This window comes from Astatotilapia calliptera, chromosome 7 (genome assembly GCF_900246225.1).
Source record: "Astatotilapia calliptera chromosome 7, fAstCal1.2, whole genome shotgun sequence".
Lineage (NCBI taxonomy): Eukaryota > Metazoa > Chordata > Actinopteri > Cichliformes > Cichlidae > Astatotilapia > Astatotilapia calliptera.
The window spans coordinates 1,091,051-1,234,150 of NC_039308.1; the positions used below are offsets into that span (position 1 = coordinate 1,091,051).

The window sequence follows — 143,100 nt, forward strand, 5'->3', positions numbered from 1 at the left end:
GAATCACTCTTTGCTTCTCTTCTTCCTTCCTTCCATCATTTCATATATCACTCTCCACTTGCTGTCTATCTGAGAACAAGGCACAACTTGCTATTGCAATAAACTATAATCTAATTATCCACACCTAACAACTCCTGCACTTAATCTATAATAAAATGATGACAGAAAAATGTTATAGCCCTGCCTTTAGTAGCCTCACACAGCTCCTACTGTTTCCTCCTCATGTCCTTACCAGGCATGTCTGGACAATGTTATATCATGAGTAATATTTTTTTTTAAATCCATATATATAAAACACACACATGCACACACACACAATGACATTTTAGACCTTCTTCACAATACTGTATATACTATGGGCATCATGGTGCTGATCCAGAATCCTTACATTATTATTTATTACTAGAGCTACAATAATAAAGCAATGAGGAGGGGGAAGTAATAAATATGAAATAATGTATTTATGATGATTCCATTTGTTTCACTATCCACTCTGTGCAGGGCAAAGCTTATTACATGTTTAAACTGTAGAGATACAATCATTTTACTGCTGTAAAATCCAAATTTTGTCTTATTTAAAATATAAATCTAATATAATCTGCTTCTTAATGCATGTTCTTTAAAATACAGCGTGTGTTTTAATATATTGTAATAATGCATAATTATGTGGACATGCATATTAGATCGTTTTTTAGTGAAATATAATCCCTCCAGAAAGGCAGGAAAAGCCCGGAAACTTACTTTAAAACTAAATATGTTCTAAATACTTTAAAACTAAACATGTTCCCTAAAACGGTGACAGAGCTACAGACCCATGACAGCCTTACACAGGTAGCCAGCAGCTGTGACCAGCACTACCTGTGCAGTTAATAAAAGGACAGGTAATGTGTGTCGCGCTGTTGCACACACAGCACGTTCGTTTGTTTCAGTTCGTCAGTTGCAACAAGACAGCTTACCAACGTGTACGTAATAAGCTGATACTCCTGGGTGCTACACACTACAGTGTGCGCTGTACACCTACTTACTGGTTGTGTCGCATCAGTCTGTGTCTCTGAGTTAACTTGTGTTTCTCCTGCAGCTCCGGACCACTAAAAATGCGCGTGCTCTTTGTGAGCTCGTTCCCGGCTCGTAACCAGCGCGTTCTGCCGTCAAGGGCGATCATTGGTTAAATGTGATCATGTGACTGATGCAAGCCAGATCCTTTTATTTAGCAAAACTGTGATTAATAGTTAAATATTATTGTTGAGGGGCACAGACAGGACTCCGCACGCACACACACATTAAAAATAATAATAATAATTTTTTTTAAAAAGTTGCCTCAACAAAAGGGCACTTTGGGCACTCATCAGGAAAGGGGCGGGTGCTCAAGCCCCTCTAGCCCCCCCCCCCCCCCCCTCTGCACGTGCCGGCGTGTGACGCTTATTTTGAGCGATGAAAAAATAATAAAATATAATTTTATTTTTATATGTCAATATCACAATAATCTTCCAATTTAGAATTACAAGTTAAAAAAGAACTAATATAAATAAAATACACTTCAGCTAAATACTTAAAAAAATAATTTATTTTCCTAAACCACTAAAAGGACTAAAGTACGGAGCCCCGCAGGGGACATGGGAGAAAAAAAAATTAAGACGGACTTTTGCGAGATCTCGCAAAAGTCCGTCTTAATTTTTTTTTTCTCCCTAATTTTTTTTCTCCCATGTCCCCTGCGGGGCTCCGTACTAAAGAGCCGCAGGTTGCCGACCCCTGCTCTAACCTTTTGTGCAGATTTTAGATGAACATGAACAACAATCCATGTTTAGCCATTCAAGCCGACTCCCCTGTAAGATGCCTCACAGTGGTTTGAGCCACTTCTTCTCCCAGCTGCTCTCTTTAGAGGTCGCTACAGGAGATCATCTGCCTCCATCTCCTCCTATCCCAGCAGCCAACCTGCTGCCAGTCCTCCTTCACTACATCTACAAACCTCCTTGAGATCTTCTTCTTTTCCTCTTGCCTGGCAGCCCCATCTTCATCCTCCTTTCTCCTTCCTCTGCATATGAAGCTCTGTCTGCATTAAAAACTCAATGAATTTTAAGGTAGTCCATGACTGACTTTGTTTGGTTCTTATTTATGATAGGCTCATTTTCTTGTGATACCCCATTAACAAACTTACTGCAACCACTTGGAGAAAAAGGAAGGAAACCAGACAAAGTCAGGACCAGAGCCGAGTGAGCAGAAATCACAAAATGAAGCATAAACAAAATGCAAAAGCGTGACGTGTGTTCAGACACAAAGTTAAAAGACAACTCAGCTGGTGTAAGTAAGCATGGTCATCCCAGGTGTGTGTGTGCTCAGCATAGTTTCGAGGATAAGCTCAGTAATAATTAATAGGAAACTTACCTGGCTGCAATGGCACAAAGGGGTACATCTCCATGGTGACAACCTGCAAGGCCTGCAAACACACACACACACACACACACACACACACACACACACACACACACACACACACACACACACACACACACACACACACACCTCCTGCTGAGGTGGATGGATGTGATAGAGCTGCAGGTTATCACCAGTTGAGAAACATGCACAAGTCATACCAGCCTCTGAAACCCGTCACCAACCGTTACCTGCAGCAGCGATGGGACCAGATAAACTACGAAAACCACCGCAGGAAGGTAAGGGTGGAGGATGAACGGTGGTGAGGCTGAAGGGTGGAGGATGAACGGTGGAAGGTGCCACTGGTACACACAGGGCTCTGTGCTGGTTTTCCATCAGAGCTGGATTCAGGTGAGGTGGGACTGAAGGAGCTACAGTTGGAGGTGATAATGAAGGACGGGTGGAAACTGGTTTAGATTAGAGGCCAAACTAGGGCTCGGTATCAGGATATAAACACGGTTATTCCTGCTGTAAAGTTTCAACATGAAAGTCTATGGGGACTGACTCAGTGTGGAGCCCTCGGGATCTCGCAAAAGTTTCTCGTACTCTAAGAACCGGGTCTAGGTACCCTTGCCCCTGGAGGGGGGAACTGCACCCAGACCCAGGTGGTGTTACCCTTTTCCCTGCGGTGGGGGGAAGCAGGCCGCCCCGACTCGCAGCAGCAGGGAGGCCCCACACTCCAGCCGAATGCTCGCTCGTTAACAGAGTTGGTTTTGGTGCAAAGTGAACATTGACTGGTTTAATTTTTGTAATTGACATTAAATGTCTGCACATGTTCCTATCATAATATTAGCTCGTATCAACTGACCTTCACATTTTCAACCAAAAACAGCTAAAATGTAGATGGCACATTAATCAGAAACTTGGGTGGAGGAGGTGGGGCCACAGGCCACAGCTTTTATTTTACAGAGCTTCAATCTGAGAGATGATGCAGAAGCTTCTGACAAACGTTAACACTAATGTGTTAGATTATAGAAATGATAGAAGACATCTCTGAACAGAAGCAGACAAAACTCCAGTAACACAGAGAAACAGGACACAGCAACAGACACAGGCCGAGGGGTTCAACACGCGTGAGGTAACCAGGGAAACACAGCTGGACACAATCAAGACAACGAGACGAGCGGGAAGTAAAACTAAACACAGAGTACAAGATAAAGGTGACAGAGACTTAACGAGTCACAGGAGGCAGGAATTAAATATGAATGACTATGAAGAGAAACCAGGTCGTCAGCAAGAAGAGAGGACTCTGATAACAAGTCTGGACAAGGACGACCAGAACGATGAAGAATTAAAGACTCTAAAGAAAAAAGGAAAAACTCGGGGATGCTAAAACACCTACACCTCCCCCAGGATGATGTGCCAATAAAAACTGGTTTTATTGTCCTTCACAATAAAAACAAAACTATAAACCGGTGAGTCACAGTGACCTGGGTTTACCTTTTCAGGTGAACTCCGCCCTGCCTGCAGTGGACACCAAGGGCAACAGGACACCAGCTCACATCCAGCTCAAGCTGAAAAAACTGCAGGTCACACACACACACACACACACACACACACACACACACACACACACACACACACACACACACACTTTGTGTTTGAGGGACTGGGATCTGCTTCTGTGCTTCAGCTGCAGGATGAGCGTCTGTCAGTCGTCGACAGAGACAATCACCTCCTGGCCTCCAAACTAGCCGACATCTTTTCCTCCAAAGGCCTCGTGGACCACAGGAACCAGTACCACCTGAGGAGGTAAGGTGTGTTCATGATGAAGCCGTTCACGGGTATCTGGGTTTCCATACAGCAGCGTGTCTGTGTCATGTTTTCTCTTTTGATTTCTCATCTTTTCCAGTCTGAATGCGAACAAGAGGAAGCACGAGCTTCTGTTGGTCACCCATCAGAATCAGGCCATCTACCAACGAATCACATCTCGCCAGTCAGAGTATCGCCGCCAGCTGTGGTTGGATGACTGGGAGAGGACGGAGCGTCGTCTGGACAACATTTCTCGTTACCCGAGAAAGCCAGCAGACAAACAGGTGAGTTGACGGAGGGAGCTCAGGTGTCCTGATACATCCTGGTGTTCAAAGATGCTGAATGTAAGAACTCTTCACAAAATGCTCTTCAGTGCACACTCAGCACTCCCAGGTTCCCTGGATACTGGAACCCTGTAGATGATGATGATGATCACTGGTGTCTCTGTGTCCACAGAGGCCGAGCAGAAAGGTGAAGTTTGCCGCCGTGGAGAGCAGCGAGCCGTCTGCGAGCTGCAGAGACTCCAACACTGACAGCACCGACTGAGAAACCTCCTGAAACACAAACACAACCGTCTGTCTCCAACCAGACCATCTGTCCTGTCCCATAATAAAAGGGTCCGAGCATGATCACGTTTCTGCCTCTCTTCACAAACTGTGCATGGTCACGTTGTTCCACACAAAGGCTGATTCATTTCAGAGGTTTTACAAAAGTCCATTTCTGTACCTGCACATCCTTCCTACCACTCTACCCCAAAGGGTTAGTGACGGTACCTGCAGGTGGCGCTGTGCACCAAACAGGTTCATCAATGTTCTCTGAGCTTCACTAAAAAGTAAATGTGGAGATGGTACAAAGTATGAAAAACCCTGTTCCTGGTGATCCTCATATGTGCGAGCGCAACAAGTGGACATCTGGGTCTCACTAGTCTCACTAATTAACATAGCTGCCTTCACGGTTAGCTGATCTGCATTTTGACAAGTTAGGGAACAAAGTCACAATTTGTCTCAAAGTTGTACTAAAGATACTAGTTAACTGTAGGTTAAGTAGTATGTAATCTAAAAGATCAAACTAAAAGAGTAACAAGTTAATCAGCTTAGGGATCTTCACTAATTAACTAGTGGCCTTTCCAGTGAACTACACACTTTGAGCCTTACTTTTCTTGCTACTTTACTGGTAAGTGAAAAAAGAGCTCAACTAGTTCGTTGCTCATCATTTTTACCTTTACTAGTTACCTACTTGGATTTATTTGCTGTAATGAAGTAAAATCTCACCTTTAAAGTCAAAACTCGTAACTAGTGGATACTTTGGTTCTGCCTAATTAATGAGTTAGTTAACCACTTTGAGCCTAACTAGCAGAATTAAAAGGAGCTTCAGTTATTAAGTCAGCTTTTGAGGCTTCACTCACTCATGAGTAGATCATTTAGTATTAAACTAATTTAGCAATGATATTGAACTTAAAGGGGTGAAGGTTAGTTTAGTCAGCCTGCTGACCTTCACTGTTAACTAGCTGCTAGTTTCTGCCCATGATGGACTTGAATGAAATATTTTCATATTTGACTGAAGGAGTCGCTGACTGTAAATGAAAGATGCTGAACTTCGGGTATCCTTCTGTTATTAACCCCGTCACTCTCCTGGAGTGAAGGGGTTCCACTTTTGCACACCTGTGTATGAGCTCATGAACATATGGCGTTATTTTTGTGCCTCTGAGCGCACGTAAAAAAAAATTGCAGGTGCAAGTGTTGCATTTTGAGGAGAAATTTGAGTGAACAAAAGTCATTGCTGCGTGCAAAAACTGTATTTCAGTGTTTGCTGTTATCCCCGCACACACACACATACACACGCACACACACATGCGCGCGCGCACGCACACACATTCATGCACACGCACACACACATACGCACACACACACAACAGCAGCTCCTCTCGCTCAGCTTTTGAATTTGCGCTCGCTCGCAGTGTGTCGCTCGCGCTCTCAACATTTCTGCCCGTGCGCGCTCAACTCTTTCTCTACACCGTTATATTTGTGCCACAAAACACATAGCAAACACTGAAATACAGTTTTTGCACGCAGCAATGAATTTTGTTCACTCAGATTCAGCTTTTCTTCGCTCAAAATAAATTTCTCCTCAAAATGCAACACTTGCACCTGCAAACGTTTTTTTTTACGTGCGCTCAGAGGCACAAAAATAACGCCATATGAACACAGCCCTGGAGTAATTCATTATAAATTAGGGCACATTTCTGCTGAGGTCATGTATGGACCGGACAACGTCTCAGCTTGTCCCCTGATTTCTCCACTAGGAGGCAGCAGACACTCGTCTCTGCTCAGCGATGAGCAGCGATGGAAATTTCAGAAAGCGCGTCTCTGGAAAAGATTACAGACTCACGCTGGAGCCGCACTGAGCTCACACAGTGATATAATGCAAACCAGGGCGCCTAAGCCTCGTATTTGTTGACTTATTATAAAACATTAATTTGCTCTGTATTTGCTGTCAGACACGTCAGCTGGGTAAAATGGTCTTGCACACACGTCTACACTTTACTGTAAAGGAATGCACGATGATGAGCTGGACCTCTGTGCCCTGACAGATTTGTGTTTTCAGGCTTTAAATAGACGTTATCCATGTAGCAGTTTTCAACTAAAAAGACTTCATCTTATCACTCACACACACACACACACACACACACACACACACACACACACACACACACACACACACACACACACACACACACACACAGAGAGAGAGTGGGAAACCTGGGGTTAATTTATCGAGCTGATAAGCACCTCCATGAGACGTCTCAGCCTCACCGATGATTTTAGGGTGAGCGAAGCCAGATAAGAAACAGATATCCAGGTTAAGCTGAAGCTCTGCGCCGCTGTGAGAGCTTCACCTGTTTGTGGAAAAGCCCTTTAACGCTGTGCGCCTGTCCCGATCCCTGGCTGGACCTGAACCTCTGCGGGCCATCTGGGAACAGTTAACGGCGTCTGTAACCGTAAAGCAGGTCCGGGCAACTCTCCCGGCAACAAAAGCAACATTAAATGATCAGAAATGATTGAGTGACTCTCTCCTTTAAATGTTGAGCTGAAATATTCCTGCCTAAAGATGTGCATGTGCAGGATGATTTCTTGAAAATCCAGCATGGCACTTATTGGAGAGCGGCTGTAGCTTCAGTGTTTTACAGCACTCCACTTTATTAAGATCAGAAGCAGCAGCACTCAGACCTGCTTCATCACATCTTGGGCCTGATGTTCCCCAGAGGAGCAGCAGAGTCGCTGTTCTCACGGTTACACCGAGGCAGTAAAAGGAGCCGCTGGGTAAAGGTCAGAGAGATGTTTGCACGCCCGAGACCACGATTCATATTCCACAATCTGATCTGCGGTTAGGAAATGAAAGCACTTTAAGTAAAGTTATGGAAAGAAGGCGGTTTTGTCTAAATGCTGATAAAGTCCCATTCTTCTGGATTAAATCGGACCACAGTCTTTCCCTGACGTTAACCTCGGCTGACAGTGTAAAACCACGACCATGAAAACGTTAAAAATGGGCCTTTCGCGTGGGAAGCTGCTCTCTGTCCACGTCCTGGCCTTTGCAGGGCCGTTAATAGGATTTTTAGAGTGGTGGGGCGTGCAGGAGGGAACCTAGAACTGGTCGTGGGTGGAGGAAGGGATAAGGGGGTCCGTGTGAAATCAGAAACATCTCTCAGACATGTTTCTGATTCTGTTTCAGCAGTTTTAATTGCAGTGTTATTTTAATTTATAATCTACATAGTAACATAATAATAACAACAACATAATGACAGTTTAATGTCTAACCTGTATCGCTTTTATTTTATTTATCTTTTTAGCTTCAAATAGTTGTACAGCACTTTGTTTGAAAGCGCTTTAAAAATAAAGTTGTTGCTATTATTATTATTATTATTATTATTATTATTAACTGCATTCCTTGAATTCAGCGTCTTTCCTTCTTGAGCTACAAAAAGGGTGAAAATTTCCCAAATTTCCCTACTTTTCACTTTCATCTCTGACAAAAACCAAAAACAGTCAGATCGTCAGCATGCCGGATTCATCCCCTCTGGAAGAGAGGGTAGACTTCAGCCGTCCTGGATTTGGAGAAAATGTTGAGCCGTTTATCAAAATTGGCAGATTGTCGGGAACGCTGCCTTGAATCTTAATGCAGAGCAGCCGGGCCTCCAACCAGCAGCCAGCACTGTTTAAGGAGCCCACAGAAGGAGTATCAGGAGGACCCTGGGTTGCAAAAGTACACGAGACACTGGACCGCTCCTCTTCTGTTACAGCAGTCGACGTGATAATGATGAGATATTACTAACAGGGTCGTTCCATCACAGGTCAACACGGGACCATTTACATGCAGATTTTATGGTACAAAGTTTGAACATATATGATGATTTTTTATATTTATTTATTTTAAAAGAAGAAGGACTGTCCAACTGACTTTCAGGCCACATTAAAATGTCTCAGAAAGATAAAATCCTGATGTTTTCACTGGTCTTTGTTACCATCCAAACCAATCAGTACAGTTTGGGACAGATACATTACAAAATGTCTGAGTCTTGGCTAATTTCTCTGTTATAATTAGTGTGCCATATGGAAACTCCAGTTGTCAGTTCTGTTCAGATCAGACTATCTACTGATATTTTAGTTTGTCAGATAAAACGTCATATTTGCTCAATCCAGCATGAAAGCTGAATGAAAACAGCATTTTCTTCATTTTGAGACTAAGAATTTCATGTTATATATAAAATTGTAATTGAATATTGTCACTGGTTGATTTTTGCAGTGAGATTTGTGTTTGTATTAGTGTGTGCTCACATATCGGGCTTTACAGGACTGCATTCATTTTGTTCATATTTTAGTTCAATTCAGTGTTATTCACACAGCGCCAAATCACAACAACAGTCGCCTCAAGGTGCTTTATACTGTAAGGTCGACCCTAAAAATATACATACAGAGAAAACCCAGCAATCATATGACCCCCTATGAACAACACTTTGGTGACAGTGAAGGAAAAACTCCCTTTTAACAGGAAGAAACCTCCAGCAGGACCAGGCTCAGGGAGGGGCGGGGCCATCTGCTGTGATTGGTTGGGGTGAGAGAAGGACAATGGGATTTACAATACTATCTATCTGTTAATAGGAAAATTGTACTTAGTAGTCAGTATAATCTTTTAGTGATATAAGTTTGCATATGGTAGAATGCTGCATGTAATCATTTGTGTGTAGAAGTATATAGTTGGTGGCATATTGAAAGAATGTCTCATCCTAGGGGGCCTGTAACACTTCAAGGTGTTTTAGCGTCCACCCCCACATCCTGGGAGCATGGGGAGAGGTCGTACCTTGTTTTATTGTTTTAACGTAGCTATGTCTGTTATAGTCTAAGTGCCTTTTGTTTAGATGAACTGCTGGACTTCTTCACTGTGTTATCTAGGATGAACCATCTAGGGTGAGGGGGAGACTACCCTCTTTATGACCAAGGATGTACCTTTTGTGCTTTCATGTTATACGACCCTTTGATCAGCAGGACCCCACACACACACACACACACACACACACACACACACACACACACACACACACACACACACACACACACACTGAAGTATAAATAAAGACCGGGGCAGTCCTCAGCGCGAGCCTCAGTTTGGAGGCCGCCCTTGCTAGCAAGAAGTTCTATGTGTTTCTCTTCTCTGAGTCTTTACTGAAGAAGTGTTTTAGAGTATATTTCTTAACATTATCTATCTATCTATCTATCTATCTATCTATCTATCTATCTATCTATCTATCTATCTATCTATCTATCTATCTATCTATAAATATACATTCAACCTTTCAATCTTTCTACCATAAAACTTTTATCCAATCAGAGATGTTTGAGGAAAGTGTTCTGGAAATGCCGCCGACTGCTCTGCACCGCCGTGTCCACCTCCATGTTTTGTTGGATCAGCCATCTTCACACATACACGGTGTTTTATTTGTTTATTACAGTTTTCTCACATCACTATTAACATTTGCACAGCAGTTTGTGTATTTCTCAAAACTGGTGCAAACTGGAAAACGGCCTGGGACATCAGTGGTTGCTCTCTGTCAGTGCGATTTCTTCCACGCCTTCTGCCTTTGGCCAGACTGAAACCACCTCAACAATGTATATGAATGTGTGCAGTGGTGCTCTGGCTTCCAGCTCCACACTTTACAGAGAGAAATGTAAGAACGTTTCCTGTGTAACATAATGCATTTTGTATGTTCTGTGAGTATATACACTGAATTGCCATTGTACTGCATGAAACTACACAGAGTAAAGCAGATTACAGCAGAGAATTGTTTGAAAGCAACTGATATACGTCCAAGAGCATTTGCAGTTTGTTCAGAGGAAGGCGACACTATGATGCTCACAAATGACTAAATGTTGTGGAGGTTGCACTAATGGTTTTGAGAGTTTTCATTCTGATCTGAGAACAGCACCAAAGCGACTGAGAAAAACTGTCACTTACATATAAATCATGCGTGGTCTCCATAGAGTGCCGGTTCCACGGAGGCCGAGGTTCCACGGAGGCCGAGGTTCCACGGAGGCCGAGGTTCCACAGAGGCCGAGGGTCCACGGAGGCCGAGGTTCCACGGAGGCCGAAGTTCCACGGAGGCCGAGGGTCCACGGAGGCCGAGGTTCCACGGAGGCCGAGGTTCCACGGAAGCCGAGGTTCCACAGAGGCCGAAGTTCCACAGAGGCCGAGGGTCCACGGAGGCCGAGGTTCCACGCAGGCCGAGGTTCCACAGAGGCCGAAGTTCCACGGAGGCCGAGGGTCCACGGAGGCCGAGGTTCCACGGAGGCCGAAGTTCCACGGAGGCCGAGGGTCCACGGAGGCCGAGGTTCCACGGAGGCCGAGGTTCCACAGAGGCCGAGGTTCCACGGAAGCCGAGGTTCCACGGAGGCCGAAGTTTCACGGAGGCCGAGGGTCCACGGAGGCCGAGGGTCCACGGAGGCCGAGGTTCCACGGAGGCCGAGGTTCCATGGAAGCCGAGGTTCCACGGAGGCCGAAGTTCCACGGAGGCCGAGGGTCCACGGAGGCCGAGGTTCCACAGAGGCCGAAGTTCCACAGAGGCCGAGGGTCCACGGAGGCCGAGGTTCCACGGAGGCCGAGGGTCCACGGAGGCCGAAGTTCCACAGAGGCCGAGGGTCCACGGAGGCCGAGGGTCCACGGAGGCCGAGGTTCCACGGAGGCCGAGGGTCCACAGAGGCCAAGGTTCCACAGAGGCCGAGGGTCCACGGAGGCCAAGGTTCCACAGAGGCCGAGGGTCCACGGAGGCCGAGGGTCCACGGAGGCCGAGGTTCCACGGAGGCCGAGGTTCCACGGAGGCCAAGGTTCCACAGAGGCCGAGGGTCCACGGAGGCCGAGGGTCCACGGAGGCCGAGGGTCCACGGAGGCCGAGGGTCCACATCAGCGTTTCCTCGGTGTTTCCTGTTCCATCCTTCTGTGTCAGCTCCCTCAGGTTAAGTTCATCCATGTGTCTGTTCACCAGTTTAGTTATGGTTCTCACTTCCTGTTTTATTTTGATAGTTACTTGTCACTGTTGTTTTGCATTTATTGTGACTTCCCTTGTGTGATCACCTGTGTCCCCCCTCATTCGTCCTGTGCCGTCTTGCTTCTGTTCTTTGTCTCCATGTGTTTACAATCAGTTCTCTTGCTGGACGTCTGTTTTTTAATTTCCTCCTTGTGGACTTTGTGTGTTCTGGACTTTTCTTTGCCTTTAATGAAGTTAGTTTCCTGTTTTACACCCACCTACATCTACACTAAATCCGAATGTCATGACATTGTGTTAAATGCACCTGAGCAATGAGAGGAGGCGAGTGTGCAGCTGTTACAGCACCATCCACTCCCGAGGACCAAGAGATGGTCTCACCTGTGACCTGAGGAGGGCCCAACACTCCCAGCACCTTCATCACATGTGAGAACAGCTGATTAACAATGGTCATGTCTGCTCCATGGAGTCAGATCAGTGTTAACCTTCTTCCATTCCCCCCCGATGTCAGGTATGACTTATTTTGCTAAAGCTGCAGTCTGACCTGATTGGATGGCTGTCAGTAAATTTCAGTGAGAGGAGCCAATCATGACCAAGTTGGTCTGGAATTAGACTGTTAGAATACAGACTACTTTATTCTACTGGAGCAAAATCTATCATTTTATTCTAATTAATAAACAAAAAACAACATACTTACTGGATGCACTGTTTTCCATTTAATGTAAGATGCTTAAGAGCTTTGAGTGAAGTTGAACTGTGATGGTTAGCATTCAGTAAACTACACTGATCTCCGTTTCAACGTGTTCTCTGTAAGTACACATTCCTGTCTGATTACTGAAGAGAGAAAAACCTGATGATCAAAAACAGGTTGAAGGTGCATCAAACATTCAAGCAGGTGTTTGATTCATGATGCGGGTGCGCTCGAAAGCAGAAAACCACAGACGGGGACGTAAGTGTAACCAGAGAGGTCGAAACAGACCAGAATAACATGAAGCTCTGACACGAGAACCACCAACAGGGTGACAAATACAGACTGAAAACACCACAGCGCTCTGAGATCATTTCATCCACAGAAATAACCACAGAGCAGACTCATAACTCTGCCACCGAGCCTTTAAACCGAGCTCTTTAATTTCCTCACTCCCAGTAAGCTCAGCTAAGTACTGGAAAAATACAACTTTGTACAACACGTCCATGACAGAGGACACAAACACAACATGACAACTGTCCAGCAGACTGTTTTACCCAGAAACGAGTCTTTCTGACAGACACGTGACAGGCTGCAGGTCTCTGTCACTGAGACTCAGAACCCTGAAAACAGTATGTTGGTGTCTGATGCAACGACCGTGAGCCCTCTTCCTCACTCTTGGCCTCTGCAGCTTTGATGAGCAGCTCAGGGTGTAACTGCAGCCCACGGGCTCACGGGGGCTCCGACATGAGCCGTCTGAATGCCCCAGGAAAGAATCGCTCTCAGGCCGGCTCGGTTTCAGTGCGGATGTTCAGGTGATTTCAGGAAATTCGTTTGGACCGGGGCACGGTTAAAGAGACACTCGGTCCTTTTTGTATCAGACATCCACCTCTACCTGAGCTGAAAGCTTAAAATCTTCCTCTCTGCCGCCTCATGTCACATAAATTATGATGGGTTATAAAATAACACTGACGCAAAAAGAACTGAAAATTCTCCATCTTTCACCTCAGATTTGATTCCTGCTGTGTGATAGAAATAATTGTACGATCCTCAGGGAAATATAAATATAAGCTTTGTTTGCTTTTCCTGCAGCGAGAGCTGAAGCTAACAGAGGCTGAGTGAAAGTGAACCAGGACATAATCGGTGTCACGCAGGGAGCCGCGCTCGCTGACCGACCCTCGGCTGCTCGTCCATCTGTTTCGCTTTAATTCTGCTGCTTTCACTCCCAGTTTCCACTTGTTTTTCCAGACAGAGTGACAGCAGCATGCCGCCGTCCAGCTCGCTGCACGCCAGCATCTTTTTATTGATGGGGAGGGAGCGTCTGTGAGTGTGAGCGTGTATGATTAACAGAGTGGAAAGTGTGCTGACACAGTCACACTGTGGAGTTTCGTCCCATCCAAGGACAATAAGCTCAGCTTCAGGTTCAACATGTGGAAGTAAACTTCCTGTCACGGGCCAGATGAATAATTCCTCAAACTTAAACTTTATTTATACAGCGTCAAATCACAACATCACCTCGAGGCGCTTTGTGTTGTACGGTAGACCCTACAATAACACATACAGAGGAAACTCAACAATCACATGGCCCCTGTGAGCAAGCAGGAACAAACACGTTTACATCCTGATACACAAACCTCTTAATTTCTCCCTGAACGAGGGAGGATGTTTGTATTACTCACGTGTTTAATCGTATTAACGTGTAAAGTTTGCAGTATTAGCTGATACCGTATCACTTCTATCCCACTCGTGGTCACTTCTCGCTCCAAACAAATACGTAACGCGGTCACGCTCACAATCCTAAAATTACGTTACGTCCAAAACCAACAGGCGGCGTCATGGTGACTATGTCCATCTTTTATATACAGTTTTTGGAGCCTGGAGTGGGCGTGAGAGGAACTGCAGGCTTTGTGTAGCTTTTTTTGTTAGCAGGTTTGAAACAAAACAATTCAAAATGATCAAGTGCGCTTATGGACACGTGTACTTACAGATGTATTTAAAACTGCACCGCTCTGTGGTTGGATGCACTTCCTGACTGTTTATCCATTATCCCGGTGCTCCCGGGGAGTTTTGGGCAGATGTTCACATCTGGGCTTCAGCACCGTGTGGAATCACAGACTCACATGGAGGCATTTCCTGTTTGTGCAGCGACTGAGACATTAAAGCTCCTGCTGTGAAAAGAAAAGGTGACCTTTAAGAGGCTCTTTAAAAAATCAGACACATGAGGCAGGAGGAGGTGCATTTACTCCTCCTCCTCCTCTCTTCTTCACACATCAGAGCAGCAGAGCCGGGACTCACTCACTCACACTCTGTTTATTTCTCTCTCAGACGCACTCATGGATTATCACCACCTTCTGCTGCTGTGGACCTACAGCTTCCTGCCAGGTGAGCGATGCAACAGGTAACACAGAGCAGGTCAGAGAGGTCACATCAGACAGGTGCTGCTGATGGTCCACCAGCAAGATGAGGACTTTGAGTCCAGGTCCAAAATCTGGATAGAAAGCTTTTGGATGTGGACTGTTTCCTCTTTGAAACTGCAGACAGGCTGCAGCTCCTTCAACATTTGGACTTTTCTTTCTCTTCCCAAAATTCATTTCGCTCTGGTTTGTTAAAAGTTCTTAGATCCTGACATTTATCAGCCTCTGTCAGACTTTCTAACATTTTCGAGAGACAGTGAGCCTTCGTGAGCATGAGTGCACACAGATCCTTTTTGTTTAGTGCAGGTGTTCAGATTAGTTTAACATGAAGCCTTCTGCGGTCCCGAAGAGACCCGCATGCGCAGATGAGGCAAAACAAGGACGTCACATGCAGCTCTCCGACGGCAGGCTTGTGTTTTGCTGCTGAGGCGCAGCAGAGAGTTCCCAGATGAGAAGGAAGATTTTAAATTGGAGTAATGGCTGCTTCAGACACTCAGGTGTGTGGAGAGCAGTGTGCAAAAGTAGATGTAGCCGGCCGACTGCGGTTTCTGGCTCAAGCTCCTTAATGCGAAATTCAAACTTCAATAGAGTTGGTGTGAAGTTTGTGTGTCAGGCTGCAAACATGTTTATTTCTGCTGTAACGTTTTAACCCTCTCCAGGCAGACGTTGCAGATTTGCAACAGTTAAAAACCAACAACCTGATCACCCCACATACATATTTTATGAGTTTTTTTACTCAGAAGTACCACTGCAGGACTTGGTTGTGCATTAGCAACAAAAAACTTAATTTGAGCCTGAGAGGGTTAACACAGAAGTCTATGGGGACTGACTCACTGCTGCCTCTGCTGGACGTCAGAGGAACTGCAGAGTCTTTAAAGATCGAGGTCTCAGAGAGGATGTTCAAGAGGTTTATGTTGGTTTTGCATTTAACTTGGTGAAGACAGGGAGCACTGAAGCTTCACCAACAACTTTCAGACTAAACTGGAATATTCCAAAATCCATTAAAAAGGTGCCATGCTTATTTATCATGGTAAAAAATGACCTGATGGTACTACAAGGCAAGAATTCCCAGGTAGAAAGACCCAAATGAAACCCTGGTGTTTCAGTCCAGGCTGGGCAGTCCATCAGGGAAAGCGGGAGTGCGAGGAAACAAACGTACAAAGTAGGAAAAGAAAACTGAGCGAGCAGGAAGCAGCATCCCTGCTGTGCAGAGCGATCAGCTGACCACCTGTGTGGGAAAACAACAAAGGCAGGAAGCTGAGCGCAGTAAGATGTAAACGGAGTAACTTCAAAATAAAACAGGAAATAACAGGAACATCATTTGATTTTGTGACATCTGTTGGAAAGCATGCGAGGCCGTGTTGGCGCTGCTGATGTCTCCATCCTCTGCAGCACTGCGGTGTAGGATTACAGACTGGCCCTCCTCAGTCCCAGCGGACGGTCGCAGGAACCATTTTTCCTGATTTCTTCTGTTTAAACTGTTTCCTCACACTGAAGCCGTCCCTCTCCTCTTTATTGCATCAGTGCAGTTTGGTGTGATGGCTGGAGGATCAGGCTGTTGTCCCCGGAGGTTCGGCGGTCTGCAGGGCGATGAGGTTTTCTGCAGGATGTCAGAGGATAAAACGATTTAACAGCACGCCGTGGCTTTTAGGCAGATCGTTACGCTCTCGCTGTTGTTGCTGCTCCTCAGTTTGTGGTTGGTTGCACCAAACAGGAAGTCATTAGTTACCACACCCTCCTCGACAGGTGCTCTGAGAACTCGTTCCTGTGCTGTTTGAATCTGATTTCACCTCATCTGCAAACCGATTAACCTGCCGCTCAGAGCTGTCTCTACACCAGCGTTCTAATGTTTCATGTGTCTGAGCGAACACACAAACTCCCTGAGCGTCCCGTGGACCACTGTGAGCGCCAGCAGACGTGTGCACTGTGGTCACGCCAGCATCCAAGTTACATGTTTACTAAAGTAATCAAATTACAGCATTTATGTTAGACGACTTTTAATTAACTGCTTCAGCCCACTTACAATGAAAATTAAAACAATCTTGTTCATGTGCAGCATGTTAACACTATTGGAAGCAAAAATAACCTGAACTCCAATTTTGAAAACAACTTTATTTTTATTATTTTTTGCTCTGACTGTATTGTGAGTCTGTGGTCTGGGAGAGAGTCTGTAACTCTGTCTGCAAATACAGTAAATAATGACCAATGTTGGGTAATTAATTATTTAGTTACTTCTTCAAAAAGTAACTGAGTTTTGCAAACAAGTGTTTTTGCAGCTGTTTACCTAAAAATGCAGCCAAGGTGTTTTTAAATAAACATTTCAAACTATTTACAGAACAATCAGCTGTTCTGCATCAAATCTGATGCCACACAAATTATTTGTGTCACAAAAAATAATTTCTGTCCACTATGAGATGAAGGAGAACAACAGCCTGATACCTGCAGGCCTGACAGCAGCAGACGTATCACTGCTGTAACACCTGTAACACTCAGCAGGCGCCTCATTGTCCTGACACACAACAACACTACTGACCACACTACACACTAACTACACACTAACTACACACTGACTACACACTAACTACACTCTAACTACACTCTAACTACACACTAACTACACTCTAACTACACACTAACTACACACTAACTACACTCTAACTACACACTAACTACACACTAACTACACACTAACTACACACTAACTACACTCTAACTACACACTAACTACACACTAACTACACTCTAACTACACTCTAACTACACTCTAACTACACTCTAACTACACACTAACTACACTCTAACTACACACTGACTACACACTGACTACACACTGACTACACACTAACTACACACTAACTACACACTAACTACACTCTAACTACACACTAACTACACACTAACTACACACTAACTACACACTAACTACACACTAACTACACTCTAACTACACACTAACTACACACTAACTACACTCTAACTACACACTAACTACACACTAACTACACACTAACTACACTCTAACTACACTCTAACTACACACTAACTACACACTAACTACACTCTAACTACACACTAACTACACACTAACTACACACTAACTACACACTAACTACACACTAACTACACACTAACTACACACTAACTACACACTAACTACACTCTAACTACACACTAACTACACTCTAACTACACACTGACTACACACTGACTACACACTGACTACACACTAACTACACACTAACTACACTCTAACTACACACTAACTACACTCTAACTACACACTAACTACACACTAACTACACTCTAACTACACTCTAACTACACTCTAACTACACACTAACTACACTCTAACTACACACTAACTACACACTAACTACACACTAACTACACTCTAACTACACACTAACTACACACTAACTACACTCTAACTACACACTAACTACACACTAACTACACTCTAACTACACTCTAACTACACACTAACTACACTCTAACTACACACTAACTACACACTAACTACACTCTAACTACACACTAACTACACACTCACTACACACTCACTACACACTCACTACACACTAACTACACTCTAACTACACACTAACTACACTCTAACTACACTCTAACTACACACTAACTACACTAACTACACACTAACTACACACTAACTACACACTAACTACACACTAACTACACACTAACTACACTCTAACTACACACTAACTACACACTAACTACACTCTAACTACACACTAACTACACACTCACTACACACTCACTACACACTCACTACACACTAACTACACTCTAACTACACACTAACTACACACTAACTACACACTAACTACACTCTAACTACACTCTAACTACACACTAACTACACTCTAACTACACACTAACTACACACTAACTACACTCTAACTACACACTAACTACACTCTAACTACACACTAACTACACACTCACTACACACTCACTACACACTCACTACACACTAACTACACTCTAACTACACACTAACTACACTCTAACTACACACTAACTACACTCTAACTACACACTAACTACACACTAACTACACACTAACTACACACTCACTACACACTCACTACACACTCACTACACACTAACTACACACTAACTACACTCTAACTACACTCTAACTACACACTAACTACACTCTAACTACACACTAACTACACACTAACTACACACTAACTACACTCTAACTACACACTAACTACACTCTAACTACACACTAACTACACACTCACTACACACTCACTACACACTCACTACACACTCACTACACACTAACTACACTCTAACTACACACTAACTACACTCTAACTACACACTAACTACACTCTAACTACACACTAACTACACACTCACTACACACTCACTACACACTCACTACACTCTAACTACACACTAACTACACACTAACTACACACTAACTACACACTAACTACACTCTAACTACACTCTAACTACACACTAACTACACTCTAACTACACACTAACTACACACTAACTACACACTAACTACACTCTAACTACACACTAACTACACTCTAACTACACACTAACTACACACTCACTACACACTCACTACACACTCACTACACACTCACTACACACTAACTACACTCTAACTACACACTAACTACACTCTAACTACACACTAACTACACACTCACTACACACTAACTACACTCTAACTACACTCTAACTACACACTAACTACACTCTAACTACACACTAACTACACTCTAACTACACACTCACTACACACTCACTACACACTAACTACACACTAACTACACTCTAACTACACACTAACTACACACTAACTACACTCTAACTACACTCTAACTACACACTAACTACACACTAACTACACACTAACTAAACACTAACTACACACTAACTACACAAGATTTGTGCTAAACGTCTCAAATCTCTCACATCTCAAACACGCCGTAACTCCTAAAACTTCCCCCTCCCTAAACATCTAAATGCCATGTTGCCATATCATTTTTTGATTGGTCAACATGGTACATTTTTCCACCAATAGGAAAGGGCAGGGGGAGGGGTTTGGTGTTGTTTTTGCTCACAGGCTTTCGAGCGTTTTCCTTATAAAACGCCGTTTTTACCATTTCTTCCTGCAGTAAATATAAACAACGACAGTATTCAGGAAGGAAAACAAACATTGCAGATATTTTATCATAACTCTGGTTTTACGTGGTCGATCAACACAATTTAAAAACTGGTATAAAGTCCACACTTTGTCCGTCAGTTGTTCGTCTGTCCTGCTCACATCTCCAATGGTTGTACACGTTGTCATTAACGTGGCTTCACTCCACATCAGCCACTTTGCTAAAACACCGGTGTCGCACATAAGGACGCTGTCAGAGCCTGTAAACCACGCTGATTGGATACGAATGCGAATCGCATCATTGGCTGGACTGTGAGATAAGGCGGCATCGTTCTGATCCCACACGGGAGCAGCCAGTCACTGACTAACACTGCAGAACAGAATTGTTAAAGTTTAATTTTAATTTCAGTGCAGGTCAGATTTTTTTTGTGCGCATCGCAGATTTTCTGTGCCAGCAGTGGGCAGCTTAGAGGGAGCACTGCTCTACACCCACCTCCAGCCACAGTAACCAAACAAACTGAAAGTTGAAAAGCTTCTCGTGTTTCTGCTGGTTTTGGCGTTTAACAGAAACCACAGACATGCAGCGTGCTGCTGTGATTTTGTCTGCTTCAGGCACAGAACAGCCTGAAACTCTTCTGATACATAGAAAACTTTTATATAACTAAAGAAAGCAGAGGTATTAACGGCGCAGCCAGCTCTGGGAGCAGCTCGGCCTGCTCTGGATGATGATCAGCATGATCTTTGATACGTGTCGTCTTATGTAAGCAGAAACTTTGAAGCAAACTGGAAAAAGTGATGTTTTTGAAGATATTTAAAAACAGACAAAGGTCTGATAGAACGTCTCGGACGAAGATAGTGAAGTGTTTGTGGAGCTCGTGGTGCTGTTTGTGTATTTTGGAGATATCTGTAGAGTAAACTCAGTGCACTTTTTAAATGACGATTTCATTCATTAAGTGATCAAATCTACCTGCCCTGTGTGCAAAAGTAACTGCCCCCTACACCTGGTAACTCATTGTTCCAGCCTCAGCAGTGAGAACTGCAGTCCAGTGTTGCGATGCCTTCAGTGGGTCTTTCACGTCACTGTGGAGGATTTTTTGAATTCGGACCAATGGAGGGTTTTCCAGCATGAACGCTCATTTAATACTGGCTGCTCCAAAACGTCATTTTGTTGTTTGAGCCAATCAGAGGTGGACATGCATTTCTGCTCATTGTCCTGCTGCCTTCAGGGCTTTCTGGTAGAGAGCAGAACTCACGGTTTCCTCACTTACAGCGAGTCGTCCTGAAGCTGGAGAGCAGCCCAGACCATCACACCTCCACCGTGTGACGTTCTCTTTATGAAATGCTGTTAGTTTGATGCAGGAAGCGGCACAGACGGGCTTTGGCAGCTCGTCGAGCAGTGATCATGAAACGCTCCCGTCTTTGAACTGTTCTAAAAAAAGTGGAGATTTCTGTGGAAACAGGAACAAAACTAATCTCACAGCTGATACTCAATCTGGATTCTAATCTGCCTTCAATTATGAGACGCACATAGAAAAACCTGTCACTGACCACAGGTCGGGAGGATCGTCCACATCAGCGACCGTCAGACCCGGATCGATCCCTGCCCGGATTCCTGGCCCAGCTCAAACAGGGGCAGATTCCTCTGAGCCACGAGCAAACAAACACGACTCTTCTGGCTTCCAGCGTCTTTCACTTTTGTCCTCAGCAGCCAAACTCATCACCACTGCTGGCCAACGATCCCGGCAGCGTGCCCAGTTTTCCAATCGCGCCACAGCTGGGAGAAGCAAACCGGAGTGCTCAGGAAATACTTCAGCAGCATACGGACAAAAAGCAAATGGTCAAAAGGTCACACTGAGATCAAAAGGTTGTGAATGAATGCCATATGCATTTTAAACCTGGTGAATGACATATCAGCCAATCAGATGATCCCGTAACCAGAAACGCTCTCAGTGAGAAAGCTGAGAGCTGATTACGTCATCGGAGCAGGAGGAAAGACACAAAACCAACCAGTGATGACATCAGATCCACCACGGCATGGATGAGTTATGGGATTAGATCAAAATAACAGGACAGGACCAACTGTATGTACACGCTGGGGTCTGAGCAGGCAACAGGCACAATCAGGAAGTAAAAGGCACACAAAGAGATGAGACTACCAAATGGTCTGTATTTGTATAGCTTTATTAGTCCCTAAGGACCCCAAAGCACTTTGCATATCCAGTCATCCACACATCCACACACTGGTGATGGCAGCTACAGTAGCCACAGCTACTCTGGGGCACCGACAGAGGCGAGGCTGCCGGACACTGGCGCCACCGGGCCCTCTGACCACCACCAGTAGGCAACGGGTGAAGTGTCTCGCCCAAGGACACAACGACCGAGACTGTCCAAGCCGGGGCTCGAACCGGCAACCTTCAGATTACAAGGCGAACTCCCAACTCTTGAGCCACGATCGCCCCGGCGGTCGTGGCGACAGAGGGAGACGAAACTAAAATAACGAAAACTAAAATAACAATAAAACGCTCCGTAACACTTTAAGATACGGCCCACGACTAAAGGCAGAATTCCCCTGTGATTAAAAGGAATGTCAGTGTATTATAATTATGATAATATATATATATGTGTAAGTATTATATGTTTACCTGCAAACACTTAAAGGCAGGAACACGCGTCAGGTTTTTACAGGAAAGGAAACACAAATGATAAATTAAGTAAATTTAAGTACAGCACAAGTCATTTTTAGCAGTGTGAAAATAGTATTTCCCATTTTCTGCTGGAGGTTTCTTCCTATTAAGAGGGAGTTTTTCCTTCCCACTGTCTCCAGAGTGCTGCTCATAGGGGTCATATGATTGTTGGGTTTTTCCTTGCAACATGAAGCACCTTGAAGTGATTGTTGCTGTGATTTGGTGATACGTGAATAAAGTCTGGACTGCAGAGATACCGTCTACGTCAGCAGCTTGATGATGTTAGGTTGATAGCACAGCTTCTGAGAGCGATAGCAGCCTGCGTTACAGCTGCTTTCACTTTGTTGGGCCGTTCCCAGCTCACGTGGCTGCAGGACTCACTGTGGACTGGTTTTAATGGGTGGTGAATAAAAACAAACCTTTTTCTGTCTTTCAGATCTTCAGCTCTGTTTCAACTTTGACACGAAGAACTTCAAGATCTTCGCTGGGTCTAAAGAAGCTCAGTTCGGGTACACGGTGCAGCAGCACGAGGCGGGAGGACAGCAGTGGTGAGAATCCCGGCGTCGCGTCCCGAACCCGTTCTTATAGATTCCTTGGTTTACTTTAACCCACCTGTTCATGAACTGTTTCAGGGTCCAAGTAGCTCCCAGACTCCACTGAGAGTCCAACGGTTACAGCAAAGTTTAACCCGCTGGCGTTAGCAGGATGGCACACGGCTGACAGGTGCAGTCAGGTGTAGGCTGAAGTGAAAAGATGGCAGCAGCTTACAAAACCAAGCCTTAAACCTGCATTACTGTAACAGCCAGCAGGGGGCGACACCTGTAAAGTCTGACTGAAGGAGGTTTATGTGAAGATGAGCCTGCAGGGCTCAGTGAAGTCTTCCCTCGTGAGTTTCAGGCCTGAATTAAACGTGATGTCCGTTTTGACGCAGGCGAGGACTCAGGGCGGGGCCACATCTCTCGGTTTCTTGCTCGTCGTGTCCGGCCGGCGATGTCGAAGCGCTCCATCTCGAGGCTTCCAACACGTTCAAAACTGGAGAGAGTTCTAGGAAAATGTTCTCGTCTCCTCGGGGAGGCTCAGCTCAAGCTGAACATCTCCTCCAGGTGAGGACAGAATAGATGGTGTCTGCGTGTCTGCGTGTCTGGTTGAGGATGAAAGATAATGGCGGGGTGCTGGGATTTACTGGAGGCCGCGGCCCGTCTGAAGCCAGCAGGTTTGTATGTTCTGGGCCATGGAGCTGAAATACCTTCGACTTGGAACGCCGCTCGTCTGTTTCCGTCCTCCCTCTGCAGCGTGGCCGTGAATTATGTCGAGATGTCAAGATCATGTTAGGATGACACATTTTCCACCAACGAGACTGAAACGTGGAACATTTCTCTGCAGAGCATGTGGACATTATTTATAGTTCTTACTGCTGAAAATCCAGATTTCATAACGCAGGTCGTCACTCTCGCGCTCTCGTGCAAACACTTGTTCCTGTACAGTTTGTCCTTGGCTCCCCGCTCAGTCTGCTCTCCCATCCTTCATCTTTATATTTTCAGCCTTCGTGGACTCTCAGCGGGCCTTCAGAGGAGATGAGGTGTGTTAAAGTGGGATGAAAGAAGACGACTTTAGAAAGAAATATGAAAATACGAAGAAGCTTCAGAATAAAAACGAGATATTAGGAACACTGAGAAACTGATCAAGTCTTGGTGACAAAAACTCTGCACAGAGCTGTGGGAAAGTATCTGATATCAGACAAAGGAAACCACAAAACCAATGATTTCATTCATTAAGGGAACAAAGTGATCAAACCTACCTGCCCTGTGTGCAAAAGTAACTGCCCCTACACCTGGTAACTGGTTGTTCCACCAGCAGAAACAGCAGTGCTGTGTTTGTGATGCCTTCAGTGAGTCTTTCACGTCACTGTGGAGAAACTTTGGTCGACTCATCTTTGGAGGATTGTTTGAATTCAGACATGTTGGAGGTTTTTCCAGGATGAACAGCTGTTTAAGGTCCACTCCGAGACCTTCATTTGGATCATTGTCCTGCTGCCTGAGTGCTCTTGAGCTTCATGGCATGAACTGATGGGAGGACATCCTCCTGGAGCAGCAGAGCAGCCCAGACCACCACCATGTCTGCTGCTGCCGTGATGGCGTCTCATCAGATGTGACGGGGCTCAAACCCTCTCTGGGATCATCCAGATGTTTTCTGGCAGATGTGAGATGAGCCTTGAACTCTCACGGAGGTCATTTTTGCCCCGTGTTTTTCTCATTGTTGAATCATGACCTCTGACCTTAACCGAGCAGAGTCGATGTTGTTCTGCGGCCTCTGGATGAGCCGTTGAAGCCGCTCCTGTGAAGGTTCAGCTCTGCTCCAGGTTTCCTCCACGTGTGGATAACGGCTCTCGCTGTGGTTCGCTGCACTCCCAAAGCCTGTAACCTTTCAGACTGATGACGTCGCTGACTTTGGTTCTTTAGATCTTGGCATGATGCGCTGCTGTTTGAAATCTTTTAAATAAAGTTCAGAATCAGTGGAAAGAATGAAACGTTTGGCAGCGTCAGCGAGTGTTTGTTCGTCACCTGGGAATCAGAAGGGCAGAAAATGAAACAGCAGAAACCTGTGAGCACTTAGTTAATTATCAGGAGGTTACGCTGTTGTTTTCCTCTCAGCCTCTGTCTGCGGTTGCAGGTGAGATTGTCCAACAGTTTTTTTGTTATCTGGAAACTCTTTCAGCCGTGACGCATACCTCGCGATCCTCCAGGATTACAGAATCGCTCTTCCTTTTGAAGTCTCAGGTAAACAAGTGGAAAGTATTTGCATTTGTCTTGCGAGCAGTCTCTCCTGCATCTGGAGGCGGAGCGCTGGATCTGGAAACTATGTGTTGTGGTTTGTTATTCCCCAGCCTCCCTCTGTGAAGCCCATCACGCCGCTCGCCACCGTGTGTGCGTGTGTGTGTGCGTGTTGTAAAGGGGATCTGACACGGTAATTCAGCAGGATTGTTTTTCTGCACGGTGATATCTGCATTTCAGGTGTTTGACACTCGGCACAGAGGCATAATCCTCGCCTTCTGTCTTCCCAGTTATCCTCAATATTCCTGAGTTCATGGGAGAATTCTTTGTACCAATAAACCGTCAGGCTCTGCGACTGCCGCCTGCTTCCTGTTTCAGCCGCGATCAGTCGTCTTTCTCATTCCTGCTCTGTACATTGATGAGGTTTAAAGTCCTGTTTGTTCAGGCTAATAAAAAGATTGCGGTACTCCTTTTCATAGAAATGACAATTATTATTTTGGTTTCATGAAGCTCCAGATGTTTTCAGTGGGTGGCTGTCTGCAGCTGGACGCGGTCCACTGGACGCTTTATACTACATGTCTCATTCACACAAGCACTTCCTCTACACCTGCGTACTTTCTATCTAACACTCACACTCCAATGGACTCATCGGGAGTACCTGAGCTTCACAAACACATTAGCGTGCAGACTGGAGCAGCCAGGGATCGAACCGTCAACCTTCAGGCTAACAGATGATCATCTGGTCTGCTTCCTGATCTACAGGCAGCCCAATATAAAGGAAATGGGAAAGACTTTCTGTCAAACAGATGTTGTATGGATAGATCTCAGGGATGCTGCTCTGACCTGAATGCTGACCATTTCACCTTCTCTGCTGGAGGTCGGTCACACAAGAGCGAGGCTTTGGTCAGAGGTTGTCCTTTGAACGTATTCGTGTAGCAGCATAAACACGTCAGATTATTTTGGGAGAAAAGGCTGTAGGAACCCCGGAGCGTTCCTCTCCTCTGTGGACGGCTCAGCTGGAGTGCTCTCGAAGCTCAGCGTGGGTCGGTCGCAATTGTGTTAGGTTGCATTTTAATGCAGCGGGTACCCACAGGAGTGAACTGTCCACATGCAGGGTTGAGACAATAATGGATTGGATTTATATAGCGCTTTTCAAGGCACCCAAAGCGCTTTACAATGCCACTATTCATTCACTCTCACATTCACACACTGGTGGAGGCAGCTACGGTTGAGCCACAGCTGCCCTGGGGCAGACTGACAGAGGCGAGGCCGCCATATCGCGTCATCGGCCCCTCTGGCCAATGACCATGAAGAGAAGCTGTGGTCTCCTCACTAGCAGCTCCATGTTCCTCAGTGCCTCGCTCACTGCGCAGAGAGCTGCCATGAGAGTGAGGACGAGCCCGCTTTGATCATGAAGCTGTTTTCATCGTTTTAAAGTGGCTTCATTAGTTTGACTCTTCCTTTAAACGTCTCTAAGACGAATGATCCCCGATATTGATTTCGGTGGATTGTGTGAAACCTTTCAAATATGTTGAAGCAGAAACTGTTTGCTGATAAAGGTCAGCTGAGTCTGTAACATTAGAGGAAATGTCCTCATGCATCTCTTATCGACTCTATTTGTCCTGCGTGTCCTGGTTTGGATATTTATCTGGTTTTGTTTAACCGTGTGCAACACGAGTTTCACTTTTTCCTCATCATAGTCCCAAAGCGCATAAATCGCAGTGTAATCAGAGATTGGTCATCCCTGTTTCCCCTTCTTTGTTCTGCATTAATCTGATCTGCAGTCTGTGATTCCCTCGAAGTACGAGTGAGGACTGATTACTCACTCACGATTGGTTCAGGTGCTGCGTCTGCAAAACTGCAACACAATCGAGTGTCGCTCCACTTAGACAGCAGATGTGTTGCTCATCAGGTTGTTGAAAGTAACAGAGAGCAAACATCTGCCTCGGTTACATCTGTGAGAGCGACGGCTCAGAGTTGCCGCCGAAGGACCTGTGGTGACCTCAGTTACATCTGAGGTCAAACCTCCCGCTGTGCGTTTCCTCAGCCAGGATTCAAGCTGCTGTCCGTGTGTGTGTGTGTGTGTGTGTGTGTGTGTGTGTGTGTGTGCACCATCAGGCCGAGCTGCTACCAGAGGCTCTGACTTGCGTTCCTTCAGTAACAGCCAGCTGTAAGACATCTACTCTAATGAAGCTAAATGTGAAAGAGCAACAAAAGGTGCTGCAGGAGACGAGCAGATGCAGGCAAAAATAAAAACAAGTTCATCACAAATCCAAAATAAAATCACAGGAACTGATTATTATTTAATTTTTTTTGTATTTAAATAATTAATTATTAAGGAAAATGAGCTTAGTATGAATCTCTACCATGCCACGTACACTTTATTTGACCACACTCGATTAAATTCAATGTTTTAAACAGTGAAAGTTTGTTACTTTTAACAAAATTTACATGTAATTAAATTATCTATGTTGGGCAGGACAGGATGTACACAGGCTGTTACCAAAATAAAACAGGCAGTGACGAATGGAGAACTCGAGGAGAAAGACAACGCTAAGAAACACAAGCGATGGCCTAAAAGTGGCATCACCAAGTAAAGATATTGGAATAAATGAACACTTGTTTTCATATAAACTGATCATAAAAGCTGTGACGTGAGGTCATCGTCATCGGGGAACGAGTGGCATCGAAAGAAGAAGAGATGCTGGAGGCATGGCTGACGCTGTCTTCCACACAGGCTGGTTTGGGCTCTTCGGCGGTGGTCAGCTGGGATGTTTGTGCAGGAACAAGGCTGAGGTCATAAAAGCAATCAAACCTGTGAGAGGAAAGCTTTGGTTGACTTGTAATCGGATTACTCCAGAAAGTCTGCAACACTGTAATTGTCTGATAGAAGATCACCACTTTTAACTCCAGCAGCGTCTACGCCGGTAGATTTATCAGGCTTCACCTTCGAGCTGTTGGTTTCGGGGAAAACATCCCGGAGATCATCAATTAAATGACAAAGAGTCCCGTAAAGCAGCAGCAGAAGAGCCCGTGCAGTTTGAAGTTTCACCGAAAGCTAAACAACATCACCTGCTCAGGAAGTGATCAGCATGGCGGGATGATGTCAGAGGCTCGGAGGCGTGCTTCTGTCTGCAGGATGTGAACCCGGGCCGCCTGCGTTCTGGGATGTGGTTTGTCAGCCCTGCTTTTCTGCCGTTTGATGTGGACAGGAGACACTTTAGCAGATTGAGGGTTAGCGCTCTGCCGCAGCAGCTCCTCTGGTATGTGAGTCAGCCCTCTTCCCAGAACCGCCACTGAGGCCACATGTGGTGGCGTTTACGCCGGTTAACACTAATGACCCGCCTGCTGAGTGTAACTGTGGCAGCAGGATCTGTGTCTAACATGACCGCTGCCACGAGGACTGACCTCTGAGGAGGGGAAGTGAAAAAGTTTCTGTACGTGCAGAAAAATACCAAGAAGGTCTGTGATTTAAACGCAGCTCATACTGGGCCAGAACCCAACCAAGAGCACTCCAATGAAAGGATTAACAGACCACAAAACATAACGTTTTCATATCAGACACACACTGTAGGCTGTTGTAGCTCTGAGTGGAGTGGAGGCTGTGAGTGATGGTGCAGAAACCTCCTGTTCTGTCTTTCACAGCTCCTGAACGCTCGGGCTAATCCTAGCAAACCCTCCTCTTTGCTTTGAGCCTGGACAAAGACAATGACATAATGCTTCAGGTTACACACACTTAAGTTCAGTTGGTGACATAATACAGCTCGCAACTAAGGGTGTAATAATATATTTTATTTAGAATTATAAGGTCATTATATTTACCCACAAATACTTAAAAGTCATGAGCTTTGTGAGCTGTATTATAAAGTGTACGTGCAGCAGTCCAACAGCTCGGCTTTGGACATCTAACCATATAAAACCAGTCCGATACGGCGTTCGAGCCTCAAAGACGAGTCCCTCTTTTTCTAGAATTCGTGACTTTTGCATTATAAATAAAGTTTGTGATTCAAACTGTGTGCGTGGTTGCAGGTTGCTGGTTGGAGCTCCCTTTGAGTCCACGGGGAAGAAGCAGACTGGCGATGTGTACCGATGCCCGCTGGACAGCAAGAACTCTGCAAACTGCAGCCGACTCAACCTGGGTGAGCAGCAGTGCATGAATATTGATGATCAGGTGCTTTCAGGTGTGTAAACTGTCACAGAGGTCAGAGTAAAACCTGCAGGGGGAAGGTCGTGGACCTCATGGTGAAGACATTTTCACCATGGTGTCATCGCCTTGGCCTCAGGTTTCATGTCGGTTTGTTGCCACCTCAGGCTCACTGCTTTGTCGGCCCTTTAAAGTGGAAATGCTGCTGCATGTAGGAATGCTTCCGTTAGATGTTTCAGACAGCAGGAACTGCTACAGGAAGGAAGATTCAGGACTTTCACAGGAAAACACACTAAAACATTCAACTTAAAATCACAAAGCATCTGCTCTGGCTGTGATCAGGGAGACTCACTCTGAACAACGTGTCTGAGAGGAAGGACAAGATGAGGCTGGGAATGACGCTGACCTCCAACCCCAAAGACAGCAGCTTTGTGGTGAGTCCCACCGAAAGAGTTCATCACGATAAAGTCACCGCCAGAATCAAAGCTAAGGTAGAGGCCTCTAAGAACAGAGCAGAGGGAAGTGAAAACAAACAGTCACCATTGTTTTAACTGCTCAGCACTTATAGATTTTACAACATACTTGTAGTAAAAATGGTCAAAAAATGGTAAACGACTCATATTTACATAGAACTTTGAGTACTTAGTACTCTCTTACTCCAAAGCTTAGTCAACCTTTCCCTAAAGTGCTTTTCACCTAACATTTACAGTCAAGGAAACTTTAACATGCAGGCTAGAGGAGCTGAGGATCGAACCCATAACCTTCTGATTAGTAGACAACCCGCTCTACCTCCTGAGCCACTAAAAAGCACCAACAGCACAAACACCGTGCAGAGCTTCTGCTGTTGTCACTGGTTTTATTTTATTTCATGTGTTTCTGCACGTCACACCAAGTCATTAAGCTTTGATTTTCTTCCTTCCTCTTGTGTTTGTCCACTCGGTGTGTGTGCTGCCTCAGACCTGCGGTCCGCTCTGGTCTCACGAATGTGGAAGTTCCCTGTACAGCACTGGGATCTGCTCCAGAGTCGGCCGAAACTTCAAGCTGTCCAACACCATCGCACCTGCCCTGCAGAGTAATCAGCACACTTCCATCCACCTATCCGTCCATCTGTCCATCCAGTTTCTAACGTTCCTTTACAATCTTGTAGGGTGTGAGACGTTCATGGACATTGTGATTGTTCTGGATGGTTCCAACTCCATCTACCCCTGGTATGAAGTTCAAGACTTCCTCATAAACATCCTGCACAAGTTCTACATCGGACCAGGTCAGACACAGGTTAGTTTATCTCTTGATCAGAACCAGATAAAGTGAGCATCCTGCCCTATCTGCACACAAAGACTGTAGTGCTTTTAACCCTCTGAGGTCTGAGTCATCATCAGTGCCCGGCTCTAAACCCCACACAGTCAGAATATGCAATTCTTGTTTTAATTATATTGTCATGCCAAGTTTTTCCAGTCCGGGAACAAGGAACACCAAAACTATTCACATTTCCCCCAAAAAGTCAATTTTGACCTTCTCCGAAATGTTGGGTTACCACTGATCTTAGATCTGAGAGTTCATCTGTTCATAGTTTGAAGGTGACAGGTGCTGCATGAGTGGTTTATTGTTCATGTGGACAGAGCTGTATTTTGGCTGCAGGTGGGAGTCATTCAGTACGGCTCTTCGGTTGTCCACGAGTTCACACTGGATGAGTATCAGACGGTGGAGGACGTAGTGGACGCTGCCAGGCGCATCGACCAAAGAGGTGGTGAGGAAACGAGGACGGCATTGGGAATCAACGTGGCCCGGTACGACACCAAATTATGACCCCAAACAAAAATGTGCTGGGCCCACACAAACTTACCCTTAAATAGTTATTGGTCTGATACCATTACCCACCTACTCTGAGCAACCCTGAGAGTTCCAGTCATTTACTCATGTTGGGAAAATGGATTGAACCAAAGTTTCCTAGTGTATAATTTACTAAACCTACCAAAATTAAACCAGTCAGAACATTAATTACTTCCATATGGCAAAGTATAAAAGTTCTCAAACATGAACCCACAGATGAAGCATCTCCAGCATTTTTCAGCCAAAGCAAGTTTTTCTTTCCCCATCAGCTCCTGGAGGCCGTAGCTCCTGTTTCTTTTTCTTGGCCTCGTAGCTAAAGGCCAAGGATTTCCAAAAGATGTTTGAGTCTCTCTGAGACGACTACCAAGAAAAGTCCAAAGCAAGCTCTGGATGAAAACTAACAAAGTGCCTTCACAGAGGACTTAGATAGAGATAATGTTAGCAACCAAGCTACACCAGCAGGTACATTAAGCAGCTAGCTAAGATTAGCCAGAACAAGCGTTCAGAGCTTTGAATCTTCTGAACTTCATCCGATGTTCCTGTGCAGATCCGAGGCGTTCCAGCGCGGCGGCCGGCCGGGAGCTCAGAAGGTGATGATTGTGATTACAGACGGTGAATCACATGACAGTCCTCACCTGGTGCAGGCCGTCACAGACAGCGAGAGAGACAACATCACCATGTATGCCATCGCTGTGAGTCTTAGCCCCAGACCCCCCACCCCCACCCATCGAACTCTGTTTCTATTGGTTGTTTCTGGACTTACGAAGCTCTGACTAACATCCTGTTTCCTCTGCATCTCCTGCAGGTTCTGGGTTATTACAACCGCCGGGGAATCAACCCCGAAGCCTTTCTAAAGGAAATCAAGTTTATTGCCAGTGACCCTGATGAGATGCACTTCTTCAACGTGACAGATGAATCTGCGCTGAAGGACATTGTGGACGCCCTGGGAGAGAGGATTTTCTCTCTGGAAGGTCAGCTAACATTTATCCTGTTAAACTGTAGTATTTACAGAAAAGCGGAATCCATCGTACTAACGAGCATTTCACAATTAACTCTGAAAAGTATTATCTAATGATATTCATTAAAGTGTAACAGGAGGACTGGAGGGTCTGGAGGGAAAAGTTAAGTCGTCTTTGTTGTTTGTCCGGTTTGCAGGAACCAGCAGTCAGGGTCGAGGGTTCGGTCTGCAGATGGCTCAGGCCGGTTTCTCCTCACATTTAGTCAAAGTGAGTGACTCACAGCTGCATTCTTACACAGTGGTAGTGATGTGTGATAAATGAAGCGCTTTCAAAAGCTTCCACAAATCTGTCTATGATAGGAAAATGGTTTTCCTGTTGACCCACTCTGTTACATTCAACACGCAGAGCACTGAGTGCAGAAACAGGTGCAGGTACATATTTGTCACACTGATGTGTTTCAGATCATCAAACAAATGCTAGCAGTAGACAGATAACAGAGTAAATACAGCTTTTAGAGGACGAGTTCATGTTTTAAAAGAAATACGAAGTAACACACAACTTAGTGATGGGATATTTGGACGGCACATGGTTTTTATTGACTGAGAAAATCAAAGGACAAGTATTACTTTTTAAGTGATAGAAGTTTAACTTGGATAAAGCGATACAAGAATTTGTGAAGTAAAATGGAAAAGAAGATCTGTGGATTTTCCATTTTAGGATTAGATTTCAAAGATCTGTCCACTCTGGACAGAAAAAATAATAACTTCCATTAAATTACTGCTGAAAAACATCTTCATCTACTTTTTCTGCATAAAAAGGGACTTGGCAAAGTATCAATTATTCAATTTCCTCAAGTTTTCTTCACTAAAGCTGAACCCAGAAAGAAGACAGGAGCAGAGCGGCGGTTTTGCCAACAGAAACTTAAATGCTGGTATCGGTATCGTCCTTGAACATCCATCACCAGCCTGGTTCTGGTCCTGACAAATATCTAAAGCTGCAGGATGAGAAGCTTCGAGAAATATTTCTGTTGTTTCTCATCCAGGGAAAATCGTATCCCAGCGTCAGGGAGTGAAAATGTGAGGTGGAAACTGTGTGTGTAACAGAGAACAGATGGTTTTCCTGAACGTAAAGCTGCAGGCACGAACTCATTGGAGAATAGATGCAAATCTGCACACACACACACACACACACACACACACACACACACACACACACACACACTGACTGCACACAGACAAATATGCAAAGTGTTTCTGCTCTTAAGTTTTGGGATTAAAAAGGTAAAATGAGGCAGACTGATGAGGAAAACAGGCATCATAGCATCATCTCTGCCTGCAGGAAAACCATCCTCAGCTCAGGTTTACTCATGCAGGGCTCAGCAGCTCAGGTCCTGCAGGCGGGACACTTTGTGGCGCTGGCACCGCCAAAAATTTGGTCACTCACTGCCGTCCTCGACTTTCTGTCCCGGAGAGACGATGACTCAAAGATTTAAAAACGTTCATATCTGGACTTTACGACGGCCTGGCTGCTCACACGTGTGTTGAGACAGTTCAACTGAGTTTAAGGACGATTCAGAAACCATTTCAGTTCCAACATTGCCAGCAGGTTTTTTCATCGTGGGGTCTTCAGGTTTGCAGCTCAGAGCTCAATAAGTTTCCCTGTGTAACATCTTGTCACTTGTGAACTGTTTAGGGCCTACGTCCTCATACACGCCCTTATATGGTCTTTCTATCCAGTTCTTCTCAAGATGGAAATCATATAAAACTGCAAGGTTTCATTTAGAAAGCGACATTTCCCAGAGTTTTCTTTTCAAATAACAGTTGTTTAACGTGGCTAAAATACAACCTAACTAACCCAGGCGTTTCACCAGCCACCTGATGATGTTACTGTCCTATCAAAAGTACTCAAGTACAGTACAGGAGTCACGAGCAGTGTTGGTCAAGTTACTTGAAAAAAGTAATCAGTAACTAATTACTGATTACTTCCCCAAAAAGGTAATCCTGTTACTTTACTGATTACTTATTTTCAAAAGTAATTAATTACTTAGTTACTTAGTTACTTTTTAAAAACCCGATTTACAACCTGAAGAGGTGATAAATAGATCTTTCAGCCCAATTCTACTTTTTCTGCATAATCATCATACAAAATGTAATCAGATGGAAAAGTCTCTTTTTAAAACTTGTTTTATTAGTTTTAATCTTTTAACTTTAAGCATCAAACAAAAATGTAATTATCTGCAACATTCTCTGACTGGAAGAAATTAGTTTAACATTGAAACCTATTTTCTGCACATTCCAGCACATAAAATAAAATATTTTGTGTGTTTACACTCAGTCTTTCAAATAGATGCAAGTAAAACACAGCAGAAAATAAATAAAGTCAAAGACTCAGCGGTCCTGTTGCCCTATTTTCACCTGTAAAGCAGGAGTGGGGCAGGCGGAGGTTTACCCTGGTGCAGGTGTGCCGCGGTCAGTGGAAGAATCCGCGAGTTTCTCTGTGAGTTTCCCATTACGTCGTAGCTACTCGGTGCTTGTTGGAAGTTTAGGGGTTTTTTCGCTGTAAAAAGAAGTTTTCTTCCCACGCACAGCGGACACTAATGTTTTTGTCCCTTTTTATGGAATCAAACTCAAAGTAAGGTCAGTACTTCCACGCTTTAAACGCTGCACGCTCATACTCTCTCTGCACTCGATATGTGATCCATTGTTGATCTGCACACAGCTGTTGTCACGAACGGCGCACTCGCTTACGTCACTGTCGTGAGACATTCTCGCAAAAAATCACGGTTTTAGTAACGCAGTAACGCAGCGTTCCTACGGGAAAGTAACGGTAATCTAATTACCGTTTTTGCAATAGTAATCCCTTACTTTACTCGTTACTTGAAAAAAGTAATCGGATTACGTGTTACTGCCCATCTCTGGTCACGAGTGACTAAAGGGCCTTTAATGGGGAAGTGCAGTGCCAAAATCAGTCAGGGCCAACTCAGACCTCCCAGATGGGACTCTGTGCTTTTCCCAAAGGTTTGGTCATTCAATGCTGTCCGATGACTCAGTAACAACTTTAATATCTGGACATACAGTCAGGGTTAGAGTGGGTACCTAGAGTTTCTAGGGTCGCCTCTGGGAGTCCTCAAACATAGTGGGTGGTAGTGCCTTCCCTTTAAATCCATGTTTTCCTTTAGGATGGTGTTCTTCTCGGAGCGGTGGGCGCCTATGACTGGAATGGTGCCGTGCTGAAAGAAAGCAAACACGGGAAAGTTGTTCCACCGAAATCATCCTACCAGGATGAGTTTCCAGAGGAGCTGAAGAACCATGCAGCCTATCTGGGTAATATTGATATAAAGTGTACAACATGATATGTGATATACCAGCCTGTAGTCTGTGGGTCTTCAGAAGGAATGGTGAGCACAGGGGTTGTATAGCTGCGATACATGAGATCACTCTAAGGCTATGCCCTCTATGATGTCATACAGATTCAGTAGTAGAAATAAAACATGATAAACTGACTGTTTAGAGCAGTCTAAAGTGTGTGTTTGGCCCATTCTGGTCACATTACTAGAAACTTTAGTCAGGTTTAATGGGAACATCCCCCTTTGGAACAGGAAACATATGACAGGAAATAAGAAAATGCAGAGTCGGTCTACTTTAAGCTTTCTTACCTTGGAAGAATCCGAGGAAATAGGTCTAACAAAATGGAACGGTCAATGTGTGCAAGTCAAACGAATCAGTTTTTCATCTTCTTTCAGGCTACTCGGTGGGTTCACTCATTTCATCCCGCGGCTCTCAGCTTTATGTAGCTGGAGCTCCAAGATTCAACCACACTGGAAAGGTGATCATATTCACCCTGAAGAACAGTGGAGACCTGACCATCTGGCATGCACTGCTGGGAGAGCAGGTGTGTTTTAATCCACTGTGACCATATTTGAATGAATCAAACCTGGTGGACATTCAGGTATCTCTTCCTTGGTGTAATATCTTGTTTAGTTTCTATGGTTTATTTGTGTTTTTGTCTAGATTGGGTCATACTTTGGCAGTGAGTTGCTATCGATGGACATTGACAGTGACGGACAGACTGATGTCCTCCTGGTGGCAGCACCCATGTACTACAGCCATGGCTGGGAGAGAGGCAAGGTTTACATCTACTCTGTTACACCGCAGGTATAAAAACCACGTACTGCTACAAAGGAGCAACCAATTTCTCTGTAACTGTCATTATAGCAGAAGAAGTTGTCACAAGATGATAACCCCACACAAGAGTCATGGACAAATTATGAGACAAAAGGTCCTGTGCACAGATTGGTAAAAGTACCTCAACCCCCACTGACAGCTTTATCTAGTTTTATCTCTTCAGGCTCTCAAAAAAGAAGGCAGGCAGACTTCTTTAGGCTCAAACCTAAAGGTGTCCAGCTGTCTTCTTTTTCAAGCTCTTAAAACTAGCATGACCTGGATGACTGAGAGCCACAGAGGTTCAACTAGTGGTCAGTTTGCTGGTTTTCGTGATTATTTTGAGTTTCTCTCTCCTCCTGATTGGTTTCTGTGTCGTTTTGAATGTTTTTCACTTGTTTTAAAACGGTGAAAAAGAGTTGCAGAATTATCTGTCGCTTTGTGATTGTTTGTGTGACTGACCTTCCATCACCTAATGTGAACTATGTCTGTGAAGGTTCTCAGTCATCCAGGTCATCGTAGTCAAAGGAGCTTGCAAAGAAAAGCGTCTGGACTTCTTTAAGTTACTTGTAGACGTTTCACCTCTCATCCGAGAAGCTTCTTCAGTTCTAAGGTCAAATGGTGGAGAGTCCCAGATATAAACCTAGTGGGAGTGGGACCTCTACATTGGAGAGACCAAACAGCCACTTCACAAGCGCATGGCACAACACAGAAGAGCCACCTCCACAGGACAAGACTCAGCAGTCCATCTGCATCTTAAGGATAAAGGTCACTCTTTCGAGGATGCCAACGTTCACATTTTGGACAGAGAGGACAGATGGTTTGAAAGAGGAGTGAAAGAAGCCATCTATGTCCACTGTGAGCGACCATCTTTGAACAGAGGCGGGGTTTACGACACCAACTCTCTGCCATCTATAATCCAGTTTTGAGATCCCTTCCCAGACGCCTTAACGCCCACTCACATCCTGGGCCATCTGACCTCAGGAATTCGCATGATAAGGTGGGGCCAGGTTTCACAATGAGCTCACCCGAAACTCTGGCTGATTGGGACCCACACCCAGTTTCACACCTTGGCTCAGGCGATTAGAGGATCATCAGGGGGTCCTTTTGTCCCTCTGTGGGGGGATACTCCCACTAGGTTTATATCTGGGACTCTCCACCATTTGACCTTAGAACTGAAGAAGCTTCTCGGATGAGAGGTGAAACGTCTTCAAGCAACTTAAAGAAGTCCAGACGCTTTTCTTTCCAAGCTCCTTTGGCCAAATGTGAACTATGACTTCAAACAAAGCCTTGTTCATGCCCCATCTGTGTGCTGTTAGGCCTGTTCAGTAATCTGTCCACGACTGGATTGAAATTACTTTTTTAAATGAAACCTTGATTAAAAAAGAACAAAACCTGAACCAAAGAATGTTTTGTTTCTGTCCAGACGTCGTTTGTCCTGCAGGGGGTGCTGGAAGTGTCTGACCACTCCCAAAACTCCCGTCTGGGCTCAGCGTTGGCTCAGGTACCTGACATGAATGGAGACGGGTTCAAAGAGCTTGTTGTGGGAGCACCACTGGAGGATGACCACCAGGGGGCAGTCTACGTCTTCCATGGCAAAGACAAAACCATCCAGCTTCAGTACAGACAGGTAACCAGTCCGGATGCTAAGGGACCTTAGCTGGAAGAGATAATGCAGCATCAGAGAACCCAGAGAGTTTTAATCTTCTCTCGCTTTGCTTCTCCAGCGTCTGTCTGCGGCTGGTTTTTCTGCAGGTCTTCAGTATTTTGGCCAAAGCCTTCATGGCGTCTTGGACATCAATGCAGACGGACTTGTCGACCTCGCAGTGGGAGCGCTGGGAGCTGCTGTCATTGTCTGGTCAGAGCCTCATTCATAAACTGACAGATGATTTGACCCTGTAAGGCTGGAAAAACGAATCAAATCGGCGTTCTTTCTAAAGGCCAGCAGGGGGCGACTCCTCTGAAGTCTGGCTGTAGCAGTTTATGAGAAAATGAGCCTCCAGCTCACTTAAATACTGACCTAAACACTTGTGATGAGTTTAAGCTTTAATGACTGTGTTCAAAGCATCTTCAACACAACATGATGTCTGTTCAGTAAACAAGGGTCAGAAAGCAGGGGATAATTTAGGGCGTGGCTAACTTGTGTTTGACAAGTCACCTCCCAATAGGTGTTTTTTCCTTCTGAAAAACTCAGGCCCTCAGATTGAGCCTGTATGAGGTTGTTGCAGTTACAGCAACCAGACTCACGATGAGTCACCACCACCTATGAGGGATCAATGTGGTCCATAGGAAACTATAGACAGATAGACTCTTCCTATCAGATTGGAGGGCATTGCACTCACTGAGGAGTCTTTGTGAAACCAAACCCTAGTTTAAGTACATCCAGTAAAACCGAGTTATGCGGGACCTGTCTCTCCACAGTTTGGAACTCCAATACGCACAAACACTCATAATAAGAATGCTTCATCCCTGCAGGTCACGTGGTGTGGTGCAGATTCAGGCTAAACTAACCTTTGAACCCGAGAAGGTCAACATCTTTAACAAGGACTGCCAGCGAGGAGGGAAGGAGGTCACCTGCATGTCCGTGATCGTCTGTCTGAGTCTGGACTTCAGGACAAAGACCAGGACGAAGACCAGGAAAGATGTTGGTAGGAGTACACAAACATGTCTGCTTATTCACCTGCGTGGGATCTGATCACCACACTGAAAGGTCCTGCCTCAGGTTCAGGCACGTTTTCCTCAGAAATGACATTTAAATCAATCTCAAATGAGCTTTTGAATCAAATCAAAAAACTGGATCCACACATAGAGTTCAAAGATCCAGAAACATTATTATCACTTTGACACCTCTGATTGAAGGAGAGGTCAGAGGTCAAATGTGACATATTTCAAATGCAGTGGTACTTTCTATATGTTGACAACACACAGCACAGTTGTAATGATTATAGTTTCTAAGTTCTGAGGATTTTTGTTAACTTTCCACTGACAAATCATGAAGGCGACCTTGAAGATCTCAGTGGATGGAAATCAAAGTTTAATGGATTGTTGACATGACCCCGCTCTACACCTCGACACCACTAGTTCCCTCACCGGAGGTAACTATGGTGCATCATCTTATCTCTGGAACCTGGCCCAGAGGAGACGCAGCACCCATCTGAGAGGAAAATGTACATCCTAGGACTTGTGCCTAGAGACCTGAGCCTAGCAGCAAAGCTGGACGAGGTCCAGGGGTGAAGGAGAAGATGACTTTGAACGGGAGGTTGGCGTGATTCTGTCTTTAGTGTTTGTTATGAGTTACAAATCGCTTCCTTCTGTTTTTACATCTGGCAGCATTCACACTTTCCTGGAAATGAGGTCGGCCGCTAACAAAAGCCAAATTTGTGTCCGAAGGAAAAAGGTAGCAGCTAATCTGCTGTTGTGATGTCACAGTATGAGATCATCCTGGAATAGCTCATCCAGTCTCTCTCTGAACCGGCCGAGTTTACGTGTCATTCAAAAGAAGAGAAATATGAATTCTTCTTCTTCTGCTAACAGCTGTGCAGTGTTGCAGCTGAGTGGACGCAGCTGTTTTCTGTCTGTGTGGAGGGAAGCTTGTCGTGGTCGCAGAGGCCCACGCTGTTGTCGTGTCTCTGTGTAACCAGCTCCAGATGTTTGGGCCGGCTGCATGGAAACCTCCCTAACATGCTAACGCCAGCCAGCTGTTTAACTGTGTCGCTGCTTCTCTCTCCGTCACCTCAGACCTTCTTCACGTCTCCCTCTCCTCGAGCTCCTTATTGCCCACCCGCCTCCCTAAGCGTCCAGCCTGGATTGGACGTTTAAAGAAACACGAACACGAGCGTGGCTCAACAGATCGAAGATCTGAGCCACAGGCTGAACCTCTGTTTGATTGGACCAAATATCGACCCGTTTTTGTCAGTGTGGACGTGGCGTTTCTGACACCAGCTGAGCAGCAGCTTACCTCGGCTCTCCGTGCTCTCATAAATCAAACTCAGTTGTTAAACAGATGAACACGAGCTCTGCAGTTACACTGTAGGCTGCTGCATCCAGCAACTAATAAGGACGCAGGAAATGCGTCACTTCATTACTGTAGATCAAGCACTAAGAAGTAGTTGCTGTATTTTACGCGTGCGTTGCTATTATGAAAGTTTCTAAAGGCTCTCAGACTGAAGAACAGTTTGGCTGCATGCCGTTTCAGACATTAGCTGCACACGGAGATGAAGAACACACACCGGCAACGTGTTTGTGAAAGCTCACGAAGGTCCAGATAACGGACTGACACCAGCTGCATTGTCAACATATTTATTTATTAGGATCTGCTTTAGTTTAGCCTGAAAGCACGACGAGTCCCGGACATAAAAACAAACATCAGCACAGCACTGAAACTTCAGTAATACAACCACATCCGAGTTCAACCTTCACAGGTATTGTTTTGATGACTTAATGAAGAACCTGAATCAGACCCAGGATCAGGGAGAGGCAGCTACCTGCTAGTTTGCAGGATCCAGATTCTTACTCTGGATGGCATTACCTTGGCCTCCAGTAACACTGTGAGGAACCTTGGAGTCATGTTTGACCAGGACATGTCCTTCAACGCACATATTAAACAAATATGTAAGACTGCTTTCTTCCATTTGTGCAACATCTCTAAAATTAGAAATATCCTGTCTCAGAGTGACGCTGAAAAACTAGTTCATGCATTTATTACTTCCAGGCTGGACGACTGTAATTCATTATTATCAGGAAGTCCAAAAAACTCGCTGAAAAGCCTTCAGCTAATCCAAAATGCTGCAGCAAGAGTCCTGACAGGGACTAGAAAGAGAGAGCAGATTTCTCCTGTTTTGGCTTCCTGTTAAATCCAGAATTCAAAATCCTGCTCCTCACATACAAGGTCTTAAATAATCAGGCCCCATCTTATCTTAATGACCTTGTAGTACCATATCACCCTATTAGAGCACTTCGCTCTCGCTCTGCAGGCCTACTTGTTGTTCCTAGAGTATTTAAAAGTAGAATGGGAGGCAGAGCCTTCAGTTTTCAGGCCCCTCTTCTGTGGAACCAGCTTCCAGTTTGGATTCAGGAGACAGACACTAGCTCTACTTTTAAGATTAGGCTTAAAACTTTCCTTTTTGCTAAAGCATATAGTTAGGGCTGGACCAGGTGACCCCCTCTTGTCCCTCCCAATGTGTTTATATTACACAATTTCTTTTATTTTTCATGGTCACTATGTGTTCTCTTCTGCCCCTCCCTAATCTTGAGTTCTCCCTCCCCAGTGTTGCTAAGTGGTGACCATTGATAAGCATCTGACTGTTGTGGTTTTCTCCCTAACACTGTAGGTTCTTTACTTTCATATAAAGTACCTTTGAGGCGACTGCTGAATGAATATTACAGTGTACAGTTCCCTCTTTACAGGAAGCTGTAAAGCTGGTACTTGATTATGTTGTGAAACAATAGTCGGTGGACTTGTTTCTAATTTATTCCAAAACATTTTTGGAAGCATAAGTGGAGCAGTTCGGACTAACGACTACAAAAGATGACATCACTTCCTTTCATATCCTCTGAAGGACCTGTAAAAGTCTGCTTGTATTTACAGTCTCATTGTGCCACATTAAGCCTCTGTTTCAGCTCACATTTTCCTTCTCCTCCTCCTCTTCAGCGGTCTGGTACAGTCTGCTGTTGGATGAGAGGCGTTTCCCTCCCCGGGCAGTGCTGGACGAATCGGATCGACAGCAGCCCCGAAGTTTGTTTCTCCAGACAGGAAGTCAGATATGCAAACGCCTTGGCTTCTCCGTCCAGGTCAGAAACAGCCCGGGCACAATCACGGTCAAATGATTCCCATTATGTGTGAGTCCTTAAACACGAAAATGTAATACGACAAACAGGAGACGACAGATTACGGGCGTCCCATAGTTGTCGTCCTGGAGACAGGATTGCAGAACCCAGACGAGGGGCCGGTGTTGGACCCGGACTGGCAGAGCACCCAAAGAACCGAGGTGAGAGCTTCGAACACGGGTTTGAACTGCCTGATTAGCTTCAGAGCAGAGAAATTTTTTTTGCACAGGACACTTTTTATAAAGTGAAAAAAGGTAAGAAAGAAGTTGTTGTTCAGAGCAGACCAGAGTCAGCTTCTCTGAGATGTATTTTCTGATGGGAAGATGATAATCTGAAAGCTTTGGATTTACTGGTCAATCTTAAACCCGCCCTTGTGGTCACGATCTGGGTAACAGCCTGAAGTATGAGGTCAGCTCCTCTGAGTTTCCTCTGAAAGGTGAAGAGTTCAGACATCCTGACGGAGCTCGAAGTTGGCTCCAACTTTATGTCAAGAAGAGCCAGTTCAGGGACGTTGGGCAACTAATCAGGCTCTTCCCTGGAGGGCGGGGTACACTTAGAATTGCTATATATATATATTAGGGGTGCAACGATACACAAAATTCACGGTTCGGTTCGGTTCGATACTTTGGTGTCACGGTTCGATATTTTTTCGATACAAAAAAATGTTCATGCATTTTTAATTTGTCATTTATTAAAATTATAAATATATATTTTAACTCAAAAGTACAGTTTTTAAATTTAACCCTAACCCTTGTGCGTGTTTTTTATTTTGACAGCGAATGCGCACCTGCGGACCACTTATGTGCAGCCCTGGTTATTTAGCTCGTCATATTGCAGCCACAGAAATTCTTTTGTCCATGAAACCATAAAGCTGCACTTTCTTTTTGCCTTATAGTCTGATTTGTCATAACTTCTCCGTTTTGTGGTAAGCTTTTCTTTGGCTGTCACTTCTTCACCCTGACCTGTCTTATTTGGCTCAGCAGAACTAAATATATCCTGCTTTTACACACGCACTCACATAAGCTCAGCGATTCTCTGCGCGATCAACCTCTCACATGTTTAAGCTGCGGGAGATTTCACTTGTCATGTTTGCATAGTAAGCTAACGATTAATAAGACGATGTCAGAGGAATTGGTGCGCAAATTATCATCACTCACAGATCAGTGCTGTCGCTCTCTATACACAGTTCGCACGATTGCAAAGTGAAAGCAAAAAAACAAGCGCAAATTCAAACGCGATTTCAATATGTCACATATTGACAGTGGCTCACCGATGCCAATGACATAATTACCCAGCTACATTTCTGAAAGAATGCAAAAGCATTGACATATATTTTTCCTTCCTACAATAGCCCGACGGGCAGGGAAGAGAGAGATTTTGGTAGCCCGACTGAAAAAATCGCTAGCCACGGGACGTCGGGCTAGCGATTTTGCAAGCCCTGTATCTGATTGAGGAATCACTCATCTTTGGAAAAGAGAGTTTATTACAGAGAAATTTCTCTTTCCAAAATAAAAGCTATACTATCCGCTTCTTCTGGGCTATATTCTCAGCAGCATAAGGAGAATCCTGTGCTAACAGCTGTCTAAATGACTCGGCTAAAGTTAGTAGCATGCTTGTTGTTTTTGTCTTTGCACTAGGATGATGTAAATGTGCAGTCATATTCGTTGTGTTCCCACTAGTGCTTTCAGGTTAATCTCATTGAAATGACCTTAACGCCACAACACGGCAAATCTCCGTTAACGAGCTACCGCCGATCGCCCCGTGCGTGGGGCTAGACGGCCAACACGTTAACGAGCTAACTGCGCTAACACACTAGTTCCCACCCATGTAATTGAGCATTGCATGGCACATCCAACATACTGTTTTACTTTAGTGCATGACTCGCTTACCTTCAGGGTCATACGTCACATGAAAACCAAAATAATTCTGTAGATGTGCAAAGCTGGTAGAGACAGACCCTAAAAGACTGGCAGCTGGAACTGCAGCTGGTTCTACAAAGTATTGACTCAGGGGCTGAATAATTACGCACACCCCACTTTGCAGTTATTTATTTGTAAAAATGTTTGCAATCATGTATGATTTTCGTTCCACTTCTCACGTGTGCACCACTTTGTGTTGGTCTTTCACCTGGAATTCCAATAAAACTGATTCATGTTTGTGGCTGTAATGTGACAAAATGTGGGAAAGTTCAAGGGGGCCGAATACTTTTGTAAGCCTGTCGTCTGTACTGGAAGTATCTCAGAATTCTCCCTTCAGTGTTTATGTCCTGCAACAAATGGATAAATGCGTTAATCATCTTTTTTCCCCTGTAGATTCACTTCTGGAACGGATGTGAGCAGGAAGACACCTGCGTTCCTGACCTCATCCTCCATAGTCACACGGACCTGATGAGTGCTCAGTGAGTAACCCGGTCTCCACTAAACTAATCCCTCACGTCTATCCGTGTAAATTATTAAGAGACTGGTAATTATTTCTTTGCTTCACCTGTAGGCAGTTCTGCAGGTCAAACCGACGGGCTGCCAGCTCCATCTGCAGCCACCAGGGGGCGCCTGAGAGGCAGCCGTTTGTCGTGGAGTCCGAGCGAAGGAGGATGGTGGTGTTCGCCCGACTGGAGAACCAGGGAGAGAACGCATACGGAGCTGCCATCCACATCTCCACCTCCTCCAACCTGATCTTCTCCAGCCTCTTAGTGAAGGTACTCAAACTTTCTTTTCTCATCCTAAAAAGGTCAAAGTGCATGCTGGATTCATGTTATGCCGCCTCTTCCCTCAGGACCAATCAGATATCCAGATTGAGTGCTCCTCTGAGGACAGACTGGCAACCCAGAGGATCTGCAACATCAGCGCGCCATTCATGAAGTCGCTGTCTCAGGTAGGGCAGAGCTATTTTCATTCAAATTATGATTTTGGGATGAAAAAAGGATCGACCACCTGCAGTTTCCTCTTTGGTTATTATTGATGCCCTGATACAACAGCCCTTTGTTTAGGGTGATGGAGCTTCTTCTTCCTCCTAAATATGTGGACAGGTTTGAACATCACAGATAAACAGGTTATTAGCTCATCATACCGCTGTTATACAGCCAGACTAATAACAGTGATTAAACTGGGCAGAAATATGCTGCCAATGATAGCTGCTGACTAAAATCCTTCATTACCTTAACGAGTGTCCCTGTAAACATGACCGTGATCCCCACCCCTCACTGTGAGGCCCCTCAGGGCTGCTGTGTGAATAAGACTGTGCTGGAGATTATTTCCAGCTTCCTGTTAAAAAGGCTCCGGCTGCTGGTTGGGGGGAGAACACAGCCGGAGGGAAAACGGGTTCAGCCGCAGACGACGACAGGCTGCAGTGGAAAATAAAATAAATAAAAAACAGAAAACAAAGAAGCTTCACACGATGATGTGATGGAGCAGACATTTAACGTTCTGACTAAAATGTTCTAATTAAGGATGTTAGGCCAGGAGAAGGAGACGATTAAATGCTTTTGATCCTGAGAGGATGAATTTGCACCTGCTTCTTTCCTGTCCAGGTAACTTTCAATGTGGAGTTTGAGTTCAGCCGCTACATCTTCCTGGATTACGTACATGTGGTCATGGTAACTACCAGGTAAGACAACTGAACATGTGTAACGTGATGTCACAGAAGTAAATCACGATTATTATTTTCTGTCCTCTGACGAGATTTTATACAACAATATTAAGGAGAACAAAAACTCCATCCTGTGATTCACAGGGTAGGATCGGGGCGATCGGGGTAGGATCGGGAGGGGATCAGGGTTAGGATCCGCAGGGTAGGATCAGGCGAGCGGAGTCGGTGACAGACGCGGGCAATCAGGGTGATCGGGGCGGAGCGTGATCCGATGGTACGATCGGAGGATCAGATAGATGGGTTGACCTCATGAGACGGGTAAATCTAGATTGGTACCGCGGGTGATAGGAAGTCATGCGTCGCGTGGGGCGAGGAGGAGACGTTGACCCTTGTGTCATGAGTCGCTGTGCGGCAGGAAGGAGTTGGACCCAAAATGCAGGCACTCGGGCACGAGGTTTAAACACGAAGAACTCGGCTTTATTTGCTGGCAGGAAAAAGTCATACAAAAGTAAACTAAACCCACAGAGAGACACAGGGAGATCCACACAGCATGAGGGACGACACGACACTGACTCAGAGAAACACAGGGCTTAAATACACTGGGAAGTAACGAGGGGGAATGAGACACAGAAGGAGGGCACAGCTGGGAGAAATCAGGACTGACGAGACAAGCAAAGCAGGACACATTCACATAAGACACGGACCTTCAAAGTAAAACAGGAAGTATGACACAGAGACGCGAACTTGACACGGTGGAGACAGCAACTAAGAAACACAGAGACATAAACCATAATGCAGAGGACTCTAAGAACCGAAAGCCACAGAGGGGAACTCAAACATGCAGACAGAACAGAGGGGACACAGAGACACATGAAGGGCAGGGGATCGAAACTAGAAACCATAGAATAACTCACACAAGTACGATAATACAAACATCACAAAGAACTAAACATGCTGGGTCAGGAGACCCAGGACCCTGACACCTTGACGTCCGTTGGGGAGAACATCATGAAGAATAGATATGAAATGAGACAGCTGGAGTGGAGGTGGGTTGCAGAGAGGCTGACAGCAGCAGCAGGTGAAAGCAGCCTAAAATATGATTATCAGGGTCCTGAGTAGGAATGTGCGAACCAAATGAGAAGCATGTGGAACACTGGGAATCACTGGAAAGCTGCAGGGAAGCAGTTGCTGACGGAATCAGCTCATCGGGAACAGGTGAGATGAAGAGTGTACATCTGAACCTGACGAGGACGGGCAGACACAGAAAACTGACAACCTAAATATAGCAGGAGAAATGTTTGAGCAGTATATTTTTAACTGACTTGTTATTGTAATGAGTCTTTATCGTATTTATTGTAACATTTATTATATGATATTTTATATAATATTTTATTATATTAATACTATTCTGATTAGGTCGTATTTTAACCGTAGCACAGAGATGTAAGTAACTAGCTAGTTCTTCGTGGTCAATGACAAATAATTATTTAATCCCTGATCCAGTTTCATAAAACATCAGCTGGGAATCTGTGCCGTGTTTATTAAAGAGGAAAGAATGAGGTTATGTGAGTTTTCTGTCCTGACTGCTGCAGGATTAGATTAAAAGTTATGGATGGATTTGCATGAAAGTGTTCCCAGAGGTAGCGAAGTGATTAACTTTTGGAGTCGATTAACATCTGGATCTGGATCCAGGAATTTCCAGAAGGATCATTTATGGCTGCGAGACAGGAGAACATTAGAAACTTCGACAGGAGACCAGGTGAATTCCTACCTGAGCGTGTGTGATGGTGTTTTGGTGATTACTCACAGATGAATCCAGATCCAGGGACTCAGGTATCGCTGTTCAGCTTCATGAAGCAGAAGAAACAACCAGAAAACAGATGATATGATTTAAAGACGGAAACAGTAAAAAAGACGATAAAAACTTGATTTTAAGAAACCCAGTCCATACAGGTTTGGTTTCTAAATGTTTTGTTTAAAGGAGGAAAGAGGAAGTTTGCTCCAAATAAAAGAATCGCTTCCTGTGGGAGGTTTGACTGTGATGGCGAAGGCTCGATGATTGGTGCGACCAAAGAAACACCTGGATGCATCTGATTGGTCAGATGGAGCCAGATGTATGTCATAATTTATGGACACGTGGTGGGACGAGCGCGATTCTCTCCTGCTCATCTTGGACAAAGTTTAAACCTTTCATTTATTTTGGTGGTAACACAGCCTGGAGTGTTTGGTTGAGTATTTGTAAGTAAATATAAATAAAATACTTTGAATTATTTGTAATCACAGATTAATTATGCCCTTCGCCGTGGGCTGTATTGTAAAGTGTTACGTTGAACTTTCAAGCTTTCGTCCTTTTAAGCGTGCTTATCTGTGTGTTACTCAGTGAGGGGGACGAGGGTTACCCGGACGACAACACCAATGACATCTTTCTCCCCCTGAAATACCAAACCGAGCTCCTCTTCACCAGGTGGCTGAAGCTTTTGAGCTTTTTGTGATTTGAAAGTTTAAAAAGTTGCATCTGCGCATTCAGAAGAGTTCACGTGTGTCTGCTTTCTTCCTTCTCTGGACAGAGACCCTCCTCGTTTTGTAATCAGAGCTGACTCCTCCTCCTCTTCGTCCTGGGACCAATCAGACAGCAGCTCTCACACCTTCAACCTCTCCTATTACGTGAGTGAAACAAACTGTGTGCATGTTTGCAGATGTTTGCTCATAAAGACGTTCTGATGCGGTTCTCCCGTGTGTGCAGATCCAGAACCTGGGCCTGTTCTCGGTGCAGGGCGTCCTGTTCGGGGCTGATGTCTGGGCTGTGACCATGAGAGGAAACCAGCTGCTGAACATTACGGACGTCAGCATCGAACAGGTGACGCTGGAAATCTTTGTGCTGTGGTTATCTCTGTTCACCGACGCTGCAGGAACAGATGGCTCGCTTGAATGAGCCTTCCCTGTACTTTCAGGTTTTACCCTTAATGAAGGATTAAATCGATTTAAAATGAAACTCCCGCCTTTGTTGCTGCAAAGCCCTCAGCTTTCACTGTACAGGCATCACTTATTCACTAAACTGTGAGGAGCGTGAGTGACAGCAGCGCCACCTGCCTGTCACATATCTACTGCAAACGGAGGGTTTCTCTTTTTCTGTCCTGTCGCCGTGTTTCTGACTTACTGTGCTCAGCTGCTTTTTTAATGTTTTGGCCCAGATTGGCGAAGCAGCAATCAAAGCTAGAGGTTACCATTATAACGGAGTCCTCCTCTTCCTCCCAGCAGGCAGCGGGATCCCGCTGCACGCTGCCTCATGTTAGAATGAGCAGTCCTGTCACACCTGAGGATCTGACTCACCTGTCACAGCTGGTAAGGCTGAAGGAGCCTGTTAGAGTCAGGATAACAGTGGAGTTAAACAACAGTGTTTCCCAGAGTGTGTGTGTGTGTGTGTGTGTGTGCGCAGAACCACAGTAACAGCGCGAACATGGAGGTCCGGTGCCAACTGAACCTCCCGCCCTCCCGAGAGGTGAAGGTGACGCTCACAGGAAGCCTTCAGCTCGCTGCTCTGCTCGCCGTGAGTTCCTCCCATCTGTCGTTTTCATAAAGCGAGACAAAGCTCAGGAAACAGGAAGTCCATCAAATTCCCGACTAACCAGAAACAGGCTCAGTTTAGTGAAACTCAGATTAGCCGCAGGAGAAAGCACAGGTGGCGCTCACTACCTGTTTAACTCTTTCAGGTGAAGTTCAGGTCTCTGGAGCTGCTGACCGCCGCCTCCATCCAGCTGGAAGCGTCTAGTCCCATTTTCCTCCAGGAGGACCGACCTGTCAGACAGGTGAGCCCATCAGCATCGCTCTCCCATTGGAGGACAGAGGTCACTCTGGGATAAACAGGTTTAACCTCCCAACTCTTTGTGACTGAACCCAGTGGCCTTCTATCAGCTGACCACAACGTTCACGCCAACGTTTTAAATCACCTGATCATCAGCGCTTCACACACACAGAGCGGTGCTGCCACCTGCTGTCAGGAACTATTACACCCTTTTGCTTTACATTAAAAACACATTGAGCCACATGGAGTACGGAGGACCAAAGGTGCCAAAATGCAACGAATAAAATATAAAAAGAAACTAGTCCTTAATTATGTCGGAATCTAAATGAAGATAAAACCTTATTTTTGATATTATTTCCTTTTAATTGGTTCCTCTATTTACATCCTGTGTAATTTCTCCAATAATGTACGTCTCTTTAATTTTCTATTTCTGCATATTTTTTCAAATGTATTTTCTTTATTGTATCTTGTTTCATTTTTGCATTTCTTCAAACATTTCTTTGTTACACATGAAGCAACGATCGTGTCTCTGAGTTTACATTTAAAAATGGTGGAAAAGGGAAGAAAACCTCAGAAACACCTGAACTCATCATTTTCAGTCAACATTATTTAAGTTTGACTCCATATTTCTATGTTAAATTATACTCCGTGTTTGAGGACTTCATTAGACCGCCTGACATAAAAACAGAAATCTGTCAAACACTGGTTTCACACACACTCAGGTGGTTTGTGCTGTAACTGCAGATCATTCTGGACCTGAGGAAGGAGGAGGATCACTCCATCCCCATCTGGATCATAGTGGGAAGCTCACTGGGAGGTTTGCTGCTGCTGGCCTTACTGGTCCTCGCTCTGTGGAAGGTAAAAACACACACGGAGCCTCGAACATCATCAGAGTACTCCTCTGTTCTGAGCTCTGCTCTACAGTGGACGTCTGGATCAAACGGCTCTACTGTCCGTCACAAACCGTAAATCCTTGTTTTCTCTTCAGCTCGGCTTCTTTAACAGACGGAGAAGAAAGGAGGAAGAGGAGCAGCCTGTGGCCAATGGGAAGACGGCACAGGAGCTATAACGTGGCTGACATCACCGCCGCATCATTCCTCGCCGGCCTGCAAAGTCTTAAATTAATGTTCCCGATGAAATTTAACCTTAAAGACACTGAGAAAATCTGACGACCTCACATGGGTCACCTGAACGCATCACGTGCCTCCACCCGTCACTCAGGGACTGCGACCCTCACCTTAAACCCGCCTCTTCGTCCACGCGATGTGCGATTGAAGCTACCCACAGACTGTATATAAAAGACGGAGTCAGCATTAGAAACATCGAAGGGTTAGGATTCTTCAGCGTCGCCGACGTCTGCCTTTCATGTGAGAACTTCACAGGTGTGACGGAGGCCTCGTGACAACGGAGAGCGATGGAGTAAATATTTAAACGGAGGCTGACGGGGCAGAAAGAAAACTACCTAACATTCGTCTGATTTCATCTTCTTAAATTGTAAATATATCCTATTAATGCTTATATATTGTAGCTGATGCACTTTTGTTTAAAAGTCAAACTTGAACTTGTGTAAATATTCACATGTATGACGAATGAGGGCCGAGGCGTCACCGTCGAAGCGGTTTCCGCTCTGCCTGTTAATGTCAGAATAAAGACGAGAAATATAAAAGTCGTGTCCGTCTGTTCGCTCACGTTTACCTTCTTTGTCTGAAATTTGGACTCTTTAATAACCTGAAATGTTGAGATCATTCAAAATTTTCTTTAAATTTTCTGGATAAATCTCAAAAGTTTGAGTAAATATTTTAAAAGTTTGAATCAGAGATCCTGAAATTTCAAGTTCCTCCCGAGTCTGTTTGTTGTACCCATCCATCCGTGTTCTTGTCACTTTGAGATAAATTGAAATTCTAAATTCAGAATCTCAAATTTCGACTTATTTAGACGAAAATTGAAATTTTGAGACGCCCAACTCAAACTTTGAAAAGTAACAGCCTTTACAGGGACGTGTAACTTGACCAGACACATTTATGGCAGTTATTATTATTATTTTTTAATCAAGCTCAGTTTTTCAGATCTGACCAATCAGATCACTGCATTTTCTTACTCGTAGCTCAAACGCACACCGCTACTGAATATAAAACTAGTAAAACAGTCACGTGTGACGCCCGACACACCGCTGGCTGCCGCTCCAGGTCGGTCTGCATCCTCAGGTGTGGTCCCGCCTCTCAGTGCTCGACTGAGTCCTGAAACACGGACCAAAGCTTCGACTCCAGGATCAGTTTTTTATATGTTTTCACAAAACACACCCACACATCTGGAGGTTCTGATCCTTGAAATTTGGGATTGTGTCACGTTCTCCCGCACGTCGATGTGCAATGAAGTTCCGACTTAAACATTTGGAAATCTTATAAAGAAGCAGCTTGAAAGTTTGAAACACCCGACGTTTGAATGATTGCAGAATCGTTTCCAATAACTTTTTTCAGAAATTTACCTTACTCGTGGTTTGCATTTTCCCGCCCAGTGGCAGAAATAAGGCGGCCATCGCAGACACAAGGCTCCTCCTCAGACAGGCTGAAGAGCTCGGCGTTCAGCCGCTCTTCCTCCTCACGTTGAGGTGGTTGCTGGGAACCCCGCAGTCCTGAACCTGGACACTTTACTCATCTGAATTTTGGCAGTTTCAATTTCAAAGACGGAAAAGAAATCAACAACAGGACACAGCAGCTGAGCTCAGACAGAAGACTTTAATTTAACAGCATTCACCCCGCAGGAAGTACCCATCAGCTGACATCTCTTACGTTTTCCTGGCACACTGAGCATCTTTGGCTTCATCTCAGCCACAGAAACCTGCTTTTAATGAAAAAAAGGTCCCACCAGGACACAAACACTCCTGCAATGATAGTTGTAAGAAATTAAAAATGAATTAAACAGAACGAGCTCTGTGGATGGCACAGACTAATGCCCTGTGAGCACATGGGTAATAAAAGCTGGAGTTTTATTAGGAGAGCAAACGCTCTCCAACACCTGATTACAGGACGCCAAACGGTGGCCCAAGAAGAGCCTCGAGAAAGTTTCCACCATGATCGGCTTGTTAAACCTGATGTTTAACGGTCAATTGAGGTGCGAGCGCTCCCAAACAGAGTAAAACAACCCGAACGCTTGGCTGTCCTCCCAAGTGTTATAATAAAGTCTGATGTTAAACACAGGAGGAAACATCAGCAGGAAACTTTTCTAAATCTCACACCATTCCCACCTCAGGTCTACATTTGAACATCACATTATTGCAATAAACATGAGAGCAGGTGAGATTTGGCACCTGTGTGGAAAATAAGAGCGGGCCTCTGCTGGAGCATCCACAGCTTTGCTCTCAAACGTCTCATCCTCACTTTGGACCAAACAGGCCGGGCCTTAGCGAGCATCTAAAGCTCAACGACCTGAGCACAAATGTTCACGAACGTGACGTTTGGGTTAAAGGTGTTTATAAAGTGACAGGCAGCTTCAGTAGGGGAGGGATGTGAGAAGAGTCGGACCTGCTCCCAGATAAATAAAACGCCGCGGCGTCGATATTCAACATCCGGCAGGAATGCAAAAAACGCCCGCAGAGCATCGATCAAAACCTTCATCCTCTAACGTCCCTCCTGGAGGATCCTGCTCCAGATCTGGAAAATTAATCCGCCGACTCCAGTCTCACACCGCTAAACGCTAGCACCGAGTAAGATTACCATTTATTTCTCAACCACTCACTTTAACGACGCTCATATTAAAACTTAAAGCCAGAAACGGCCCATCAGACTGGATGCGAGTCGGGATTATCCGGACGTTTTACTTAAAGGCACTGCTGATCCCGGTGAGGTGACGCCTACGATGCAGAAATCTGAAACCTGCACTCAAAACTGATTTCTTTTCCTTGTTTGGTTTCAGATCCAGTTTTAAAATCTTTGATTCTTGCAGCGGGGCGTTCACCAACACGAGAGGCTTTCAACAAACGCCAAAACATTACAGTAAATTCCACGGGCGGTTCTGCAGATCCCCAACGCCTCGGTCAATTTTCAAGTCTGCGAGTGCGCAAGGGTGACGCAGATATGGTCATTAACGCCCAGGCGACGCCACACCAGCTCCCCACGTGTCAGTCGGAAGGCCGCCGGCAGTCGAGTCCCCCGCCCCCGAAACGCTCGCAGCTTCCCAAGAGTCAGCGTGGAGAAACATCCATCACGGCGAGCTTGAGATGTGCTCGTTATCTAAACCGTAAGAGACCGACTGACGAGCCTTTTGTTGGCTCACTTTTCACATCCTGGTGTCAAAAGTTAGAATAAAATAAAACTTTGTCACGTTATGGCATCAAAGTGTAACTCCTGCTGATTTCTACAACAGCAGGAGAGACGTCGGTTTGAACACTTCAACTGAATCTGGGCTTCAAGACTCAGTTCGACCCTCGGCGGAGGCTTTTTGGCACATACTTCTCCATTAACTAAAAAAAAAAACTAACTTTATCGGGACATAAAATCTGCATTCAGACAAATCTGATGAAACTCCGTGTAAAGGTCGTCTGTTTTCTTTCTAACACTAAACTTTGACATTTTTTATGCTGTTTCTTTTTAGAATTTCTCAGACAGTGAGAGAAAGTCAAAGCAGCTCATTTGCAGTTATTTTATCAGAAATCTCATTAAAAAAACAACAAAAACAAAACCCGACACAGCTGATGAGAAAAAGGCTGAACGCTGCCCAAATAAATACCCACAACTATAAATAAAAGGGCGTGGAAGGATTCAGAGCAGGAGTGTCCGCACAGTTTCTTTAGAGCCAGAAGAAAAAGTTGAACTCAAACGTGATGAAGCAGACGTCTGAATTCAGCCTCGACCCGCCACAGTCAGGAACAACCCCAATAAAAACTTCTCTCCAATTAAAAAATAATCCTCTGCGTGACGGCTGATTGGTGGTTGAGCTCGGTCGTCCGGCGGCGTCTCTTCAGGCACTCGTTCCTTCGGTCCGATCATTTCTTCTTACACAATCACGGCGACGTGGCGGCAGCTTCCTGGCAGAGAGGTAAGGCAAAACAGGAAGCTGCCTGGTGCTGCCGAAAAGAAAAAAAAGATTTTTTTTATATAAAAATGCTCAAAAAACGATCTGAGCTGCCAACCTCAGCACCGTGTGAACTGTTAGAAAAACGTTTTTAAAAATCGTCCGGCGTCAGTGGAACTCCACGAACTCTTCGAGCGTTTTGGGGATCTGGTTGCGATACGTGATCTGGTGCTGCCGGACGGCGCGCGCCGCCAGGCACTTGAGGCTCATCTTCATCTGCGTCTTCAGCAGGATCTCGGACACGCCCGTCGTGCTCTTGTCCAGCGGCGTCTTGTTCTGCTTGTTGGTCATATCCGTGTGCGCGCCGGCCTCCACTAGGTTGATGATGATGGCGTGCAGCGTGAGGAAGTCGCTGATGGGCCGGTTGTACTGGACGATGACGTGCAGCGGCGTGTTGCCCTCGTTGTCGATGGCATTGACCTGCGCGCCGCAGTCGATCAGCAGCTTGGTGACCTGCGCGTTGGGGAAGCTGCACACATCGTTGGTGTGGAAGTCATCCACCGGCGTGGTGGAGCTGATGGCGAGGTGGAGCAGCGAGGCGCCCTCGCGTGACCGCGGATCTAGCTGGATCAGGTCGTAGATGTGCTTGTTGATGGCGGCGCGCTGCGCGTCGCTGCAGGTGGTTTTAGTGGAGATGCACGCCAGGTACAGGAAGGTGAAGACGTTGGACTCGTAACTCTCCATGGCCTGTGGCAGCTCGGATTCAGCGGCGGCCTCCACGCGAACCATGCTGCGCTGAATCTCCAGAACGCTGCAACTCAGCACCTGCTCGACAGCGGCGGCTGACACGTGCTCCTTCAGGTGGACCATCTGCGAGAACACCTGGGCAAAGCGCAGCAGGTCCTTGTGCGTGTTGCGGTTTCCTTTCTGCCGCAGGCGGAGGGCGTGCAGCCACAGCTTGATGCACTGTTCAAACTCCATGTTGTCAGCGTAGACGGCGCCACGGTAGATTATCGGATGCGACACGTCGATATTGTCCGAGCCCAGGATCCGCTCTCGGATCATCAGTCCCTCCATGTGCAGGGCGTCGCGGTCCACCCTGATGGCCTCCAGGTCCTGCAGCGTTTGACACTCGCGGCGCCCTCCGTAAGCCTCGACGGCTGGGAACAGTTCCTTGGTGATGTTGTTGTCTGGATCGCGGTAGCGCTCCATCATGGCCGCGTGGAGGTAGTGGTACGTCCTCTGTATGTCGTAGTTCTCCCTGTCGTTGGCGAACGAGGCGCCCAGCAGCTCCAGGGCCTCGATGCGGCTGTGAGGGTCGCAGTCGGCGTGCGCCAGCAGCAGCTCCACCACGTCAGCCTTGCAGCTCTCCGCCGCCACTTTCAGCGGCGTCATGCCGTGCCCGTTCACCACCATGGATGCCTGGCATTGCATCAGCTCTTTGACAATGTCCAGATGTCCTGCCTCAGCTGCAAAGTGCAGCGCGGTGGCCCCGCAGTGGGCCTTGGCGTTGGGGTCCGCCCCCTTCTCCAACAGGAACCTCACCACCTCCGTGTGGCCTTTGTAGGCGGCAATCATCAGACAGGTGTTGTTGAACTTGTTGGTGATGCTGATGTCGGCGTTGTGCTCCACCAGGTAGCGAACGATGTCCAGACGCCCGTCGAAGCAGGCGGCTCGCAGGGGGGTGGAGTTTGTGATGGTGGTGTGGTTGACGTTGGCGTGGTGACTCACCAGAAGACGCACCACCTCGAAGTGTCCTGCGCCGGCTGCACACCACAGCGCCGTGGCACCGTCGATGACGTAGCTGCAGGCCAGAGACAACAAACGTTAACGTGTCATCATCCTCCGGTTAAATGGTCACGATTCAAACAACAACGACAGTAACGACTACAAGAACAATAAAAACAGATTCAACTGTTGGTTGAATTGTAATTTTCAGGAGTTCTGTCCTTCACCCATTCAGTGTTTTCTAAATGAAAGCCGTTTACGTAGAGCAGGTGTCAGTTTACCAAAACTCATGAAAACAGAACAATCTCAGTAAAATTCAAGCTCTCTTTTGTCTGGTTATGAATCAAGCGCGCCCTCTTCCTTTACTGCAGAGAGCACACAGTGGGACTGACTGTGACGTTGATGACTGAGGACCAGAGGACACAGACATGCTTTGAATACATCTGTCGACCTCCACGAGATGTTTGAACCATCAGAGATAAAACGCCGCGGTCTTTGTGCCGTTCCACGGAGACTCTGAACCGTCACGTTTGGATAGCGGCAGCAGACCTGCAGCATGTCGACCCCTCAGGCTGCTCATCTGTTTCCTGACAAACTGCTCATTAAACGAGGAATAATTTAAAAAGCAAACACCTGCTGAGGTAAAGAGCCGCTGAATGAAGCTTTTGGTTTCAATGCTTTTAAAATGAAACAGAAACCTGGTCTTTCCCCGTGATCCGGATTCTCTTATCACTTCAAAGGTGCTCTGATTATCTAACCGAGCCTTCAGCCTCATCACGTAAAGCACTGAAGAACATTTAACAGCACGTTTACAGGCAGACCTCGCTGCAGTGAAACAGATCGCTTATATAACGGTAAACATACAGTACCTCATTTTTTTAGAGTATTTGATAGAAACCAGATTATAGTATTCATATATATCCTCTTGATGTGTTCGCATCACCCCTCCCTGACCTGCACTCAATCTACAGCAGGCGGTGCTGGACCAAGGCCAGGAAGATGGTGAAGGACCTCAGCCATCCCAACAACAGACTGTTCTCTCTGCTGAGGTCAGGAAAGCGATTCCGCTCCCTGAAGACCAACACAGAGAGACTGAGGAGGAGCTTCTTCCCGCAGGCGATACGGTCTCTCAATCACACCACCACACAGTACTGACCCACACATGCAGTTCTTACACACACACTGGACTTTCTGGACTTTGTTTTCACTTCATCACTTAAATCACTTTAAGCATATTTGCACTGCACAAGACATAATGTGGATCGCACAACACTGGACATTATATTCTTCATTTCCGGTTAATACTTGTACAGCTGCTGTTATTGTGTATATATTTATTTATATTTCTTCATACATTCTTATATAGTTCTATATTGTGTATTTTGTTGTACAGTTATTTTATTTTCAACTTTAATTTATATATTTTATCTTATTCTCCCAGTTAAATTTGCCCTTCATTCTAATTTGTGTTGTACAGTTATTTCATTTTTAACCTTAATTTATATTTTATTCCTTCCTAGTTAAATTTACCCTTTTTAATTTTTCATATTTATTTCCTATCTTATTCATAGCCTTTTCCTTTTTTTGTTTTCTTTAGGTCACGAGCAGTTGTCCAAGCATTTCACTACATATCGTACTGTGTATGACTGTGTACGTGACAAATAAAATTTGAATTTGAATCAACTTAGAATTAATCCATTAAAATATACGGTATATATGGTTCGCAGCGTGTGGAAGTGGAATACAGTGGCCGAGATGGAAATCGTCTTTTCACCTGATCACATTTTATGTATGTGATCAGAGACGCCCGCACAGAGTACGACTTATCCCCAAACACCACAAACCGCTGTCAGACCATACTATGACTTTCACACATGTACGCCTTCATCATCCCGCTCTCCTCCTCCTCCAACAACGACAGATCCATTTCAAACAGTTTCACTAATGCAGACTAACAGCAGCTAACAGCTGTAAAATGTAATAACTGTCCTTTTTAAACATCCTCTAAAACTGTTTCCAACAAAAATGTCTTATTAGTTCTCCATCATCATGTCAGACTTTTTCCATTTTTAACCTCTGACCCTTTTTTCACAAATGCACCAGTTTTGTTTCTGTTAACTTCTGTTAAGTTTATTCATTTCCCAAGATTAGTTTGATTGACACTTATTTAGGGCACTATATGAAAGCTGCTGTGGACATAAGCTGGTGCAGCAGGTTAGCAGGTGAGGACCAGTCAAACTACATCAGACGAATTTCTGTAAACTCGGTTTTTCTTTTAACAAACACTTTGAGTTTTGCGTGACCTCTGTCCTGCCTGACTTCATGAAACTGGTGATATCTGAGTAATAAACCTGGCTGTGGAGCGCAGGTAGCCTCGGGTGAGCTCGTACCCGTCAAACCGAACCGTGCCGGTCTGCTCGGTGTCCACCTTGTAGTGGTCCAGGAGGAGCCGGACCACCTTGTCGTGGCCGTTCCGCGCCGCGATGATCAGCGGGGTGGACCTCTGGCCGCTCAGGTGGGTCACGTAGCTCAGCAGGAACTGCGTCTCCGCCTCGGAGTGGTTCAGCAGCAGCGCGGCCAGGGTCAGGACTCGGCCCTCGCTGGCAGCCTTGTACACATACCCGGCCAGAGACTCCATGAGAGCCCGAGAGGAAGCCAGGAGCTCCGCGTTCTTCCAAACTGACAGCGTCCACTCCCCCGGAGCGATCCGCCTCCCATTAAAGAGTCCACACCGGCCCCGGGGGTGACATGAAACGGCTCTGTCCTACCTACAGCCCCGGAGGAAACGTTCAGAGGTCCCGGCTGGTTTGACTATAAGCACTGGACTCTGGGTGTGAGTCTCCGGGCAGCAGCAGAGCGAGTGGACCGGTTAGCTCCGACGGCTAACTGCTAACGTCAGCGAGCGGCTTCCAAAGCGTGTCTGAGGTCAAAGGTCAGATAAATGACACCTCCTGTTGTTGCTGAAAATAAAAACGACGTCCCGCAGCGTCAAACACTCAGAAACAAACAGCTGATTTCAGCGTTCACGGAAGTTTCCGCTTTAAAACACCTCCGACAGGAACGTTCTCCAGCAACTTCTGTTCCCGCCTCTTCTTCTGCTGCTCACCGCGAGAGGGCCCGCACTGCAGCGCCACCCTCTGGTCCGGGTCAATTACTGCATCTGCTCATCAAAACAAAAACCGTCAGGATAATCACGAGATATCCATTTGAATTGGTTTAGTATAAAATAATGACTTTAACTTGAATTTTAAATTAAGATTAAAAAAAAAATTATATAGATATTTTTTGCCATTAATTTCCCAAGCTTCAGATTATTTTGAAATTTGTCTAAATATTTCATATATTTCGTAGTTTGTTTTTTAAATTGCCTATAATTTATTATTATTATTATTATTATTATTATTATTATTATTATTATTATTATTATTATTTTTCACATTTTTAAAAAGGAAATCTTCCAGTTTTTCTTTTGCTTATTTTAAATTTTTGTGTCAAGTTGTGGTAAATTTGCAATTTTTATATTATTAATTTTTGATATGTGTCATTAATCAATTTCTTTCTTATTAATTGCCATACAGTTTTTTTCTCTAACACTTATTAAAGTGTGAGTGTGGTGTTTTTTTTGAGAGGCCATTAATCCGTTATGTTCTGTACATTCCCTGATTTTATGCTGCATTTCAGGCAGATTCATTTTGAGACTGTTTGACTGCTTAAAAAATGTAGTTGTGATTATGTGGTTTCAAAGTTTGGGTTTTTTACTTTCACTCGGCAGGTGAAAAGATGAGCTATAGCTGTACTGTCCCAGTCAGCCTGATGTCACCTGAAAGCAGTTCAAACTACAAAGTGCTGACTTTCAGCAGAGCAAGCTCAGTCTGAGCTCTGCTCAGTCAGATGCTGCAGGTTCATTTTTTCCTTTTCAGTAAAATGAAAACATGTTTTTGAGGTTTTATCTCTTTACACTGAACTCCAGGACCATAAGCTCTGAGATCAGCTCATCTAAACCAGATTAATCTAATAAAAACTGGGAGGGGGGTTTGTGCAGATTAATGCTAATCTGCTGACAGATTAACCTGATGGATGGACTTCCTGTAGAAGCTCTGTGTTTGTGCTGGTGAAATCATTTGCTTTGATTTATTTCAGATGAAGAGAAACCGTTTCTGGAGCACCGGTGCTCGCTGTGGGACTGACACCTCGGTGGGAATGAAAAGGACAATAACGCAGAGAATATGACTTTACGGACAGACACGAAGACGTCCACGAGGAAGAGAGAGAACCCAGCTCTGCGTGCAGCAGCTTTCATGTGCAGGTTTGTGCAGTTCAATTTCTCATAATTCCCACCCATAATCAGTTATTCACCTTTAATTAATGTCACAGCTTTGGACCAATGATTAAAAGACATCTGCAGACGCCTCTACAGAAACATCTAATTTATTTATTTACTAATTAATTCATGAGATTAGATGAAAATTTTAACCTCTAAACTGTGCCATCCATCCTTGCATCCATCTATTCGTCCATGTCCTTGAGTTCTCCTCAGGGCTCATAAAAGTATTCCAGATTCAGCTCAGGGCCTCCTGTTAGTCCGACTTTCCTGAAAACACCTCATGATAAAGAAACGCTGCTGTAGTAAATGAAAGAAATATCTATCAGCACAACTCTAAAACGTGTGAGAAATAAACTACATTTTTAACTGTGCCTCATGATGAAAATAATAAACTTCTTCGATTGTGAAAAAACAGGAACTTCTGTTAGTTGATTGTCTGTTTCTGTAAAACTTGTAAAAAATGTTTAAAACCAACACTTACGTCTGCTTTAACACATCCAGAGCTGTTCATTTGACCAGATTTGGGTCTTTGCTGGGCCACTTTTGGCCCCCAGACCTTTTGTTTGACACCCCTGGCCCAGAGAAAGGTGGCCCCTCCTCCCCAGTCCTGGCTCCAGGGTCAGGGCACTTGATTTCTTCTGTGTGGCCCTCTGGGCCCTCATCCAGGACCAGTTTACCTCAGGAGCCCGCTCCACATCCATAACTCAGCTCCTGAGATCAGTCCAGCGTGTGCGCCCAGACGAGGGCTCTGTGAGATTTCAGACAGGTCTGAATATCAATTTAACTTCAATGGAAGACAAGCTCTTTTTATTCATAGGACCCATTCTCTTAAACTAGTCAGTATAAGCTCGTATAAGTCTGAGAGTCAGAGTCCACTGCAGCCTCCCTTCAAACAGGCTCTGTGCTGTTGTTTCAGACCTCCTGACGTCCGTAACCTGTGAAGGCTGGAGACATTTTTCACCTTTTGCAATCACCGAGCTCCCATTTTCCCGTCTTCCTGTTTCAGCTGCTTCTATGTTTTTTCTGTGTTAACGGTGCGTTTACGTTCCTCCGCTCGTCTCTGTGTCCTGCAGCCGCTCGGCCGGTTCCACGCAGGTGGAGGCGGTTCTGCCGAGGCCTCGCTTCCACCTAGACCTCTGGCTCAGCTTCACCTTCCAGAATTGGATCCTGGATGTTGGCCGTCCTGTCGTCATGGTAACAAAACGATGACTAGCGCTTAATTTCGGGACTTTCTATTTTCACCCAGAGGGAGCCTAACAGGACATTCAGCATCTGTTTTGTTCTGCTGCTGAAACGTGATCGCTTTCAGTCGTCGCTATATTTTCATTAAGACGCCACCTCGCTCATCTGCATTGGAATAATAATAATAATTATTATAATAATAAAGCATTAGTGGAATAATGTTGGGAAAACCTAACCATGAAGTGTCTTGTTTTTGGCAGCTCGTCCTCCCTGCCGATTGGCTCCCTCTGCAGCATCCTGGGGTTGCAGACCATCTCCACTTCCTGTACAACGTCACGGCTCCGCTCATACTTCTCAAAGTAACTGTGACGCGCCTCAGGCTATCCCACATGACGAACTCCTTTGGTGTCGATTTTCTGAGTTTTAATTGACTTTGCTCCGTCTCAGATGCTTGAACGCAGCCCCTGGATGCTCCCGGGCCTCGCCGTCCGCCTTGGCATCATCGCCGTTTCCATGGGAACCACCCTTCACTTGGTGGCAGACTCCATCACGAGACGCCTGCTGCTGATTGGTTACCAGCTGCACCTGCCTGTTAGAGAGAATCCAATAATGAGGAACCTCAAACCTTCGGCCCTGGTAGGTGCTGCACTCGAAAGACCGAATAACAAACAGTGAGAGGACCCCGGACCGTGAACGGTGGGAAAATATACATCTGAGCTCAGGAGGGGGTCCTTGAGCTGAGATCCTTCTGTAAGAACCGAACCGCTCCTCCTCCTCCTCATCCTCCCTCGGTGTGAGTCAGATTTAGTGAAACTGAAGCTGAACACTTGTTCTCCTGATACAGAGTTCAGCTCGTCCCCATTACAATCTGAACTGAATGCACAACAACACAGTGAGAATTTAAAGGACTCCAGGTCTGTTTCTGACACATTGATTCTGATCCTTCAGTCTAAGCTGGTGAGTGAAGTGTGGTTCAGAGAAAGTAGAATGTAAGAAACCTCCACTGATCTTCATACAGAAGGCAGCAGAAATCTGACAGCTGACACCAAAACCTTCCAGATGGACGAACAGCGCCGCAGACCCGAGGACACATGTGAATCTGAACTTGGGGAAACAGTTGAATGACTGATGCATCATCTGCTATTTGAGAAATAAAACAAATAAATGAATAAAATTGATTCGTGTTCATAAAGTTTTTGTGTTTTTCAGGTCGACGTCTTTGAGCTGCTGTTTCACTACGATGACACTGTTGGTCACATGATGTGGTAAGAAGAGAAAAAGCTGTTGTGTTGTGTTAAGCGATGACTCCACATGCGGACAAAAATGTATAATTATAATTAAGCACAAGTACAGAAAAATGTTGCAAAACAGACAAAAACAAATGCAGCTTTAAATTCAAAGGAAAAGCGATTTTTCAACAAAAGAGCAGACGATGTCGATGTTTGACATTTATTCTTGTAACGAGGATCGTTTTCCTCCTTAGGTACGTCCCTTTCTTCCTCGTCCTCGTGCTCTTCTTCAATGGTTGTTTCAGTCGCAGGGAGCAGGAGGAGAGGATGCCACCGTCAGCGTGGATGCTACTCGCTCCAAACGCTGCCTACTACTGGTCAGTCTGCTTTACTACAACATCCTCTGCACATGCTCTGTCCGTGCTTAAAGTTCAGTCCCTGCAAATATCTGAGGGAAGAACAAAACTTACTTTTAGGTTTTACTGATACTAATTTAGCTCATAAACAGCATGTGAAGGGCTGGAGGTGGGTTGCAAAGCAGCTTACAGGCGTGCAGCAACGTTAATCCAGAGTTTTAAAGAAAAAGAGCAACTTGGAATAATAATTGCCAGTTTTGATGAAATCAATGGCGTGTCCAGCGGGGTGGCCTGGGGGGGCACAGGCCACCCCCCCAACCAGACTGGCCACCCCAGGTGCCACCCCAAAGGCAAAACAATAAAATTCAATCAAATATCAAATGTCCGATTATGTTTTCACGGTGACACTCAGATATCCGAGTGTAAGTGAATGCAGCATCGGCTTCTGCGCTATGCGCATCACGTTAGCAAAGGTAGGAGAGCCAAGCACGAAAGACGTCACTGCAGGAAACAATTTTTCGGTGAAAGAAAATGAGGACAGAATAAATGTCCCGGTAAGTAATATTAAGTTTGCTGAGTTTAGTAAACTTCGGTGAAATTAGAATACCAAGGAAAAAATAACACTTAAAGAATTATTGCAGCTGTGGAATATTTCAGACAGTATGCTACTGAGGGCAGCTAACATAAGAGTTATGAGTTATAAGATATAATCTAAGTCGTAACATTGCTGTATGGAGCTGCAGATTTGGTTGCAGGTTAACATAGCTGGACTGGCCATCGGGCTTATTTGACTTATTTTTTATTTTTTTTGTAATGGCATGAACAATGAGAGGTGGTGGATCGGCCAGATGCAGGTCGATGTGTAGAAATAACTCCGTTGTTTGGTGGTGGCTATGGCGGGGCTTCCACAGAGGCAGCAGGTGGATGAGGGAAGGGGAGGCAGGAGGAGAGACCCGAAGCAGCCGCCAGTCCGAGTGTCAGGTGAACTGAACTTCAGGTAAGAAGTTATGACCTGCAGTCTATCTGGGTCAGATATAAACCAAGTTTAGGTGGAGTTTATTTTCATGTTGCTGACTTTTTACTGTCAGTTGCAATAACTCATACTGCGTTCTAGCCAGTTTGACGGAGTTTTTATACAGCTGGGTGGGTGCTATGATGTTACTGATAGTGAACTTTATTTTATTCATAAGGTTAGTAGAGTTGCCAACGGCTCCTTAAAAAAATGGAATGGTCCCTCATTTCATATTGAGCTGAGAAGAGACGCAGTTTGTCCCGAACTTCAGCTAGAATGGAAAAAGACACAAAGCTGGATTTATTCTGTCTTTACGCTGCACAGCTGCCTCTTCTCTCATCCTCCCTCTCCTGTTGCTACTTCAATCATGAAACTGATCGATGATCAGCTGATCGGCTTTTCTCTCTTGTTTGTTTATCGCCCACTTTGCGCCAGAAAGAGGAAACCAGCAGATGTCACGCTAAACAACAGCAGCACGTTTAAGCTTGATCGGCTGTTGTTAGAATTTATTTAATATTAATTTCTAGTATCAGCTGATGTTTGCTGGAGCCACAGCTGTAAAGCTGCTGGTCATGATGTCGGTTTGGATATCTGGTGAGAGGGAAACGTGAAGACCACCCACCAGGATCCTTTTTTTATGTAGCAGACAGCTGGTAACTGTGCAGGGGCAGGTCTAGCAAAGTTTTGCCAGGGGGCCAGGTAGGGCATTAACAGGGAAAGGTGGGCACAAAGAAATACTTTTCTTTCCTATTCTCATTTAAAATACCTAGTTTTTATTAAATAATTATCTAAATCTTACAACCAAAGTTTTTATCTGACGTAAAATGTATAGAAATCATACATATACCAACAAGACTGTACATCACTGTCACAACAGGGTTTGTTTTCAGTCAAAGGCTTTATGGCTTTAATACCTGGTGGGTCGGTCTGTAGTCAAAATGCCCGATTTTCTGTCCCAGTCCAGCCCTGCAGGTTAATACTGGCAGTGTCACCATGCTAGCTGACTGTATTTCATCATCAGCCAGTGTTGTTCTTTATCAATATTACCAGAGTTTACCATAAGGCAGCATAGAAAGTATTTACTTGCTTTCAGGTTTTATTCAAATGTTAGTCTTTTCATTTGTTTCCCCACTTTTTTCCTGTTTCAAAATCAAACACCAGTTTGTGAGAAGATTATCTTCTTTTTTTAACAGGCAGATAAAGTTTTGCATTGGCTAATTTGTCATTTGTTTGCTACAAATGTTCGTATTTTAATATTAAAAAATGTTTTTGCCCAAAACATATGTGCACTATATGTCAGTAAAAATACTATGCAAATATTGCTGTCCTTGAATGCTGAGTAAACACTGACAAAGCACTGATTGTATCTCTTGTACTTTATCAACGCAGTATCTAAAAACTTTGCACCGTAGTGGTTAAAATCTCATTCTAATAAGAGTTAAAAGTGCATTTGGTTATTAGGTTTATAGGATTATTGAATTATGGTTAAGGGTTGGTAGAATTTTTTTTTAAAAACATTATCTGCCAATTAAATCTGCCACCCTTCTCCAAATCTGTGCCCCTACCTGGCCCCCCCAACAAAAATTTTCTAGACACGCCACTGGATGAAATGCGTCCGTCTGCCCTGTGAGAGCCAAGACATCGAAAACACATCATCAACGCTTCGTCATCATCAGGTGACGTCTTCAGTCTCAGCTGACTGCAGCTTTCCAACCTTAGAAACAGGACATTTGCATAATGACTGAAACCAGCCCACTGAAGGAACAATGGGCTGTGAGGTCACTTCCTTGATCAATAATATGCAAACTGTCTTGACCACCAATCAATGGCCAGCATTGTAAGATGGTGACAGATGTACCCTTAGGCCCCTCCTCCATTCAGAGATGGTCTCTACCCTTTTCACATAAATGGCCTCCTTGACTCCGCCTTCAAACCAGCGTTCCTCCCTGTCCAGGATGTTACATCCTCATCATTGAAGGCGTGGCCACTGGCCTGTAGGTGTGAATAGTCTGCAGGTACATGTTTCAACACCAAGAGGTCACCTGGATGAGTGACGGACCGTTTCTCCCACTGAAAACTGGACGTAGCGTCTTCAGTGGGCTTTCTGGGATTTCCTTACCTGGATGACTGAGCATCAAATAAGCTGTTATTTTCATCTCAGAGGAACATTAACCACAGAGTTTTCTATTTAAACCCAAAGTAGCTAACAGATGGAGGCACCAAGTGAAACCTGTGTTGGCTGAAAGTAGTAATTAAAAAAGTCCAGCAGCAGGTACATAAATCTGCATTTAGTCTGCAGTGAGAGGTTTGTGTATTGTGTGAGAGTCAGACGTGCAGAGGCTCATTCTCGACTTTACTCCAGGACATTTCCATATTTTTGAGACACTCACTCACACAGCCAGCCAGGCAGAACAAAATTAAATTCATTCATAATTAAGAAGATCTAAAGAGCTCAGGGGTCAGGTGGCTCCCAGCAGCAGAAACAACGAACACAATGGAGAAGCTTTGAAGTTACAGAGCATGAAATATTCTCCCAGTATACAATCACAGCGGCACACACACAGTTTAGACGCGTGGACGTGAAAAATATACAGAATGAATTTTGACTAGTGCGTGAGTATAAAATAAAAGCATGTTTTTATTTTTAGTTTAAGACGCCATATTTGCTTCTTTATGGACAAAAATGACCTTTGTGGTGGCCGAGTTGGACTGAAGCTAAGTGATAAAATAATATTATCATTTTTTAAATATTTGTTTTAATCACAGGTCACAGCTGAAGTCACAGATAATCGTGGATATTTTGAGTTTTAATAAAGAAATATCAGTAATTAGAACTCTTATAAGTTAAATCTTCATTATGTTGAATTTCGGACATTTGAAAGTTTTGCTTTAATCTGCTGGCTGTCCTCCCACCAGGTAACAGCTGAACTCACCTGTAAATAGTTGAAGAACAATACCCGACCACCTGAGGCTGTGTGTGTGTGTGTGATCACCTCCAGCTGTTAGTAATAATTGATTAGCTGCTTCTCAGGTGTTGCTGACTTCCTGGTTTATGCAGTGAGGACAGAATTCAAGAAGCGAGTGAAGGTCGACTCAGACCTTTAAATACCAAACGAGTGTTTTACTTTGTGCTTCTGCTGGTTGCAGTTTTTAAACCTTTGCTCGTTCTCTGCTGTTAAATTAAAGCAACTTTTTCAGTTCACTGCTCCCTTCAACATAAATGCATCAAACAGGTGAATGGCTGTTTTCACACACAAACCTAAAATTCATCATTTTTCTGACACACAAATAGTGAAAGCCTCAGACCTCTGAGTGTGACGGAGACAAAGTGCGTTCTGCAGCTGGATAGCAAAAGGTTGCTGGCGGATGCAGGAAGTTTCAAACGATTGTGATTCACTGTAACTACGGTGACCAACCGTCCTCTTTTTTTGCACTCGTTGACTTGTAAAAGCCTATATGACCTTTTTTATGTCACCATTCATTAACCGTACAGAGAAAGCATAGTTTAAATATGAAACAGTGTTATTAAAGTTCTTCATGACTGGTCCAAGTGTCCTATTTATTGAAAATCAAAATACGGTCACCTTACTGAAACACACACGGTGGAAAACTGCCCGATGTGCACTTATGTTGCACTCTGGTCAGTTAGAATTACACTGAAACTGAGTGGAAAACACATTTTTAACATGGCAGGAAGCTTCCTCACACTCACCTATAGAAAAACAGCGACTGGCTCCTCCCCTGAAATGATCCCTGAAGCGGCTTGGTCTGCTTACACCAGTGGACGTTTGCAGGGCGACTTCACCCACCGGCCACCTGATGGAGCCACTGAGCTGATTGGTTATGCTTCTCTTTGTCCCTGGCGACAGGTATTTAATCACAGAAGGACAGACCTTCATCCTCTTCACCTTCACCTTCTTCGCCATGACCACTACAGTGATGCATCAGAGGAGGCGGGGCTTGTTTCTCAACAGTGATGGGCTTTTCATGTTCTACAGGTAAAAAAAAAAGAGAAAACGCAGCGAATGAGCAAACTGGGAAACATAAATAATTATGTTTTCAGGTTTTTAGTCGACCAACATTAAAGGTTCAAGGTTAAGTTGGTAATACACCGACTCATTCAGGCTCTCAGGATCAATAATAGTTAAAACAACATCTCACATCATTAACGCAGACGGCTCGTTTTCACTGTCCTCCACCCTTTTCTTCTCCATCTGTGGGCCCAAAGCTCCGCTCACACAGGCGACTGTTTGGTGACACGCTGGGGAAAATGAGCATTTCCCAACTGCTTGTTGAGTGGTTGCTGCCTTCCTGCAAACTCCTACATAAGATGTCCTTTGTTTGACTCTGTGCTGATAGTTTCTCTGCAGCTCTGATCCTGGTGGCGATCTGGGTGGCCTGTCTGTGGAACGACAGCATCCTGAGGACGACAGTCCCCGGACTGATCTACATCCCACGGCCCTGCACCGTCTACACGCTCCACCTCCACCAGATGAGCCACATATGACGGAGTTAGAAGGAGAAGAATGAGGATCTGTCGCAGAATCACAGGAACGCCATGATGAAACTGTTTATGGTTTTCACTGGATATTAGAAATACAGCCTCACAGCATCCACACTTTTCCACCTGTTTATTACTGGGATACAAAGACTGAAAGCAGCTCACAAACCACCAAAAATATTCATTCTCCTCAGCTCACGCTCAAGGATTTTCCCTAAGAAACATGAAAAATGCAGCTGAAATATATAAAATCAAATATTTGTTTAAATATGCGTGGATATATATGTGAATAAAACTGAACCAAGTAAATGTATCTGAATACCCAAAGTCTCAGTTCTCAGATCTTTTAATTTAACCTTCTTTTTAATTTAATTTGGAGGAGTTATGCCTCAAAAACATCCTCAATGTATTAAATTCAGCAGCGTGCTCTAATACAACCTCAGTTCATGTAGAGAGAGGCTTCAGGCTCAGAGTATGGTTTATACGAGCACACCGCGATAAGAGCTCCGATAAAGACGAAGAACAACGTCACAGCGATGTGTTGTATCAGAGTTATTTCTCAGAGAGCTCATGCACAGCTCTCTGAGCTCTGCAGCAGCTCCATTCTTTCCTTCTTCGGTCGTTCTGTTGCAGATCTGCTGCTGTGCTGGGATCTTTGTCCTGTTGATGACCCGGTTTGGTCCAAGCTTCAGCTGTGGGACACACGGCCTCACACTGACTCTACAGAGGAGCTCATGGTCCACTCAGATCATCGTCCCTGGGGGCCGGCGGAGCTCACGGGCGCGTCACTGCAACCCCCCCTGGCTTCTGCTCCGCGGCTGCTGAGTGAGCCCTCATCTGGGACTCTCCTCAGCTCTTACTGGAACAGTGGCGCGGCTGCCCCTCTGTTGGTCTTCCATGGTCTCTTGTGTTCTGGGGTCCTCTGGATGTCTGGAGTTTTGATCTCCTCCATACCCGCTTCACACCCTGGAGGACGGGGCTGTGGCCCCCCCACACTCCCTAGCAGATCATTACATGGAGAAACCTTTGGAATGCAAGCATGCTGATCCACACAGGTATGCACACATGGGTATTCACAGACGCGGACTAAAGCTTTCTTGGCTGCTGCCTCAAAGCACACTGTGCGCTGTCTATCTTGCGTGCTGCACAATATCGTTTATTACTTAGTAAATACTGATATCTATGACTAGCTAGTTTATTGTGATGGTGCTTTGTTTTCTCTATTATTATGTTGCTCTTTGTTGTTTGCTGTCTCCTCTGTTTGTTTGTTTGTTTTTTCTCCATACAGGTGACCCAGGAGTTTTTTTTTTTTTTTTTTTTTTTTGTCTCTCTTCCCCCCCCTTCTCACCGTCTCTTCTCCCCTTGGGTTTTCTTTCTTTCTCTCCCTCTCTCTCTCTCATTCATTCCCCCTGTCCTATTTATTAAAAAAAAAAAAAAAAAAAAAATGACAAAGGATGAACTGAAGCTCTGCCATCACGTAATGTCGCATACTGCTGTTTCTGATGTCATTTAAAGAAAAAAAAAAAAAAAAAAAAAAAAAAAAAAAAAAAAAAGATCATCGTCCCTCCTCCACCGTGCTGACGGCTGTATGAGGTAGAGTTATTTTCTTGTTAAATCATATTTCTCATTCAGTTCAGTTTTATTTATACAAATCACAACAACAGTCGCCTCAAGGAGCTTTATACTGTAAGGTCGACCCTACAATAAAACATACAGAGGAAACCCAACAATCATATGACCCCCTATGAGCAGCACTTTGGCGACAGTGGGAAGGAAAAACTCCCTTTTAACAGGAAGAAACCTCCAGCAGGACCAGGCTCAGGGAGGGGCGGGGCCATCTGCTGTGATTGGTTGGGGTGAGAGAAGGAAGACGGGATAAAGACATGCTGTGGAAGAGAGACAGAGGTTAATAACAGATATGATTCAATGCAGAGAGGTCTGTTAATACATAGTGAGTGAGAAAGGTGACTGGAAAGGAAAAACTCAATGCATCATGGGAATCCCCGGCAGCCTACGTCTATTGCAGCATAACTAAGGGAGGATTCAGGGTCACCTGGTCCAGCCCTAACTATATGCTTTAGCAAAAAGGAAAGTTTGAAGCCTAATTTTGAAAGTAGAGATAGTGTCTGTCTCCTGAATCCAAACTGGAAGCTGGTTCCACAGAAGAGGGGCCTGAAAACTGAAGGCTCTGCCTCCCATTCTACTTTTAAATAACCTACAGTGAGCGATTCACCGAGTCTGTCTTTAGACAGAAGAATTCACAGGTTTCCAACTAAACAGCATTTTACAGATTTAAGATAAAAAAAAATATGTGTAGCTCTAGAAATAATATTAACCTTTAATCCTTTTCTGCTCCTGTGCATCGACTCTCTGAGAGTATCTGCTCCATCTAATGAAAACTGAATTTTGTTTCAAATAATTGTTGATTTTGCAGCAGTTTTTAGGCGTTCAGGAGTCCTCCAGTGTTGACTGTTCACCTCTGACCCATGTCACGTGGGTCAGAGGTGAACAGAGGTGTGTAGGAGGCTTTCAGCTGCTCGTATGTGCAGCATGTGTGATATTAAATATATATGCTTTCAAACATAAACGCGACACCTCAGCAGCAGAGGGATGAGCCTGGCTGTCCCAGCCAGCATCCGCCGTCCGCTCCCGTTACATTCCTCATCTTTCAGAGCGTGGATCAGTTTTCCTGAGCGCTGACAGCCGGCTGCTTCGTCACAACAGCAGACACAATGGTGAGATAACGTCCCCGCTGAAGCTTCACGCTGTCGTCCAGATTTCTGTTAATGCTGTTCCTGCTTTCATTCCAGGCAAAGTTCCTGACTCAGGATCAGATTAACGGTAAGATGCTGACACGTGTGCCCTTGCTGTCCTGACACAGCTGCTTACTGCTGGAACTTAAACTGATGCATTCAGATGACGAAGCGTTGACCGTGATGGTCTCTGTGCAGCAGGAAGGACAGGTTATTATTTCAGCCACAGGCAGCAGGACTTTAATCAGACAGAAGAGTCTTGTGTGGCCGCTGCGGCACAAAGCAGCGCTTGTTCCAGTTCAGCTGACCTCCCTGACCCGCTAACGCGATCAGACAGCGAGGGTCCGAGCGCAGTGTTTGCTAATGAGGAGGTATTGCATCCAAACACTGATTTTCAGTCTGCTTGTGTTTGGTGGTTTCTCATCTTCCAGTCTGTTAAACTGCCGTCAGGGCTTCCCACGGGACACAAGTTTATTCTGACACAGGCGAACATGCACAGATGCAGCTTTTATTCACTCATTTTACAATCAGTTTAGTGTTTTCAGCAAACTTAGTGTCTGCGTGGATGACAGTCGAATCAGCTGGGAAGAGTCATTAAAAGATGAAGATCGTGAGATTTCCCTGATGTTCCAAACACAACAATGGAAAGGGAAGAAGTGGCTTTTCTTGTTTGAGTTGTTAAAATCATTAAAATGTCTTTAAGTGTCAAACAGTTTGACAGGATGGAAGAGTGGACTGGAAATATCTCAGCTGAGGTCACAGGATGTGTTCTCGATGTGCATCCAGCCTGTGAAACACCAAAAGTCCCAAGAGCTCCATCTCAGACTCTGCAGACCTCAGTTAGCAGGTTAAAGGTTAAAATCTGTGACAGTGCAGCTAGAAACAGACTGAACAAACAAGACTCGTCTCTCTAAAAAGAACAAGGCAGCACGTTTTAGTTTTTCAAAGCCCAAAATCCTGCTCCTCACATACAAGGTCTTAAATAATCAGGCCCCATCTTATCTTAATGACCTTGTAGTACCATATCACCCTATTAGAGCACTTCGCTCTCGCTCTGCAGGCCTACTTGTTGTTCCTAGAGTATTTAAAAGTAGAATGGGAGGCAGAGCCTTCAGTTTTCAGGCCCCTCTTCTGTGGAACCAGCTTCCAGTTTGGATTCAGGAGACAGACACTATCTCTACTTTCAAGATTAGGCTTCAAACTTTCCTTTTTGCTAAAGCATATAGTTAGGGCTGGACCAGGTGACCCTGAATCCTCCCTTAGTTATGCTGCAATAGACGTAGGCTGCCGGGGATTCCCATGATGCACTGGGTGTTTCTTCTTCACTCACTATGTATTAACAGACCTCTCTGCATTGAATCATATCTGTTATTAACCTCTGTCTCTCTTCCACAGCATGTCTTTTATCCCGTCTTCCTTCTCTCACCCCAACCAATCACAGCAGATGGCCCCGCCCCTCCCTGAGCCTGGTCCTACTGGAGGTTTCTTCCTGTTAAAAGGGAGTTTTTCCTTCCCACTGTCGCCAAAGTGCTGCTCATAGGGGGTCATATGATTGTTGGGTTTCCTCTGTATGTATTATTGTAGGGTCGACCTTACAGTATAAAGCTCCTTGAGGCGACTGTTGTTGTGATTTGTATAAATAAAACTGAACTGAATGAGAAATATGATTTAACAAGAAATAACTCTGATACAACACATCGCTGTGATGTTGTTCTTCATCTTGATCTTCGCCTTGAGGTGACTGTTGTTGGCACTATATGAATAAAATTGAATTGAATCAAAGCTGCATGTAAACAAAGAACAAGACTTCAGCAGCTTGAAGAAACCAAAGACCTCATACAGCCGTCAGCACGGTGGAGGAGGGACGATGATCTGAGTGGACCATGAGCTCCTCTGTAGAGTCAGTGTGAGGCCGTGTGTCCCACAGCTGAAGCTTGGACCAAACCGGGTCATCAACAGGACAAAGATCCCAGCACAGCAGCAGATCTGCAACAGAACGACTGAAGAAGGAAAGAATGGAGCTGCTGCAGAGCTCAGAGAGCTGTGCATGAGCGGATGTTGCAAACCTCAATGAGGCGACGCAACTAAAACTCCTCCACAGTGATGAGGCAGATAAAGACATCACTGCACGTTATTGGTACTAAAACAGGTTCTTCGGCTGGAGTGAATGCAGAGTCCTGTGAAGCACGGCTGTGTATTACATAGTATGTACAGTGGCTTGCAAAAGTATTTGGCCCCCTTGAACTTTTCCACATTTTGTCACATTACAGCCACAAACATGAATCAATGTTATTGGAATTCCAGGTGAAGGACCAACACAAAGTGGTGCACACGTGAGAAATGGAACACAAATCATACATTTTGTACAAATAAATAACTGCAAAGTGGGGCTACCTCACAGCCACACTCTTTGTGGGCAAGTTCAAGGGGGCCGAATACTTTTGCATCCACTGTAGTATGTGAACAGATGTAACCTTGGTACAGAAAGATAAAGGCGCCTTTGAGGCTCATTTGCAGCAGATGGGACGGGCACGCGTGTCCGATCGGTCTCGCTGCCTCTGGAGGAGCTGTGAGTGAAGTTTAACACGTTTGTCTCAGGAGTGAAGGCTGAAGTTGCTCTTTAGTTTCCTTTGCACCTTGTTAGCATCATCCACCTTCTCCCAGCAGGTGACACACTCAGGCTGAGACCTGCTGACATCACTGATCCTGCTCTGTCCACATGACAAAGCAACAATGTGGACTCCTGCACATGTGTATAACGTGTTCATGTGTCCGCAGAGTTTAAGGAGTGTTTCTCGCTGTACGACCGCCAGCGGAAAGGCAAGATCGAAGCCAAGGAGCTGATAACAGTGATGCGATGCCTTGGGTCGAGCCCCACCCCCTCCGAGGTCCAGCGCCACCTCCTGAGCCACAACATGGGTAGAGTATTCCCGAAATCATCCTTCCGACTCCTTATTTCTGATTTCTGAGGTGACGCAGTAATAACTCAAATCAGGGAAAGTGCTGAAATGAAACAGTTCAGCTCACCAGCCCACGAGCAGCGCAGCTATTTCAGTGAGCAAACCAAGCATTTATCACCTCATGTGATCTTAATGGCTCCATTTGTGTTTATCAAACCTGACCTGCTTGCTTTGTCCCCTGTGTTGCCTTCATCTTCCTCACCGCACCAACGGAGTCAAAAACATGTGAAAAGTTGTCGGAGACGCAGATGATTGATTCTCTCGGCCTCCACTTTCCCCCGTATGCTCACGAGAGGCTGTGGAGGTCCTGGAGGAGAGTGTTACTGTTTGGATAATGTTCACCTTATTTTCCAAAGACTGGAGACCCCGGGGCAGATCCCTGAGATCAGGTCTCTCAGCTGGGTCAGGTGGAGGACGTGGCAGAGGAATGAGACCCTGATATGCAAGATTGGGCTGGTATTTCCATCATGTTTGACAGAAGGGGCTGAGATAAATAATCCAATGTGGACAGATTAATGGATTTACCTGAAGATAAAGATTTTAATATCCTGAGATCAAGAAAAAGTTATTCAGTCATTGTTGTAAGAAGACAGCAAGCCTGAACGAAGCTCCTGTTTCCATGTCAGCGCCCCTGAACCTTAGATTTCCTGGAAAGCTGCGAAAGTTTGAGGAGTAATTTTAAATTTGCTGTAGTTTTGATATTTGTGTCTGTTTCCATAAAGGAGGTGATATTTGTTTTTCCTTGTTTCTCTCATACACACTGAGATCAGCCTGGAGGAAGCTGTGTGTGTTCTGGTTAATTAACTGCATATCGTCAGCAGCTACCTCACAGCCACACTCTTTACATTTGCTTTTATTGCTTTAGTGTTTGCTCATTTCATATACACTGTGTGGTACTTTCTCCCCCGCCCTTCCCTTCTCCTGCAGTGGCCTCATTTCTTTGTGCCAGTAAAAGCAGATCTCTGTTTTCTTTCTGCTCACAGGCCGGGAAGGAGAGCTGGACTTCTCCACCTTCCTGAGCATCATGCACCGGCAGCTCCAGCAGGAGGCGCCAGAGCAGGAGATTTTGGAGGCCATGAGGATGGCCGACAAGGAGCAGAAAGGCTTCATCCTGGCCTCTGAGCTGCGAGCCAAACTCACCGGGCTGGGAGAGAAACTGACAGACAAAGAGGGTGAGTGTCTCCTAAAACCACTCACATTTAACCCTCTCGAGGCAGGCGTTGCAGATTTGCAACAGTTAAAAACTAACAACCCGATTACCCCACATACATGTTTTATGAGTTTTTTTACTCAGAAGTACCACTGCAGGTATTCTCTTGTGCATTAGCAACAAAAACTTAATTTGAGCCTGAGAGGGTTAATCCAGTCGCCTCAAGGTGCTTTATATTGTAAGGTAGACCCACAATAGTACATAGAGAGATATACCCAACAATGACCCCCTATGAGCAAGCACTTTGGCGACAGTGGGAAGGAAAAACTCCCTTTTAACAGGAAGAAACCTCCAACAGAACCAGGTTCAGGGAGGGGCGGGGCCATCTGCTGTGATATAAGGAAGACAGGACAAAGACATGCTTTTGACAAGTGGAAGTGAATCCTCGTGCACGGTGTTGTTACAGGCAGCAAAGTTACTGCTCATTGAGCTCTGCAGTTTTCAGCATTTCAGACTTTTAATCCATTTCTACACAGAAGTTGGTGACAGTGAAAACAGAGCTCTGCGGCATCACAAACCAACAACTCAGCATTTTGCTTCTTTGTTGCCCACAGATGGCTGAGCGAGATTGTTTCTGTAGACTTTAATACCTGAAGCCTCACATAGCAAGAAGAATGCGTGCTGTTATGCATGTGGAATGAACACGAGGAGTGTAGGAGCCATATGAGTTGTTCCTTTTTTGATTAAGTGGGTTGGTTTAAATGCAATCACTGTACTGGTGCACGGGCGTGGGGCGTGACTCATGGGTGTGTTAGGTGGTAAATGTGGTTGCACTCACCTGTTCACCGCACCTGATGTTGATGAGCAGAAAAGTAGGGTGAGCATGAGGGGAAACCTTCTGTCGACCGCAGCTTGAGTCAGCTTGACTGTAACTTGATGTATGGTTTATGCACTAATTTATGCCACAGGCCGATGTTGTAGTTTGGTGTAGTAATTGGGGGAATTTTTTGTGAGTTGCAGTTATTTTGTTTGTGCAGTCTGTGCATTTGTTTAATAGTTTGATCCCATGTGCTGATTCGTATAGTGGACAGTACCATGTGGAATAAAAGGAGCAAATAGTACAGAAGTGCATCTCATGTGTTTCCTGTTGCGCGTCATCTGTGTCCTCATGTTTAGCCGTTGGTTGGAGGAGCCGCAATAAGGAGGTTCATAATATTTTGTGTTCTTCTCCACATCCTGCAGGGTTTTGGTTTGCACTCGTCTGACTGGTTCCCATTCTCCACTTTAACTGCTGATAAAAGGTCGTTTAAGGAGCTCCTATCAGAACACGTCATTTCCCCGAGGACGCGTCTAATCCATCTGAATGATTGTGTCGTTTCCAGAGAGAGGGAACACCTTACACTAATCCATCCTTCTTTCTTTCTGTTGCTTTCATCATTACTGAAACAAACTGGCTGCATCTCTGTTTAAATGATTGGCCTGTTAGTAGAACTGCCATGTTTGATCAACACATCCACCAAGTCACTGACGGGTCAAAAAAGTGCAACGCTAAAATGCAATTTAACTTAAAAAAATGCTAATAGTTATTGAAACGTTTAATATAAAAACTACAGAAATGGCTGGTTTAGTTTAAGTTCAGTCAAAAAGCTCATGAAACATGTCGGTCTTATTGGTAATTAAAGTATTTTATGTCATCATTTCTTGATCTAAGTAGCTCTCTGAGGCTCTCTAAAGAGAAGGTTGAGAAGCAGGAAAGAGATTTAAAAATGCTCCCAGTTATTAGAAATGGACGAGTCCACTGTAAGAAGAGTCATGAGTCGTCCAGGATGTTTTGTGATACTTCAAATAAAAGAGAAACAAATTAAGCCTGTCCTCATTTAGAAGAATATTACTGCAAAACTATTTTGCACTGAGCACACTGTGCTTTCAAAGAGCCGCCTCTTTGGAAGAAAGCGCTCTGCACGACTAATTAAAGATAGACTTGTTTGGCTGAAACAGACCATCGATGTTTTTAGCGCAGACTAAAGGCGCTGAAATCCAAAAACAACTGTGGAGCCCGATGGAAGAAATGCTCTTTCATATCAAAGAGTGCTTGAAGCTAGTGTGAGGCTATCTGTCCGAAAGTTAAAACAAAAGTCCAACTTTGAAAGTAATAATGATGCTCAGCACGCTAACAAATACACCAAGGAATGGCTCAGAAAGAAGAGATGGAGGTTATGAAACACCAAGAGCCCCAAAATCCCACCGAGGGAAGAAAAAGACATCATAGAAAACCTTCAAATACTTTTTGTAACTGATGAATTTGGAGAACTTCAGCATTTGGCCTGGCTGTGCTGTTACTTTTTTAACAGCATATTACATTAATATTTATTTTTGCTGAATAACGTAGCAGCTTCAGCTTCTCCTGTGGTGGTGTTCAAGCACTCGGCTGTTATCAGTTTCATCTGCGATGCCAAAAAACCCAACACAGGCTGTAAGGCAACATTTATGAACAGATATGACTTTCTATGAAAACTCAATGAAAGGATCTATTACTCAATGTCAAACATATGTTGTGTAGCGCTTTGCAAAAATCTCGAGCCACTCTTCATGTCTTTACATCCATGTAGGTTCACAGTCATTCAGGTCCTGGAGCTGGAAAAAAGAAGGAAACATGACGTCCTTTAGTTTGTGAAGACTTCTTCATAAATGCCACGGCTTTATCGAGAGGCTGTTTGGTGTCTCCAGTGTCTGAGCACTCCTCACTGCACTGCTACACTACGCTGTTTAGTTTGTGTCTGAGTGTGTAGCGTGGTCTGAAGTGCACTGGGATGTTGAGACTCTCCTGAGTTTCTCTGATAAACCTGCTACATCAGGGATGAAGCGTTGTTCTGTTTGTCCTTCTCATCCTCCATAGCTGGTGTCTGATCTTCTTTTTTCTGCATCTTTGCTGATTTGATGAGAGCCACATGTTACACATGCTTCCTTTACGTGTGCGTTCCTTCTTTCTCCCTTCAGGCTTAGAGGGAACATGTTCTGCCTGGTGTTGGGTCCTGTTACTCCAAGTCTGTGTTCCAGAGGGTGATGGGAGTCAGAGAGGAGGTACTGGTCCATGTGTGTGGGCTTCTGTAAACTTCAGTGTTGAGGTTTCCATTGTCCTCAGTGTTCATGGCACTGTTATCTTTGTGTCTTCCCTGGTGTATTTGATGTTTCTATCCAGATTTGATTCCACTTCTTGGGTTTTGATTTTGACCCAGGTGTCGTCCATGTATCGGTATCATCGGCTAGGTGCTGTCCCTTCCTGCATGTAAACGACGGGCGATCGTGGCTCAAGAGTTGGGAGTTCGCCTTGTAATCTGAAGGTTGCCGGTTCGAGTCCCGGCTTGTGAAGCGCTATGCAAATACAGACCATTTACCATTTCAAAGGTTGGACACACCAGGGAGCCCATGGCACATCCATGTTTGTGTCTGTAAAAACCCTTGTTGTGGAGGTGTATCAGGGTGAAGCTGGTTCTGTTTTCTGTCTGCAGTTGTTTCCTGACAGTCTCTGCTGCCTCGGTTGTAGGGATACAAGACTGAGACCACATCAGAGGACACAATGGTTTCATCTGGATCCAGTGCAAGTTTCTGGACCGTGTTGGTAGAGTTGGTGGGGAGCTAGCATGGTGGCGAGGTTCTTGGAAATGTTGTAGGAGGCTGAGTTTATACTGATACCCTGTCACCCGCCGTCATGTGGGACCTGTGAAATTCTCTGTAAAGGGTTTTAATGAGAACTTTATTTAAAGAAATTGGCATCTAATTTCCATCATTTTATTCAGGACAACCTGAATGATCAGAATAAATATGCTTCATTCATGTGACATGAATGCACACACTTATGGCCCTGAAACAGAATATAAAACTAAATATCAGAATTTCCTTCTAATCACAGACAAAAGCTGATGATTGGTTTGCTTTTCTAAAACTGGAGCTGCTGACAGGGAGAAGAATGGATACACACTTTCTACAGGTTTCTATTACATCTGGAACAAATGAGTTAACTGTGATTGACAGCTGTGTCTGTGTTTTCAGTGGACGAGCTGCTGCAGGAGGCGGGTGTTGGAGCAGATGGGCGGGTCCACTGCGAGCAGTTCGCTAAAGTAGCGACACGCTGCCACAGAAAGCACTGACGTCACAACTGACATCCTCTCTACTGTCGAAACAACGACACTGTGCTCAAGCGTCTCCACGTAGTCAGAGTGTAGATAAAGTCAGACGTTTGGAGGCAGGTCCGTCTTTCACTGCAGCTGCAAACTTTGCATGTGACAAATAAAAGGCTTGACTGGTGAGAAGGAATATTTGCAGCTGGAAGAGCAGCCGCCTTATTTCTATTAGAAGAGAAAGAAAACAAAGGGACCATCTGACGCACAACACACAGTAAAAATAAAACCTTTTGTTCAGAACATGCTGCCTCCTTTGATTATTGTTGCTATACTTCAAGCTTTACTTTAACTTCACATGAACTGGCAGCCAAGTGTCTCATCGTAGAGACCATCCCCATCATCATCTCAGGTCGCTGTGTTTGCACAAACTGACATCAGTCAGAGGAGAGTCTGTTCCCTCACTCCGGGTGTTCCTGCTCTTACACTGGAACGGCGCAGGAACTGGGATGGGATGGTAAAACTGACACCTTTGACTGGCCCCATTAACTTTTATCAGTTTTCCCAATTTATTATAATTTTTTTGTAACTACAAGTTTAAACCCCCCCCCCCACAAAACTCAAAATAGTTTATAATTGGAACAAACAAAGAGTTGATTCGTTGGGGACAAAGAGAGTGAGTCCGCTGCCAGACTGATACCGTCAAACTTACAGATGGTGTGTTCCACATTTTCCACGAGGACCTGGGAGAAAAAACCAAGACGACTGGAAAATAAACGATGACACTTTGGTGATCCGATCTGTCGAGGCGTGGACGCTGAGGGTGTGCTGTGGTATCTGCACCGACAGATGCTTCACCTCCTGTAAGCTGCGAGGTTTTTGTCCAGCACGTCTCACACATGCACGATTGGACTGAGACCCGGGAATCTGGACGCCGCCTTCTAACATCAGCTTTGAGGTTCTTGCTCCCTGACACCTGCAAACAGGAGCCACGATGCAGAGATAACCAGTGCATTCACTTCACCCGTCACTGTATCCACTCTAACAATAAATATAAATGAAACAAAAAAACCCACTGATGTCAGCAGCCTCCACCTGTCCGGAGAGGCTGGCCGACGCAGAGATGGCACCAAACCCCAAATTTCAGTCTGAGAATAACTCAGGAAGAGCTCCAGACCTGAACCAGAGCAGCACGGCTGCTGCTGGATTATGTAAAAGTGAGTGATCAGGTGACACTTGTGCAGAAAAGTCAAGAAGCTGCAAACAGGCTGTCAGGAGAAGTACTGATGAGCAGATATCGAGACGTTTAATAGGCCTACATCAAAGAGAGAAGATAAACATCAGCTGTGATCATTTCTCATGTCAGTATCAAATGAAGAGGATGATGAGGCACGAAACAGAAAACCTTTTCATCTTTTCGTGTATTTATTTTTAAAAAGAAAAACTAAATGGAGTCAAGCTGGGAGATTATTCCGCTCAGAGGAAGTTATTCCATTCCATGTCTCTATCCTGGACTGCCCCTGATTTTGTTTTGTTGTAAAGACTTTATCAGTTAATCAGCATCGATTCAGCCAGAGTTTAATAGTCAGAGGAACATCTCTAACAGGGACGTGAAGTTGGCTCTGAATGTGAGAATGTGAGGTCCTGGAAACAGCTGACAGAGAGGACGCCTGTGCAGGGGTCACCGAGGTGTGTTTGTAGCGGCCGGTGTTACTCGGGCTGCCTGTTTGAGTATTTCTGTAACTCCAGCACACAAAGTGAACTTGCCTGATGTTATAACTGCTTATTGGTCTTGACTCATATTTTTGACACTATAAAGTTCTTTTACAGGCACAACGAGCCAAAAAAGACAAGAAACTCAGAGGGAGAAATCAGAGAATATCAGAGCCAGGCAGAAGAAACCGATTTGGATCAGAGAGCAGGGTGTAGCTGAGCTGAGTCGTCTGGCTGCCAGATGCCAGCAGGCTGATGCAGACGGATGAGCGAGGCAGATTACTGAGGATCGGTGTTAAGGAGGTCGAGGGCTGCAGGAAGTGGGTTACAATCAGACAAACAGATCCTTTAATTGGTTATTTGGTCAAAGTGGAGCAGAAGCCGGGGCAGGTACGACTGGCTGCAGGCTGATTGGACGTCAGGTGCTGAGTGAGGGACTGAGCGAGATGGTAATAAGAAGAACACGGCATAAAGATAAAGACGTGATAACAAAGTATTCGAACATAAACCCAACAGTATTTAAACTGTTTTGTCGTACGGTGACCTCAGACAGACGGCAGGTTTCGGCACATTGTTGCTTGTTTTTCCCACATCAGTGTGTTTGTGAACAGGAAGTCCTTCGGGATTTAAATCCTGACAAAGAAAGATTTCTGTGAAAAAAGCAGTGAAACTCAAACACTAGAGGAAGTGCAGCTTTTGCTGCTTTACTTCTGCACCCTGGAGGTTGGTGCTCGGTAATCAAAGGCTAATTCAGCTGTGACACAGTCCCAGACTCGGTGCTCTTTGCAAGGATCCTTCCTTTCTCCACGAGCGCCACATCTGCACCACAAACACTGCTTCAATCATCTTCCTCAGGAGAATATTCCACACTAAACCGTCCTGTCATTTCCTGTTAGCAGAGTTTTATGTATGGAAAACCCATCAGGCAGGTTTGGCTGCAGTCGAGACAAACCTGCGTAACCGTCCTCTAGTAATTCACAGTGACATTTCTTATATAATCGCTGGAGGAGGACACAGGTTTGAAAGCATTGCTCTGTCAGAGTCCTTTGGAGCCGGTTTGTGACGGATGTTTGGATGACGGCGCTCGACTTTCCTTTCCACTCTTCTGTCTCCAGAAGTGCTGGATCTGCATCGTACTGCACGCCTGCTGTTATTCACTCTGACCCACAAACTGTCTGCAGCGGGGCTGAATAACTTTCAGCACTAACGGTCACGTCGAGGCCTCACCGGCCTGCTGTCTCTGCCCTCATTAATACTGATTATCAGACAGTTCACCCACACAGGCGCTCGGCCGCTCTCTGCGCTGCATTCCTCCCTATCGTGTGACGAATCTCGGCTCATGCTGCAGTCACCGGAGGGCGCAGGTTTGTAGAATCGAGTGGATTTTAAAATCACAGTTGAGTCGAGCTGAAAAGCCAACGCTGTGAGAACATGTTTCAATTGTGTGAATGGATTAAATTCAGTTTTATTTATGGAGGTGAGGGACAGTATGGCTTCTCTTGCTTGTGGTCCTTAAGTAAATTACTGTAGTTAATTAGACGGACTTTTCCCAGCAGATCTGCCCAGATGTCCGTCTTCCATCCACCTGCTCCAGGTGTTTGTGCCCGAGTCTTCCCAGGAGCTTTGCTGTTGGGGCCGTTTGCCCCTGGTTGGATCTACAAAGCCAAATCAGTCCTGGGTGAGGGGCTAGCCTAAGCATAGCTCGCACGAAAGGTGATACTAGTCAGGCATCGAGTGATGCATGAACAAAACTGTGTTTCCCAGCACTTTCAGTTATTTTGGTCTCGGACTGAGTTCCATTTATTTTTGCTGATGTTCACCAGCTGCACAGCTGTCACACTGCAGCAGCACATGGTGCACACAGCTGTGGTCACTCATCGTGGGCATGAATGTCATTTTTTTTAATGATTTCTTTTTCAGGATTCATTTAGATGAGTTGGTTTCCTGGTACCGACCCGACTTTAAGTGTAGTCCATAAACTTTTGAAAAGACCTTCCAGAAGCTTAATGCTAAGCTGCTTTATCCAAAACCAGCTCTGATGTGTGTTTGGGGTCATTGTCCTGCTGGAACACCCGCCTGTGTCCAGCTGCTGATCTGAGGTGTAATTGCAGATTTTGGAGTCCGTCCTCCTTCATCACTCCAGAACCACGGCCCAGAGCGTGATGCTGCCACCGCCATGCGTCACAGCTGCAGTGTTCTCAGGGTTGAAAGCCTCACCTTTGCTCCTCCAATCAGCTCCATCTTTGTCTCGTCTGACCATCAAACTTTTGGCTCGTCCACGTGAGCTCGTTGATTTTGGAGCAGGAGCTTCTTTCTTAGTCAGTCCATGGAGATGTGAGACTGGCTTCACTGTGGAAGCGCCACTGTGACGGTGTGACAGTTTGGGTCTTCTTCCTTTCATAAAGTGGCACATCTGAATAACTTGTTCAGAAATGATTCACAGACCTTCACAACTTGTGGAAATGCGCAGTTCATCTTCTTAGAACGACTCCAAGAACCTCAGAGAAGATCCGAGTCCTTCCGACGAGTGCTGTCAAACAAATGCTTTTAATTTAAAGTGTCAACCACGATCACCTACGAGAAGTTAACCGACACCGTAGAACCTTCAGCTCCATTTATTAAAGATGAAAGTGAGTGTTTGTGAATATTTGAGCCTGTTTGTGTCACGGGTCTGGGTCCGTTGGACCCAGTATGTGGAGTTTCATGTTTTTGTTATTCCATGTTTGAGGTTATTATGTTTTGGTTTTAGTTTGCATCAGGGATTGTTTTCTTGTTCTCTTGTTGTGTTTATGATGATGATTATGATGTTTATTATTTGAGTTTCATGTTTAAGGATTTGTTCTCGGTTGTATCTCACGTTTGGTTTAGTTCAGGTTCCATGTGTCATTCTGTCTGTCTCTCAGTGTCAGGTCTGCGTCTTGGTGTGGTGTTCTCATTTCCTGTTTTATTGTGAAGGTCTGGGTCTCATGTGAGTGTGTTCAGTTTTACCTCTGTCTCGTCTTGTTGATCATTCCCAGCTGTGTGTAATTCCCCTGTGTTTCTCTGGGTGTATTTAAGTCATGTCCTCCGTCATTGTAGTTGCTGGGCCGTCTGTGTATTCCACCCTGCCTCATCTGTGTTTCTACCATGTCTCACCCGTGTGTTCTCCCTGCTGTCCGCCGTTAGTCTCTTCTGGTCGTTCTCGTTAAGGTTTGTGCTCTGTAGTTTAGTTGATCCCAGTATAGTTTAGTTCTAGCTCCATTTGCCGTTTGTATTTACTTTCATGTTCAATAAACCACCTTTACACCTTCACGACTGCCTGCATTTGGATCCTCCTTCATTTCCTCCACACGGCTCACCTCACTCGCCATGACAGTTTGCGTTTGACAGCAGAGAAATAAATTCAATTTCTTATACACACTTCTTGTTTTTCATTAAAGATGTATACTGTACAATCATTCCACCCTGGAAAGAGAAAACGTCAAAGAAATCATTCAAAGTAAGAATGTGAAATAAATCCACACAACCTTTAACTCTGCAGTGAGGTCACACAGCAGCAGTCTGCAGGCTTTCACCAGCTTGTCTTCATGAATATTCTCAGCTCTGTATCTGCCGTGGTCACAGAACAGTCCGAACATGGTGTAACAACAGACAACTCGCACATTACGTTCATCTGCAAGATTACATGCAAAGAAGAACGCAATACGGAGCCTCCATCCAGTGACGTCAGCGTGACGCAGCTATTTCCAAATATGACCCAAATATCTGCACAAAAACCTCACTGTGTGTGTTACTGTCAGCATGTTTGCACGAGGCACAGGCGGCGTCAGTGCGCTGAAAAGTGTCTGTCAGGTAAGTCGGGGGATCGCATCTTCTGCTCTGTGGCTCCAGAAGCAGCAAATCCTCCTGATAAAGCGCCCCTCCCTCACCTCCCTCACCTCTTCACCTCCCAATTCAATTTAATTTAATTCAATTCAAATTCTTTATTGTCCAACAAGGGGAAATTAGTTTAGCAGCAGGATAAAAGTAAACAGAACAATAATATTAAATAATAATGACAATAATAGTGATAGAAAGTCACAGGACACTTGTTTGCCATTAAGGTGACAGGATGCAGTGGGGATAAAAGAAACCTGGAGTCTTTTAGTCTTCCTTGGAGGTACTCTACAACGGCGGCCGGAAGGCAACAACCAGGGTTTTAATAGTTTTGCAATTTTCATTAGTTTTTATTTTTATTTCGTTTTGACTTCAGATTTTCAATTTTATATCAGTTTTAATTAGTTTTTACCAATTGTTTGCTAGTTTAGTTTTTATTTTTTTTTTTGAATCCTTAGTTTCAGTTTAGTTTTGATTAGTTTCAGTTATAGTTTTAGTCGTGTTTGCAAAAATTAAGTCCAACAAAATCCCAGTTTCATCACATCAGTCATGCTCTTCTGCTCATCCTTGGGTATGTTGCTATTCCAGCTACCATACCCTGCACAGGTCGCCTGTCTGTCGCAGGGCTAACACGCAGAGACAGACAACTCACATTCCCACCTATGGGTTCTTTAAATAAATAAATAAATAAATAAATAAATAAATAAATAAATAAATAAATGAATGAATAAATAAATAAATAAATAAATAAATAAATTAGGGCAGATGAACAACCATTGATACCAGGCAACTATAAAATGTATATCTTGGCCCCAATGAGACTATAAGTCTTGCAGCACCGGGTGTTCGTAATTTTGGTTCAAGTGAATTGATAAACTTTTTGAAGGCAATTGACTCACAGTTATGTAGATGTCCCCGTCCTGTTGTCTCGGGATGCATCACGCTGCCTTGCCTGGTGTTAGCGTCTGTTTCTGGGGATGAGGGTTGAGTGTGCTCCCTTCTCAAGGTAAGCTAGGTTAGCCTTCTTGTGTGAGCTTTTCAAGCGCACTTTAAGGTTTGTGGGATTTTTTTCCCTTTAGAAATGTCCCTCATAATTTGTCTCTTTCCACTACAAGACACTTGCTTTATCCAAAACACAGTCATATTCAAAGTAATCCCAAATTGGACTCTGGCGCTTTCTCCTGACTTTTCCTGACATGATTCTGCGCGTGGGCGGAGCAGCAACACAGACGACTCGACTAACGTGCTGCCACCTGCTGGCATAATGAGACACAGCAAGAAAAAATCTGGAAACTAAACTTCATTTTCACCCTCGACTATTGTAGGACACGCACACATCAATGAAAACTAAACACATTTTTGCTATAAATTCAGTTAATTTTAGTTTTGTGAACACTCATTACAGTTTTAGTTAGTTTTCCTTTTTTTGTTTTTATTTTTATTTCCGTTAACGAAAATGTTTTTTCACTTCTACACAGCAAATTCAGCATGTCCAAATTAACACTGTCAGATTTGATTTCAACACTATTAAAGTGTCTATATGGGTCCACACCAGAGAGTGTTAATTTAACTCTTTTTGGAGAGTTGGTACGTTAACTCTGATTTAGTGTTAAACACCAAATCTGTCTGGAGTTGATAATTTAACACTTGGTGTTAAGAGTTTATATATTAACTCTCAAAGAGTATTTTAGTTTAACTACGTAAGAGTTATCTTCTAATTCATTCTAAAAAGCGGGAATTTTACTGTTCTGAACTTCTAGAAATTTCTTTTGGAAATAAACATTTACTAAAAAGATGCAATGGTTCTTGAAAAACATTTATTCTGAACTGTGCACCACAATTTCAAAACATTTTCTGAAAGATGTAACAGTGTACATGTTCTCACTTTCATTAGAATTTTGTTTATCAAAAGGTCTGACATGGTAAATGCAAATAACAGCGCCCATGTGGTTTATGAGAACGACACACAGAGTGTTTCACTACAGACGCAGGAGGCTGATGACGCGGCTGAAGGAAGACTCTCCGGCTCGGTGATTCTGATTGGTCTCAGCGTGCCGGCGCCGTGATGCGTTCCTGACCTCAGACTGTTCATCCATCATCGGCCTGCAGCAGCTTTGGCGGCCTCAGCAGCAGGATTCAACGCTGCTGACGTGCTGATGAAGCTGAGGGGCGTTAATGCGCTCTGAGGGCATTAAAACGCCGGTGCTGAAGCAGGAACATTAGGCGTGCGGCGTCTGCGCCGGGCTTTACATCAGCGCTGGACTCTCACAGTGTCGTGCACAGTTTGCTCTCCGGCCTGAAAGCAGTACGATGCATAATAATAAATCTTCTCCCACTGATTTATGGATCAGCCGCTGAGCTGATGTTTTCATCGTTTGCATGTGAAATCAGGCGTCTTTCGGCTGTTTTTGACCAGAATGATCAATCTGAGGAAAATTCAGACCTTCGTGTTTTTGCATTAGTCATATGTGAGACTGCATGTTTCCAATATTCGGTTCGGTGTTTGACCTTTTCTGCTCTCAGAGCTTCAGCTCCTGTGGGACTGGCCACCTGCCCGGGCTGAAGACGATCGATGGATGGAAACTGTCCTTCTGTGAAATGCTCCTCTCTGCTCCACCTCTCCTCCCTCCTGTCTTGTAAACATAATATAATCTGCATGTGTCAATCAAATTACCTCCAGATCTCTCATTTTTCATGTGATTATTAAGTTATTCATCCATTTATTTTATAATACTTTATCAATACATATCAGCGATCAGAAAAACAAAATATTAATGCGCTGTCTCGTGATGTGAGAGGTGATGTCACGGGTCTGGATTATGATGAATTATTCTCTGTTGATCAAAGTAGGAAAAGGAGAATAAAATGAGAAGATGTCAGTGAGAAGTAAGACAAATAAAAGTCGTACAAACTCATTTTGTTTTAAACCCAAGGAGTAAAAGCAGGTTTTCAGACGGGTTTTGAAAGTGTCTGATGTGAAGGAGCAGTTTGTTCCACAGTTTAGGATCAGTCCCAGCAAAGACCTGGTCTCTGTGCTTTAATCTGGACCTCAGGACAGCTTTGACCTGCAGACCTGAGCGATCTTGCAGGAGTGTACCAATTCAAAACATCAGAAAGGTATGAGGGTGCTAACCCGTGCAACGCCTTAAAAACAAATAATTAAATCTTAAAATCAAATGGAAAACTAACTGGCAGCCAGTGTAATGATGCCAGTGTGGGAGATATATGTTCTTGCTTGCGTGTACCAGTTAGTAACTGTGCTGCAGCATTTTGGACCAGCTGCAGATGGCTAACTGATGGCAGGCTGACACCAGCTGTCCTCAACATGAAGAAGAAGGCTTTCAGGAGCAAAGTGAAGGAGGAGATGAAGGCAGCACAGCGGGAGGTGAAACGCTGCCTGAGGGAAGCAAAGGACACCCACAGGAGGAAGGTGGAGCAGAAGTTGGAGAGGAACAATATGAGGGAGGTCTGGAATGGTGTGAAAACCATCACAGGCCACAACACCAAGAAAAGCACAGTGGGGGGGGGGGGGCTGTGGAGAAGGCAAACGAACTCAACAACTTCTTCAACAGGTTTGACCAGCCCACAACCCCCCCCACCCTCACCTTCACTACAGAGTCCAATCCCCACTCTCCTGCCTCCCTCGCTTCCCCCCCTTCCTGACACCATGACACCCCCCTCCTCCAATCCCTCTCTCAGCAGCAAGACATCTCCCCCCCTCCCCTCCTCCCAAACATCTCCCAGTGTCACAGTGGATCAGGTCAGGAGACAACTGAGGAAGCTTCGCCCCAGAAAGGCAGCAGGCCCAGACAAGGTGTGTCCTAGGATGCTAAAGGCGTGTGCTGCTGAACTTGGGGAGCCGCTACAACGAGTCTTCAACCTCAGTCTGCGACTGGGGAGAGTGCCCGCCCTATGGGAGACATCCTGCATCGTCCCGGTCCCCAAAAAGAACCGGCCCAATGAGCTGAATGACTTCCGACCGGTGGCACTGACGTCACATCTTATGAAGACTCTAGAGCGGCTCTTCCTCAACCTCCTCCGACCACAGGTACAACATGCCCAGGACCCACTACAGTTTGCATACAAGGCGGGTGTCGGAGTGGAGGATGCCATCCTGTACCTCCTACACAGAGCCCACTCACACCTGGATGGGGGAAAAGGCACGGTCAGGATCCTGTTTCTTGACTTTTCCAGTGCCTTTAATACCATCCGGCCCTGTATGCTTCAAGAAAAACTGAACAGGATGGAGGTGGACCCCTGCCTGGTGGCTTGGATCTCCGACTACCTCACCGACAGACCACAGTACGTCAGGCTGAAGGACATCACGTCTGACACTGTGGTCAGCAGCACAGGAGCACCACAGGGAACTGTGCTGTCCCCTCTTCTCTTCACCCTGTACACCTCTGACTTCTGCTACAACTCTGAATTATGCCACATTCAGAAGTTTGCAGATGACACGGCCATCATGGGGTGTATCTGGGATGATCAGGAAGAGGAGTACAGAAGTCTGGTGAGGAACTTTGTCGCATGGAGTCACACAAACCAACTCAACACCTCAAAGACTAAGGAACTGGTTGTGGACTTCGGGAGGTCCAGAGAAGGTCCACTGCCAGTTCAGATAGAGGGGGAGGAGGTGGAGGTGGTCAACAAGTACAAGTACCTCGGGCTGTGGGTGGACAATAAACTGGACTGGTCATGCAACACAGAGCACCTGTATAAAAAAGCCCAAAGCCGACTGTACTTCCTCAGGAGGCTGAGGTCTTTTAACATCTGCAGGAAGCTCCTGAGGATGTTTTACCAGTCGGTGGTTGCTGGAGTACTTTTCTATGCTGTGGTGTGCTGGGGGAGCAGCACAGCAAAGAAGGACTCATCCAGGCTGGAGAAACTGATCAGGAGGGCTAGCTCTGTGGTCGGCATGAAGCTGGACACTCTGGTGACAGTGGCAGAGAAAAGGACATTAAAGAAACTGCTGGACATTATGGACAATGCTGGGCATCCTCTGCACACGGCCATTAACAACCAGAAGAGTCTGTTCAGTGACAGGTTGCTTCTCCCAAAGACAAGAACTAACAGACTTAAAAACTCCTTTGTCCCACACGCCATCAGACTGTTTAACTCCTCCCTGGAGGGGAGAGGGAGGGGAAACAGGAGGACAAAGGAGGGGGGAACAACTAAGCTGTAGTGCCTCTGCACCTCACTGTACAATACCTTTTGTAAATAGTCAACAGTGCAATAGACTCAATACTTGAAATGTGCAATTCACTTGTATTTTTATTTTTTATTCCTATTTATTCTATTTATCCCCTTTGTATATTTTATTTATATTTGTTTCTGTATTTATATATGTGTGTGTGTGTGTGTGTGTGTGTGTGTGTGTGTGTGTGTGTAACTCTGTAACTTCTGTCGGTGCTGTGCTTTTTTGGAAATCGAATTTCCCAGAGGAACCCACCCGAGGGATTAATGAAGTTCTATCTTATCTTATCTTATCTTATCTTATCAGAGTAAAGACAGCAGTCGAGGCATGAACAGCTCTCTCAGAGTCTCTGAAACATGGTTTCACTTTGCAAGTAGCCAAAGATGAAAGAAACTGGACTTGATTACAGCGTTAATCTGTTTATCAAACGTTAGATTAGAGCCAGAGATCACTCCTATGTTCCTCACAAAGGCTTTTTAAAGAAAATACATTTCTAAAGGGCCAAAGTTGCAGTGGTCACAGGGACCAAACACAATCACCTCAGTTTTCTGTTCATTTAAGCTAATAAAGTTTAAATGAACAGCACGGTGGCGCGGTGGTTAGCACTGTTGCCGCACAGCAAGAAGGTCCTGAGTTCAATTCCACCATCAGGCCGGGGTCTTTCTGTGTGGAGTTTGCATGTTCTCCCCGTGTTTGCGTGGGTTCTCTCCGGGTACTCCGGCTTCCTCCCACCGTCCAAAGACATGCAGCTTGTGGGGATAGGTTAATTGGATAATCCAAATTGTCACTAGGTGTGAATGTGAGTGCAAATGGTTGTCTGTCCCTGTGTGTCGGCCCTGCGACAGACTGGCGACCTGTCCAGGACATACCCCGCCTCTCGCCCTGTGACAGCTGGGATAGGCTCCAGCGCCCCCCGTGACCCTGAAAAGGATAAGCGGAAGCGAATGGATGGAAGTTTAAATGTTCTCTTCTTCCATGTTTTCCAGTATTTGCTTTTCCCGTTCCTGTTTGTAATTTCGTTTCCGTGTTGAGTTACTTGTGTTTGCATCTACATCCTGTCGTCACACAGTCATCGTGGGTCACTGTTGGCTGTTAGCTGCAGGCTAACACCTGCAGACAGGTGTTGTGCTGCGTCGCTGCTGGATACAGAGCTGCTCCCACCTGCCTTCGCAGCATCACCTCCTTCATCATTCGCTTGTTATTTTCTTTGAGTCTTTTAATAATCCTCCTCTGCTCACACAAACCCGTCTGTGCAGTAAAATATGAACATAACAAAGTGCACGAGCCTCTAAACATCTTCTTTATGGCCGACTGACAGACGTGTCTCTGGGAAGCACAACAAAATGTAAGTGAGGATATTACTCAACATACACATCAATGAGAGGGAGAGCCAATCGGCGTGCTGCTGTTTAAGCGTGGTTTTCTGCCGCAGCGCGACAGATTTGTGGATATTTCCCCCTGTTTTTATAACATCGTTAAAACAATGAGTTTATTTTTCAGTTTGACGAGAAAGTGGCGAGCGGGAGTGAATCTGTCACGATGAACATGCTAGAAGCTCTCACAGTCTCTGATTCAGCATCCTGACTTTGTGAAGTCCTTTTCCGCCTCCTCTTCACCCACGCCTTCATCATTTTCCTTCAAAAAACTTCTTATGTCTGTCTTGAAGTGCTTTAGCTGGAAAGCCACCACATCAACCTGACGTGCAGCATCAATGACTGGTGAAGGCTGAGACGTTGCTCTGGGCTACAAAAAAATGAAACATGGTGTTGTAATAATCATTTGGTGCTTTAGAAGTGATTAGGCTCCAGCAGCTGAAAGCACTTTGCAGTGAGGGATGAGCTGAAGCTCAGCAGATGGAGATGGATGAGAGCGCGAGCTTCATGCATCAGCGCGGTGTTAACGAAGCGCTGGTGTTTGTGAATCACTCTGATGAAAGAGCTTCTCCTCGCGCCGTGTTGTGAATATAAAAAGGCATTGAGACGCCCCGTGGAGGGTTTGGATCGCCGAGGTCACCGAGAGGGGGCGGGGTTCAGTTTGCCCAACGGCTCGAGGGAAATGTGACATGTGTTGGGGTGAAGATAGCGAACCACTTTGGCCGGGGTGGGCGGAGCTCACGTAGAAACATAGAAACAGTAACGTCCTGGAGCTCGCTGCACAAACGTCATCACCATCATTATGTAACAGCACAGTAAGCCAATCAGCTGACATCCTAGCGCTGCACGTCTCAACCATAAAACAAACATTCAAATATCTGTTTCATCATCTGCACTTTATTACCGACACCAAGATTTTACGACATTTTTATACTTTATTTAGAAATACCAATCCATCATTTATGAGGATTTACATCAAGAACAAACAAGTTGTTTAGAAAGTCTGTAGGATTATGACAGAGACGAGCGAGCAGCAGCAGTCACAGGGTAACGTGGAAAGTACTGAAGCTTACTCATTTAAGGCTGAAGAGTTTAGTTGAGCTTTAGTCTAGTTTCTGTTTCTTCTTTGTCTCCTGATTTACGAGTCTTTCCCTGTGCAGTCTGTCATGTGTTGTCATGTAAATGGTAAATGGTCTGTATCTGTACAGAGCTTTACACACCCAGTCATCCACACATTCACACACACACAGCTACGTTGTAGCCACAGCCACCCTGGGGCGCACTGACAGAGGCGAGGCTGCCGGACACTGGCGCCACCGGGCCCTCTGACCACCACCAGTAGGCAACGGGTGAAGCATCTCGCCCAAGGACACAACGACCGAGACTGTTCAAGCCGGGGCTCGAACCGGCAACCTTCCGATTACAAGGCAAACTCCCAACTCTTGAGCCACGATCGCCCGGAAGGGACAGCATGTCTATGTTCCACTATATTTCCTGTTTTATTTTGAAAGTCTTGTGTGTCCATGTTCAGTGTGTTTAGTTGTACTTCCCCTGCGGCGTTCAGGTGCATTTGTGTCAGCTGTGTTTCCAGGTGTTTCCACTTCCCTCATCACCCTCGGGTCCTTACCACAAACACACCTGCTACTCAGCCATGACAGTTATCACGCTACTTTAGGCTGCTCGCCTGTGCAAATGCGTCACCTGATAATGCAGGAAATTGTCTCCAGAGTATTTAAGAGTTTCTTTAGTTTACTCAGATAAAGTCAGGTGAACGGTGAAAGCACATCTCTGCAGATTACTGTGTTCATCTTTCCTTTGACCCTGACGAGTCTCTTCGTTCTTGCTGCAGAAAAACATCCCCGCAGCATGATGCTGCCACCACCGTGCTTCCCTGTTGGTGCCGTGATGAGCTCTGCCTGGTTTCCTTCAGACACGATGCTCGGCATTCAATCTCAGTCTCGTCACACCAGAATTTTGTTTCTCGCGCTCCGAGAGTCCTTCAGGTGGCTCTTGGTAAGCTCCAGGTGGGCTGTCATGTGTTTTTTTTACTGAGGAGTGACTTCCATCTGACCACCCTACCAGACAGGCCTGATTGGTGGAGTACTGCAGAAATGATTGTTCTTCAAGAAGGTTCCCCTCTTTCTAAGGAGCGATGCTGGAGCTCGGTCAGAGTGGCCATCACCTCCCTGACTAAAGCCCTTATCTCTTATCCCCATTCTGGATGACGGAGGCCGCTGTGCTCACTGGGACCTTTTCTGTGCTCGATACAATCCTAAGTCGGAGGTCTACAGAAGTTATGTGCTGTCCTCGCCCTGAGTCTCTTGGTTTCACCAGCTAGACAGCGAGATAACGATGCTCCAATAACCAGACTTATTTTCCTTTTTGCGCTGATTTATTGAAGAATGGCCTCTGACCATTGCCTTCTCTTTGACCATCGTAAAACTGAAAGTACAAAATACTGTATTAGCTAACTAACATTGTAAACTAGCTTGTTACACTCTTACTGCAAGCTAACAAGATAAAACGTTCAAATGTACAAATTATTGTACCATTTTTACACAAAACAAAAGATAATAGTTATTTTATCGACACTCATACTTACAGACATATCTTGTCCAAGGCAACAACATTTTAAGGTCCGTATCAGCTTAGAACGATAACATTACGGTATCACTTTCCGCCATCTTTTATTTCTTCTTCACGTTCTCATTTTTTCCTTTCCCAAAGTAACCGAACCCAAAGCAGCCACTAGAGGGAGCTCTAGGGCAGCTTACAACTATAATATCCGATTTAAGTTATAAAAGGCAGAACAAGTTACCTTCTTCAGCTCTGAGACTTATTTCTTCGAGCTGTCACTAAAGCTCATGATCATCTTTGACACGGTCGTTCAAAGTTCAAAGCTCCTTCTGGCTGGAATCAGAAAACTGTCCACAGGTGAAGCCTGAGACCACCGAGACCAGACCCAGAATGAGAAAGCATCCAGATTCTTTATCTCACTGGTTAGTTTATGTAATCACTAACCTAATGGAGCTCTGCCAATTGTCATCAGGACACTTGCAAAAGAACATTTTGTTCTTGAGATTCAAATGTTCCTGGCAAAATAAATTGTCTGTGTCAGAGGAGGAGTTCAAGTAAAGGCAAAATTTAACACCTTCAGTCACGACTTCTTTAATGATCTCAGCTCCCAAACTACTCACTGTTTAACCACCACTGTTAATCTGTGCTCGATACAATCCTGTGTCGGAGAACTACAGACAGCTCCTTGGACTTCATGGCTTGGTTTGTGCTCCAACATGCAGCTATGGGACCTTATACAGACAAGCCTGTGGCTTCCTAAATCTGTCCAATCAGCCAGATTTAGAAACATCCGACAGATGATCAGTGGAAACAGGATGCACCAAAGCTCATTTCTGAGCATCACGGTCTGTGAAAACTGTCTGGATTCCCTGCATTTCGCACAAACAACAGATGAAGAGCCTTTTGTTTGAGGTAATAGGTGGAGACGAATGTTCAGTCATCTGGAAAAAGTGAGATCGTGAATCACGATTAAAGTGCTTTTCTCATGTCTCTCTGTTCTTGTCCTCTAATCTTCTCAGCTCTTTAGTCACGGACACCTCAGAGTGACTCCACCTGTTCCTCCACCTTTCTGCTTTGATGGCATCCTGTTTACGTTTTCCGTGTTAGCATCCATCCTGTGAAGCGAGCGCTTGGCTGCGTTATCATCAGCTGTCAGCTCACGGCGTCAGCGGGTGTTTGATGTCTGCACCTCGTCAATGCTGATGATGGGACAAACCCACCTTTGTCTGAGGGTTACAGTCAAATCAGTGACTGGATGGAGAGCAGTTTATCTGAATTGACTCAGTGAGGGGCAGATTGCCGGAGAAATGCTGATTAATGTGCCGTTTCCATAACTGCTGCTGAAATTTAAGGCCTCACAGGGCGGTGCGTGACCTCTGATGACCTCTTTGCGAGAGAGAGATCAGTGTTTGTCTGCTGTTTGCTATTATGGGATGAAGTATGCGTAGGAAGGTCACAGGTGAGGCGAGGCTGTTACGTAACATCACCAGTAATGTAATGACCTAAAACAACTCGCTGTGCTTTCCTTCAAACGTTTCATGACACCAGGCGGAAAAACGAATGTAGTAAACTGAGCGTAACTCGCGCTGACACGTCCTGCTCGCCTCTGCGTTCAATCCAAACACAGAAAGCTCCACAGGCCGACCTCATTAAACTCACAGCGCTGCACTCTGTGTTTTCATCGCCTCTGATGATGTGCAGCTGTGCTTTCACACACCACTCGCTCCCTTGCTTTTGGCCTTTTGCAGCTTCATGTGATGAAACATTGATGAAGTCGCCTTCGCAGCTCAAACCGACGAGCAAAGTCCAGCTCGATGGCTCAACCGCTGCTGTGCTGATCTTCGCCCACACCTAAACAGCTTTTTCCCCGTCTGTTAATTTTTTTAATTGCTTGTTTGTTTGTTTATGTGGTTTATTTGTTTATAATCATCAGCATTAATGAGGTGCACAAATCAAACACCCGCTGACGCAGTTCTTCGTTAACCACGTTAATGAAGAACTGCAGAAGTTTCCATCAACTTAATGACATTTTAACTCATTTCCACTCAGGATTCAGGGAGAAACAGAAGGACCGCAGCAGTCTGCGAGTTTTTATAGATGTCAGAGACAACAACAAACGTTGTGCAGCCCTTTTATTGATCAGTCCAAGGCTTTCAACACAGTACATCATACAATATTAAAGCAAACAGTTGTTTACAGGGTTTTCAGAATGAAAATGATTTATCAGGCAGAAGAAAGAACGTTCAGCTGGGCGTACCCCAGGGGTCCGTCCTAGGACCGCTAAGAATTCTAGACACAGGTGGTCATTTTAAATCCATTCAAAGATGGGTGTAGCCACCAGCTCCTTGTGATTGACAAGTCATTAGCCAATGAGGATACCTGGGTCGTCCTGATCTTTAATAATCACCAAAACTTACACAATGAACTAAATATTGCATTCAGCAAGACTTCAAACGACTCAGAGACGTGTTTACTGGCGTCAAAGATAAAGTGAGCTGACAGCCGTTTTAAATGGTAGATTTTGCAAACCAAAGGAGTCGCCCCCTGCTGGCCGTTAGAACGAATGCAGGTTTAAGGCACTTCCACACTGTTTCACTCTTTACTTTATATCAGCTGGACTGTGCAAAAGTGCTACAGAAGCGCTGTGTTAGTACACATGAAAGGGTCTGATTCATAGCAAGGACGACGACGACTGACAATCGTGAGACTCAAATTACTCGTTAAAATACAATCAGCTAAAGTTGCACCAAACACGGCTTCGTCTGATGAGATGATCAGAATTTACAACTGTTCAGAGGACAAAAGTCAGTTTTCTGCAGATATAATTAAACTTTTGACCTTGGATACAAAATATTTGAAAACTACTAACCTATGACATCTCAGCACACCTACATCAATGAGCCCGTCGATCTTACATCTCACATTCAGAAAGTAATGAACGAACCGAAGCTGAGACTGGTTTTTACTGTAGAATCAGGTCCTGCCTTTCTTCTGAGGCAGTGTTATTTGTGTGCATGTGTGTCTTCATTATGTTGGATCGTCGTAAACCTTAACACCCTGAAGGCTGCAAAGACTGCCGTGTTCTTATCTACAAAGCTACTCTCACTCCACGCTGATCTCCATCCATCAGAAAACTGTGGGAAGTTACCTTCTTCAGCTCTGAGACTTATTTCTTCGAGCTGTCACTAAAGCTCATGATCATCTTTGACACGGTCGTTCAAAGTTCAAAGCTCCTTCTGGCTGGAATCAGAAAACTGTCCACAGGTGAAGCCTGAGACCACCGAGACCAGACCCAGAATGAGAAAGCATCCAGATTCTTTATCTCACTGGTTAGTTTATGTAATCACTAACCTAATGGAGCTCTGCCAATTGTCATCAGGACACTTGCAAAAGAACATTTTGTTCTTGAGATTCAAATGTTCCTGGCAAAATAAATTGTCTGTGTCAGAGGAGGAGTTCAAGTAAAGGCAAAATTTAACACCTTCAGTCACGACTTCTTTAATGATCTCAGCTCCCAAACTACTCACTGTTTAACCACCACTGTTAATGATTAGCAGAGCCCGCTCAGTAAGGCCAACAGTTTGGATAAAAATCCACATTTTCGGATGTTAAAATGAAGAATATTTAACAGATCAGCGCGACACTACGTGCCGGCCTCCTGGGAGACGGGCCTGAAATCAGAGCAGGTGGAGGCGGCTCAGACGTCAGTGTTTCAATATGCTGAGAAGTTTAAGCACGAGTTTTTCTTCTTTAAATTATGACACCACCCCAGCTTTTATCTGTAGGAATACATTTACTGCATGTGTTCCTTTTTTAAAACCTCCTTCATGCTTTGGATCTTTGTGGTGGACCGCTTGCTTCATCGGGTCTTCTTTGTTCGTCCCAGTGAATGAATTTCATCCCACTACTGAGTCTCTCTGAGTGTTCTGATCTCAGTTTATAGCTGAGGACGTATAAAACCACAGACATACTCGTCACGGTTCCTGTTTGAGAAGAGCTTCAGTTACTGTGTCAGCAGAATGTGAAGAACTAACGTCTGTGACTTTACCTCCAAACAGCTGTCAGCTGTACTTTGAACAAGAACAAAAGAGAAAGAAAGAAAAAAACAGAAGGTTTGCTGGACTAAAAGAGAAAGTATGAGAGTAGCTTTCTCTCAGAGCACAAAACAATGAACGATCAGAAACTTACATCGTTAGAAATCCTGTCAGTGTCCCAATTTTCACATCGCCCATCCACATTTCACACATTTCCTCTGTTGGAACCTGCAGGCTGTGTGATACTGCAAATTCTGGCTTTGATGCGACACACAGTATGACAGATCCCAGTAGCTCAGTGCTCTCCCTACAGCTGCCTTTATAAGGCAGAGTCATGATTTATGAGCTGGATCGTCATGAATCTGAAAATTCGTAACACAGTGTGAGTTCACACAGTAAAACAGGCCTTTAGGAAGCTTCAGATGTGTTTCATACCGCAGGCTTGGTGATCACTTTTCATTTAAAATCAAATGAACATCAAGTGGCAGTGTTAAAATAAAAAATACTGATCTGATACCAGCGTTGGTATTAGTGCTATAGATACTTGGATCGATCCGCTCACCTCGCTGCTCTGAAGAGAAACTCTGTTCAAATCTGAGATATGAGCTCAAAAGTCACAGCAGTCGTTTCTTCGGGTTCTGTTCACAGCTTTAGTTCATCTGGAAGGTTTTAAACATCTTTTAAAGGAAGTGACAGAAAGCATCTTTGAAGGACAGGTGTGTGTGGACAAGAGCAGAAATCTACCTGAAACACATCTGAGTGGGTAAAGTCCAGGAGCGATCATTCAAACACGTTTAAACTAAAGATCCACAGTTAGCCCCATATCTGAAACCAGGCGGTGTGTGTGTGTGTGTGTGTGTGTGTGTGTGTGTGTGTGCAGTAAAGTCTGAGAGCTTCACTGTATTAGAGTTCAGACATCGGGGGTTAAATGCCTGAAACAAAGTGTGGGACTCAGCCCGGCTTTAGAAACACTCGTGTTTTGATCGGCAACATCAATGATCCCAAGCAGACGCCTCACGTTTGATTCTGAAGCTTTCACATGCTTACTGCTTCTCCGGGAAGAGAAGAGTTCACTAACAACAGGTTAAATGAGGCAGCTGAGGTTGTCAGTAACACTGAGCATCATCTCAGTGAGCAGAGGGGCCGAGACAGCAAAGAGCCCAACACGAGCAAATGTTACATTGTAAACAAGCACATTTGGACATCAAGTCACACGCGTCATTTTTATGGTCAATTATAATGAAAATCCTTTATTTGAGACTCATGTGTATATGTGAATTTGATTTTCCATATTTACGACCCGATCTTTCTCTGCTGGCTGTGATCTACACGGTTAAATTCATGTCACGTCTGTGCCTTTCTTGTGTATGTTACCTGAAATTAAGCTCCAGATTTTAATGTGATGCGCTTCAGTAAGATTTCTGCTCAGGTCCAAAACCTTCCGCGCATTCACAGCGAACGAGGACTTCTAGGACCGGACGGAGCGAAAACACGGACAGAGAACATGATCCCCGGTTCGGCAGAAAATCTGACGCTTCTAAACTCAGGATCCAGTACCTCCCAGCTCCCGTGGGTTCTGAGAGGAAAACATCCTGAGTACTTTTCCGTGTGGAGAGCAGAGGCTGTGCGCGCTGATGGATCCAGACATCAGGTTTTAATTACTGCTGCCGTCACCGGCAAAGGAAACTATCCACACTATAAAACATATGCGGGGTCACAGAAAGTCCACAGCGCGGTCGTTTATCAGCGTTTCCGACGTTTCCCTGGTTCCTCTCCATGAACACTGCCGAGATGGAGAGAGAGGAACTGCAAGCGCGCGCCTGTGAGTCATGTGAGCGAGCAAGCAGTCAGTGGACCGGACCCCTCCCCTGCCTGTCCGCGGTCACCAAACAGCAACGACACTGATGCCAACACTAATACTTTTATTCTGAAACATGTTTTTAAGGTTTCTTTAGATTTTTTTTTACATTCATGTAGTTACAGAACACACAGCAGCCACGAGCGCCAAAAACACTCCACAGAAGAACGCGTGAAGCAGCAGAAGCAGCATGACCCTCACCCGACAACCCCCAGCATCATGTCTGCACAGAGAACTGATCCTGAACACGTCTCAGGACAGAGATGGTTCTGTGCGCTTTTACGCGCCGCCGCGTATTTACGCACGGCCCCGCTCTCTGTCCACGCCACAGCTTCAGACTGTGAGCGTTTATAAATCCCTTTGATGCAAAGTCACAAAAGTCCGGAGCCGCCCGTCGAGCAAAACACGTCACGTCCTCTGCAGCCCGGCGCGGTCCATCCATCTCTTCACCTGCGCATCGCGTCCGTGGCGCACTGGTCCGTGAGCACCGACAGGCGGCAGTTCTCCGTCTCCACGTTGTTCAGCGGGATGGCCACCTGCGTGTCATCCGGCTCCGCCCTTACCGTCCCCGAGAACGGCCGCAGGTGGCACGTGCTCGGCCCCGAGGGAGAGGAGATCCTCCAGAAGAGGTCCTTCATTTTCTTCCGGAACTCCCGGCGCATGAGGCAGTACAGCACCGGGTTCAGGCAGCTGTTGGTGTGCGCGAGGCACACGGTCACCGGGTGCACGTATGTATGCACCATGTAGAAGGTCTTGTCCCAGTTGACCACGTTGAACTTTACCAGCACGCCCCAGAAGGTGATGGCGTGGTTCGGCATCCAGCACACGAAGAACGACAGGACCACGATGGTGACGGACCGCGTGACCCTGGACCTGCGCTTCACCTGGTTGTTGTTCATGCTGCGCAGACGCACGAAGCGCAACAGCAGCAGGTAGCACGCGCTGACGATGAGCATGGGGAACACAAAGGCCACGAGGATCTTCTGCAGGTGGTGCAGCGCGAGCCACGCCTGGCCATCCGGGAAGGCGAGCAGGCACAGGCGCTCGCCGGCAACGCTCTTCACCGTGGAGAAGATCGCCGTGGGCAGGGACGCGAGCGCCGCGGACAGCCATAGCGCGGCGATAACCCACCGCACCGGGCACACACGCCGCCGGGTCCGGTCCTTCAGCGCCGAGGCCACCGACCAGTAGCGCGTGACACTCATAGCCGTGAGGAAAAAGACGCTCGCGTACATGTTCATGACGGTGACTGTCAGCACTATCTTACACATGGCGCTGCCGAACGGCCAGCTGAAGTCCAGCGCAGTGTCCACGGCCCAGAACGGCAGCGTGAGCACGAACTGAAAGTCCGTGACGGCCAGGTTGAGGATGAACAGGTTGATGCTGGAGCGCTTCTTCCGGCCGCCGCGCGCCTTCATCAGGAAGAAGACGAGCAAGTTTCCCAACAGCCCCGCGGCGCACACCAGCGAGTACACTGCCGAGATGAGAATGCGCAGCGCCGGGGAGCCGTCCGCGGGCACGTCGATGTCGTCCAGGCTGCTGAAACGGCTCGTGCCCGCCGAGGAGCGGTTCCACGCGGCGCTCTGGTTCCACGGCTCCGCCATGCCGCCTGTGAGCGTCACGTCCCGCGCGAGGGCACAAGACGGGGTGCCGGCGCGGCGAGCTGCCCGGAGCTCCTCGTGCGCATGGTCCCGACGGCCGCCGAGGGTAGACTGGCGGGCCGTGTGCGCGCAACGCGCTTTAAATGCTGCTGGTGCCCGCGGAGGCGCGTTCCTGATATTTATATGAGAGAGAGAGAGAGAGAGAGAGAGAGAGAGAGAGAGAGAGAGAGAGAGAGAGAAGAGAGAGAGAGAGAGAGAGAGAGAGAGAGAGAGAGAGAGAGAGAGAGAGAGAGAGAGAGAGAGAGAGAGAGAGAGAGAGAGAGAGAGAGAGAGAGGCGCGCTCAGTGTTTTTTAGCTTCCTCCCAAACAAAAACAACAACTAAAAAAAACAAACAAACTGATGCGCTGTTAGCTGTCAGCAGGTGCACGAGGCTCACGGTGGGGTGACACACACACACACACACACACACTCACACACACACTCACACACACACTCACACACACACTATTGGCAGTATATTATTTTCATCGTCCTGAGTTATTAGTTCTTATTCTGAATGCGTTATGACAGTAAAACCTCGAGAAGAAAATCACTTTAAACTCCTGCTACAGCAGCCAATGAGTTATTTTTGTTTCAAGCTAAGATGAGGCAAAGTTTCACGGAGGTTAAAAAGCTCAGTGAGAGGAAAAAACGTCCATCCAGTCTCCGAGCAGAGACACTGACTTCCTCTCCAGCGCGTCTTCTAGGACGAACATGAAACGCGCAGCTGTCGCCGTCTCTGAGCCGACACTTCTTATGAATCAGATTTAATTCATTAAAGCAGCAGAGCAGCCCAGACCATCACAGCACCACCGCCGCGGCTGCTGCTGGACGCTCTCTTTATGAAACGCTGTTCGTCTGATGCAGATGTGACGAGACTCAAACGGCCTGCAGGTCTTTGCTGTTGGCTGGTCGGTCCTGGGAAGGTTGAGCACATGTTTTCTGTCTCTGTAACCTTTCAGACGGACCGACGTGGTTCCTCCGCTGGTTCTTTAGACAGCTTAGTGTTGGCGTGAAGTCAGTCCTGATGATTTATGACGAACCAGAGAAAGTTTTCCAGACACTCATCCCAGTAACATCTTCATAAATGTCACATTTTCTGCCTTTCAGCATTTCATTTCAAGTCAGATAATTTCAGATAATTTACAAATGACTGCATTCTGTTCTAATTTAAAATTTCAGCTTCCAAACTTTGTCGGCAGAGTTGTACAAACTCGAAATTCATTCATTATTCAGCCTGAATGGATTTGAATAATTATTTGAAACGTTGTTGTTTAAGACGAAGGAGGCGCGTGTTCGATGTGTACATTTTTGCGTAAATTTGTGTTACTGAAATGACTCGATGCCACCCTATCTGTCCATGTGCTCTGCGCTCCAAGTCCTTCCAAACCTGCCCGTTACGGGTCCGATGGTTACTGTAACGGGATGATGCAGGACGTGCTCAGCAGCCAATAAAAGCTGCCATAAATAAACCACTTCCTGGCTTACATGCGGTTAAGTGGCTTACTTACCTGACACATGTTCATCAGTTAATGAATCCACGCATAGATAAGATGAGGGTCCAGCGAGCCAGCTGGCACTCAGCAACATTTTCCCATCATGCTCCTGTGATCCAGCTGCTCGGTGCCAGCAGGCTTCATCGATTTCACCCCAGATTGTGGGAGCTTTGCTTCCCCCCCCCCACACACAGGAGGATTTAACAGCCCGGCATGAACACTCAGAGGAACGTCACCAGCTCTGCTGCTAGGGATGGGGATTGATAAGATTTTCATGATTCCGATTCCAGTTTCGATTCTGTTTAACGATTCGATTCTTTTAAAAAAAGAGGAGAACACTAAGGTTGATTAGCTTAGGACTTTGTTTTATATCTTCTCTTTGAACAAGATAGAAATTTAGGAGTAACATGGCCTTACAAACCCAGCAGTGAGATCTTAAGAGATCCAGCCTACGGCTCTTCAATGGGTGTCACAGGATCCCCAGGAAAAAAAAAATGTAAATGTAAAATAATAAAATAAATATTCTTCTGTAGCAATAACAAAGTATAACATCAATTATTCTGTAGCAATTACACAAGAATATCCAGTAATGTCCCTGCCTACAATTAAACACACTTACTGAAAATCATCTGCTGTGGCAAACGGGTGCAAGCCTTTGACCACAAACTGAGTCACTGCTCGGTGACATTCGTCTATCCTGCCTGAAAGGAGACGCGGCAGACTGCAGCGAGAACTGCCAGCATCTGAGCCAGACTCTGTCTCATCATGGTCACTAAATGCACAGTAATGGCAGGTTTGTAATAAGGCAGATCGTGCTAACATAATATGCACTGTTAGTTGATTATTTACCTGCCGCATTAACGGGAGAGGACGTGCAAACGTTACCGCTGCTGTTGGGTTGAGATTCACGAGTCCGGAGCGAATTAAAAACACGACATTCATTTAAGGTCATCGTGTGTTTTGTGAGCAAATGCTTTTTTTTTTTTTTTTTTTTTTTTGCCTGTCCCGTTTGGCTCTTTTGCATCAGAATTATTGTCTAAAGGCAAAGAAAGATGCCCAACGGATTTACTTTACCAAACTGACCATCCCAGCCTTGCCGTAATGGTCCGTTTGATTCACCTTTTATTGTTTATTTTATTTTCACTTACTGAATACGGGACAGACTTGACTGGGGGAAAGAAAGAGGGAAAGAGAAACAGCTGAGAAGAGGGACGAGGGAGAAGGGCAAAAGACAAAAACCAACAGAACGGGCAGAGAAAAAAAATGCATATATCGATCACCTGGATCACCTGCTGAGAAAGAAAAAAGAAAACAAGCAGAAGAGAACAAGAGTAATAGAATAAACAACATCACAATGATATATGGGAATATGACAGTAAATACTAAATGTTAAACATTATTGTGCAGCACATAAGATCAACAGAACACAGTGTGCTTTGAGGTAGGAGCCAAAAAGGGTGTAGTTTGTGGGTGTGATCACCCGTGTGTACACCTGTGAGCATGGACGCGCTTGTTTTTTGTTTTTTAAAAGGTTCCTTCATGTGGGATAAAATTGAGGCAGAGGCAGCCAGAAGGGGACAGAGGGGGGGGGGGGGGTAGCCTCCTCTGCACCCTGGTGACATACCCCTACTCCAAGGCCCTGCATGTGTGGGTGGTTGTGGTGGAGCGGGAAGAGGGAGGCAGCTGGAGATGGGGAGGGAAGGAAGGGAGGGGCAAGTGACCCCTCCCTGGGGCCAGCTCCCCCGCTGACCCCAGTAGGCACCCCCATACTCCGCGACCCGCCAGGGAAAGGGGGCCCAGGCCCATCCAGACCGGGCCCAGTGCAGCAGCGCCGCCCGGCCCCACAGAGCCCGGGACAGTCCACCCAACCCCACCACAGAGAAAACTGCACCCACCCCACCATCCACTCATCTTCCAGACTACATAAGACAATAAACACAGACAGCAACATGGCAAAGAGTTCCAGTGTGTACATCTGATCTGGGACCGCTGCAATCTTTGACTGCGCCTCCAGCTGACCCGATGTCCACATCATGGGGGAGGTAAGCGTTGGAGGTGGCGTTGGATCCGGGGTAGGGAGGGTGATGCGTCGGTGAGTGCTGTTCATTGAACGGTCACCATTACATGTACACATGATCGTTTCGTTATTCACATTAGCCCGGTGTTCTGGCAAACAGTCCTACTGTACGTAGTTTATGCACATTTCATGTTTCTGTGCGGAAGCATCCAGGCACCAGTTCAGGAGGTTCGTCTCCTCGGGGAGGGTCTGACACAGCCGAGGATGACGTTTATCCGACCGCACAGCCTGGAAGTTTGCAAGTAAGTAAGTATGCATGAACACTGGACCTGCTTCAGTTTACTGTGAAATATGAGCTCTGTAGCTCCCTTTATAGAAGGGGCGGAGCTTCGTGTTTTTCACGAGAAAGTTTATGGAATAACAGAGTCCATTCAGAAGCTTCTTCAGCAGCAATAAGCTGCGGTGATCTGAGGAGCTTGGAAAGAAAAGTGTCCGGACTAAAGGCCACTCACAGCCTGGGTGAGTGGAAATCACATGATAGGGTGGGGCTAGGCTTCAGAGTGGGTTCACCTGAAACCTTGGCTGATTGTGACCCACTTGGGGGGGACACTCCCACAGCGTTTTAATCTGGGACCCTCCACCACCGGCTGCACACCTCTGACAACTGAAGAAGCTTCTCGGATGAAACGTTTTCAAGGAAACTTAAAGAAGTCCGGACGCTTTCCTTTCCAAGCTCCTTCCTACAATGACGTGGATGACTGAGAGCCTTCACAGGCCACAGTGATGCTTCGGTTTCTCACCTCACTGTGGAGAAGTTTTAGCTAGACGGCCTCATGTGACTTCAGCTCTTTCATGCAGTTATTCAAAAGCTGTTTTCTTGTATATGCACGTTTTATTATAGCCCGTAACACTGCCACCTGTTGGTCAGTCATGGAAGTTCAATTCATTTTACTCAAAACGAAGCTATTCCTTAAATGTTTTCATAGCTTCGATCCAGGAAACAGTTGCAGGTAGAAAAACATACTGGTCTCAAGTAACATTTGGGATATTTATTTATATGTAATGGGAAATATGTGCATTTAACAACATGTCCAAACTGTGATTCGTACCCTGACTCTAACTTTGATTCACACTTAAATATCAGGCTTATCAAGATCAGTTGATATCTGTTAGAATGTAATTAACTATTTTTTATATCATCTCCTTAAAGTGAATAGGTCAAAATTTCACATAATGTTTTATAAAGTCTGTGATGTAGTTTGACCCCCCCCCCCCAAAGAAAAATCCAAACAAAAACAACCGAGTTGTCCTTTTTCCTCAAACTGTTTTTTTTTTGTCACAGCTGCCAATTAAATCTCCTCAGATTGGCTTCCTGGTGTTTTGGAGAGCATATGAAAATGTTCAAATTAAAAATCAGTAATTAGGGATTTGTGCATTTGGATCATTGACTCTGGATTATTAGAGCAGCTCTTCACCCGATGAACCCTGTGTCCCCGTTTTAATGAGGTATCAGCGTGTTCCGCTTGCTTCGCTGCCCACTCGTCTGCTGAACAGGAAGAGTTTAACACTGACACACAAAGCGTGTTCAGTGGGTGTCAGACGCCTCCTGTCCCGCTCTTCAACCTCTGGAATAAATACTGACTCAGGCTGATTTTGCAGTAGGACACGAGGAGATTTCCTCTCAGTCCTTATGTGGAGAACAATCTGGTTGCTTTGTCTTGAGCCCTTTTATAAACAACGAATTTCCACATTTATGGTGGAAGTTCCACTTTCGTTTGTTTTCCTTACAATAGAAACCTGTACATGACCTCACAACAGCTTTGGGATGAACTAGAACAAGGTTTACAGAGAGCCTTCCCAAAGGTGAGGTAGCATGTGATGAGTAAATCATCTTGGGGGCGGGGCTTATGTCCTGACCCAGCAGCTTTTCTACAGTCCGTTCAGCACAACCACATTTGTAGCATGCTTAGCCTTCTTCAAACACCCAGTACAACTACCTGCATGTAGTGCAGGTAAGGGACATCTCTAAACCTGGGTTCTGCTCTGCCTGCAGGCACTCGGCGCCGGCTCCTTTAAATGAGGGTTAATAAAACACCTCTTATCCCGAAAGACGCCCAAGGCGCAGTTGAAGACTCTGATCCGGGATAAGTGCAACTTTAACGGTCGCTGGCGGGAAGATCAGGCCACTAAAGCAACAAAGGGATGCGATGCTGGACACTGAACAAACAGAGGTTTTAAAAGGCGATCTGCTGCGTCAGGAGGGAATCTAACCGGACGTATTTCAGCTCATTAGTCTGCTGCTGAATTACAAATGAGGAAGGGAGTGTTTTTAAAGCCTGCAGCCTGTGTTGGAGTTTTAAAGTGTCTTCTTATGGCTGTTGACTTTTATTTAGTCTGCTATGGAGCTCCTGTGCTAATAGAAAGGACACTCCCCCTCAGAACAATGCAATTTACAGAGCACACTCTCAGTTTCTTGGCTGCCTGGTTGTTTGGTGCTGCGGAGTGAGGGCAAGAATGCTGCAAATGCAACAGAGAAAGTGGGTTTCTGAACACGTGAGCAAAAACAAGCCTTTAGCATGAACACATGTCACGCTCATTTAAACAGCCTTTGTCTTTAGTTTATATTCCCATCATCTCAAACTGCTGGTTGTAATCAGTTTTCTGGCATTTTCAGTTACCGGAGGCTAAATTCTGAGGAAATTTATTCAGAGATCGACATGCACAGGGTCAGTGTGGCTCTGCAAGAGCAGCCGAATAAAGAAACCATTCTGTCCACGAAGTCTCATAAAAGACTAATACGGGGTACGTTAGAGGTAATAAAACCAAAGTGAAGTGAAATCAATTGTATGCAAAAGCTTGAGATTTTTTTATATCAAAGTAAGAACTTCTGCAGACGGAGACCCTTGAAGCAAGTTTTATTTCTTAAAGCTTGTGTGAAAGTTTGATCCATCAGAATTGTTTTTTTCTGGATCCAACAAGCATTTGTCAAAATGGGAAGTTACTGACAGCAGGGCCCAAAGTCTCTGCTTCATCAGAAATGCACAGCTTGGACTTTGAGGGCCACTTTAAACAGTTCCCGTTGTTCAAATTTGGAGTCATGAACTTCATTTCACAGTGACAGCGGAGCCATTAAGCCTGCTCTGTGTCAGACTTGTTTATGTCACGAGTGAACTCTCCTGATGATCAGGCTGTTGATGATGATTATGCATACTCATTGCCTTGATTTTTCTGGGGTGCAATACCCACTGAAACATTTCATATTTTATTAACAATTTGTGGTAAATTAACGTTTTTAATTTTGCTTACACACAAAAGAAATGCAACTAAAATCAAATTATGATTTTTCTTATATTTCTGGTACAACACTTAATAGAAACACTGTGTGAGGAGGAAGGAGAGACAGGTAAGCGGAAGTGACGGACAAGGTAAGCGACTCATGTTGTAACTGACGTCAGACGCCGGAGATTTTGGCGGAAAATTAAAGCAAATGGTAGTTTAGATCTGAACAAATTCATTTAAGCTTCAATTTTACCAAATACACTTATCAATTGTCTCATAACTAACAATATTTGTCTAAATAATCTCCAACACCCTGGAGAACAACGGGGAGAGTTTAGAGACTCTCCAAGATTATATTGATCAGTGCTTTCAGGATCTCGTGATGAAGAAGACCCCGTGTGCAGCTTCCCCGGCCAAACCTGAGACGCCGTCGTCGAAAAGACAACGCCCGGCAGATTCCCCCGGCACAACATCGCCAGCCGGCAAAGATGTTGCCGACATACTGGAGTCAATCGACAAGCGATTGTCCAGTTTCGACGCAAGGCTGTCCTTGGTGGAGATTCTTCACCGAGAAATTAAATGCTTGCGAGAATCCCTGGAGTTCAGCCAGCAGCAGGTGGAAACGCTCGCTGCTGAAAATGCCACGCTAAGGGAGTCGGTGAAATGTCTCACAGAAAATGTTACCCAGCTAAATAGAGAAAATAAAAAAATAAAAGAAACAGTTATCGATCTACAAGCTCGTAGCATGCGTGATAATCTGGTATTTTCTGGTATTCCACAAGCCGCTGGAGAGGACGCGGAGACCACGGTAAAAAGCTTCATCAAAACCCACCTGAAGCTGCCGGAGGACACTGTGAAGTGTCTGTCTTCAGGAACTCTCTCTGCAGGAGGGGGAGATACAGGAGAGGTGGAGGAAGATCTCAGCCTGGTCATCTATTGTCTCATGTAGTCTGGAAGATGAGTGGATGGTGGGGTGGGTGCAGTTTCCTCTGTGGTGGGGTTGGGTGGACTGTCCTGGGCTCTGTGGGGCCGGGAGGCGCTGCTGCACTGGGCCCCGGTCTGGATGGGCCTGGGCCCCCTTTCCCTGGCGGGTCGCGGAGTATGGGGGTGCCTACTGGGGTCAGCGGGGGAGCTGGCCCCAGGGAGGGGTCACTTGCTCCTCCCTTCCTTCCCTCCCCATCTCCAGCTGCCTCCCTCCTCCCGCTCCACCACAACCACCCACACATGCAGGGCCTTGGAGTAGGGGTATGTCACCAGGGTGCAGAGGAGGCTACCCCCCCCCCTTCTGGCTGCCTCTGCCTCAATTTTATCCCACAACTTAGACATTCACATTACTCACACTCTCATTACACATACATATAGGATCTTGGGGGTGGGCACGATACACGGAGTCCAAAGTACCATCAGGGTGTACACCCCACCCCTGGCGTCGTTGCCCACCTCTCAATTTTAAATACACGTAGACATTGAGGGCTAGCAGGAGGGACTATGCGCTTACCTGCTGCTCTCTGGCAGGTAGCTCCATGCCCTCCTGGGTTTTAAATGCACCTTAAAACACACATGCATCAACATTACAATGAGCGGGTGGAGGGAGGTTCGGAGTCTTCTCTCACCCCCATTCTCTGCGGCCTGCTGGAGCGGGGGGGCTAGGAGGAGGAGTTGGCCGTCCGACTGCGGTCTGGAGTGTGGGGCCTCCCTGCTGCTGCGGAGTCGGGGCGGTCTGCCTCCCCCCACCGCAGGGAAAAGGGTAACACCACCTGGGTCTGGGTGCAGTTCCCCCTCCAGGGGCAAGGGTACCTAGACCCGGTTTGTAGAGTACGTTTGGGGAGTGTGATCGTGTGTACAGTGTCTTTATGTCTGTCTCCACGTTGGTTGAGTGTGGAGTAAGTGCATATGAGAGCATGAGGGTGGGAATGGATGTTTGTGTCTGTGTGTGCCTGTATGTCTGTGTCTATATGTCAGGTTGGGTGTCAGGCGCCACCTCTCTGGGGACACCTCAGGCCCTCCAAGGTTTGGAGGCCTATCTCCCCCTACCACCACTCCCCCTGCCAGATGGGCGTCCAGGTACACACCGGCTCACTCCTTGGCGGCCGCTTATGGGGGCCTGGAGCCTGGGGCTCGCTCGGGCCACTTCGGAGGTGGGGTGCCCTCGGCCTCTTGGCCTGGGGCTCGGTCACTCAGGCGCAGCTGGCTGCCGGCGGAGCTCACGGGCGCGTCACTGCAACTCCCCCTGGCTTCTGCTCCGCGGCTGCTGAGTGAGCCCTCATCTGGGACTCTCCTCAGCTCTTTCCGGGACAGTGGCGCGGCTGCCCCTCTGTTGGTCTTCCTTGGTCTCTTGTGTTCTGGGGGCCTCTGGATGTCTGGAGTTTTGATCTCCTCCACACCTGCTTCATGCCCTGGAGGACGGGGCTGTGGCCCCCCCACACCCTCTAGCAGATCATTACATGAAGGAACCTTTTAAAAACAAGCGCGTCCATGCTCACAGGTGTACACACGGGTGCTCACACCCACAAACTACACCCTTTTTGGCTCCTACCTCAAAGCACACTGTGTTCTGTTGATCTTATGTGCTGCACAATAATGTTTAACATTTAGTATTTACTGTCATATTCCCATATATCATTGTGATGTTGTTTATTGTATTGCTCTCGTTTTCTTCTGCTTGTTTTTTTTCCCTTTCTCAACAGGTGATCAATATATGCATTTTTTTTCTCTGCTTATTCTGTTGGTTTTTGTTTTTTGCCCTTCTCCCCCGTCCCTCTTCTCAGCTGTTTTTCTTTTCCTCTCTTTCCCCCAGTCAAGTCTGTCCCGTATCTAGCAAGTGAAAATAATAAATAAAATAAACAATAAAAGGTGAATCAAATGGACCATTATGGCAAGGCTGGGATGGTCAATTTGGTAAAGTAAATCCATTGGGCATCTTTCTTTGCCTTTAGAAAATAATTCTGATGGCAAAAGAGCCAAACGGGACAGGAAAAAACCCCCCAAAACACTATGTATGTAGGTATGATTCAAACAGAATAATTAACAACAAATCCTGTAAATGAGTTAAAATCAGCCCAACTTTTATTTGCAAATGCAAAAAGTCTATCAGCCAACATACTGGAAACTGTTCTGCTGAACAACAAACAAATATATTTCCACAGCAGCTTCTGAGATTCTTCACCAACACTTGGCCTCATCCTGTGATATAGTCAATTGTTCTATCTGCATTTTTTTGTCCTACTCAACTGTCATCCTCTCTATCCAAATTTGAACTTCCTACAATAATTCAGCCATCTTCCATAATTACTAAGTTAAAGTCATTGTGTAAACTTGATCCACTAATCTTACTAAACTCTCACTCCCCTCTCTTGGTCCACTGATTGCCAATACATTCCTCTCTTATATCTGGTTCTGTTCCATCTTCTCTTAAAACTGCAATAATAACCCCAATACTGAAAAAGAATGTTTAGATTGGAAGGTTGTGAACCAATTTCAGGACAATTTCACATCTGTCTTTCTTAGCCAAAGTTCTGGAAAAAATAGTGGCTGCACAGGTTCATCATCATCTCACTGGAAATAACCTGTATGGACAGTTTTAGTTCAGCTTCCGTTTATTTCACGGTACAGAAACAACTCTAGTAAAAATCACTAATGATCCTCTGCTTGCAGCTGATTCTCCTTGACCTCACAGCTGCTCCCACCGCATCCTTCTCCACAGATAAGCATCTATTGGCATCAGTGGTACAGCACTCGCCTTGTTTACCTCTTATCTCCCAGGCCGCTTACAGTTTGTTCAGTTACTTGTACTGTTATTTTTAATCTCTCTCTCTCTCACACACACACACACGAGTATTTATTCCCATATGGAAACGATTTATATAAATCTTATAAAGTTTTTATCCGTCTTGTGTGAAACTTGTATGAAAAGCATATAAGAGTGAAAACAGATATAAGACCCCTTGAAAAATTATATAAATGAAACTTGTATGTTTTGGATACTTCCTAAAACAATATATGAAAGTGATGAGAAAGTGGCCACTTTCATGAGTAGATCATAGAAGCCTTATATGATTCACTATATGAAGTAGGCCACATCTGACGAAAGTCTTTTATAAGTTTTTTTCCATATGGGTTGTCTCTAGAGTAAACTACACATTTGTTTTGCATTCAAACACAGGAGCTGGCATGCTGTAATATCTTAAGGATGGCTTGTTTCCAGTCCAGGAATTACTGCCTGAATGACTGTCATGGATTTTTGTGATCCAAAAGTAAGTGCAGAAGAAAGTCTTTAACTTTCCTTGAGTGGACGTGGGTTGGAGATGCAATGAGCTTGAACCTGCAGGTGACCATCTTCACTGAACTCCTGGTGTCCTCCAAGCAAACGATTTCCTTTCCACAACATATTTCTTCTGGATTTGCTACAGAACAGACCTCAAGTTAGACAATCGAGCTGCATTATCGCACTATTACCAAAACAATACTGTAAATTTGATATAAACAATTATACCATCCATTTTCTCCCACTTATCTGCAGCTGGGTCGTGGAGGCTGCCAGCCTGAGCAGAAAACCTCAGACCTCGCTCTTCTAGCTTATCCAGGGGAATTCCAGTGTGTCCTGGTCCTGGGACATGCCCGCAACACCTCATCCAGGAGGCATCCTTCCGAGATGCCCGAACCAGCTCATCTGGCTCCTTTCGATGTGGACGAGTAGCAGTTCTACTCTGAGCCCCTCTTGAATGACTTCACCATGATGGACTGGTACAGCGGCTCATCACTGCAGCTCCAGTCCCAATCCATCCGTCGATCTCTCATTCCCCTCTTGCTCACTTGTGAACAAGACCTTCCTCAACGTAGGGCAGCAACTCATAACTTTTGGTCATTTCCAGCCAGCGTACTGGGACCCACAAACAAAACCAACAGCTGGTAAGGTAAAGATTAGTAATAGTTTCTTTTATTAGGCCCCAGTTGGGGACTGGTACTGGTCTGAACCCATTACTACTGACTATTAAAACTCAAAACCCATTCTTCAGCAGACCAAGCATCCTTTTATTTCATCATAGGAGTCGATCAGACAGGAACAGACAGTGGGTACAATAAAGGTCAAACTGCACCATGTGTCAACTTCAAACCACAAACCGAGGCCACTCCCACTTTCATTACACCTGAACAAATGCTCAAATTACCTAATGACCCTTTACTAAAGTACCTGAGTATTACCTCACCAGAAGAAACAGACAAGAATACTTGGCTGGATCGACAGCTTACACAGCCAGATCTAATAATATGTCCGAGTGTGTGGCCCGCTCCACAGCACACTGTTCACTGTGCCTACCGCATTGGTGTGGCTGTAGCTCAGGAGGTAGAGCAGGTCACCTACTGATAACTGGAAGGTTGGTGGTTCGATCATTGGCTCCTCCAGTCTGCATGTCAAGTATCCTTGGGCAAGACCTCAAGTTGCTCTCCGATGTATTTATCGGAGTATGAATGTGTGTGAATGTTCTTAGAAAGCACTAAGTATAGAGAAAGTGCTTGCGAGAATGGGTGTGAAGGTGGCATGTTGTATACAGTGCTTTGAGTACTCCGGGAGAGTAGAAAAGCGCTATATAAGAATCTTATCATTTTCCACGATGACAGGCCAGGCTTCGACTGCATTTTGCAGCTCCAGATGAAACTGAGCACTGAACAGAATTTCACTCGTCTCGGACGGCAGCCTGTCTGGCATGCTCTCTGCTTTTTAAAGCTACTTCACTCTTTTTTGTTCCTTTTATTTATTCTTTGTTTTCCACTACTTAGTTCATACTTCTTGCACAGTCAAGTAATCTTTTATTCACTTGGAAACGCAGTTCTCCTAAAACTACAACTCCTCTGTGATGACTGCGACGCCATTCTGCTCCTTTGGCTACAGCTGCTGGGACTCAGATGGCATAGCCGCGCTGGCGTTCAGCACGTCATCCCCACGATGATCAAGAGGAACTACCACGGCTGCAGAGCCGGGAAAGCAGGATGACTGGAGAGGAAAAGATTTCGTCCTGCTCTCCTGTCAGTAGTGACTGGTAACGTCAGATTGCTGGTGAATAAGATGGACGAGCTTGCGACGCCAACAAGGACATGAAACACTGCATAAAAAAAGTTCCTGGACCAGGTGTGTGAGAGCAGACTGGGACCCCGGATGTGTGCAATACACACATTGAACTGTTAGCAGTGAGTCTTGAACTGTATTATTTACTGCGAGAGGTTCCCCTTGTCATAATTATCATTGTTTAAATCGCCCAAGGTGAATGACATCATCAGCTCGGTGACAGCAGACCTGAATCGAAGCCCGTTTATGTTTGTGGGTGTAATGTGCGATTTTAACCACACAAATCTACCGTTTTACCTACGTTCAAGCAATAAAACCAGAGACATTAAAACACTGGACGCGCGTCCAAATGGCTCTTTGGGTGTTAAAGGTTGCTGACCCCTGGTTTAGACGCTCTCCACGGTTTCATCAATCAGTGCTTCCAGGACAGAGTGATGATGACCCAGAGCGCATCTTCCACGGCCAAAATTGAGACGCAGTCATCGAAAAGATGTCGCCAGGCAAACTCCCTCGGCACATCATCACCTGCCACTTTACTGACATCCTGGAGTCAATCAACAAGCGATTGTCCAGTTTCAATTCGAGGCTGTCCCTGATGGCACCTTGGGAGAGGCTTACAGTTACAGGAGCTCTGACCAACTTCTGTTCTTTTAAATTATTTAATTTCTTTTCCTTGCTTTTTTCACTTTTTCCATGTAACCTGTCACAAGAATGCTAGCCAGAATGAGATAATGAGATAATTGATAAAAAAACAAAATTCTTAGTACAAAGACTACGCCTACAAAATTATGAACATGGTAATAAATCCGGTCAATTTCTAGCAAACCAGCTAAATATTAATAAAGAAAAAACAACTATATGTGCTGTTCAAGATTCATCTGGGAACACAATATATGAACCGATACAAATAAACAACATTTTCAGGGATTTCTATAAAACGTTGTATTCACCACAAATAAACCCATCTAAAAAAGAAATTGATCAGTTTTTGGACAACATAACTCTTCCAAAATTATTGGACACTCAAGCAATGGCACTGGATTCACCACTGACACCAGGTGAACTCCAGGAAGCCCTGATAAGTATGCCCAATAATAAGGCTCCAGGTCCAGACGGCTTTCCTGCAGAATTCTACAAAGAATTCTGGTCGATTCTAGCACCAGTTTTCTACAGAACGTTGTTGGAAATTAAAGAAAAGGGCAGACTTCCATCAAATATGAATTCTGCAAACATTAATCTCCTGCTAAAACCAGGCAAAGACCCTGTATATCCCTCAAGCTATTGTCCAATATCCCTTATAAATGTAGACCTTAAAATAATCTGCAAAGCTCTCTCAAAGAGACTGGAGAAAATAACCCCCCTCTTAATTCATCCTGACCAAACTGGTTTCATAAAAGGTCGGCACTCATCAACAAATACACGTAGATTACTTAATTTGATAGACTACTCATACAGTAAAAACCTAGAAACTACAATATTCTCTTTAGATGCAGAAAAAGCATTCGACAGAGTTAACTGGAAATTTCTATTTGCAACTTTACACAAATTTGGTTTTGGATCCTCTTTCATAAACTGGTTAAAAATATTATATAACTCCCCAACAGCTTGTGTTAGAACAAATGACCAGACATCCTCCAGCTTCTGTCTCTTGAGGGGCACCAGGCAGGGATGCCCACTCTCCCCTTCACTGTTTGCAATTTTTATTGAACCACTAGCAGCAGCAATTAGACAGAATTCAGTAATTAAGGGCATAAAATGCAAGAACGTGGAACATAAAATCAGCCTTTATGCGGATGATGTGTTACTCTTTCTCCAAAATTCACAAACCAATATCTCTGGGGTGATTGAATTGATAAACTCTTTTGCAAGAATATCAGATTACTCAATTAACTGGTCAAAATCTACAGTTCTACCGATTAATTGCTCCCTCCATAATTCCTCTTCTACACCACTGCAATCGGGAAATATAAAATATTTAGGTATTAATGTTTCTCCCAAGCTTGCAGATCTAACTAAATTAAACCATATCCCACTTTTAAAGAAGGTAGAAGATGATCTGGCTAGATGGAAATGTCTACCCATATCACTCATGGGAAGGGTTGCCGCTATAAAAATGATGGTCTTACCAAAAATAAATTATTTATTCTCAATGATCCCAACTAAACCGCCACAAGATTGGTTCAGATCTCTAGATTCATGTATGTCCAAATTCCTTTGGAAAAATAAACCCCCACGTATAAGCTTAAAAACACTACAAAAGACCAAGGATAAAGGAGGACTAGAACTGCCTAACTTTCAGCACTACTTCTTAGCCAACAGGCTTCAGTTTATCTCAGGATGGCTAAAACACACCCTCTTAGATGAACCTTGGCTAGATGTAGAACAAGCACTCTGCAATAATCTAGAGATCTCAGACCTACCATTTATCAGCTCAAACATCCAACGACATGAATGCTTTAAAAGCATCAACATCAGCTCTTCTCTGACAGCATGGTGGGAGTTTCTAAAATTGACGGCGTCTTCATTAATCCCATGCAAACGTACACCTATCTGGAACAACCCTGACATATTACAAAACAATAATATGATAAACTTTTCAGATTGGAGTGATAAAGGAATCAAATATTTAGAACATATACTAGAAGGAACAGAATTTATTTCATTTGACGGACTAGTTACACAATATGGGATCAACAAGAAAAGATTTTTAGAATATCAACAAATTAAATCCATAGTAAAAAAGAAATTTAAACCGGGTCAAGTTGAATTACAAACACCACCAAGTGTGGTTCAATTTCTTGCTCTAAAACCCCCAAATTACTATCCAAAATATACAGAATGCTTTCTAAAACAGATGAATCAATATCACTTCCTACTGCAAAATGGGAAGCGGATTTATCAGTTAACTTAGACCTAAACTTCTGGTCTCAGATTTGCTTAAAAACCTTTCATCTAATTAGAAATCCCAGTCTTCAATTAATTCAATACAAAATATTACATAGAGTGCACTATACAGGTCATCGGATGTTCAAGATGGGCTTTACGTCTACCAACAACTGCTCACACTGCCAAACCAATTCACCAGACAATTACATCCACGCTCTTTGGTTCTGTCCACCAGTTCAGAAGTTTTGGCGCGAGATATGTGAAGACTTATCGAAGTGTCTGAAATGTAACATTCCAACTTCCCCCTTAGTGTGTTTGTTGGGCAGCTTAGATAATGTCACTTCAGAAAAGAATATAGCCCATATGATCTTCACTGCCCTATGCATCGCCAAGAAAACAGTCCTCATGAACTGGAAAAATAAAAATAATCTTAATTCTAACCAATATAGAAATTATCTATTAGATTACATTAGTCTTGATACAGCCTCTGCCACCACATCAGATCAATTGCTCTGGGCTCCTTTGATCAGCTCCATCACCTAGTGGGGGTGGGGGGTCATAGTTTGGTCCCGCCTTCACTGTTGTGATTGGTGTGGGGGTAGGGACAGGCTTAGGGCGTCGGGGGGTTCCCCGGAGGCATCTTCCTTGGGGGGCTCAACCCGGGGTAGCGGTCATGTCCGGTTAGGGGCTCTGTTGGCTCTCAGGTGACTGTTTCCTCGCGGCTGCGTGCAGCGGGGCTAGGGGAGGGTCTGTGCTGATGGACGTGGATTACTGACCTGGTAGCCTGGCTGCCCCTGGATGGGTCCGGGATGGGCGTGAGGTTCTGGGGGCGCTCCGTCTCTGGGCTGGGGCCCTGGCCGGGCCTCGGGGGCTTGGATCCTGGTTGGTGTGTTGCCGGGGTTGTGGGCGGGTGGGTGCATGGGGGCCCAGCCCTGGAGCAGTGTGCCGCCGGTGCGTCGAGCCACCTGGGGGGCTCTTCAACTGGTGGGGGAGATTGTCACATCTTGCAGGAGCTTTCCTCTCTTCAGGAACTCTCTCTGCAGGAGGGGGAGATACAGGAGAGGTGGAGGAAGATCTCAGGCTGGGTGTTTGACTCATGTAGTCTGGAAGATGAGTGGATGGTGGGGTGGGTGCAGTTTTCTCTGTGGTGGGGTTGGGTGGACTGTCCCGGGCTCTGTGGGGCCGGGGGGCGCTGCTGCACTGGGCCCGGTCTGGATGGGCCTGGGCCCCCTTTCCCTGGCGGGTCGTGGAGTATGGGGGTGCCTACTGGGGTCAGCGGGGGAGCTGGCCCCAGGGAGGAGTCACTTGCTCCTCCCTTCCTTCCCTCCCCATCTCCAGCTGCCTCTCTCTTCCCGCTCCACCACAACCACCCACACATGCAGGGCCTTGGAGTAGGGGTATGTCACCAGGGTGCAGAGGAGGCTACCCCCCCCCTCTGTCCCCTTCTGGCTGCCTCTGCCTCAATTTTATCCCACAACTTAGACATTCACATTACTCACACTCTCATTACACATACATATAGGATCTTGGGGGTGGGCACGATACACGGAGTCCAAAGTACCATCAGGGTGTACACCCCACCCCTGGCGTCGTTGCCCACCTCTCAATGTTAAATACACTTAGACATTGAGGGCTAGCAGGAGGGACTATGCGCTTACCTGCTGCTCTCTGGCAGGTAGCTCCATGCATATATGAAAAACAGTCGCCTTTGGGTCGCCAAAAAGAAAATCAGGCAAAGCAAAGGCTGTAAGACGCTGTATCTGTGGATAGTGCTGGACCGCCGAAATCTCAGCGAACTCCAGAGGGTATACAACAGTCTTTCATGCACATCACGCAAACTGGCGCCCCCATCGTTTATCAGTGAGATGGATCCTAAAAGACCAATTGTCACTGAGAAGCTTCATTTGCTGCCAGTTCGGAGAGAAATGTTTCCTATGCCATGCTTCCAAGTTTCTTGTCTAGGTTTTTCTTATTGTTTGTTTAGATTTCCCAGTTTAGGTTTGTGTTAATTTTGCTTCAGTTTGCCTTGCCCTTTGTTTGTACCTTTTTTACCAGCCATATTAAACGGCTCGCTTTTTGTTAACATTCAAGTTTTGTTCCCTGTTCCTTGGAGTCTGCATTTTGGGTCCTTTTTCAATTCATACAGTCTGCCCTCGCCAGACTGTGACAAATTGTCACTGAGAAGCTGCATTTGCTGCCAGTTTGGAGAGAAATGCCAGCAAAGAAGAAAAGAAGAAAACCCCCTGCTGTCTGATCATTTCCTGATAACATTTACAAGTGACGGAAGTGACGGACAAGGTAAGCGACTCATGTTGTAACTGATGTCAGACGCCAGAGATTTTGGCGAAAAAATTAAAGCAAATGGTAGCTTAGAATTGAACAAATTCCTTTAAGCTTCAATTTGACCAAATACACTTATCAATTGTCTTATAACTAACAACATTTATCTAAATCATCTCCAACACCCTGGAGAACAACGGGGAGAGTTTAGAGGCTCTCCAAGATTATATTGATCAGTTCTTCCAGGATCTCATAATGAAGGCTCAGAGTGCATCTTCCCCGGCCAAATCTGAGACGCAGTCATCGAAAAGATGTTGCCCGGCAGATTCCCCTGGCACAACATCGCCATCCGGCAACGACATAGCTGACATCCTTGAGTCAATCGACAAACGATTGTCCAGTTTCGATGCAAGGCTGTACTTGGTGGAGATTCTACACCGGGAATTTAAATCCTTGCGAGAATCACTGGAGTTCAGCCAGCAGCAGGTGGAAACGCTCGCTGCTGAAAATGCCACGCTAAGGGAGTCAGTGAAATGTCTCACTTAAAATGTTACCCAGCTAAATAGAGAAAATCAAAATATGTGGTTTTTTTTGTAAGACATTTCATGAAAAGCCGCTGATTTCTTGTTGTTTTACTCGGAGCTGTGTCATTTTGTGTTATTTTGCTTGCAGGGCTTCAGTTACTTGATGTTCTGCCAAAGCTGAGGGAGCAGGAGGATGAAGACTTGATTATTCAGTGCGAAGCTTTTGAAGAGGCGATGGCTGAAGATGAGGAAGAGCTCCTGCGAGTGTATGGGGGCATTGATATGAGTAATCACCTGGAGGTTTTTACTACACTTTTTAACAAGGTGAGCAGCTCCCCAGCCTCTCTCCAGCTGTTGTCCATCCTGCAGACGTTGCTGGTGCTGGGACCAGGGCGCCCTGACATCTGGCTGGCTCTGGAGGCCATCACTAACAGAGCCATACTGCTCGCCCAGGACTCTCAGATGGAGTCCTGTGAGAAGATCATGCAGCGGCTGATGGCTTTTAAAAGAAAAAGCTGCGACGATCGGCACGAGGTGGACGGACTGCGGGTCAAAGTGGATAAGGCTGTGCAGACGGAGCTGGATCACCCGTACACGGAGAAGCCAAACACCGTCCCCTAAAAGGCCACTGTGTACCTCTGTTCCACCGCCACCCCCACCACCCCCTCTACCGCTACCTGGAGGGTTTGCTGGTCCCCCGCCACCTCCTCCATTGCCTGGAATGGCACCACCACCACCACCACCTCCTCCTCTGCCCTTTGGACCAGGGGTCCCCCCTCCTCCCCCGCCCTCACCAGGGATGGGTGGTGGGCCACCACCGCCTCCACCTTTACCCGGCATGCCTCCTCCGCCTCCACCTCCAACAGGCATGATTGTGGCCCAGAGTAGCCAGGCCCTGGGCTGCAGCGCGCCCTCAAAGACAAGCCGCTGTCCCACTCTGAGGATGAAGAAGCTCAACTGGCAGAAACTTCGGACTGTTACTGATGGTCACTCCATGTTTTTTGCCCAGTCCAGTTTATTGTCAATGTGTACTCCAAGGTATTTGTGGAGGACTATAAATACCTTGGAGTACACATTGACAATAAACTGGACTGGGCTAAAAACACCACAGCACTTTACAGGAAGGGCCAGAGTCGTCTCTATTTTTTGAGGCGACTGAGGTCCTTCAACATCTGCCAGAAAATGCTGAGGATTTTCTATGAGTCTGTTGTGGCCAGTGCCATCCTCTATGCTGTTGCATGCTGGGGGAGCAGGCTGAGGGTCGCAGATGCCAACAGACTCAATAAACTGATCCGTAAGGCCAGCAATGTTGTGGGGATGGAGCTGGACTCCCTCAAGGTGGTGTCGGAGAGGCGGATGCTGTCCAAGATAAAGACAATGTTGGATAACACCTCCCACCCACTCCATGACATGCTGGTCAGTCACAGGAGCTCGTTCAGTGAGAGACTGAGATTACCGAAAAGCACCACTGAACGACACAGGAAATCATTCCTGCCTGTGGCTCCCTGTACAACGCATCCACTTAACACACTGTTTGCTGCTACAACTACACATGTTTCTTTTCCAACTATTTATTTATAAGTGACTTATGTATATATTGTACTATTCTTAGTGTATTGTCTGTCTTGTCTTAATGTTGGTTTAAAATGGAGCACTGTAACAAAAAAATAATTTCCCCCAGGGATCAATAAAGTATTCTATTTCTGATGTGGGCCTCGGTTCAGAAAGAGCCGCCTCCTCACGAGCCCGACTACAGCAGCATCGAGCAGCTGTTCTGCCTCTCGGTGGCCGAACACAAAGACAAGGGGGCAGCTGCTCCTGTCAAGAAGGAGCCTAAAGAGATCACGTTCATCGACCCAAACAAAAGCTTGAACGTAAATATATTCCTCAAGCAGTTCAGAAAGTCTCCAACTCTGCGGCGGAGGTGAAGGAGCAGTATGCAAAAGTTCTTGAGTCAAATCTGGAGTTGTTTGGAGAACTGGCTGTCTATTTACGTGAAGATGCCAATCAGCTGTCACTGGAGGAACTCTTCGGTACCATCAGGACTTTCCAAGGACTCTTCATCAAGGCGCTGAAGGAAAACAAAGCTCGGACAGAACAGGCGGCCAAGGCTGAGAAGAGAAAGAAGCAGCTGGCAGAGGAAGAGTCCAAGAGACAGAAAGGAGAGAATGGGAAAATAATATTTACGCGATATCGAACTCTCAGAAAAATCAACCTTTGTGCAACAATGGAGACTCGGAACCATTCTTCATCGCCAGTCCATGCATAACCGCGAGTGAGTGTCTGCCTAATGATTTCAGCGATGTTTTTGAGTACAGTCTATCAGATTTTTAATATAGTTGATATACCCACCACACCAGATTGTCTCAGAAACAACACTGATTCAGACATAGGTTTTGAACAAGGCTGCATAACAGACTCGCAAATATCACAGGCATACGACGCATACTTAAATACAGCAAACACATCTACTTTTGATCAGACCCATTCTGCATCAAAAAAATGATATATACCATCTTTGATGCCAAACTCAGCCAACATCAACAAGCAGTACAGAGGGATGTGCAAGAAATAGCAGCTAAAGTCAACCAACGTCAAGAAGCAGCACCAGGGAACTTGCAAGAAATAGCAGGGGTTCTAACTAGTATCCAGCAGACAATAAACAATACCTCGGGTTTATTAGATCTCATTGATACCAGCTTTCTAAATAGTTGACTTTTAAAATCCACACCATGGATCCACCCCGTAAATTATTCAAACACAATGATGGTACCTCCACTCGAGCTAAATGGTTTGACTTTGAGGGTTTTAACCATGCGGCTGCACAATTAGTAAGAAAATGTCAAGTTTTGCATGCAAGACTTTGTAGTCTCGCAGCAGCACGCAGGGCAGTGTCTAATGCGCGTCCTTGTCCAACTCATTCTGAAGCCGTTACTGATGATGCTGTTGATCAACCAACCGAAACATCCGGATTTGCCTGTAGCCACAAATGTTACTGTTGCAGGGACTGTTGTTACTCAAGCTACCGTCGATTGTCTTATTACTGGGGCTTCTGTCACGCCTGAAAGGGTGTGTGCACCTAGCACACATGCTTATCTGGGTGCTACTGCTGCTACTGCAGATGCTGATGCTGTTGCTGACGCACCACCACACAACCCCTCAAACAATGGAAATTCCTCAAGTGTTAACCACAAACAGGTGCTCCAGTAGTAGAGCCCATTGTTCAGTCTGGGTCTGGCAGTCAGTCATCATAGCATCAGAGAGATACCCAATTTCAACGCCCGAGAATTGCGCGAGCGCCTTGATTTTAGGGACATAAGTCTTGATGATCCAGAATAAGTGCCAGAAAGAGTTAGAAGCTGCTTAGCTAATGTGAGAGCAGTGGCTGGATCTCAGCAGGGCTTTGTTCAGGGCTGTTTTAAATCCTGATGATCACTATGACCCTGACCTGTTTCTCGACCAAATAGCTCAAGTTATGCAAAGTAATGACGAATCCATCGGTGATGATGAATTAGAGTTTGTCACGGTTGCACAAAACAGTAGCGGCGGGGCTCGCTTAAAACTGGCAAACATCCCTTATGAGATTCTCTCAAAGAAGGGTAAACATTTGTACACACCAGACAATACGCACAATTTGTGCTACTCCCTTTGCATAGTACATTCATTAAACCCAACAGCCCCCCGAGCATGAAAAACATGCTACTGCTAAACAGTTACATGCTCGAGTAGGTCTATGCGACACACAGACAGTATCATTCTCTGATGTCTGCAAATTTGAGAAGCACCTAAACATTAAGATAGTAATCTATTATCATGCAGCAGGGCGTAAACGTCTGCTTAGTTTCTTCACACATGATGAGCCAAATCCAAACACTGTAATGCTGTACCTACACAACGAACACTATCACCTGATTGAAAAGCCAACAGCTTTTCTCGGGGCATCCTGTGTGTGTAATTTCTGTTACAATACATATGAAACACCGCTCTATCACAGCTGTAAACATAGATGCAACGTATGTTTCACACTCCGTCACCACCACAGAGGTCCCACCGTGAAATGCAGTGACTGTAACCGCATCTGCAAATCACAACACCGTTACCAACAACACAAATTACCAGAAATAAAACATAACATGGTCCCGTGCGACAATATGAAGCATTGCATGAGTTGCGGGGTCACACAGAGAATCAGAGAAATCACCACACAAATGTGTCGAGCACTGCCGTGAGCCTAAATTAGCCGGGGACTCTGAGCATCAGTGTTTCATACAGCCTGTTGAACAACAGAACTCTTGTGATAAATATATTTTATATGATTTTGAGACACGGTATCACAACGGCAAACATGAGGCCAACTTTGTGTGTGCGTCTGATCTGAAGGGTAACAAGTTCACATTTAATACATTAAAATGTGTGGATGCGTTTGTGCAGCATTGCAGACGCCCAAGGTTTCGTGGGTACACATTCATAGCACATAATGCATCTGGCTTTGATAACTACATACTTCTGGAGTACTTTGTCAAGCAGTGTATAACACCTACCGTCACAATGAGAGGGAGCCGTGTGATTCTGATGCATGACAGGCACTATGACCAGCGGTGGATTGAGTCATTCAGCTTTTTGCCCATGGGTCTTGCCAAAATACCCTCTGCTTTAGGTTTTCAAGACCTGCAGAAGGGCCATTTCCCACACAGATTCAACACTAGGGATAATGAGTATTATGTTGGTCCATACCCAGACCCCTCCTTCTATGGCTATGAGCGCATGTCTGAAAGTGGCAAGGTGAGCTTCATGGAATGGTACCAGACTGATGTTTCCACTCTGCAGCATGTGCGCTGAAGACCAGTTCCAGTACTCTGCATGCGGGCACAGTGACAGTGAACGCGTGTTGAAAGGCACATGGGTCTCATTTGAGCTTGAAAAAGCTGCTGAGCAAGGATACAAGCTTGTTTCTATTGATGAGGTGTGGCATTTCCCCAACAAGACTGACACACTGTTTAAAGACTATGTGAAAGCCTTTCTAAAACTTAAACATGAGGCCTCGGGGTATCCAGAACATGTGAAAACCCCTGACGAACAGCAAGAGTACATAGACAAGTGTTATGAAAAGGAGGGAATAATGCTGGCTCCGTCCAAAATATGTGTAAATAAAGCTGTTCGTAACTGTAACAAGCTGCTGCTAAACTTGTTATGGGGTCGTTTCAGCATGAGGTCAAACATGGCGTCATCTGAGCTCATCACAGACCCATCCAGGTTTAGTCAGCTAATGTTCAGCGACCAGTACAACGTGCGGCAGTTTAGTTTCATCTCTGACAACATCGCCATGGTGCAGTGGGCGCCACGCCGATGGTAGAGCATCCCGCGTGAAGGACGTTAATGTCTTTGTGGGTGCCATGACCACTGCACACGCCAGACTCATGCTGTATGGTTTGTTAGAAAACTTGCAGTAGCGTGTGCTGTATCGTGATACAGACAGCATCATTTTCACAGCACGCCCTGGCGACTGGATGCCTCCTCTGGGCCCTTTCTGGGGGATCTCACCAGCGAATTAGCTTCTGGACAGGGAGGTGTGGAAGATCACAGAATTTGTTTCCGGTGGGCCAAAATGTTACGCGTATCACACATCGCTGGGTAAGACCCAGGTCAAATGTGAAGGCGTAACACTGAATGCACTAAACTCCAAAGTTGTCACCCACGAATCCTTAAAAGGTTTAGTCCACAAGTTTGTAGCCAATCAGGCATGAGACGCACACCTAGTGGCTGTGTCTGATAATATCAAACGCGATAAAAGGAAGCTTCATTTGAAGAATGAAACAAAAAAACAAAAAAAGTCGTCTACAACAAGCGCCGTGTGCTCCCAGACTATACAACCCTGCCTTATGGATTTTAAATTAGATCAGGGGTTTGATGCCAGGTTGCAGCACCCGTTCAGCATGGTGGTCAGTGGTCCCAGTAACTGCGGCAAGACTGTCATTGAAAATGCTTCCAGGATTATTTCTCTCTCACACACACACACACACACACACACACACACACACACACACACACACACACACTATATGACCAACTTCTTAAGATAAGAGACAAACTTTGTTAACGGTATACCCAAATCTCTGGCTGATGACACCCTTCTGCCTACAGACAAGAATAATTTGTTAATTATAGACGATGTAATGAACGATGCAGCTAACAATTTAGAAGTACAAAATGTGTTCACAAAGTATGTGCATCATAGAGGAATTTGAGTTGTATACATCTGGTTCAGAATTTGTTTATTCAAGGAAAATCCAGTAGAACTATTTCCTTGAACACTAACTAATACTGTTTAAAAATCCGAGAGATAAATATCAGGTTATGCTTTTAGGTAGACAAATGTTTCCTGGTAATACTAAATATTTTATAGAGGCGTTTAATGATGCCACATCCACAACATACGGGTATCTTTTAATAGACTATAAAGCCAAGACCCCGGACTATTCAAGACTCAGAACAAATTTACTGTCAGACCGTCCGGTTGTTTATATCCGAAAACATAAAAACAGTGAAGAGGTGAAAGGATGTGATCACGCATGCGGAGGAATCTGTCTCTGTTGGAGTTGATATACAAGTCTCCACCGGCTTTACGCAGAGTTATTATTAGCAATGCAGGCTTGGATTTCATCAATGCATTGTGTGAGATACCTTGCAATACCTTAAAGGCTAACATTCCACTGACCAATCAGCAGTACAAACAGTTAAAGAAAAAAAAATCTCTAATCAGACTGATTGCTGACAAAAAGAAAAACTTTGAAAAAGAGAAAGACAATCAACCAATCTGGAGGGTTTTTACTACCCTTATTAGGGGCTGCAATCCCTTTCATAACCAGTCTGATAGAAAACAGGTGAAAATTAGTGATGTGCGGATTGATCCTGAAATATCGATTCCTCCGATACCAGTCATTTATGTTGTAGAATCGATTCTCACATTAAAATATCGATATTTTAGTAATTTAGGGTAAATTTGTAGTTTATCATTAACAGGAACACAGTGGAAAGAAACTATAACATTCGGATTGTCTACATTCAAAGGATCTACTTGCTCTTCCGCCTTTCATAGTCATGTGCGAAATACGGCTGTATAAATGTCTCGCAGCCCCTTGGCGCGCGCACTCACAACAATGGCTGAGCCTAATTGTGCGGACGTATTTTACCTCCACAAACAGCTGAGACGTGGTTTGGATACATGTGGCAAAAAAGTGCTCCACGAGTGAGGTGTTGTGGCTATACTTTCCCAACCTTGAGACCTCAGAATTAGGGAGACAATCAAAAGGGCACATTTTACAGTGTTTATTTATCGGATAAAATACGTTAAATGTCACCATCACCGAAACAGCGGGGGTGTCCAAATTCAGAGGCTGCTTCCACCTGAGGACCCGGCCTTCGCGGTCTAAAGAAAGCCAGGTAGTACGTCACGAGTTCCCTCGGTGGAGTGAAACTCTGCCGTCTGTTCCTTGCTATCTAAAATATAACCGGGCGCTGGTGTAAACTCTCGACCGTCTCACACTTTCTTTAATTAGTTTTCTGTTTGATGTTTATTCAGCTGTGTGAAAACCCCGGAGGAACCCACCCGAGGGATTAATAAAGTTTAATTTAATCTAATCTAATAACTTTAATCTCAGCCAAACAGATTTACTCACGAACAAATAAAACACTGAAAAAGCCAAACAATAACATTTTTAAGTTATCAAAGTGACTTATATATCATGTTTAACCCGAGTAGTGAAAGACCGCGGGGGTTTGAAGACGATGTGTCGGCTCAGATATTTGAAGTTTACACAGCTACATTCTCACCTGAAAATATGTCAAAAGTTGTTTTTTTCTTTTTGCGACCCAGAAAGAGAAATAAGAGTAATATTAAAACTAAGGAGCTGCCGCCATTGTTGGAAACTGGAATTGGCTCGGCGGCGCTATGAATTCTGCAATATGGTTTTTCAATTTTGTTGTCCAGGTGGAAATTCGGGAGAATGGTGGCTCCGGGATTCTCCCGGAAAAATCGAGAGGGTTGGCATGTATGGTTGTGGCAATATCACTAACCTTGTCAAACACCTCAGAGTAAATCATATCACAGAATATGACGAGTGTATGTTGAGACGAACTGAAGAGGAGGACAGGACAGGTGCTGCTAGGGCGAGACAGACGTCTCTCACGGAGTCCTTTAGTGCTGCAGGCAGGCAAGGTGTTCAAATAGCGCACAACTTCAGTTTTTTTTATTTCTATATGATGAGCTCTGCATTATTAAGTGATAAGAACAAATAATCTGATGTCCTGTAATCATTATGACGCTATAATTTGAGATACAATAAATAAAATACGTTTTTGTACAAAGTATCGATATCGGATCAGTATCGTCGATACCACCCTGGATATTACTTGGTATCGGATCGGAAAGGAAATCGGTGGTATCACACATCACTAGTGAAAATGGAACATGTGCAAAAGATGTTTTTGGTGCCTGAACATCAGCTGGACTTATTGAAACGACCACAACAGTACACAGGCAACATTAGACAACAGGCTCAGAATGACTTGGACAAGGAGATCGTGGGGCGATCGTGGCTCAAGAGTTGGGAGGTTGCCTTGTAATCGGAAGGTTGCCGGTTCGAGCCCCGGCTTGGACAGTCTCGGTCGTTGTGTCCTTGGGCAAGACACTTCACCCGTTGCCTACTGGTGGTGGTCAGAGGGCCCGGTGGCGCCAGTGTCCGGCAGCCTCGCCTCTGTCAGTGCGCCCCAGGGTGGCTGCGGCTACAATGTAGCTGCCATCACCAGTGTGTGAGGATGGCTGGATATGTAAAAGCGCCTTGGGGTCCTTAGGGACTAGTAAAGCGCTATATAAATACAGGCCATTTACCAAGGAGATGCTTCATGTAATAGAATAGAAAACTTTATTTGTCAATTTCTTCAAATGTACTTGCCATACAAAGGAATTGAAATTACTATCACACTGTCCCATGCGTAGACATTGATAACAATAAAGTGCAGATGCACAACAAAAACAGCCCTAACAATAAGGTAATATTAAATAGGTAACAGGATAGACAAGACCTAAAAATAAATAAATAAAGTGTTCCAACAGTGTTCCCTGGAAAATAGTATACTAGTCTACTTGAGGTAGTCCCAGGTTGTTGTTGGTAGGGGTTTTTGTTTTAATGCAGCATAAGACTATAGCAGCAGTAATAGTAATATAATAATATAAATAGTGCTAAAAGAAATACTAAAAATATATAGCAGCAGGTGTGTGCAATTGCAATGCAGAAGTAGTTGTTTCCAGTCAGGAATGTTTTCCAGTTCTTAGTTCAGAGAGTGTTTCCTTGTTGGAGAGTGTGCGTGGGTGGGTGCGTGGATGGGGGGTGGGGGTAGAGTCCAGTCTGTCTTCCTATACTTCTGCCAATCTGGTGATTCTGCTTGCTGGGAGCCGGGAGGGAAGAGAGTTCAGCAGTCTCACAGCCTGGTGGATGAAGCTGTTGGTGAGCCTGGTAGTGCGGGAGTGGACACTTCTGTATCTCTTTCCAGAGGGCAGGAGGCTGAACAGACAGTGCGCGGGGTGGGTTGCGTTGTTGACAATTGTGATGGCTTTGCGGGTGAGGCGAGTGGTGTAAATGTCTTGCAGGGAGGGGAGTGGTACACCAACTATCCTCTCAGCTGTTCTCACAATGCGTTGTAGAGCTTTCCTGTTATAGTCAGTGCAGCTACCGCCCCACACAGTGATGCATCTGGAGAGGATACTTTCAATAGTTCCTCTGTAGAATGTGGTCAGGATGGGTGGTGGAGCACTTGCCCGCTTGAGTTTGCGCAGGAAGTAGAGGCGCTGTTGTGCTTTCTTGGCCAGTGATGCTGTGTTGGTGGTCCAAGAGAGGTCCTCACTGATGTGCACCCCCAGGAACTTGGTGCTACTCACCCTCTCCACCGCAGCGCCGTCGATGGTCAATGGGGGGGTGACAGGTGTGGCCTCTCTGGAAGTTGACAATAATCTCCTTGGTCTTACTGACATTTAGCAGGAGGTTGTTGTCTCTGCACCACGTGGTCAGGAGCTCAACCTCTTTCCTGTAGTGGGTCTCATCGCCCTTGGTGATGAGCCCCACCAGCGTTGTGTCGTCCGCATACTTCACAAGGTGGTTGGAGCTGTAGGTTGGTGTGCAGTCATGTGTCAACAGGGTGAAGAGCAGAGGACTGAGCACACAGCCTTGTGGAGCCCCCGTGCTCAGGGTGATGCTGTTTGAGACCTTGTTGCCCACACGCACCGCTTGAGGCCTCTGGCTGAGGAAATCCAGCAGCCAGTTGCAGAGGGAGGTGCTGAGGCCCAGTCTGTCCAGTTTACAGATGAGTTGTTGTGGTATTATGGTGTTGAATGCTGAGCTAAAGTCTATGAACAGCATTCTCACATATGAGTCTTTCTTGTCCAGATGAGTTAGGGCTGGGTGGAGGGCAGAGCAGATTGCATCCTCTGTGGATCGTTTCGCTCTGTATGCGAACTGGTGTGGGTCCAGGGTGGGAGGTAGGGTGGATTTGATGTGTGACATGACTAGTCGTTCAAAGCACTTCATAATAATGGGTGTCAGTGCCACGGGGCGGTAGTCATTGAAACAGGCTGGGGATGGTTTCTTTGGCACAGGTATGATGGGTGGGACAGTGGCTTGCCTCAGGGAGGTGTTAAAGATGTCTGTGAAGACATTCTTCAGCTCCTCTGCGCAGTCTTTCAGCACACTACAGGGATGTTATCTGGACCCGCTGCTTTCCGGGCGTTGATGGTGATGAGTGTCCTCTTCACGCTGGCAGCAGACGGGCACAGAGGCTGGTCGTGTGGAGGTGGTGGTGTTTTCTGTGGGCGTGTGTTGTTCTGTGCTTCAAATCGTGCAAAGAAGCTGTTCAGGTTGTTGAGCAGAGTGGTGTCGCTCTCACAGCTACGCGCTACAGGCTTGTAGTCTGTAATAGCCTGGATGCCTTGCCATAGGCTTCTTGCATCCTTGCTATCATTGAAGTGGGAGGTTATCTTGTGTGTGTAGTCCTGTTTCGCTTTCCTGATGCCACGTGACAGGTTGGCTCTCGCTCAGGCCTATTTCATCCCCAGCTCTGAAGGCCTTGTCTCTGGCCTTCAGCAGCCTGTGGACATCTCCTGTTAGCCATGGCTTCCGGTTGGCTCGAGTTGTGATACTTTTCACTTGTGTTACATCATCAATGCATTTGGTGATGTATGAGCTCACCGTGTCTGTGTACTCCTCGATGTCTGTGATGTTATTGGAGGTGGCTGCTTCCTTGAATATGTCCCAATCAGACAGATGTGTATGAGAAAGCTAAAAAATATGGCGATATTCTCCAAAGATACCTAACACTTGTGAGACAAGGGGCCCGTGAAAAGAGTGTATTGTCTTTATCCTTACCGGAACAGCTTAACACAGATGTGCAAACCCCTCCTGCGGACACCCCTCCTGTTTATGGATGCTGGGGTGAAGGATTTTATTGCAGAGAGTGTTTTGACACACATGCCTAAAAGGAGTAGGAGGAACGCAGAACTCATTCTAGCGGCTCTGAACCGTTCGCCAAACATGGTTTCTTACAATGACAAAGGAGAAACTGTTGTTGATAAACACCATACCGGGTTCACACATTTATGATCTGATTAAAGCCGTCACACCCACACACCTTCTGAAGGTTTCAGACCTATAGCTTGGACAGAGTTTTTAAAGGCTGTTTCAGATTTAAACATACCGTTATCAGCCATATCCAATACCGGTGTACATAAGACCATTGCCTTGTATAAAACAGATCATACACACACTGACTGAAGACTAGGGATGGGTACCGGTGTCCGGTGCCATGATGGCACCGGTTCTGACATAAACGGTAGTAACCAGACCGAAAAGCAGCGCACATTTCGGTGCTTTTTTTTCCTGAGCTGTGATACACTTCTAGCCAATCATTTTATGTTTCCGAGGATAGTAGGCGGGCCCAGGTACGTATGTTCTTTTAGAGCAGAGCTACAGATTAAAAATGTCCAAGGCGAAGCGGTCAAAGTCTGGCTGTACTTCACAGCAAAATATGCAAACTCAGCAGCAACAAGTGCTTTAAGCTGATACTGTGATACTGTCAAAGGAGGTAACACCAAGTTTTTTTAAAAAGCTGAGAAATGCGCCGTATTTGATAGCTTGCTGCGAGACCTCACACCGTGCACGTCGGGTGGGTTGCCAGTTATCGGACCCGGAGCAACATCCCCCAAAAACCTGAAGAATGGAGTCCTGGCCCCTAGCCCTGCCAGTGTAGCAGGAATGATGAGGATGATGATGCAGCAGCAGCCGTTCTTCTCTGCGTGAGTAGCTTCATGTTGTTCGTGTGTAATTTACGTTGAGTAGGCTAACCACGTTATTACATTAATGCATGTAAGGTGAACTAGCAAACATCATCATAGCTACATGCGGCTGTCTTCTTGTTTGATGGCAGATACTCCCTTCACCCTGGCCAAAAAGGCTAAAATGACCAAAGAAAAAGTGGGAAACAGTTAAACATGAGAGGTTTTTGGACAAAGTTTGTGTTTTTTTTTCCATTGTTTAAGCTTCCAGCCAAGAGTGATACCATATATGCCCCATAGCTGCAGAAAAGGCTAACATTGTTATCTTTTTACAAAAAACAGCTGAACGTGAGAGGTTTTTGGACAAAGTTTGTGTTCTCCATTCTTTGAGCACCGTTTAAGCATCGGCACAGTTTCAAAAGTACCGATTTGGCACCGGTATCGGATAAAACCTAAACGATACCCATCCCTACTGAAGACTCTGGTTTTTTTAAAACACACCTAAAAAGAACACCGGGCGTCTCACTGCGTGATAGTACATTAAAGAAAATAAAGAATAAAAAAAAATAAAATAAAAGGGTGGTCCTGTCGAGTGGTTGGATTTTTGAATTCAGACTATTTCTTATCATAGCTGTAATGTTGTTGTTTTCTGCCTGAAATATTGACTGTTTTCAGTTTTTCTATTATCATCATTGTATAATGTTTGATTTCTTTATTACTCTTGAAGCATGTGTGATGTGACTGTATAATAATATATGCAACAATTTTTGATAATAAATACCACTGACTCGATTAAATCATGCTCTCATATCGTCTTTTATTATAACCAGTAGTACACATCAGTATCCTTGTTGCACACACATAATCACTACACACTGCCACGGGTTGTATGTTGTTGACAAAGTGACACACCATAGCATCGTTACAAGTTAAATTAGCAGAATACACGTTAAGCACATGTGAATAAGATGCACCATTTTGTATACGTATGAAATAAAAAATACACAATGTTGACAGCATGTGATGGAGGAGTCGTTCTGCTGAATATAAAATAGTGGAACAGTTTAGAAAAAACACCTTTATTGCTGGTGGAAAACTGTCTAGCGAGTTTCCAAAACTATCAAAAAAATAACCGCGTCTGTCTCTCAAAATAAACAGCCAGCCAGTGTTCCCCGGGCACTGTAGAAGGGTGAGTGTTTACAATAGCCATAGCTGGGAGTCTTTGAAGCTGCGCATTGGGTACCTGATCGCAGGCTAACACGCCAAGAAAATGTGTTTTTATTGATAATCATGCCCATCACAGATGTTGGTCCTATAGTGTTCATGACCGTCTTTGTCGTCTCAATAGTAATCCAAGAGCACCTGTCTCATGTTAGATATTTCAATGACTGAATCAAACACAGAATAACACAACACAAGCTCTTGGCCAACGCCCTCAGCGACTTTAACTGCCGTTTTGATGAGCCATCAAGAAGCCTTCACACAATAGAGACACTTTGGACACTCACCCCCCCAGAGCCATCACCTTCACCCTGCACCCCCCTTCTTCACCCTAGACCACCTTCTCCCACTACAACCCTTCATATTCATGAAGCAGATGTGAGGAAGCAGTGTAGCAACTCTTTACCCTATTCAGGATACATCTCACTGTCAATCTGATGTCGGGGATTGTGACGACAGACAAAAGTACATGCTTGTGGAAGAGCGCGTGTCATAGATGCCTAAAAGGAGCAGATAGAAATTTGTCAGGTGAGATGCCAAAACCTTTTTAAAAATCTACAGCAGCATAACAAAGATGTGAAACTTAAAGGTTTGTTATGCATCAGTTTGCTTATATGCAACTTCATTTGTTCAAGATTTGTAAATTCCAGAGGATACATTTCAGGCCAATCTTAACCTTGTAACAAATCAAAGCCAACCAACCACACGGATTTAATATTTACGTTGTTGCACCTCCTGAGTTGGTACTGATCAGCCTGGCCATGCCCACACTGTAAACTATTCCCCTGCTAAGATAATTTTTCAAACCAGACTGGCTGCATAGATTTCCTTGTTGTTCTTGCAGGTTTCAAAACTACATTCTCTGGGCTGCCAGCCTATTCTCTTTCTTGGCCAGAATAACCATAAGGGTCATATTGTATGAGACCTGATCACCCACATCGAGCCAGTGGAAGATGCTGCGCATGAGATCCTCATGAAGATGAGGAAACTTTATGAACACCTGCTGAGGAGATGTCCTCTGTCCATCATTTCCTTATCAGGTAGCCTATCCTAGCGGACTCAGGGTACACCCTAGATAAGTTGGCAGTTCATCATGGGTTACCAACCACCATTTTCAACACTGCAGTGACTGCTCACACCCTCACCAGAGTCCTGACACCCCTCCCCACCCATCACTTTCACTCAAGACCAGGTACAGTTGCAGATTAGGAGACTCCAATCAGGCGAGTCTGCTGGATCAGACGAGTGGGTCCCTGTGTCCTCAAGTCCTGTGCCCCCAGCTTTTTTTGAGTCTTCCATAAACTGTTCATGCAGAGTCTGCAGAGGGTCCCAGTGCTGTGGAAGACATCACATCCCAGTGGCCCCCAGGATTACAGGCCTGTGGCACTGACCTCCCACATCATGAAGACCCTGGAGAGACTCATCCTGGACCAGCTCCGACTCATAGTCAGACCACATCAGGATCCCCTTCAATTTGCTTACCAGCCATGTCTTGGAGCTGAGGACGCCATCATCCATCTGCTCAATCATGACTACGCCCATCTGGACCAGCCGGCGAGCACTGTGAGGGTCATGCTCTTTGACTTTTCCAGTGCTTTCAACAACATCAGGCCGACTCTCCTGGGTGATAAGCTAACAGCGATGCAGGTGGATGCTTCTTTAGTGTCCTGGATTATTGATTACCTGACAGGAAGACCACAATGTACGTCTTCACCTTGTCAGACAATGTTGATCAGCAACACAGGAGCACCACAGGGGACTGTCCCCTCGCCCCCCTACACCAGACTTCAGCCACTGAACAGAGACCTCCATCTGCAGAAGTTTTCTGATGACTCTGCGGTGGTTGGATGCATCAGCAGGGGCGATGAGTCGACTCCTTTGCCACGTTGAGTTGCAAAGGAGACTTGACCCCTGTTTCAATCCACGGGGTGAACGTGGACCTTTGAGTACACAGACAAACTGGACTGGGTTAAAAAACACCACTGCACTTTACAGGAAGGGCCAGAGTCGTCCCTGAGGTCCTTCAACATCTGTCAGACAATCTCAAAGTGAGACAGATATGTGCCAACTCCACGTGAGCTGATTGTTCAGAGTGAGTATCACAATAGTTTGAGCAAAATGACAAAAAAAAAAAAAAAAAAAAAAAGTTTAAAAATCGAGGTAGCGCTACTCTTTACTGGACAAAAAGTGTCCTCAATGGTAGAGGCAAGAGCACAAATAATGAAATAGCTGACTTTAGATACATTTTTAAGTCTGTGTATATAGTCCTTCCCCGGCCTTGTTAGCCTTTGTCAGTTATGCAGATGGTAGTTTTTAAAACAGTTAATGAACAAGAACTGCTTTAGACAAGTTCCTTTGATCCTTTACCCCGAGTCCTAAAGTGTACATTTATTTTCTTACTCATTTTATATTTATTGTTTGTTTACTTGCACTGCTGTAGCTGGAGCCTCGTCGTCTCGTCTCTATATGCTGGACTGTCTGTAGCGGAGATGACAATAAAGTTTACTTTGACTTCAGCAGCGAGCACGCGCACCGAGGGCTCTCGCTCACTTTTCGTGTACAGAATTTCAAAAAAAACATCGATGCAAATTATAAGTCTGTATCATGATGTCTGGTGTTTTCGTGTTTGTTTTTATTTTGTTTTATTTTGCGAGTTGGTTATTAGATGCTGCTCCAGCCACCAGAGAATCCCCCGCCGCCCCGCCCTCTCCTCCCTGCCTGCCGCAAGCAGCAGGCGCAGGGCGCCCTTACTCCCAGCAAATGGGCGATAGAAAACCGATCGGTGCCTGTGACATTCCCACTATGCGCTGGCATGACGTCGGGGCAGCATGAGTAGGAGGATTTTTTTTTTGCAGATGCCCATGATGCCGCCCCGGGCAACTGCCCGTATGAAAATCCGCTACTGCATGTCGCACATGGGGCGATTAGGAACCAGTGACACCAACGAGATGAGGCCTTCTGGCACGCCTTAGATTTGCCACCTCAACATGCAGTTAAGGTCTAGAGTCTGGCTTATGAGCTACTAAAGTTTAAATTCAGGTGTGTTGCAGCAGGGACACGTAAGGGTTTCAGGAAACTGGCCCTCGAAGTAGAGGGAAGGGTCTACCATTGCACTGGCTTTGAAATGCTTGTATTTGAGGGGAAAGCACCAGAGTTTGTGGCCCTGCATGGAGCGCAGACGCAAAGTTAACAATGTTTGATGGGAAGATCTGGAGTAGATGCTATCAGCTTTAAATTTTATCAAAAATGGGAGTCCCTAATAAAACGTGCAACTTGTTTTAATGTTGTGAAGTGGCTGAGTTAGCGTTGGATTATTTTTATCTTTACGGCTAATATCTCAGCACCTCACATTTGTGTTTTGTCTTTTACTGCATGGTGTATTGTAAAACAGTCTTGATTCACTCTGATGCTGGAAGACAAACTTTAGGACGCAGTATGAGTCTTTATGTCCCTGCTAATGATGGACGGGCAGATTTATTTTGTTTGGGAGAAACACAGCTGTCAGCTTGCAGATTGGCCGTGGGTAAGCCTTTAGAAATTAAAACCTCTATATAAACACTGCAGAACACAAACTTATATACTGCCTAAAAGGCCCAAAGCAACAGCAAGACCCAACAGACACAACAACCTGCTGAAGACTGACAGAGAGAGAGAGAAGCCACACTAAATACACCGGCTCCAGGAGGCGGGATAACAACGCACAGGTGAACCCAACCAAGACAATAACGAGGGTCTTCCTGCAAAAGAGGGAAGGAAAAATCACAGAAAGCCACACGAGAAACTCACTTTGGAAAAAAACCAACAAAACTAAACAGAAAGGAAATCTGAAAGAAACGAACAAAGAAGAGGAAGCTGCTGCGAGGGGAAACACTGGTTACCTGGTGTAGATACATCACAGCAAGTTACAACACAGATGCAAAAACATCCACAAGTCTTTATCCTTGCTATCATAAGCTTATGTTTTTGACTCACACTGAGGATAACAAGGCTCAGGTGCTCCGACGAGACAGTAACGAGGAGGGAAAAGGAACAAAGGAGGGAAAGTCCAAAAAGCCACTTCAGGATAAAAAAGAGGGAAAACATGCAAGGTTCAGAATCAATTCATAAAAATGTATTAATAAATGATTTCTGCTGCTTTTTCATTGTGTGTACATGAAAACTGGGTGTTGGAGTTTGTTTGTCTTCACATCTTTTTTTAGTGGGTTTAAATCTGAGAGCCTGAAGTGATCGGTGGGCAGATTTTCAGGGAGCTTCAATACTTTAGTTTCTGTTGAATATTCTTAATGCTCTGCTGGACAATAAAATGTCCTTTTAATATTTATGTATTTATTAATTTTTCCTTTTGTTTCTACTTATTTTTTTTCTATTGTGGCTACTTCACATCTTATTTTGAAGGTTAGTGCTGGCCCCACCCTCATTAGCATCACATGTGTGATTGCCTTCACCTGTTCCCGGCTGGTTCACTGATGGTTTATAGGTCTGTCCTTTGGGAGTGCTTCAGTTTGCCCTTCTCACGCTCATGGTTATGTCTGACTCTGCTCTAGGGCCTTGTCCCTCATTTCAATACTCAGTCTTTGTCTCCCATCACAGGCCTAGCTAGGGGTGAATATTATGAATATGCATGCTGCAGTGTTTTGCATGGTAACCTGCTTTTCAAGGTCCGTCAAGAAGGGTTTACTAGAACTTTAGCTATTACAGGAAAACCATCAAGACTGCAGCAAAACCATGCAATGAGCTCTTGATCTTGAATGATCGCTCTAAAGACAAAACGGCAACACTGCAATCAGTTTGCAACTGAATTGGTTTAATTTGCAATTCTAGGCAATTTGTTTGTCTAATAAAATAAACCGATAAATAAGTGGAATACAATTTGTGCATGCAGATGGAAGAAAAACAAACCCACTTCACACTAGCTTATATTCAGAGTTTGTCTAGAACCTCAAAGATGAAATTCATGATCCGACAGGCTGGAAATGCTTCCTGTTGCACGTTTAGAGGAAATGTGAAAGTGAAACCTTAATGCTAAGAAAGCAGATCATGTTCCTCCGAGCTAAAGAAAACTCTGCACAAACTTTGCAATTTGCTCCCATAAACTGAAAGGGGCCTTATTTTGTCACATGGCGTCTTCCAGTGGCAGATGTCAGAATCGGCATATGTCCCTGTGACCCTGAAGCTCAGGCTGCACACGGCTCTAAATGCAGTTCATTATGTTCCCACACCCACCTTTGGATCTGATGTCAGAACATTCATAAAAACTAATAGATCTGCTGCTCTAACCTTCAGTTTGAGTTGGTCAAAATCTTGAAGGAAGAGGAGCTCAAACATTTATGTTAAACTGTCAGTCATGCAAACCTGCTCTGAAGTCAAAGCACAAATGGGGAGCCAGAGAAACGAGTCCAAAATGAGGAATTGGATGATAAACATTGGTCTAATACCTGGAGAAGCAATTTAAGCAAGGCAGGCCTCTCACCACACTTCTTTTTCTCTTTCTATTTACAAACAAGGGATGTTTCCACATTCTCTCCACCTGTCTAAACGAAACACCCAGCGTACATCATTAGACATACACACACAATTATGGGCATGCTGAGGTTTGTCACATGGAATGTAAATGGAGCTGGCACCAGAGGAAAGAGGTTAAAGATATTGAACCAGCTTAAAAAACTACAGGCAGATCTTGTTTTATTACAAGAAACTCACAGACCTGTCACAGGTTTAAACGAACTTAAAACACCTGAGTTTCCTAACGTGTTTGCAGCCTGTTATAATTCTAGACAACGGGGAGTAGCAATTTTAATACATAAAAATGTTAATTTTACAGTACTCGATACAGTTATAGATCCAGAGGGTAGATTTCTAATTATTAAACTATCAACATTGAACAAAAAACTATGTATTGTAAGTATATACAGTCCAAATGTTGATGAACCCTCATTCTTCCACGGATTTTTTAGTGCACTCTCTGAACACCTTGATTGCACACTCATTCTTGGCGGTGACCTCAACCTTGGACTAAATGAAGACATGGATAGGCTCAACACAACAGGAACTCAGCGTAATTGGCAGTCCACAAATATAATCAAACAGTATATGAGCGACTTTGGTCTTTGCGATGCATGGCGCTCCCTTCACCCCACCAGTAAGGAATATACTTTTTTCTCACATGTCCATCACTCCTACTCTCATCTGGATTATTTTTTTGGTCAGCAGCTCACTGCTGAGTGACATTTCAGACACTGAGATTCATCCTATAGCTGTCAGCGATCATGGTCCTGTATCTTTAACACTAATGCACAAGAATAATACTACGCCTAGTAAAAACTGGAGATTTAATATATCACTACTTAAAGATGAAGACTTTATTAAATATTTTAAAAAGTAATGGACTTCATATTTAGACTTTAATGACACTCCCGGAATATCTGCTTCTGTTCTATGGGAAGCAGGGAAAGCTGTGATGAGAGGTAAAATAATTTCTTTCTCATCACACAAAAAGAAAGAAGAAAACAAAAATATTCAGGAATTAGAAAAAAACATCAAATCACTAGAAGAAGCCTACGCGTCCCACCAAGATCAGGAAACATTGAACAAAATATGCAAAACAAAACTAGAATTAAATGAAACTATTAATAAAAAAACACAATTCCTCATACAAAGACTTCGCTTGCAGAATTTTGAACACAGTAACAAATCAGGTCGATTTCTAGCTAACCAGCTAAAAATAAAGAAAAAACAACTATATGTGCTGCTAAAGATTTATCGGGGAACATAATATATGATCCTGGAAGAATAAACAACATTTTTAGGGATTTCTATGAAACTTTATACTCACCACAAATAAACCCATCTAAAAATGAAATTGATCTGTTTCTTGACAACGTAACTCTTCCAAAATTACTAGATAGTCAAGCAATGGCACTGGATTCACCACTGACGCCAAGTGAACTCCAGGAAGCCCTGATAAGTATGCCCAATAATAAGGCTCCAGGTCCAGACGGCTTCCCTGCAGAATTCTACAAAGAATTCTGGATAATTTTGGCACCAGTATTCCACGGCATGTTGCAGGAAATCGAGGAAAATGGCAGATTACCACCAAATATGAATTCTGCCAACATTAGTCTCCTGCTAAAACCAGGCAAAGACCCTTTATTTCCCTCAAGCTATCGTCCAATTTCTCTTTTAAATGTAGACCTTAAAATAATCTGCTAAACTCTCTCAAAGAGATTAGAGAAAATGACCCCCCTCTTAATTCATCCTGACCAAACTGGTTTCATAAAAGGTCGGCACTCCTCAACAAACACTCGTAGATTACTTAATTTAATAGACTACTCATACGATAAAAACATCGAAACCATAATATTATCTCTAGATGCAGAAAAAGCATTTGACAGAGTTAACTGGAAATTTTTATTCGCAACTTTACACAAATTTGGTTTTGGAAACTCTTTCATAAACTGGATAAGATTAATATTATACAATTCCCCAACAGCTCGTATCGGAACAAATGACCAGACATCCTCCAGCTTCTGTCTCCTGAGGGGCACCAGGCAGGGATGCCCACTCTCCCCTTCACTGTTTGCAATTTTTATCGAACCTCTAGCAGCAGCATTTAGACAGGCTACAACAATCAAGGGCATAAAATGTAAGAACATAGAACATAAAATCAGTCTCTATGTGGATGATGTGTTGCTTTTTCTGCAAAACACACAAACCAACCTCTCTGAGGTAATTACTTTAATAAACTGGTTTTCAAGAGTTTCAGATTATTCAATTAACTGGCCAAAATCTACAGTTCTCCCCATTAACTGCTCCTTCCATAACTCTTCCTCTGCCCCACTGCAATCCGGAAATATTAAATATTTAGGTATTAATGTCTCTCCTAAGCTTTCAGACTTAACTAAATTAAACCACATCCCACTTCTAAAGAAAGTAGAAGGCGATCTGACTAGATGGAAATCTTTACCCATATCACTCATGGGAAGGGTCGCCACTATAAAAATGATGATCTTGCCAAAAATAAATTACTTATTTTTGATGATCCCTAACAAACCATCACAAGATTGGTTCAGATCTCTGGATTCATATATTTCCAAATTCCTTTGGAAAGATAAACCCCCGCGTATCAGCTTAAAAACGCTACAAAGAACCAAGGATAGAGGAGGATTAGATCTGCCTAATTTTCACCAATACTTCTTAGCCAACAGGCTTCAGTTCATCTCAGAATGGATAAAACATACCTTCTTAGTTGAGCCCTGGCTAGATGTTGAACAGGCACTATGCAAGGATCTAGAGATTTCAGACCTACCATTTATTAGCTCAAACATCAAAAGACATGAATGCTTTAAAAGCATCAACATCAGCTCTTCTCTAACAGCATGGTGGGAGTTTCTAAAAATAACGGAGTCTTCATTAATCCCATGCAAACATACACCTATCTGGAACAACCCTGACATATTACAAAACAATAATATGATTAATTTCCCAGAATGGAGTTGTAAAGGAATTAAATACTTAGAACATATATTAGAGGGAACAGAATTTATTCCATTTGACAGACTAGTTGCACAATATGGGATCAACAAGACAAGATTTTTAGAATATCAACAAATTAAATCCATAGTAAAAAAGAAATTTAACCTCAGTCAAGTTGAATTACAAACACCACTAAGTGCGGCACATTTTCTTACTCTTAAATCCCCCAAATTATCT

General features: G+C 45.1%; 6 protein-coding genes, 1 long non-coding RNA gene and 1 pseudogene across 16 annotated transcripts; 5 read left to right on the forward strand and 3 right to left on the reverse strand.

Annotated features, from left to right (window-relative positions):
* The first annotated feature begins 1,739 nt into the window (after positions 1-1,739).
* On the forward strand, positions 1,740-4,811 carry si:ch211-284k5.2 (uncharacterized). 3 transcript variants are annotated; one of them, XM_026172395.1, is made up of 5 exons: positions 1,740-2,078; positions 3,879-3,959; positions 4,064-4,182; positions 4,283-4,466; positions 4,639-4,811. In XM_026172395.1, the coding sequence occupies exons 1-5, from the start codon at positions 2,067-2,069 to the stop codon at positions 4,726-4,728; spliced, it is 486 nt and encodes a 161-aa protein (XP_026028180.1). In that variant the 5' UTR covers positions 1,740-2,066; the 3' UTR covers positions 4,729-4,811. The 3 variants fall into 3 exon arrangements, with proteins under 3 accessions (XP_026028180.1, XP_026028178.1, XP_026028177.1); XM_026172393.1 differs by lacking the exon at positions 1,740-2,078 and adding an exon at positions 2,085-2,298; XM_026172392.1 differs by lacking the exon at positions 1,740-2,078 and adding an exon at positions 2,488-2,669.
* Positions 4,812-14,567: 9,756 nt separating this feature from the next.
* On the forward strand, positions 14,568-51,403 carry itga11b (integrin, alpha 11b). Of its 4 annotated transcripts, XM_026172398.1 has the most exons (31): positions 14,568-14,584; positions 14,727-14,783; positions 23,097-23,208; positions 29,461-29,570; positions 29,918-30,009; positions 30,533-30,647; positions 30,723-30,850; positions 31,214-31,362; positions 31,953-32,097; positions 32,211-32,376; positions 32,561-32,631; positions 35,543-35,687; positions 36,107-36,255; positions 36,375-36,518; positions 37,951-38,154; positions 38,252-38,382; positions 39,000-39,172; positions 42,175-42,314; positions 42,401-42,511; positions 44,663-44,748; positions 44,841-45,045; positions 45,123-45,221; positions 45,877-45,953; positions 48,316-48,399; positions 48,503-48,599; positions 48,679-48,792; positions 49,191-49,277; positions 49,372-49,482; positions 49,646-49,741; positions 50,482-50,595; positions 50,726-51,403. In XM_026172398.1, exons 2-31 carry the CDS (start codon positions 14,735-14,737, stop codon positions 50,804-50,806), a joined length of 3,585 nt encoding a protein of 1,194 aa, XP_026028183.1. In that variant the 5' UTR covers positions 14,568-14,584; positions 14,727-14,734; the 3' UTR covers positions 50,807-51,403. The 4 variants fall into 4 exon arrangements, with proteins under 4 accessions (XP_026028183.1, XP_026028184.1, XP_026028181.1 ...); XM_026172399.1 differs by lacking the exon at positions 14,568-14,584 and having other exon boundaries at positions 14,699-14,783; positions 49,194-49,277; XM_026172396.1 differs by lacking the exons at positions 14,568-14,584; positions 14,727-14,783; positions 23,097-23,208 and having other exon boundaries at positions 29,242-29,570.
* LOC113025034 (uncharacterized) lies at positions 45,118-48,173 on the reverse strand. Its single transcript, XR_003272751.1, has 4 exons — positions 47,743-48,173; positions 45,505-45,690; positions 45,281-45,359; positions 45,118-45,181 (listed from the first exon to the last, which is right to left on the reverse strand). It is a non-coding gene; the product is annotated as an uncharacterized LOC113025034 (long non-coding RNA).
* A 1,050-nt stretch (positions 51,404-52,453) lies between the features above and the next one.
* On the reverse strand, positions 52,454-59,553 carry fem1b (fem-1 homolog b). The gene is made up of 2 exons (XM_026172400.1): positions 58,866-59,553; positions 52,454-56,551 (listed from the first exon to the last, which is right to left on the reverse strand). The coding sequence occupies exons 1-2, from the start codon at positions 59,111-59,113 to the stop codon at positions 54,916-54,918; spliced, it is 1,884 nt and encodes a 627-aa protein (XP_026028185.1). The 5' UTR covers positions 59,114-59,553; the 3' UTR covers positions 52,454-54,915.
* Positions 59,554-59,568: 15 nt separating this feature from the next.
* Positions 59,569-69,857, forward strand: cln6b (CLN6 transmembrane ER protein b). 3 transcript variants are annotated; one of them, XM_026172403.1, is made up of 9 exons: positions 59,569-59,615; positions 60,616-60,781; positions 61,873-61,993; positions 62,242-62,340; positions 62,429-62,617; positions 63,191-63,246; positions 63,465-63,587; positions 68,448-68,576; positions 68,949-69,857. In XM_026172403.1, exons 2-9 carry the CDS (start codon positions 60,702-60,704, stop codon positions 69,106-69,108), a joined length of 957 nt encoding a protein of 318 aa, XP_026028188.1. In that variant the 5' UTR covers positions 59,569-59,615; positions 60,616-60,701; the 3' UTR covers positions 69,109-69,857. The 3 variants fall into 3 exon arrangements, with proteins under 3 accessions (XP_026028188.1, XP_026028189.1, XP_026028187.1); XM_026172404.1 differs by lacking the exon at positions 59,569-59,615 and having other exon boundaries at positions 60,558-60,781; positions 68,938-69,857; XM_026172402.1 differs by lacking the exon at positions 59,569-59,615 and having other exon boundaries at positions 60,558-60,781.
* Positions 69,858-70,107: 250 nt separating this feature from the next.
* calml4b (calmodulin-like 4b) lies at positions 70,108-80,380 on the forward strand. Of its 3 annotated transcripts, XM_026172406.1 has the most exons (5): positions 71,306-71,814; positions 71,890-71,920; positions 74,611-74,751; positions 75,776-75,964; positions 79,993-80,380. In XM_026172406.1, the coding sequence occupies exons 1-5, from the start codon at positions 71,812-71,814 to the stop codon at positions 80,088-80,090; spliced, it is 462 nt and encodes a 153-aa protein (XP_026028191.1). In that variant the 5' UTR covers positions 71,306-71,811; the 3' UTR covers positions 80,091-80,380. The 3 variants fall into 3 exon arrangements, with proteins under 3 accessions (XP_026028192.1, XP_026028191.1, XP_026028190.1); XM_026172407.1 differs by lacking the exons at positions 71,306-71,814; positions 71,890-71,920 and adding an exon at positions 70,108-70,134; XM_026172405.1 differs by having other exon boundaries at positions 71,306-71,920.
* A 16,507-nt stretch (positions 80,381-96,887) lies between these two features.
* Positions 96,888-102,404, reverse strand: rxfp3.3b (relaxin family peptide receptor 3.3b). Its single transcript, XM_026172408.1, has one exon. It carries the CDS (start codon positions 102,266-102,268, stop codon positions 101,111-101,113), a length of 1,158 nt encoding a protein of 385 aa, XP_026028193.1. The 5' UTR covers positions 102,269-102,404; the 3' UTR covers positions 96,888-101,110.
* Positions 102,405-120,582: 18,178 nt separating this feature from the next.
* Positions 120,583-123,224, forward strand: LOC113027202 (inverted formin-2-like; annotated as a pseudogene).
* Positions 123,225-143,100: the final 19,876 nt, after the last annotated feature.

Bases quoted from the DNA above. Each gene is read 5' to 3' on its own strand.
- si:ch211-284k5.2 (XM_026172392.1), top strand. From the start codon at position 2,577: ATGCACAAGTCATACCAGCCTCTGAAACCCGTCACCAACCGTTACCTG. The intron at 2,670-3,878 runs GTAAGGGTGGAG...TTACCTTTTCAG, and splicing joins ACGAAAACCACCGCAGGAAG to GTGAACTCCGCCCTGCCTGC. The intron at 3,960-4,063 runs GTCACACACACA...TCTGTGCTTCAG, and splicing joins TCAAGCTGAAAAAACTGCAG to CTGCAGGATGAGCGTCTGTC.
- itga11b (XM_026172396.1), top strand. From the start codon at position 29,273: ATGAGCTTTGTGAGCTGTATTATAAAGTGTACGTGCAGCAGTCCAACA. The intron at 32,377-32,560 runs GTCAGCTAACAT...TCCGGTTTGCAG, and splicing joins GAGGATTTTCTCTCTGGAAG to GAACCAGCAGTCAGGGTCGA. The intron at 32,632-35,542 runs GTGAGTGACTCA...GTTTTCCTTTAG, and splicing joins TCTCCTCACATTTAGTCAAA to GATGGTGTTCTTCTCGGAGC.
- fem1b (XM_026172400.1), bottom strand. From the start codon at position 59,113: ATGGAGTCTCTGGCCGGGTATGTGTACAAGGCTGCCAGCGAGGGCCGA. The intron at 56,552-58,865 runs GTACGAGCTCAC...TCTGGCCTGCAG, and splicing joins GGCACGGTTCGGTTTGACGG to CTACGTCATCGACGGTGCCA.
- cln6b (XM_026172403.1), top strand. From the start codon at position 60,702: ATGACTTTACGGACAGACACGAAGACGTCCACGAGGAAGAGAGAGAAC. The intron at 62,341-62,428 runs GTAACTGTGACG...GCTCCGTCTCAG, and splicing joins CTCCGCTCATACTTCTCAAA to ATGCTTGAACGCAGCCCCTG. The intron at 62,618-63,190 runs GTAGGTGCTGCA...TGTGTTTTTCAG, and splicing joins ACCTCAAACCTTCGGCCCTG to GTCGACGTCTTTGAGCTGCT.
- calml4b (XM_026172405.1), top strand. From the start codon at position 71,866: ATGCTGTTCCTGCTTTCATTCCAGGCAAAGTTCCTGACTCAGGATCAG. The intron at 71,921-74,610 runs GTAAGATGCTGA...ATGTGTCCGCAG, and splicing joins GACTCAGGATCAGATTAACG to AGTTTAAGGAGTGTTTCTCG. The intron at 75,965-79,992 runs GTGAGTGTCTCC...CTGTGTTTTCAG, and splicing joins GAAACTGACAGACAAAGAGG to TGGACGAGCTGCTGCAGGAG.
- rxfp3.3b (XM_026172408.1), bottom strand. From the start codon at position 102,268: ATGGCGGAGCCGTGGAACCAGAGCGCCGCGTGGAACCGCTCCTCGGCG.